This window comes from Gobio gobio, assembly GCF_949357685.1.
Source record: "Gobio gobio genome assembly, chromosome: 7".
In the NCBI taxonomy this organism is placed as follows: Eukaryota; Metazoa; Chordata; class Actinopteri; order Cypriniformes; family Gobionidae; genus Gobio; species Gobio gobio.
The window spans coordinates 617819-761997 of NC_137103.1; the positions used below are offsets into that span (position 1 = coordinate 617819).

At 42.7% G+C, this 144179-nt stretch overlaps 2 protein-coding genes across 5 annotated transcripts; one reads left to right on the top strand and one right to left on the bottom strand.

The window, feature by feature from the left end:
• The first annotated feature begins 6178 nt into the window (after window positions 1-6178).
• Window positions 6179-68446, top strand: ranbp2 (RAN binding protein 2). 4 transcript variants are annotated; one of them, XM_079822302.1, is made up of 29 exons: window positions 6179-6375; window positions 8336-8403; window positions 8494-8605; window positions 10696-10848; window positions 10926-11156; window positions 11232-11374; window positions 15909-16104; window positions 16187-16484; window positions 24761-24942; window positions 25283-25464; window positions 25547-25670; window positions 39981-40142; window positions 40222-40359; window positions 40471-40602; window positions 42195-42389; window positions 42476-42559; window positions 42719-42860; window positions 44895-44989; window positions 45093-49662; window positions 50133-50210; window positions 53929-54105; window positions 54362-54439; window positions 56430-56602; window positions 56681-56795; window positions 63294-63380; window positions 65346-65509; window positions 65761-66034; window positions 66110-66444; window positions 67768-68446. In XM_079822302.1, the coding sequence occupies exons 1-29, from the start codon at window positions 6313-6315 to the stop codon at window positions 68071-68073; spliced, it is 9057 nt and encodes a 3018-aa protein (XP_079678428.1). In that variant the 5' UTR covers window positions 6179-6312; the 3' UTR covers window positions 68074-68446. The 4 variants fall into 4 exon arrangements, with proteins under 4 accessions (XP_079678428.1, XP_079678427.1, XP_079678429.1 ...); XM_079822301.1 differs by having other exon boundaries at window positions 56681-56801; window positions 67768-68445; XM_079822303.1 differs by lacking the exon at window positions 50133-50210 and having other exon boundaries at window positions 56681-56801.
• A 2375-nt stretch (window positions 68447-70821) lies between these two features.
• On the bottom strand, window positions 70822-82831 carry LOC307129683 (LIM and senescent cell antigen-like-containing domain protein 1). The gene is made up of 11 exons (XM_079822315.1): window positions 82274-82831; window positions 77376-77535; window positions 75958-76024; window positions 75552-75672; window positions 75323-75472; window positions 74188-74338; window positions 73972-74064; window positions 73771-73819; window positions 73609-73684; window positions 72725-72890; window positions 70822-71060 (listed from the first exon to the last, which is right to left on the bottom strand). The coding sequence occupies exons 1-10, from the start codon at window positions 82390-82392 to the stop codon at window positions 72752-72754; spliced, it is 1125 nt and encodes a 374-aa protein (XP_079678441.1). The 5' UTR covers window positions 82393-82831; the 3' UTR covers window positions 70822-71060; window positions 72725-72751.
• Between the last annotated feature and the right edge of the window lie 61348 nt (window positions 82832-144179).

Consider the following 144179-nt stretch of genomic DNA (forward strand, 5'->3'; position numbering starts at 1 on the left):
CTATTAATTAAACCTGAAGAGAAGTTAGTTGCACTTTATTTTTTATATTAATATTGTAATATTATTATGTTGGATAACAAAAGCAGAAGTAGCAGGTTAACCTACTGTTGAAATGTTGGTTGCACTTACTGTGCTTTTATTGAATATGTATTGAATATTGAAAATGAGAGCAGAAAAGGTTAACTTCCTGTTAATTCAACCTAAACTGTTGGTTGCACTTTATTCAAATAAAATTTGAATGCATTTGCCATTAATTGTTGTTTACTTGTTTGTTTATATCCATAATTAATTGATACCTGATTCCCTTACAAGAAACAACTGGAATCTAGGAAACTTCACCTGCATTGAGCAGTATCCAGATATTTATTTCAGTCACACAATTTTTGGCTAAAAAGTTACTGAATCGATTTCAGGTCACTGAATCGTTTCGGATCGTATCGTTCTAAATGAACCAAAATCGTCCTTGAATCGTATCGACAACCTCAAATCGTGATACGAATCGAATCGTTGTTAAAACGAATCGTTACACCCCTAGTCATTTGTATAAATTGAAATGTTAAAAATGTGGATATGTTGGACATTCCTCCAATAAATATTAATATATATATAGGCCTATACATGTTGATACATTACTTGCCTTTTACTTTTAGAGATTAAAAACTAGTCTGTTCATTTTGCTGTTGATCTATGAAGCAAACTGCTAAGCCCACCGCTAGGGCAAAACGGCCCCTTTGTACAAAAATATTTTCAGTCAAAATACTAATTAATTATGAAGGCTGAGCTCCTGCCATAGTCACTCAAAACCGGGATGGCAATTCTAGTCACATTTATGTTTTGTTTCACTGTAATGTCACATTTTCCTTGTGTTTTCCCCCACTCTACCCTAACATCCAAGTGAAAGATTCACCAAAAATTAAAAAACAGAATCACTGAGTTGGAAAAAGAATCACCCCCTTCTAAAAATGACTTGTAAACCCAATCAGGTGTAGCTGATCTTCTCAATAGCCCACAAAACCATTTGACTTTAACTGTGATGAGCTGGTCATGTTGATTAGCTCAGCATGAAAAGAGCTTTTCATGGGGGGGGGGGGGTGTTCAACCTGCTATCATTCTGTCCACCGGTGATAGAGACATTCAGAGTCATTACGACAAACTGTGGATGTTTATACCCAAGAATAAGCTGAATCTGCAATAAGAAAACACGTAGCAGTGGGTTTCATTGCCATTGTGCATATTTGTTTCTTTAGGAACATTTGTGTGCCTTAAAGGGTTAGTTCATCCAAAAATGAAACATGAATGAAATGTCGTTAATTCCTCACACAGATAAAGATCTTTCTGATGAAATCGGAGCGCTTTCTGTCCCGCATTGACAGCCGCGCACCTGTCTAACCCCAGGAAGGCAGCACAGACTTCATTAAAGTAATCCATGGGAGTGGCTTTGTTTGTGCAAAAAAAAACAACTTAATTTATTTATGAAAATATTGACGTGCGTTCACATCCTGATGCACGCGTGTTGTGTTCAGACTCCAACTCCTGCGAGTAAAACAATTAAAATGTGTTAGTGTCCCCAGGGCCGAGCAGGCGTTTCATGGGGCAGGGGCCCTAACCCAAAAGGGGCTCGCGTATCCTCTTAATGCAGAGAATAAATAAAGAACTTTTTACAATCATATTGTAAATACAATGGTTAGGCTTTAGTGCTAATTCAATTTATGCTGTTGTAATATGCTTCCAAAAAGTTGATTCTGCACTAATTTGATCGCATATTTAATGTTTTGTTTTAAAAGTTGTAGATTTATGTAGCAAATGAGAATCGCTAAAACTATTTAACATATTTTGAGACAAGGGTCTTGTTAATCATTTTTTGTTTTGTTCAAAGTAAATAAAGCAACAGTTTTTCAATAATGGAATATTATGTAAAAGTAGGGAATTTGGGGGCAAAGGCACAATAATTAACATAAAATAAATAGGCTAGATTGCTGACTTTTCATTTGTTGACATGGTTAGATTCAGATTGTAAATATCATATATTTAGTTGGGTGAGAGATAATCTCTCTAAGATATAAAAATATGATGATAATAAAAAATATATTTATTTGTTACTACTGTGAAGCTTTATTAGATATGCTTTCAGAATCTTTACTTTAATCTATATTAACATATTTTAATGACAGTATATTTATTGAGCAATAATGAATTTATCAAAATAAACAGAAAATAGTACACACTTTGCTAAAGAGATTTTTTTGAACAGGTGATTTACTTTGATGTGATTAAAATCATTATTTTAGCAAACCCTGTGTCTGTTAAAAGCCCCCCCTCACCACCTCATACATTTATACGATTTTTAAATAAACAAACCACTTTTATGATTTATTTTCGCAGAAAATAATTTGCTCCAGAAATGTTCAATACAAAAAAAATAAATAAAAATCTGCAATCATACACTATGGAAGTAGTGAAAAGCACATTTTTCTTAGGGTGTGCCTTTTGCCCCATTATAACCTACTCATTTAAAACATTTATAGTAGGCTATATTATATTACCTTTTTAAATAGTGTATACTATTAGTATGGTCTTAATAAAATATCATAAATATGTTGTATATGTTGTAGATACGAGTATTAACTTAGACAATTGATTATAATGGGAAAAATAGGAGTTAAAGTGTGACAAACTGTCTGCTAGATATCCTTTGGCGTGCTGGCTGGAGCTTTGATTCCACATGTGCAATGTTGAACGGACTTTAGCCTCGCTTTGCTCTTTCTCACTCCGTCTTCTTCTTAGTGAAGTCGTTGTTTTTTTCTACAAAGTGTGCCGACAACAGCAAATCTGGTGTTATTTATATCAGATCAGGTACAATCATTTGATTAGACAATTCTCTTCCAAGAACGTGGATATTTTGCAGAAGTTGAGCAAAACATTACCCACAAAAACAAACTTCCAGATGATTAATTCCACAGATAAAGCCCTGTCTGTAATGTGGATTTTGCAGCTTGGCCTTAGTTTGGCCCTGACTGTCACAAAAACAACTTGTTGCACAGTTTATTTCTTTATTTATTTTGTTAATCTGTTCATTATTTAAGTGCAATATATTTTGTGTAGTGATTTTATTCCTTTTATATAGTTCATTCTTTTTTTCCACAATATTTGTATTTTCACTTGTTAACACTTTGAAGTTTTACATTAAATTCTGACCAACCATAAGATCGCTGCATTTACTCTAAAGAAGATAAAACAACACTCATATCAAGAATGCTCCTCAATGGTCATCTATTGTAGTCGTAATGAATGCAAAACAAAACTAAACTTTAACACTAAACTTTAAAATAAGAACATACTTCAACATCTTCCATTATAACTGTGCCAAATCCATGTTAATGTGTGTAAAGACTTCAAGAATCATATTAAGATTCTTCAGTTTTTGTCTTCAGAACAATCTTAATAAATTAAAATGATTTTACGTTTCGTGAATCGGCTGCATGTTCTTTTAAAAGAATGTCGCAGGGAATAAGCAGATGCCATGAGATCAGTACAACAGAACTCATGGCAATATTCATATGGGTGGAAGAATCGAATATGAAGAATATAGTTATATGCTCTGATTCATTATCAGTTTTGTGCAGCTTAAAAAGTGGAAAGTCAGATGCTAGACAAGATATCTTATACGACATATTACAGATTTTGTACAGAATAAATCCACTTGATAAAAATATATCATTTTTATGGGTTCCAGCTCATGTAGGCGTTGAGGGAAATGAGATAGTGAATAAACTGGCAAAGACTGGATTAAAAAAGGATGAAATTGACATGAAGATTCCATTAAGCAAGGCTGAAGCTAAGTGCATAACAAGGAAAGCTGTTATAAATATATGGCCAGACCACTGGAATAAGGAGTTCAGAGGAAGACATCTGTATATATTCAGGATAAAGTGCGGAGTGAAAGGAGAAAATATGGATCCAGAAGAGATGACACAATTATTTCGATATACGCATTGGGCATACCAGATTAAATGATTATTCACACTTGATAGGCAAAAGTGAGACAGATGGGTTTATCTATTGTGAGCATGTTCACTGTGAAGGATATGATGATGAACGGGCCCAACTCGTGGAAGAACTAAAGAAGCTGTTATACAGAATATAAGGGATTTATACAGGGTTTTTTTTTTTATGTTTTTAAAAAAAAAATATATATATATAGATAGTAGTTTTCCTTTCCATCATCCTAGGTATTCACACTCCAGCAGGGGGCGGAAATGCATCAAAAGCTGGTTTGCCAACCGCCATTAAACTCAAAAGAAGAAGAAGAAGAAGAAGAAGAAGAAGAAGAAGAAGAAGAAGAAGAAGAAGAAGAAGAAGAAGAAGAAGAAGAAGAAGAAGTGAACGGGCTTACATTAAGATTCATTAAACTAGCATTAGCCTATAAGGTTAGGTTGCATGGGAGTAATAATAATCCAGCAATGTCAGTATTAAATGATTGTTGGGAATATCAAACAAAGGCTGAAGGGTTTGGATGGATATAACAGACATCCCAACCTGAAAAAAGTCATTTCAGGGAGGTACCCCCCCCCCCCCCAAAAAAAAAAAAACACATGAAAGGAGGAAAGGAATCCCGAATTTCACAACAGAACATGATTTTACTTGTATATTATAATATATCATTAATATATCATTTCTATAGGCCTATGCAATTATTTGTAAAAAATTATGTAAAATTATGTGGATCACTTTTACTATTTACATAAGCTGCTTATAAATAAAAGCAGTTTACATAAATAGTATATTTCATTGCAACTTTAAACAGGTCTAAGGAGTTTGTTGTTTTCATGTAGCCTTGGCAACTAGCCGACCTGAAAAAATATGCACATGAAATGAAACTTGTTTAACTCAACCATAACATGTCAGTTACAAACTGTACAGCGTGCAAGATTGTCATTATGTTTATACATTATACTTTCGTTTTTTGTGGCACTCTCCCTCTGCCATGGCGCTCCAGTTTCTAGATACACTGAACTGATTAATTCGGTTCAGGAGAAGAGATAAAAGCCCGCCCACACTGACAATTGATTGGTTGACTTGCCGAAACAGGCCAATCAGGATGCTCTCCGTCTTACATGCGCTTCATTAGGTGCACACTAGCACACGCAAGGTCTCTCGCTCTCTCTCGCTCTCTGCCGAGCGCGCGTGCACAGTCTGTGTCTCGCATGCGCGCTCTTGCTCGCTCGCTCTAGATTGCGGGAGAATTTAACTAATTTGCGGGCATCAGGGAGCCGCTATCAATATGCGGGAGACTCCCGGAACTTCCGGGAGACTTGGGATGTCTGATATAATAACTGCATTAATGTGGATAGAGGAGACAAAACCATTAAAATCAATAATATGCTCAGATTCAGTGGCTGTATTTCAGAGTTTAGAAAGTGGAGTTTCAGTCAGAGATGATTTAATAGTAGAGGTTAGAAATCTATTGTTAAATATTCAAAGATTAGGAATAAGAGTTCAGTTCTGTTGGGTTCCAGCACATATTGGAATAAGAGGCAATGAAAAGGCTGACGATTTAGCAAAAAAGGCACTAAAAAATAAAGAAATAGATATTAATGTTCCAATAGGGAAAGGAGAAGCGAAAGCTAAAATAAAATGTGAAATAACAAAGAATTGGCAACAGGAATGGGAAACAGAGCCTAAGGCTAGGCAATATTACAATATTCAGAAACAGGTTGGAGGAAAAAGAATGAATATGAGAAATAGGAAGGAAGAAATAGTATACTCAAGATGAAGAATGGGACATACAGGAGTGAATGCAACACTGAAGCTGGCAGGGAAAGGAGATGGTTTACGCACAGCATGTCAAACACAGGAAGATGTGAAAGATGTTTAATTTAGATGTAGGAGAGACAGTGAACAGAGACAAAGATGGCAAGAAATGGATGACAACATTGAGGATATTCTCTGGGAACAATGCAAAGCGAAAGAATTAGACATTTATTTATTTTCCTTAAAGACAGTGATTTAATAAGAAGAATATAATTTTTTTATTTTATTTTATTTGTATTATTATTATTATTTTATTTTTTTAATTGAATAGTCAAAACACTCTACACACTCCTGTACAGTAGGAGGCGGTATGCAACAAATAAACGATGCAATCTGCCAAGAAACTAAAGGAAGAAGAAGAAGAAGTGAACGGGAACAGGAAGTGCGTCATTACACAGCCGTTGGGCAGATAGCGCTCGCAGATTCTGCTCCGTGTTTAAATGATCCTCAGCTAAAACAGCGACGGAGTGTGTGTGTGTGTGTGTGTGTGTGACAGCGGCCATGCGGCGCAGTAAAGAGGACGTGGAGCGGTTCATCAGCGCCTCGCCCTTTCACAAAGAGAAGGTAAGACACACACACACTCACACACACTCAGGCCCGAGAATGGCACACACACACACACACACACACCGGGAGCGCGCGCTCTGCGTCTGTCACTCAAACCGTCAGCTCTCCTCAGGTCTTCTCGTTTCCGCACGTGTAGTGTCCACAGAATCACTCTTCACCGCTTTAACTGAGGAACTAACGCTTTATTGCTCTCTCTGATCAACAATCTGTACCTGTTCTCACTCTCATATTCATATCAACTTTATCTCGAGCTCTTCTCGTGTTGTTGATCTCAGATCAGTTCCTCGCTTTAGTGTGTGGTTAATGAACACATGTTGATGTGTGTTCACTGAAACCCTAATAATTCAGCAGAACTCTACATTTAAGCTCATAAATATCATCATTTTTCACGGTAATAAACTTCATGATCGAGGTGGATCTTCAGATTGTGGGTTTGTTCGACAGATTCGGCCATTTAGTGATATTTTACTCTCACGGACTGTAGTTCTGTTGTTTTGTCTGTTATGTTTTAAAATGTCTGTATATGTTTAATGAATTGTCAGTGTAATCTCCCTAAAATGTCTATATGTTTAATGAATTGTCAGTGTAATCTCCCTCGTCTCAGCTTCAGGCTTTACAGTGTTACAGATTAAAGCTGAATATGGTATAATGTGCATTAGGGTTAACGGTACACAGAACTCACGGTTCGGTACAGCAGTTTTACAAAATGGCTTTTTATGTATTTTTTATTAAACAGTGGTTTACTGAAAAAATTGTGTCTGTCCAAATAAATTAAATTATAACTAAAAGTTTCTTAAAGATAATGCTGTAAACTATATAGGGAGCCCTTACTTACATATTATTACTATAATATTAAAGGTTAACAACAGAGCCCAAACTATGAGCCTATATTCATGTTTAGTTATAATAATTACGGGTGTGCATTATTATTCTAATAATTGAATGCCCCGGAGTCAATTATTCCGCTTATACTACGGTTACCACACCTCAAGACATCGATCCGATTATATATTTAAAGGGATTCGTCCGGTTTTTGTACTTAAATCGCTTTTAAGAGAGTGTGCGCGCTTGTGTGAACTAGGCTCCCTCTGTGCGTCTCTAAACAGCTGTTATTACCTCGCTAGTGAAAAAAGTGTCTCCACTATATGGGCGAACTGATCAAATGGTCAGGGCAGCGCTGACAGCTTTCTGTGCAAACTGTAGTGCGAGTGTGTGTGATTTCAGTAATGAGACAGAAAAGCTTGCCTTCGATGTCCGCTTCTGTCTGTTGGTTTTCATCTGGACTGTCTAATACTGCTGCCGCCCAGTTGTTGAACGTGTTATATTCACCGTAAATATTAAGATTTACTTTAGGAAAATCGTCTGTCATGTTGTTTTTTAGTCCGTTATTACAGTTAACTATGCGAAGTGATATGAACTGTAATGCGGTCAAGAGCTGCCTGGAACTACGTTCGCTGTGCATCTCCCAGAAAATAATTGCACACCTCAGAACGTTCATCAGCCAATCAGATTTAAGCATTCAACGGCCCCGTAGTATTAATTAGAATTAATATATAGTGATTAACATCTGTGGACACTGAAGGACTTCTGAGGTAGATGATGCTACAGGACATTGTTCTCCAGCTGTTTGACGTCTTTCTGCGATTGAAACACTGAGCGATTACACCACATATGAAACGTTTCAGTAAGTGTTATCCTCAACACACTTTAAGATATTAATTCATGTTTATTCTTCTGGAAGAGATGATCGCGCGCGGCCGCTAGAATACTCGCCTATACAGTGATCAGTTGACACATTAAAGAGCGTCAAAATGGCATTTATCGTTTGAATTTCGTGATAAAATGGACTGAATTACTAGAATGAACTAGCATTGAAGTGTTCCGCGCTTAAAACAAGCGACTGTGAACTGTTATAGATTATTAAACGTGACGCTTTGACCTGTTTTGTGTCTTGCAGAAGGCAGTGAAAGGCTTTCTGTTTGCCAAACTATTCTTTGAGGCTAAAGAATATGACCTTGCTCAAAGGTAGGCTAATTCCTTTGCTCTTTGTGGTTTGTGTAATGTCTGGTTTCTCTCTGAAGTGATGTGTTTCTCTCTCACACCGTTCGGTCATAGGCATGTTTCAGAGTATCTGACCGGTCAGCCGAAGGATCCTAAAGCGCACAAGTTCCTCGGGCAGCTGTTCGAACGCGACGGGGAAACGGACAAAGCTGTGGGATGTTACAAGGTTGGCTTCCTTTACTCTTCCTTTATCTGCATATGAACATCGGTTGTGCTCATCTGTGGTAACTCTTGAGTCAGACGCAGTGTAAGCATCAGTTCCCGGTGGCATAAAGCACCTGAAGTTTTCCCTCAAGTATGAACTTAAGGGGCGATTTCCCCTTACCTAAGAGAATAACTTAAGGGTAGGGATGTGACGGTGAGAATTTTCCCACCGGTTAATTGATGTGTGTCAACAACGGTAATACCGGTATCACCGGCGGAGGCTTTTAAATCACTAATTCTATCTAACCGAAAGTAACATGCACACGACCGCTCTGAACTGAAAACGTGCCAGTGCGCGCACACCGTGAATGAAGCTCGTCTGTAAATGCGCGCTCTGTGAGGCCATGGGTGCGTCTCAATCAGTTCCTAGTTCAGTAGTCAGGGCACTGATCAAGCATTGATCAGACTATGATCGAGATGCACGCCATGAATGAATAACAGTTCGTCCGTAAAGCCTTGTTTATACTCGACGCGCCCACACGAGCGCGAGGGTGCGCGCGGCAAAAATAAATACGCGCAGTCAGCGTAGCGGAGGCTCGCACTGCGGAGCCAGACGAAAGTAAACAATGCGCGGTCTGTGCGGCCGTGCACATTTTACTATCGGTTTTGAATTGGCGCCAATTCGGCTGCGAGTTGCTTGAATTGTGGGTTCATTAGCCTATTATTTTTAATGAAAAACACAACAACAAAACAAATGACAAACTCCCTTAAATAGGCGCTTTTACGTTTCGCTTTGAAACCAAATCTTGCGCGATCATCTCCGTCAGCTCCTCACTCTTAAATCTGATGAATGACTCCAGCCGCTGCCGAGACTCACAGTCGGATCCTGCTTTATTAAGCAGATACGTTCAGTTTTTATTTGTATTGTCTGTTCTCTAACTGAACTAAATTATTTTATTACTATAAAAAAATCTAAAAGACGGTGGGCGGTGCCACGGTGGGCAAGTGATGTAACCGGTGTTGAGTCTGGACACTGGTAACACCGGCTACACCGACTATCGTAGCAAGCCTACTTAAGGGTTTTGCAAATAATCTCTTAAACGGTTCTCTTAGGGAAACATTGAAGTGTTTCACGACAGCGATCCTGGATTCACGTTATAAAGTCTTGTTGCCATAACACTAATGCTGCGCTCACCCCAAACGTGAATAGAGCGTCAAATTTGCGCCTAGTTTGACGCTTAAACTTTGAATGCATTCGCGTGTCCAAAGCGAGATGGACACGTATAAAGCAAGCGTTTGGAGCGAAATTGACGCGCGTCCTTTTGCGCTTATCATAGTGGTCGTGGCCGCGAAATTGAAAAATACTACTGTTATTGTGTCACGAAATGTAGTTTTAAGAGTTGTGCAGTCGAGAATGTAGTTGTTTAAAGCTCAAATCTGTGGTTTATTTGTAAAGATCGCGCCTGTTTAAAGATGTTGTGAGATCCTGCCTGGAACAGCCTCACCTCGGCTAGTCATCCTGACTTTAGCCGCTGGTAAACGAGAAATGTTTAAATTCACAATCTATAGCTTCGGTTCTATTATATGAAACATTAGACATTAATGACTTGTTATAACGTCAAACGACTTCTTTAATTATGTGAGTTTTTCTTCATCTGTCACAGTGGTTGCGATGTGTGATGGTCAAATCGGTGTATTCTTGCAACAATTTTTCATTGCTAAGATGGTCCAAAGGGTTCTCCCTATCCCTAAAAACTCTTCTTGGCACATAATGATCTTCAGCTGGTTCATAAACTCAGCCATGTCGTCTTATTTTTGTCCGTGTTACTCTTAAGGTTACGATTTCCAAACCTTAAGTTATACTTAGGGAAATGACCGTTAAGGAGTTTTATGCAACGCTTAACGCTTTTTACGGGATTACTTGAGTGAAAAAACAGCATTTAAGGGGAATTCTAAGTGTTTGACGTTTCACTTAAAGAAACACTTAAGGGTTTTTTTCTGCAACAGCCTTAGGTTTAAGGGAAACATAAGGGCGAACTTAAGGGAAGATTACACTTAAGGTGCTTTAGCAACCGAGCCCAGTTCTTTAAGCCTCTGTTTCTGACCCCTCAGCGTTCAGTGGATCTGAATCCGGCTCAGTCAGACCTGGTTCTGAAGGTGGCGGAGCTGCTCTGCGGTAAACCGGAGCCTGACAGCCGGGCCGAGTTCTGGGTGGAGAAAGCCGCCAGCCTCCTGCCGGGACATCCCTCCGTCTTCAGTCTGAGGGTCAGTGCCCACATCACATCCGCCTGCTCTGAACACACTCGCTGTCCTCCGAGTTCACGCTTCTCTCTCTGTTGCAGGAGAAGCTTCTGAGCACACGAGGACAGAAAGGCTCCAACCAGCTGTACGAGCTGCTTCAGTCGGAGCTCAAGCTGCGGCCCGACGACACCTACATCAATGACAAGCTGGTGCGTCTGTACAGCGCAGACGGCCGGCACGAGGAGGCGGTGAAGCACTGTCTGGAGGTGGAGAAGACTGGCGCTCTGAGGGACCGTCTGGAGTGGTACGAGCTGCTGGTCAGCGTCCTTCAGGTCAGTGGGCGGCTTCAGCAGATCCAGGGAAGCTGGTGATACGACTCTGTGTGTGATCAATCTGCTGTGTTTCAGGAGTATCTCTGCCAGCCCAGCGTGGCGTCGAACGAGCAGGCGTCGCGCAAGTTTCACAAAGAGCTGCTGCTGGCGCTCTGCAGCCGCGTCAGACTGACCCTGATGGGGAAGGGCTGCGAGGAGAGCGCTGATGCTCTCTGGAGGTACGTCAACACAAGCCTGTCCGGCCACTCCATCAGCCACGAGTTTCACCAGCTGATGAACGTCTCACTAGGGCTGGGCGATAAAACGATAACGATATGTATCGCGATAGACACGTCATCGATATCAATAAAAAATGTGTTAGATAAAACGTTCAACAAATTTTTCTTCTTCGTGGAAAGAAACCAGAGGCTGAGAAGCAAGTTTGGTTGCATGAACAAAGGCACTCGCTCTCTGGTAACCAAGCAGCGTAGGGCGTGACAGGCTAACAGCCAATCAGGTAACAGTATCGCCATATCGTGTCTCGTGTTGGATTCTTCAGTAACAGAACCGGCGTGGAGTGATGAGTGGAAAATGAGTGCCAAAACGAGAGAGGAAAGGTTGATAAAGCAGGAAAACGAGTCGGCTCGCCAGTGTGGCAGTTTTTGGGATTGTATAAGTCTGACCAATGTCGTCTGCAAATTATGCAAGACCGTCGTCCCGACCAAGACTTGCTTTACCACCTTAAGTCTTGTTTATACTCTCGTCTGGCTCCTCCAATGACAGCGCCTCGTTCGTTTGGGGACGTGTAAAAACTCGCCGCGCTCGCCGTTGTGCTATTCTTGACTTTGGCTGAATCTGAAATCGCCCCTAAACCCTCAATCCCTGTTCCCTACTGTAGTCCACTGATACAGTTCACTTGAGTGAGTGAATTTGGACTCATTATTGCAGTGCATTGTGGGATAGAATGAGTGCACTCCATAACGTCCACTATGGTTTTGGACACCCCTACAGACGGCCGTCCCCTCAGATAGTGCCCTATGTAGGGTATAGGGGGCGATTTCAGAGTCAGCCTTTGAATCTACATGGAGAGGTGAGGTTACTCTGCATCAGTGCCTTATGACAAAGCATTTAAACGCCAAAGAAATAACGGAGGCACTGCACCTTAATGTTAAGAGATCATTGAAATTTGATATTTTAGACTTGTGTTTATAATTTAATTATTTGAGTGTTTCCATGGTTTTGTTGACATTTCTGCCTTTATAACTGAGGGGATTATAATCAGAGGAAGGTTAAGTTTAGAATATAAATGTTCAAATGTAAAATATTTTTCTCCTGGTCCTTATTTTAAATATGTCATAAAACATCAATAATGATCGATATCGACCGATATGAAACCCTTATATTGTGATACAGTTTTCAGCCATATCGCCCAGCCCAACGTCTTACAATCCCTTTATGTGTGTGTGTGTGTGTGTGTGTGTGTGTGTGCGCGCTGACAGATGAACCCATCATCTCTTCCTCTTCACTACTAGTTACAGCAGCAAATTAACATGAATGAACATGTGATCCATCAATCAGTGTTTCAATGACGTCAATAACACAGCTGGAGAACAATATGTCACATTCACCTCAGAAAAGCCCTTCAGTGACCATAAACTCAGCTAGAACAGTAACTCTAGAGAGGAGCGTTTGATACAAACACCGATCAGGCATAACATCCTAATATTGTGTTGGTCCCCCTGACCCGTCAAGGCCTGACTCCACTGACCCCTGAAGGTGCACTTTAAGTCCTGTAAGTTGTGTAGTATTTAAAGGGGACTCTGTATAAGGGAAACAGGTCTCTTTAGCTCAAATGAATGAATGAATTCATAGGTCTTTTCACGTCTATTTCACGGCCGAGCAAACTACCCATCCAGCGTTCATTTGAACGGGCCGCACCTATCAACTCTGCAGCGGATATTAATATCCATAGTGAAACACTATTGAACAGCCAGGTAACATAGATCAACAGTTTAGGACTTTACATTCGTGAGCACATAACACAAGAACACTTATCTTTAAATACAAACGGAACACTATTGATTACTCTAAGGAGACAGTTTTTATATCACAAGATTAACGCTCCCATTCTGTCGCCAACGGTCACTGTCCCTCGTGTCGCCGGAAGTCACCAGCGCTCCATTGAAATGAATGGGATCATGTCGCTGCCGGTGTGAACGGGGCTTTAGGCTGCATTAACTAGGTCAGCCGGAACCAGGAACACTTCCCATAACACCTGATGTACTCGTTACATCATCAGAAGAATGGCATCTACGCTAATGATAGTCTCTCTGTTTTATCCCGAGGTTTACTGCAGTCAGCCGGATCCGGGCCGGATCCAGATCAGATGGTGGACCTGGGCCCAAACATGACCAACGCATGACCCTGAAGTGTCTGAGAGACCGTGACAATTAGACTCCCCCTGAAATTGCCTCATCGACACGGCATCCTCAATAAACCCGTCCCCGGCGTGATGACTCTGATCTTTCGAATATTCCTATCTAATAATTGCCTCATCGACACGGCATCCTCAATAAACCCGTCTCCGGCGTGATGACTCTGATCTTTTGAATATTCCTATCTAATAATTGCCTCATCGACACGGCATCCTCAATAAACCCGTCTCTGGCGTGATGACTCCGATCTTTTGTATATTCCTATCTACAACCCCAAATCAGTTAAAGTTGGGACCGTATGGAAAACGCTAAAAAAAAAAAAAGAAGTGATTTCTAAATTTACTTTGACTTGTATTTCATTGCAGACAATATGAACACAAAATATTTCATGTTTTGTCTGGTCAACTTCATGTCATTTGTAAATATGCATCCTTTCCTGTCATTCAGACCTGCAACACATTTCAAAAAAAGTTGGGACAGGAGCAATTCAGGGCTAGTAATGAAGTAAAATGGTTAAATAATGATGTGATTTGAAACAGGTGATTGTAATTTATGATTTGGTACAAAAGCAGCATCCAAGAAAGGTCTAATCCTTTAGGAGCAAAGATGGGCCGAGGATCGCCAGTTTGCCAACAAATACGTGAGAAAATTATTGAAATGTTTAAAAACAATGTTCCTCAAAGAATGATAGGAAGAGATTTGGATATTTCACATTCAACAGTGCATAACATAATTAAAAGATTCAAGAAATCTGGAGGAATATCAGTGTGTAAAGGACAAGGGCGCAAGCCTAAGCTGAACAACCGTGATCTCCGATCCCTCAGACGGCACTGCATCAAGAATCGTCATTCATCTAGAAGCCATATCACCACATGGGCTCAGGACTACTTTGGCAAACCTTTGTCAAGTACCACAATACGTAGTTACATCCACAAATGCCAGTTAAAACTGTACTGTGCCAAAAGGAAGCCCTATGTTAACAGTGTCCAGAAGCGCAGTCGACTTCTCTGGGCTCGAGGCATCTGGGATGGACCATCACACAGTGGAAACGTGTACTGTGCTCAGATGAAGCAGTATTTGAGGTATTTTTTGGGAGGAATGGACACCGTGTGCTCCGGACCAAAGAAGAAAAGGATCATCCAGACTGTTACCAGCAACAAGTCCAGAAGCCAGGGTCAGTCATGGTATGGGGTTGTGTCAGTGCCCTTGGCATAGGTAACTTGCACTTCTGTGAAGGCTCCATTAATGCTGAAAAGTACATAGAGATTTTGGAGCATAATATGCTGCCTTCAAGAAGACATCTTTTCCAGGGACGTCCATGCATATTTCAACAAGACAATGCAAAACCACATTCTGCACACATTACAAAGTCTGGCTGTGGAGTAAGAGGGTTCGGGTACTTGACTGGCCTGCCTCAGTCCCGACCTGTCTCCAATAGAGAATGTGGACAATGAAGACCCCGAACTGTTGCCCACCTTAAGACTTGTTTGCAGGAAGAATGGGACAAAATTACACCTGAAACACTTCATCACTTGGTGTCTTCAGTCCCTAAACGTCTTTTAAGTGTTGTGAAAAGGAATGGCAACATTACAAAGTGGTAAATGCTTAACTTTCCCAACTTTTTTTGAAATGTGTTGCAGGTCTGAATGACAGGAAAGGATGCATATTTACAAATGACATGAATTTGACCAGACAAAACATGTTGTCTGCAATGAAATACAAGTCAAAGTAAATTTAGAAATAACTTTTTTTGATTTGCATTTTCCATACTGTCCCAACTTTTTCTGATTTGAGGTTGTAGTAGTTGCCTCATCAACACGGCATCCTCAATAAACCCGTCTCTGGCGTGATGACTCCGATCTTTCGAATATTCCTATCTAATTTGACCTCTGACCTGTAAAGTTGTCAGAATAATAATCATACGCTGTTTGTTAATTGGCCAGAGGAGAACTGCCCAACCCCCCCAGGTTTATTTTTCTCCATTCTGCTCCTGATGGGGTTTTGGTTTCCTTGCCACTGTTGCCTTTGGCTTGGCTTGCTCAGTTGGAGACACTACATTTTCAACTAAATATCGAAATTAATCTATTTAATAAACTAAATTACTGCTCTGCCCACATTGTCACCGTATGATAATTGAAATGAGCTGATGACATCTCTGTTTTCTCCGGAGCGGCTGTACAGCCGAATCATATTCTGTTGCATTTTCCGTGAAACTGCTTTGAAACCATATGCATTGTAAAAGCGCTTTATAAATAAAGTTGACTTGACTTGACTTGGATAACGTTACCGCTTCAGGTTCACACGTTCATGAAATGCTCACGCCATGTTTTTGCTGCAGTTTGGACTGTATGATGCAGTCTCTGAAGAACACGGCCACGAACACACTGGACGAGCTGTCAGAGGTGTTCACAGAGATGAGGGCTCAGCTGTACCTGTACGCCGGGACGCTGCTGCTGAAGACGGCACAGGACGGGCCGCAGCAGTGGAGGGCCGTGCAGGATGATGCCACTCTCTGTTATCTCCTGGCCTATCAGGTATGATGTGTTTCCTCTTCCTTGTGTGGCTGCAGCTCATGTGATCGGCCACTGTACAGTGTCACATCCGTGTCTCCCTCAGGCTCCCAGACCCAAAGCCAAGAGTATGAAGAGTGAGCACACGTCCCACAAGCCTTTGGAGCTGCTGGCCTCGGACCGCCAGAGTCAGGCGGGTCACATGCTGTTGAATCTGAGCCAGGACGTGGAGCAGCTGCTGAAGGCTGTGGTGGAGGCGTTCGGGAACCGGAGTGGGCCGAGCCATCTGTTCGACGCTCTCTTCGGCACACAGAAGAACGAGCAGCTCTCCTTCATCTGCAACAACGAGATGCACATCAGCGCACAAGCACCTAGCGCCGCAGATCTGGCCAAGTGGGACAGCGGTGAGTGTCAGACAGACTCTAGAACGGGTTCAGATAACAAAACTCACGGTTCAGATCACATTATGGTTTGAGTCACGGATCGGATCATTTTTCAGATCAGCAAAAAGGGTGGCGATAACTTTACTTTCTGTTTATGTTAAATACACATGAAGTGCTTTTGATAGCACAGCAAAAACTTGAATGTTAAACATTATTAAACCAAGTGAACAGTCAGTAATAAAGATAAATACAATAGACCAAAGATAGGACAAATAGAGGTTTAACAGTAATATTTAGTAAAATAACACAGCATAAATGTTTTTGTTGACGCTGTGTTATTTGATTAATATTGACACATTAACAGGTATTTATAGGCTGCTGTCACTTTCATTCTTACAGGGCTGCACAGTTTTGTGGCCCTTTAGAAGTTTTGACATGCTCTGACATTTGTGCTTTTTTCAGTTGCTTATAAACCGATTAATGGCAAAAGGGTCATTACACTGTGTTCAGCACAAACTGGGCTACTATAATATGTGATTAACATGTATGTTCATGCTTGTATTTTTGAGAGAATAATGTTTATGTATGGTTTTTGAAGAATAACAAAAAAAAACACTCATAAGGCCACAAAACACGCAATATATATGTCCACAAGACTTTTGACTAATGGGTGTATTTGCCTAGAGTTTTTGCTTTAAACTGATGTGAGAATCATTGTGCCTACTCATTCACATAACGCAATATATTGATTTACATTTTGTAAGACACTTTTTCTATACAAAGGCTGTATGCGAAGAGGTGTGAATGATCATGAATAATGATGTGTATCACCTGAGAGAGAAAAGAACCTCATGAGCCGCATAATGAGCCTTTGAGTCAGGTATGAGACTGCGGGAGCAACAGGACAAAATAAATATATTTGTTGTAGTTTATTTAGAATATAGTTAACAATATAAAGTGAGAGCCAATGGCAGAATGTCCTGTCACTGTGATTCTCAAATTTGTGAGATAAAAGAAAAAAAACATCAGTGAGGATACTGATAACAGGATCAACTATTGTATTAACCTTAATATAATCAGGGTTCCCACGCTTCTTGAAAGTACTTGAAAGTTCTTGAATTTCAGAGACATGGATTCAAGGCCTGGAAAGTACTTGAAAACAAACATAGGTCCTTGAAAGTGCTTGAATTAAGCATGAACTGCATTTTGTTAGAGTAGCGTGTGCTATTACAAACATTGGCTTTCATGCACTGCCAGAACAAAACAGCATTACGGGAGGAAGCTATTTCAATATATTTCTGCTGTTCCATAAGCGCCATCTACTGTCAAAAGCCCTATTCGGATGGAAATTGTTTCTCTTGGGGTCGTAAGGTATTTTCATAATTTACAGGGGCTAGTCAGTGATTTTTATTGCCGCCCGAATCCAGATTGTCAGTGTTTTTCTCCCACCACCCGCGTAAAAATCCCCGGCCGAATTACCTACAGTTTTTTGACAAACACCAAGGTCGTGTGGTCATTTAATTGCCGTCCGAATCCACTGAATTTTCAAGATGAGATCTCTTCAAAATTTACTGTTTATATCCTTTTTGACCCCTGCAGAGCACCGTACGGTTGCACTTTGCTGTAATTTGGATGCACTTTGCTGTAATTTGGATACATTTAAAAAAATCTAAACTTTAATAACTGAAATGCTGGCAAGTATTTACAAGAGCAATATTTCATCACCGTTCAAAAAATAAAAAGAAGAAAAGCACGTAAACATTTGAAATGGGCCGTTATTACGGCAGCGATTATATCTGTTAAATATAATATGTGCAGGTCTTAAAAGCCTTTTAAATTGATTTTTAAAAAGGTACATGTACAGGTGATTTAATAAATAATTTTGCATATTTTGAATGCCTAACAATTAACTTGTCCATATCTTTTCATTTAATTGGAAAATTCATGTGTACAATATTATCTCTATATTTTGATGTTTTAATTAAGTCATGATTTATAAAAAAGAAAACTAAAACTAGTGTGAAATAAATGTTAAATGCAGGAATAAGAGCTGCAAACTGTGTCTCTCGTTAAAACTCGCTCGCTCTTCTACACCAGCCTCTTTACTCATTGAATTTTTGTATTTTAGTTGTCAGTATAAGCCTTAGCATTACTGCATTAATGATAGACACAGGTACAGTAGGTATTTGATATATTAGTAGTAACACACCCATCTTTCTCGTATTTATTGTGCTTGATTTAAAATAAAAGGTGCTTTAAAAAGTCCTTGAATCTGGTGTTCATGAAAGAGTGGGAACCCTGTATAATGTCCACTCGTAACAGAAAACATGATTTTTGTGATCTGATGCATGCATGTATTGCACAGCATGTGAACAATATTTTGTATAGGCCTATTATACACTCACCTAAAGGATTATTAGGAACACCTGTTCAATTTCTCATTAATGCAATTATCTAATGAACCAATCACATGGCAGTTGCTTCAGTGCATTTAGGGGTGTGGTCCTGGTCAAGACAATCTCCTGAACTCCACACTGAATGTCGGAATGGGAAAGAAAGGAGATTTAAGCAATTTTGAGCGTGGCATGGTTGTTGGTGCCAGACGGGCCGGTCTGAGTATTTCACAATCTGCTCAGTTACTGGGATTTTCACACACAACCATTTCTAGGGTTTACAAAGAATGGTGTGAAAAGGGAAAAGCATCCAGTATGCGTCAGTCCTGTGGGAGAAAATGCCTTGTTGATGCTAGAGGTCAGAGGTCATGGGCCGACTGATTCAAGCTGATAGAAGAGCAACTTTGACTGAAATAACCACTCGTTACAACCGAGGTCTGCAGCAAAGCATTTGTGAAGCCACAACACACACAACCTTGAGGCGGATGGGCTACAACAGCAGAAGACCCCACCGGGTACCACTCATCTCCACTACAAAGAGGAAAAAGAGGCTAAAAATGTTGCCTGGTCTGATGAGTCTGGATTTCTGTTGAGACATTCAGATGGTAGAGTCAGAATTTGGCGTAAACAGAATGAGAACATGGATCCATCATGCCTTGTTACCACTGTGCAGGCTGGTGGTGGTGGTGTAATGGTGTGGGGGATGTTTTCTTGGCACACTTTAGGCCCCTTAGTGCCAATTGGGCATGGTTTAAATGCCACGGCCTACCTGAGCATTGTTTCTGCCCATGTCCATCCCTTTATGAGCACCATGTCCCCATCCTCTGATGGCTACTTCCAGCAGGATAATGCACCGTCACAAAGCTTCAATCATTTCAAACTGGTTTCTTGAACATGACAATGAGTTCACTGGACTAAAATGGCCCCCACAGTCACCAGATCTCAACCCAATAGAGCATCTTTGGGATGTGGTGGAACGGAAGCTTCGTGCCCTGGATGTGCATCCCACAAATCTCCATCAACTGCAAGATGCTCTCCTATCAATATGGGCCAACATTTCTAAAGAATGCTTTCAGCACCTTGTTGAATCAATGCCATGTAGAATTAAGGCAGTTCTGAAGGCGAAAGGGGGTCCTAATAATCCTTTAGGTGAGTCTATTTAAATTATATGCAGTACCTTTAATAATATTTGACACATTTCTATTATTAATGTTTTTGAAAGAAGTCTCCTGCTCATCAAGCCTGCATTTGATCAAAAATGCGATGGGATAGTTTGCCCACCTGCAACCTATTTGACAAGGCCCAAATAGACTGTACATGAACAGACTGCCCCTGTCAAATAGATTGCAGATGGGATGGTTTATCTACCTGCAACATATTGGACAACCTTTCTGGGCCCTGTCAAATAGGTTTCAGGTAGCCAAACCATCCCGTGTCAACCTATGACAGGGCCCAGATAGTATATGAACAGCCTATCAGTCCCTTTCAAATAAGTTGCAGGTGGGATGGTGGTAGAGTATCTACCTGCAATCTGGGACTTGTCAAATGATCTATTCTATTCTATTCTATTCTATTCTATAATAATCTATCTTGAGAGAATAAGAGTTTCTTCAAGTGCAAGGAGATGCAAAAGGAAACTGAACTCTGTGTTTGGAAATAGAGGCACATTTCAGACAGTGTGCAATTCGGGTGTGTGCGCACAGAAAACAGTGCGCTAGTGTTGAATTGAGTTCTTTCCAGATAGGGATTTCATCTTTATTTTTATCTCCTTTTAATTCCTATTATAACTATTATACTATATATATTTTTATTTTATTCACTTATGACTATTTTAACTTAATTTCTGTGTAAAGCACTTTGAATTGCCACTGTGTATGAAATGTGCTATACAAATAAACTTGCCTTGCCTTGCCTTTCGCATCTCCTTCTTAACCAAGATGGTCTTAACCAAGGTCTTAACCAAGATGGCGGCGCGAGTAGATCGCGAGGCTCTGGTTCTCTCCAGATTCTGCAATTTTGCGGTATTTCTCCTGTTCTTCTCGGGTCTGTTCGCACAGAACAGTTGTGCCTTTACAACGTACACCCGCGCTGAGCTTTTGGATATTGGTTTGCGAATTTCTGACAGTTTTATGGACAATCTACAACTCCTTCCTGAGATCGCTAAGACACCGGTGACTCTGCACTCTACCCGGCCGGGCGGAAGTGCACGCAGAAGGCGGCGTGATCGTAAACAAAGGCGGGGGAGGCGTGGAGGAACGCGTGCTAAGCTAACGCTTACTCCTCATCGGCTCTCTTTACCCAGCATTTTCCTTGCCAATGTACGGTCGCTAGTGAACAAAATGGAGGAGATTCGACTCAGCATCACACACAGTAAGAAACTTTTGAACTGTAACGTCCTAATATTCACGGAAACCTGGTTAAACAGCGGAATACCGGACACCGCTATCGAGCTAGCGGGACGCCACACACTCCGGGCGGATAGAACATTAGATGGCTCCGGGAAGAGCAGAGGGGGCGGATTGTGCATTTATATTAACAAAGCTTGGTGCACAAACTCTGCTATTGTTGGGAGTCATTGTTCAGCTAACCTGGAGTTTCTCATGGTTAAATGTAGACCGTTTTATCTACCCCGGGAGTTCACCTCCACCATTATCACAGCAGCCTATATTCCACCCGATGCTGATGCCAAGCTTGCTATGAAAGAACTTCACGCAGCCATCAGTAAACAACAGACTGATCACCCGGAAGCTGCGTTTATTGTTGCAGGTGACTTTAATCACTCAAACTTAAAGTCAGTGCTACCCAAGTTTCACCAGCATGTTTCCTGCCACACCAGAGGAAACAAAACCTTAGACCATGTCTACACAAACATGGCCGGAGCTTACGTTGCAACACCCCTCCCCCACCTGGGACAGTCAGACCACCTCTCTTTGTTTCTCAGACCCAAATATTCACCCCTCATCAACCGCGTGAAGCCATCAATGAAAACCATCAAGGTGTGGCCTGCGGGGGCAGACTCCACACTCCAGGAAAGGTTTCTAAACACAGACTGGAGTATGTTTGCTTCTCAAGCCACCAGTGGCGCTCACACGGACATTGACTCCTACACCTCCTCAGTATTGGATCATATCAATACCACCATCGACAGTGTTACAACCCAGAAACAGATCACCACATACCCAAATCAGAAGCCTTGGATGAACAGGGAAGTACGACTTCTGTTGAAGTCACGCAACACTGCCTTCAGATCAGGAGATGCACAAGCCTACAGCGCATCCAGGGCAAACCTGAAGAGGGGCATCAAAAAGGCCAAGCACTGCTACAAGCTTAAGATTGAGGGTCACTTTTCCAACTCTGACCCTCGACGCATGTGGCAGGGCATCCAGGCCATCAGTGACTACAAACCCCCCCACTCCACCCCCGCAGCCACTGATGTCAACTTCCTGAATGAGCTAAATTACTTTTATGCTCGTTTTGAAAGAGACAACAGAGAAACTGCCACCAAGCTCAAACCCTCAGCTGACCACCCACCAATCACACTCTCCTCCACAGATGTCTGCAAGGCACTGAGCCGGATCAGTGCGCACAAGGCTGCTGGACCTGACAACATCCCTGGACGTGTGCTCAGGGCATGTGCGGAGCAGCTCGCTGGGGTTTTTACAGACATTTTCAACCTGTCTCTCGCCCAAGCAGCTGTACCATCATGCTTTAAACGCACTTCCATTGTGCCAGTGCCGAAACACTCCAGCCCGAGGTGCCCTAATGACTACCGCCCTGTAGCACTCACACCCATCATTATGAAGTGCTTTGAGCGGCTGGTCCTGGAACACCTAAAAGACTCTATACCATCCACATTGGACTCACACCAGTTTGCCTACCGCAGCAATAGGAGCACAGAGGATGCCGTTTCCATGGCACTGCACTCTCTGCTCACTCACCTGGACAGTAAGAACACTTATGCACGCATGCTGTTTGTTGACTTCAGCTCAGCATTCAACACTGTCATCCCATCCAAGTTAATTGCCAAACTTGGAGACCTGGGCATCAACACTTCAATGTGTAACTGGATTTTGGACTTCCTAACTGACAGACCCCAGAATGTTCGATCAGGATCCACCTGCTCCACGTCCATCACACTCAACACTGGTGTACCACAGGGCTGTGTGCTAAGTCCGTTTCTCTACTCCCTCTTCACCTCCGACTGCAAGCCTGTGTATGGAACTAATTCCATCGTCAAGTTTGCGGACGACACTACGGTGATTGGTCTCATCAGCAACAACGATGAGACTGCCTACAGGGAGGAGATCCAGCACCTGGCCACATGGTGCGCTGATAATAACCTGCTCCTCAACACCACCAAAACGAAGGAGCTCATCGTGGACTTCAGGAAGGAGTCAAGAGGCACACACGACACCATCCACATCAATGGAATGGCTGTTGAGCGTGTCTCCAGTTTCAAGTTCCTGGGGACCCACATCTCGGCGGACATGTCGTGGACGACCAACACCTCCAGCCTGGTCAAGAAGGCTCACCAGCGCCTCTTCTTCCTGAGGACACTGAGGAAGAATCAGCTCTCCTCGGCTATCCTGGTGAACTTCTACCGCTGCGCAATAGAGAGCATCCTGACCAACTGTGTGGCAGTGTGGTATGGGAGCTGCTCTGCTGCGGAGCGCAAGGCACTGCAGCGGGTGGTGAAAACTGCCCAGCGCATCACAGGAACTCCACTACCTGCCATCGAACACATCCAGAGGAAACGCTGTCTGCATCGAGCTCGCAGCATCCTCAAGGACTCCTCTCACCCAGCCCACAGACTGTTTTCTCTCCTGCCCTCCGGCAGGCGTTTCAGGATCCTCCGGACCAGGACCAGCAGACTAAAGAACAGTTTTTTCCCCAGAGCTGTCTCTTTACTGAATTCAAACCCCCGTTGATCCACTTCCCTCATAAACTGCGAACTCTCCTACCTCACATCTGCCTTCACTTTGTTATTTGCACTACCGACTGTTTATTACAGTAACAACTGTTTACTTATGCATTCTGCACCACCATACCGTAACTGGATTATGCTCATCTGCACTGCCGACTGTATTTACAGTAACAATGTTTACATTTGCATTTTGCACCGTACTTCTAACTGTAATATGCAACCACTTTCCACTGCACTTTTACACTTTCTTTCGGATAGCTCTGTCCATAATTTATTGTACTAACTTAATCCACTGCTATATTCCTCATATTAGCCTAACATATTATTGTATACCTCTAACTGTAAAATTCTGTTCAAAGTAATAGCCGTCTGTATATTTATTCATAGTACATAGTCACCTGTAAATTCTGTTTATAGTAATAGCCATCTGTATATTATATTCATAGTACATATTCACCTGTAAATTCTGTTTATAGTAATAGCCATCTGTATATTATATTCTAGTACATATTCACCTGTAAATTCTGTTTATAGTAATAGCCATCTGTATATTTATTCACTGTATATATTCATCTGTAAATTCAGTTCTGCTTATAGTAATAACCATCTCTCTACTTATACATATTTATATATATTCAGAACATTTTTATGTCCTGCACTTACGCAACCATTGTATATCCTGCACTTGCTGCTATTGCACTTCTGGTTAGACCTAAACTGCATTTCGTTGCCTTGTACTTGTACTTGTGTAATGACAATAAAGTTGAATCTAATCTAATCTAATCTAATCCTTGTGCTTGAATGCTTAAATTGGCAAGACTTACAAGCACGTGCAAATGATCGCTCTATGATGGTTAGACTTTGCAATAATCCATGGGTCACATGTGCTGAACTGTGTGGTGGGTCCGTACGGATCAGGGCTTCATTACGGCTCATTATAGCACTAGTGCTGACGCCGCTGTGTGTGTGTGTTCACACAGGTGCGGTGTTGCTGCACGCGGGCGATCTTCAGCACCTGGCGTGGCTCGGCCTGCAGTGGGCGCTGATGGAGGAGAGCGTCAGCCTTCAGCACTGGCTCAAGCAGCTCTTCCCTCGCCTCACGCTCGAGACCTCCAAACTAGACACCAACTCACCTGAGTCCATCTGCCTGCTCGACCTGGAGGTGCGTCCACCCTTCTCATCGTCAATGAGGCACAGCGGAAACATTCACCTACATTTGGCTTTCATGAAACATGCACAGTCTCTGAAATGAGTTTTTACTTTATCCAGATATTCAATCATGTCTGATGATTGTAAAAGCTATATCTAACATGCATGTTTGGCTGATGGCTTATCTATACATTTTACAAGATTGACATATTGACGAGGCTGTAGTCCATAAGCACAGCGTTTGGAACTGAAGTCCTGTTGTAAAGGACTGTGGCAGAGGCACAATCCCAGGATCTCAGCGGACCTGATGAAGCGCCTCAGCTGTAACTCTGTGTATATGTGATGTGTTGCAGGTGTTCTTGTGTGGCGTCGTGTTCAGCAGTCAGACGCAGCTCCAGGAGACGGCACGGATGGCCTCGGTCTCCTCGCCGCATCAGCCCCGGTGTTTGCCTCTGCACATCATGAAGCTCCTGTCCTCCGTCAAGCAGCGCGAGTGGTGGGACGCCGTCTACAGCCTGATCCACAAGAGGGCGCTGTGAGTGATTGCTCTGCTGTGAGTGTGAGCCTGACGCACGGCTCCGTGTCTGACTGCAGTGTTTTCTCTGTGTGTGTCTCAGGTCAGGGACGTCGGCTAAACTGCGGATGCTGGTTCAGCACGGTCTCGGCACGCTGCGCGCCGGAGAGAAACACGGCCTTCAGCCGGCGCTGCTCATCCACTGGGCTCAGCATCTCTCTGACACGGTACGTCTGCTCACAGCCGTCCTAATGATGCTCGTTCTGAGCCAGGAAGTAAGTATAAATACCCAATTTCTAAAGAAAATGTTGGAAGATTCTTCAGTTATGAAACAAAGTCGATTCACCTATAAGCAGCTCTGCAGAATATACTAGTGTCATCATCATTCATTATTCAATTAACCCCTAGAAGTTTAAGCTGTTTTGGTGCCCTTTAGAAGTTTTGACATGCTCTGACATTTGTGTTTTTTTCAGTTGCTTATAAACACATTAATGGCAAAAGTGTAATTACACTATGTTCAGCACAAACTGGGCTACCATAATATTAGAGCAACATGTATGTACATGCTTGTATTTTTGAGAGAAAAATGTTTATGCATGGTTTTTGAGAAAACGAAAAAATAGTTTTAAAATTAAGGCCTCAAAACACAATATAGATATGTGTCCACAAGACTTTTGACTCATGGGTGTATTTGCCTTGAGATTTTGCTTTAAACTGATGTGAGAATCAAGCCTACTCATTCATAAAACAATACTCTGATTTAAAATTTGTAAGACAGTTTTTCTTCACAAAGCCTGTATGCGAGGAGGCGTGATATCTAATGAATGATGAGTATCACCTGAGAAGACAAAAGAGTAGAGCAGACATTTGCGAATAAAAGCTTTATTGATGTGACACTAGGCTCTTTTACAATAAACACGTTATAATCTGTCCAAAACAGGCCAAATAAATCTTGTCTAAACAGTCTTGCGTGTATGTCATGCAGCAGGATTCATATTTAATGAATGGTCTTTGTGCGTTTAATATTCACAGATGCTAACAGAATAAAGCCTACCTTACAATCAGCCCTGAATCCGTTGCTCTTAGAAATTTTCATGAGGAGAATAACAGCTTTTCATGAGGAGAATAAATCCAGGATTACTGCTCAAACACGTCTCAAAACGATGTAGCTGAAGTAAAGTTACAGCGCATCACTAGATGTGTTTGTATGAGTTGCTGTGTGACCGTCGACTCTGAGTCGTCAGTATTTGAATCTCAATAGAGCGCTCGATCCGTGGGCGTGGCGGCATTAGCGGATAATGAAGTAGCTTGCGGTTGACTGACCTCAATCGCTTTTCATTCAATTAAATTCAAATGTATTTGTATAGCGCTTTTCACAATACACATTGTTTCAAAGCAGCTTTACAGAAAGTGCATTTCATAAATGTACATTGAAAAATGTTAGAAAAAGTGAATCAATCATGTATTAATTTAGGCCATAACAACGCTGGCGTTGAGTCGTCTCTTCACAGGCGTCGAGTCGTCTCATCACAGGTGTTGGGGCATCTGAAGTCTCCATGAGAGGCTGGATACAAACTGGAGCTGACAAACTAGTTACCTCGGGACTAGTGTCCCGAGATGATAACAGAAAAGCAGATGGGAAATAATTAGCATAGCTGCTGTTCAGAATATTATATTAATGCTTTTGATCCGATTTAACTGTAGTATAAAACGTATTTATAATGTGAATGCTTGGCTAAAGAGATGCGTCTTTAATCTAGTTTTAAACTGGGACAGCGAGTCTGAACCTCGAACAATATCAGGAAGACTATTCCAGAGTTTAGGAGCTAAATGTGAAAATGCCCTCCCTCCTTTAGTGGACTTAGATATCCTAGGAATGACCAGAAGCCTCGAGTTTAGTGATCTTAAAGAGTGCGATGGATTGTAGGCAGAGCCGGATTAAATAAATGGACTACACTAGGCAGGCTGCATTTTTTGGGCCCCCCTCCATCGATGTTATTTATGAATTGAAATCTGAAACTTATCAAAGTTACTAATAAAAGTGAATTCACATTTTACATAGCCTAGTCTTTGGTTACAAATTGGTTGTGTTGTATATTAAACAGTCTATCAGACTATTTTTTGATATTCATTATTTATACGTCATTACATGGCTCTATTAAATGCTATTAAATTATCCTCATCCATTGGGAGTGTCATTGTTAGTAGTACCAGTAGTACCAGTAAATAACCAATAGGTGTCAGTAAACTATGTAAACAGAGCAAATAAGTTTATCTTATTTGTTCTGTTTACATTTAATCAACACATTTAATTAAAGGGGTGGTAAAACACATTGTTTTGAAGGCTTGATTGTGTTTGTGGGGTGCACTGTAACATGTGTTCATGCTTCGTTTTTAAAAAAAAAATTATTATTTTTCATATATTTGTCCTTTATTCTACACTGCTCTGTCCCTCCTTGTAAAACGGTCTGATGCTTTCCGGGTTGTATGAAGCCAGTCCCTCAAAAATACGCGATGGGCTCTGATTGGTTAGCTGGCCCAGTGTGTTGTGATTCGCTAACCGCAGTGTATGTTTGTCGGAAACGTCACGCCCCTTCCCTTTACCGCTAGACTGTGCTTTGGTCAGTATTAGAAACGATGGCGTCAATAAAACCATACCAATCTGAGCCCGAATCAGACCCAGAACATTTGAGTGAAGATGATCGAGCAGAAGCTGTTCAGTCCTCAAGAGTAAAGACTGCGGATCTATAGTGATCGCTACTGAATGGCACTGTTACTTCTGTATTTTTAGAACGATTATAGCCAAATATCTGTCGCAAGAACTATTAACCCAAAACACTAAGCACTGGCTTTACTATAGTAGCCAAATCACACACAGAACCATGTTTAGCATGCCTGTAGATAAACAATACATAAAAGCTCTAATCAAAGAATCATTTACACTAATGCCAAGTTCGCTGTTGAGATTTTAACGTTAGGTGTTTTGTAACAATAGGTGTTCGTCGGATAACGTTAAGTATGAATGAGCATTTAACAGACTGGTTTGCAGAACAGTGTTGTCATCTGTTTACTTCCTTGCTACAACGTACATTTAACAATACAAACTATTACAGGAAAACACATTGATGAAAAAATAAATAAATCAGACTTACAGGTTGTGGCCCATAAACAGCTTCTGTTTGTAAATCCAGCTTTCAGGACAAGCCGTTGTGCATATCCTGTATTGAACTCGCGAACATTGTGGAAGTTTTCCTCCGTGAGATGTGCTGCGGGAGGGAGCCCCACGCGCGTCGTGCAATCACACACTGCCCTTGTTTCTCTCACGCAGCTGACGTTGTGCAAATCCGGTATTGAACTCACAAAGTTTGTGGAAGTTGTCCTCCGTGAAATGTGCAGCGCGCGCGTCGTGCATCCACGCACCGGCAGTGTTTTTTTCACGCAGCTGACGTTGTGCAAATCCGGCATTGAAATCGCGAAGACGGTGGAAGTTTTCCTCTGTTAGATGTGCTGCGGGAGCCCCGCACGCGCCTGTTCCCTTCTGTCTCATACACACATGTGCATATAACATGTTGTATGTTAAACGCTCTGCAACGCACCCCTGTCCCTATGAAGGCTGAACAAAGCAAGTAATTACCCCAGACCTGCAATCCGGATGAATATAACAGCGTTTCCTCGGCATCGCGGCAACAACACTCCAGCCTACTATACCACAACAGCGCCGCGATACAAAATGGCGCCCCCGCCCCCCCCTATTTAATATTCTCGGAGGAGGGGTTTATGTAAATATTGAGCCTGGTGATGTCACCAACCCTGGAGGAATGTGTGTAGTCGCCTACTGGCCGTTTGCTGTAGTTCTTAGAAACTGATTTCTTTAAAAGCAAATATCTCCCTTTGCTTTAAACTTTGAACGTTGTAACTTTGCAGATGTTGTTTATGCTCAAGCAGCAACATTACATGCTAGCTAAAGTTAGAATAGTGAAATCGTGGTTTACCACCCCTTTAAGATTTTCTGCAAAATACAATAGCTTACAACATTTATAAATGTTGTAATTAAGAACAAGGCAAACATGACCCCTTCACATTCATCAAGACCATTTAGAAACTGTCTAACAATAAATAATAATAAATATAAGGATGGAGGATTTAAACTATGGAAAACTAAAGGTATTCAGACTATTAAAGACTTGTATATGGATGGAATACTTCTTACATTTCAAGAATTGTGTGATAAACACCAGATTCCCACAAAGCTTTTTTTTTTATATTCACAGCTTAAAAGTTTTATGTCTTCCATGTCTACAGATATTATGTACATTCCCAAACTGTCATTAATTGAGGAAATAATAGAAAAAATTGGGCCAATTGTCAAAATATTATAATTTAATAATGTCTAACTCTAAAGAGTCTGCTGTAGACAAATTAAACGCATGGAGGAAAGCCATTCAAGAATAAATAGAGGAATTTGAATGGACTGAAGCATGTTTAAAGGCGCAAAAACAAATCATAAACACGCGGCTTAAATTATTACAGTATAAATGGTTGACAAGGGTTTATATAACACCTGAAAAACTCAATCATATGTCTAGCAATATTCCTGATATATGTACAAAATGCCAAAATTATAAAGGAACTCTAATTCACTGTCTATGGGAATGTTCTGATATACAGAAGTTCTGGAAGGATGTCATAAACTGTTTGTCAGAACGGTTTAATCTTAAAATACCACATTGTGCCAAACTTTGTGTACTGGGAATATATCCTACAGGTTTCTCACAAACAAAGAAACACACTAGACTATTGGACTTTGGATTGTTACATGCCAGAAGAGCCATTGCTGAACTGGAAGAGCATGGAAGCACCTTCTATAAAACAATGGATAAAAGAACTTTCCGAGTGCATTGGACTGGAAAGGCTGACTTATATCTCCAAGAGTAAAATAAAGGACTTTGTACAATTATGGGAGCCATACATGATTATTATATCATATGTAAAGTGGGGCCATGCCATTATTCTTTTAATGATTTATTTGTTTATTTGTTACTTTTTTTACATTTGTTTTTATCTTTTATTATCATTTTGAATTAGATTTTCTTGTAACTTAAAACTTGACACGGAAATGTTGTTTTACTTATTTTTCGCCGCATCTTCCGCCGCATTTCCCGCCACATCTTCCACCGTGTCTCCGGGCATGGCTCGGCCTCTGGCTCTGCTGACTCGAGCAGGTTCACAGCTGTCGGTCGGCTGCCCGACAGAAACTTCTATAAAGCCCCCCGCTGTCTCTTCTTTTGTTCCTCTTCATTTTTTTTCTTTTCCGTTTTGCCGCACCCGAAAGCATCTTGAATGTTAGCCTACTCAAAACACACCTGCCTGCTAGCTTTGTTGTCCCGCTCTGACCTGATTATAATACAGTCATGGGCTGGCCGCTGGCGTTAATGTGACGTAATGTAACAGTCTATGGTTAAGATAAACATCGTCACTATTTTTTGTTAATTAATAAATATTTAAATAAAATGTAGATAGGACATTTGTACATTTTATTTTTATTGTTTGTTTTTTTGTCCCTCTGTCTGGGCCCCATCCCGCCAATCGGGCCCTAGGCACGTGCCTAGTTTGCCTTTGCGTTAATCCGGCTCTGATTGTAGGGCGATAGAAGATCCGTTAAATACACTGGAGCTAAACCATTTAGGGCTTTATAGGTCAGTAGCAATACTTTGTAATTGATACGGAATTTAATATGTAACCAGTGTAGAGATGATAAAATTGGTGTTATATGATCATATTTTCTTGACCTAGTAAGAACTCTAGCAGCTGCGTTTTGGACTAACTGTAGCTTGTTTATTGAGGATGCAGGACAACCAGCTAATAAAGCATTACAGTAATCTAATCTCGAGGTCATGAATGCATGAACTAACTTTTCTGCATCAGAAATAGATAGCATGTAACGTAGCTTAGCAATGTTTCTAAGGTGGAAAAATGCCATTCTTGTAACGTATGAAATATGATTTTCGAAAGACAAGTTGCGGTCTAATATAACACCCAGGTCTCTTACTGTAGTGGATAAAGTGACAGGACATCCTTCCAAGTTAAAGTTGTATTGTGAGAGGTTTTGTGGGCAGTTTTTTGGACCAATAAGTAATACCTCTGTTTTATCTGAATTTAATAGCAGAAAATTACACGTCATCCAGTATTTAATATCTTCAACACACGCTGTCAGTTTAGATAATTTAGCGTTTTCATCTGGTCGTGATGAAATATATAATTGAGTGTCATCAGCATAACAGTGGAAATTAATTCCATGTTTTCTTATAATATTACCAAGTGGCAGCATATATATATAGAGAATAGCAGAGGGCCTAGCACGGATCCTTTCGGCACCCCATAGTCTACTGATGTTATCTTTGATTTTTCCCCATTTAGACAGACAAAATGGTAGCGGTCTGATAAGTATGATCTAAACCAGTTTAATGCCTGTCCTTGAACACCAGTGTAATTTTGAAGTCGATCTAAGAGTAGTTTATGATCTATAGTATCAAACGCAGCACTAAGATCGAGTAGAACTAGTATTGAGATACAGCCTTGGTCAGAAGCTAGAAGTAAATCATTTGTGATTTTAACGAGTGCGGTTTCTGTGCTATGATGCGGCCTGAATCCTGATTGAAATTTTTCATAGATCTAATTTTCTTGCAAGAAAGAGCACAATTGGGCAGACACAACTTTTTCTAGTATTTTACACATGAATGGAAGATTTGAAATTGGTCTGTAATTTGCTAGGTTATTATGATCTAATTGTGGCTTCTTAATGAGAAGATTTATGACTGCCAACTTGAATATTCTTGGAACATGACCTAAAGATAAAGACGAGTTAATAATATTGAGAAGAGGCTCTTCCACTACAGGTTTACATTTACATTTACATTTATGCATTTAGCAGACGCTTTTATCCAAAGCGACTTACAACTTGGGGGAACAATAAGCGATTGGTCGTGAAGAGTCGAGTGAGCGCAACAAGTGCCTGAAATACTTGGTCCGTGTACATTTCTCAGTGTAGCACAGGTTAGAGTAGGGAGGGAAAGAGGAGGAGAAAGAGGAAAGGAATTTTTTTTTTTTTTTTTTTTTTTTTTTTTTAGGAGGTTAAGTGCTCACGGAAGAGATGAGTTTTTAGTTGACTTTTGAATGTTGTCAATGAATCCGCATTTCGGATGGCGGTGGGCAGATCGTTCCACCAGCTGGGAACGTTGAATGAAAATGTTCTGGAAAGGGATTTTTTGCCTCTCTGTGATGGTACCACAAGCCTTCGCTCCTTAGCTGAACGAAGGCTTCTGGTGGGGGTGTGGCGACGTAGAATCGAGTCAAAGTATGCAGGAGCTGAGCGCGTGGTGGCTCTGTAGGCAAGCGTCAGCGACTTAAACTTGATGCGAGCAGCGAGTGGTAGCCAGTGCAGAGAGATGAAGAGTGGTGTGACGTGGGTCCTTTTGGGCTCGTTGAAGACCAGACGTGCCGCTGCATTCTGGATCATTCGAAGTGTTTGGATCGCACAAGAGGGGAGTCCAGCCAGAAGCGCATTGCAGTAGTCAAGTCTAGAAATAACCAGGGCCTGGACAAGAAGCTGTGTTGCGTGTTCTGTTAGGAACGGTCTGATCTTCCTGATGTTGTAGAGCGCAAACCTGCATGAGCAAGCGGTCTTAGCAATGTGTTCTCTGAAGGACAACTGGTCATCAAATGTAACTCCAAGATTTCTGACTGATTTTGAAGGGGAGATCAGGGATGCACCTAGCTGGATGGTGAAGTCATGTTGCATAGTGGGACTGGCGGGAAAGATGAGGAACTCAGTCTTTGCCAGGTTGAGCTGTAGGTGATTTTTACTCATCCATGCAGAGATGTCAGCCAGACAGCCGGAGATTCGTGCAGCTACTGTGGGGTCGTCTGGTTGGAATGAAAGGTAGAGCTGAGTGTCATCAGCATAGCAGTGATATGAGAAGCCATGTGCCTGTATGATGGGACCTAATGAAGTAGTGTAAATGGAGAAAAGGAGAGGTCCAAGCACTGAGCCCTGAGGAACCCCCGTGGTCAGTTGATGCGCTTGGGATTCCTCTCCTCTCCAGGCAACCTTGAAGGACCTACCTGTGAGATAAGATTCAAACCAATGGAGCGGAGTCCCTGTGATGCCCAGTGATGAGAGGGTGGACAGAAGGATTTGATGATTTACCGTGTCAAAGGCAGCAGATAGATCAAGGAGGACAAGGACTGATGATTTGGACTCAGCTTTAGCTATCCGCAGGGCTTCGGTGACCGACAGTAATGCGGTCTCTGTGGAGTGGCCCCTTTTGAAACCGGATTGGTTCGAGTCCAGCTGGTTATTCTGTGAGAGGAAGGATGAAACCTGGTTGAAAACAACTCGTTCAAGAGTTTTTGCTATGAATGGCAGGAGAGAGACAGGTCTGTAGTTATCTATGAGTGATGCATTTAAAGTGGGTTTCTTAAGCAGTGGAGTTACCCGAGCCTGCTTGAAAGTGGTAGGGAAAGTGCCAGTGCAGAGCGATGTGTTGATGATGTGTGTGAGTGCAGGAAGGAGAGTAGGAGAGATGGCTTGAAGGAGGTGTGAGGGAATGGGATCGAGAGGACAGGTGGTAGGATGGCTGGAGAGGAGAAGTTTAGATACTTCGGCCTCAGTGAGTGTGGAAAATGAGGAGAGAGTATGTTCGGTCGTGGAAGTGGCTGATCTAAAATCCACAGTGTGTGGGGGTGAGAACTGATTGCTGATAGTTGTTGTTTTGTTTGTGAAGAATTGTGCAAAGTCGTCTGGAGATAGGGAGGTGGTGGGAGGTGGTGGAGGAGGACAGAGCAGAGAGTTGAAGGTTCTGAATAATGTGCGTGAGTTTGTGGTGCTGCTGATTTTGTTTTGGAAATAAGAATATTTAGCTGCGTGAACTTCATTCGAGAAGGATGAGAGCAAAGACTGATACTTAGCTAGATCTGATGGGTGATTTGATTTATGCCATTTCCTCTCTGCTGCCCTGAGTGTTGTCCGATGTTCACGAATAACATCAGATAACCAAGGGTTAGAGGGAGTAGCTCGTGCTGGCCTAAAAGAAAGAGGGCAGATATTGTCTAGACATGAAGTTAAGGTGGAGCATAGAGTGTCAGTTGCAGTGTTAACATCCATAGAAGAGAGTTGTGTGGATGAGGGAAGGGAGGAAGAGACAGCAGAGGAAAGATGAGAAGGAGAGAGTGAGCGCAGGTTTCGTCTGAAAGTAACTGGTGGAGGAGCTGGTGGTGTGTGAGTAGTAAGTTGGAGATTAAATGTGATGAAAAAGTGATCTGAGATGTGTAGAGGTTTGACCAAGATATTGTCTGTATAGCAGTTGCGTGTGTAAATGAGGTCCAGCTGGTTACCAGATTTGTGGGTATGTGACGTGATGAGGCGTTTGAGGTCAAATGAAGCTAGGAGGGAGTGGAAATCTGAAGCATAAGATTTGTCCAGGTGAATGTTGAAGTCGCCGAGTACTATGAGTGGGCAGCCATCCTCTGGAAATGAGAACAGCAGAACATCCAGCTCATCAACAAAGGTGGTCAGTGGACCTGGGGGGCGGTAAATGACTACAATATGTATTTTAGTGGGAGTTGAAAGCGTTATAGCATGATATTCAAATGTGTTGTTTTTGCAAAGAGCTGTGTGAGATGAGTATTTCCAATTGTTAGAAATGAGAAGACCCGTGCCCCCACCCCTCCCAGTCTGGCGAGGGGTGTGGGAGAAAGAGAAGTTATTAGAGAGAGCAGCAGGTGTTGCTGAGTCTTCTGGACGGATCCAGGTCTCAGTCAAGGCCAGGATTTTGAGGGTGGATTGAGTGGCAAAGGCAGGAATGAAGTCAGCTTTATTGACAGCTGACTGACAATTCCATAGCCCCACAGAAAAAGAAAGAGACGGAGAGGCATTAGAGGAGGAGGGAACAGGAAGTAGATTAGCAGTGTTACGGTGACGTCTACGTCTACGTGTAATAGTGGGTCGTGGTTGCGAGATAACGGGGATGGAGTGGACGCACATGGTTAGAAAGGGGAAGGAAAGAAAGATGAAGGGAGAAGAAGGAGATAACTTGGTGCCTTATCGGAGTCCCTGCCTCGGAGGAGTCGCGCAGAGGAAGAGTCGAATACAGATGTCTTTACCCGCGTCGGTCTTCACACGCGGAGGCTGAAACGCAAGCTGAACGCTTCCGCTGACGCTTCCGCGCCAGCTATGGAACGTTCGTTAAATAGAACCTAATCGTTGCTGAGTGAGATCAGCTGCCTCTGATAATTGCAGTTCAACGCGCAGATGATAGGCCGTGAATGTCTTTAAATCAAAACCAATTTATGCCCGGATCTAGGCAACTTAAGTGCAAAGCTGTCTCGGTAATAACAACGTCAGATTATCTTATTCAAATGCAATATTGCAATTGGCTATGGCAGTAATACAAGGCTAAAAATCACACACAACGAAATAAAATATTAGTAGGACAATCAAACTACTAGAGTCGTGCAACAGGACTAAAGAATATGTTCAAAACTTACATGCGCGCTCCGCCGACCTGCTTCAAAAGCCGTTCGCTTTCCCGAATGGCAACACACCTACACAGGTAACAACTCTTTCAGTAGTTTAGTGGGTATTGGATCTAATAAACATGTTGTTGGTTTAGATGCAATGATAAGTTTATTTAGCTCTTCCTGTCCTATAGTTGTAAAGCGGTGTAGTAGTTCTTGAGGGGCGATAATTGCGGTTGAATCATAAGACATCATTAAAGATTGTACATTTTAGGGGTGGGCGATATCTCGATATTTAAAATATATCGAGATATTTTTTAAACACGATATGGATTTTGACATATCGTATATATCGATATATTGTTTATATTTAATTCTGATTCCGCCACTTTGCTTGTTTGTCTTCTCTGTGCTGTGCTCGCGCCCGCTCGCTCCCCCCTGCCTCCTTGCTTTTGTTCCCCCTCCCCTCGCGTGTTGTCATGGCGGCGTCCGCAACCAGCTCGGAGGCTACAGAACTCGTCTTAAAAACAACTGGCTCTATTATATGGAGATACTTCGGTTTTAAGGCGTCGGACGAACAGCAGACAGATGTCTACTGCCATGAATGCCGACAGTTGGTTCTCAAACACTTGATCCAAGATACAGTTTACCTAGGCGGCATTACTTTGCGAGACAAGAACTCCCGCGACTGTACACTATGGAGAGAGAGCGGCTTGCTTGCTGGAGAAGGTTGCTTACTATGCCCTTGATTTGAGTTGTTTTATTTTTGAATGAAAATTCATTATTTGCATGCATTTTAAAGCCTTGCGCGTAGGGGACCATGCGCTTTCCCGAGCGCGCGCACTAAAAGCCTGTCTAACAAGTGATTACTGGACTAAATCTTACTGCGCTAATACTGTCAAATACACACAAGGTTAACATAAACACAGTCGGTTATGTCTAAAGTGAAGGTAAAATCGGCGTGTGTCTGTATATTAGATGCGTGAAAGTCTTAAATTGACAGCAGGGCAGCCGAGTGAACACACTGCCGCTTGTCCTTAAAGGGACAGTTCACTCTAAAATGATGTCATTATTTACTCACTCTAATGTTGTTCCAAACCTGTATTAATTTCTTCTGTTGAACACAGACAGCTGATGGTAGCGATTGACATTCATATTATTTCTTCCTACAATGGGGACCAGCAACTGTTTGGTTTCCAATATTCTTCAAAATATATGTTATGTCCAACAGAAGAAAGAACTTTATTCAGGTTTAAAACAACTTGAGCGCGAGTAATCAATGACAGAATTTTCATTTTTTTAGTGAACTATTCCTTTAGTGGTTAATAAAATAACAAAAGACAAAGACAAAATCCCTCACGGCTCTTGACTGAAAAACTTTAACACAGTAGCTTTAATAAGAATCAATGTATATTTTATAGTGAAGTCTATGTAGTGTTTTATTTTTACATTTATTCATTCAATTTCATACTTAAATGCTGCTGTACAGCTCTGAGCTGCCAGTGTAAATCTTTATAAATATATATTTCTTTTATATTATACAGTACACTAGGAATGTGTACAAGGTTTTTTAAAAGTAAAGTTTTAAGTTTAAGTAAGGTTTTTCAAGTCTTTTAAGTAAAATAAAAAAATAGTATTTTTTCCTCCTTAAGCTCTTGATGTTCGGCTAAGAATAGAATAGCAAAAATCTGATGCGACTAGCCATCAGAACCGAACCGAAAACCGTGGTAAAAAAACCCGAGGTATGTATTGAACTGTGGACTTACTGTATTGTTGCATCCCTACTTTGTTCCTACATGAACTTCCTACCTCTTTGCACTTCAATAAAAAAAAAGACTTTGTGGTATTTGGCATATTTGCTTTTGCAGTAGTTTTTGGGGGGTTATTTTTCCTGTAAAGATATCGAGATATATATCGTATATCGAGATATAGCAAAATATATCGAGATATATTTTTTGCTCCATATCGCCCAGCCCTAGTACATTTACAATTTTGTTTCTGATGCTTTCTATTTTCTCAGTGAAGAAATTCATAAAATCATTACTACTAAACTGTAACGGAATATTTTGCTCAGGCGATGCTTGTTTATTTGTTAGTCTAGCCACGGTGTTAAATAAAAACCTTGGATTATTTTGGTTATTTTCTATTAGTTTGCGGAGATGCTCAGCCCTGGCTGATTTTAGGGCCTTTTTATAATGTGACATACTATCTTTCCACGCGATTCTAAAGACCTCTAAATTAGTTTGTTTCCATTTACGCTCTAAGTTACGAGTTTCTCTCTTGACAACATGTGTAGCACTGTTGTACCATGGTGCTTTAGTTTTCTCTCTAACCTTTTTTAATCTAATTGGTGCAACAATTTCTAATGTACTAGAGAAAATGGTGCTCATACTGCTAGTCATTTCCTCTAGTTCATCTGTTTGTTTGGGTTCACTGAGCAGCTGAGACAGATCAGGTAAGCTATTTGAGAATCTATCTATAGTGGTTGGAAGGATTGTTCTGCCTGGTCGATAACGTGGCGCAACATGACAGATTTCGGCAGTACGCAGTATGCAAGTTACCATGTAATGGTCAGTGACATCATCACTTTGCGGTATAATATCTATATCGGTTGGGTTGGTTCCATGTGATATAATTAAATCTAGTGTTTGATTAAGACGATGAGTGGGACCAGTGACGTTTTGCTTAACCCCAAAGGAGTTTAATAGATCTGTAAACGCAGCCCCTAACGCATCATTTGTGTTATCTACGTGTATGTTAAAATCTCCAACAATTAATGCTTTATCGACGTTGACCAATAGATCTGAGAGAAAGTCTGCAAACTCTTTTAGGAAATCAGCATGGGGCCCTGGAGGTCTATATACAGTAGCCAAGGCTAGAGATAATACGGATTTCTTTCTTACATCTAAGAGCGTAACATTTAGCACTAGTACTTCAAATTAATTAAACCTGTGACCTGTTTTCTGGGTAACATTAAGAATATCTCTATAGATTGTTGCAACACCGCCGCCACGACCAATCAGACGGGGCTCATGCTTATAACAGTATCCTGGTGGAGTAGACTCATTAAGATCGAAATAATCATTTGGCTTAAGCCAGGTTTCAGTAAGGCAAAGTACATCGAAACTATTATCTGTGACCATTTCATTTACAATAACTGCCTTAGGTGTGAGCAATCTAATGTTTAGAAGACCTAGTTTTAGAAATAGTTTTTGTTCACTAATATTGCGATTTTCTGGTTTAATCACAATTAGATTTTTCCTAGATCCTACAGTAGATTTAATGTTTGACCTCACTAAACGAGGTTACATAACCAGATTACATAAACACAGAATATTTGTTTCCGATTTGGTTTACAGTGTTTAAAACCTGACATTTCAGCGTTTCTTTAGACATATGTCTCTAGCTTAGTAAATACTTGTCTCACAAACATGAGGTCCTTTTCTGAAGACTATCTAAATGAATGTCTTTGAGAGAGAGGCTGCAGACCGCGCATGTTTGTTTTCTTTATTTTACAAAAAGCAAAACATTGTTTTTATTGTGACTGTACACAAAATAAATAGAAACTTAACAGATTATAATGATGTATAACACTTGCCTGAATGATAAAAAACAACTGATTTGGCACTGATAAGAAAAAAGCAAGCCTATCACGTCGGCGCGACGGCTGACTCGAGAGTGTTAAAGAAGTGACGGGAGAGCAAGTTCACTGTCATACTCTGAATACTTCATAAGGCACCTCTGTTCTTACCTGACTTCATGCATGTGTAAATATGCCTCTGATTATGCCAATTATGCTCTCTCTCAGTAATAAAATGCACTTAGTTTCTCAGATATTACGGCTGTAAACATTAAGAAGCAGCTCTCACAGTCAGTCGAGGGAATAAATTAGACCGTTTTCATATGTTTGATCAGCACCTGATTCCCATACTTCGTTCATAGTGATGATGACTTCATTAGTATGAGAGTACTAGTACAGACTGAGCAGGTGTGTCCTGACCCTCGACCCTTGTGTTTGACAGGGTGAACGGGTCAACTCTTACTATGACCAGAAGGAGTATGCAGGCCGCAGTGTGCACTACTGGAAAGCTGTGCTTCCCTTGCTTGAGAAAATCCGAAACAAGCGCAGCATCCCTGAACCTCTGGAGCCGATGTTCATGCACTTTCGCAGTAAAGACATACAGGTATGTGTACTCTTCCTTTTGGATGATTGATGACTTCCTGCTTCTGTTTCATATTGCTGTATGGTCTCTTTGTCTTCAGTCTTCTCAAGTGCGAGTATATGAGGAAGAGGCAGCCATAAGCTTTGCCACACTGCTTGACATCGAGGGCAACACCGATGAGGCCATCGCAAACCTGGAGAAGCTCAACAGCATTGCGTCTAACTGGCATCTTGCTAAGGTAACAGCGCTTTCACTGGACGACAGTCACACTCGTTCAGCTTCAGAAGTGATTAATATCGGTATGAATGACCTCACCTGATGAGTTTGTGGATGGTGTGTTGATGGTCAGATCTATCAGAGGCTGTCGGAGGAGGCAGAAAACGGGCTGGAGGAGACGCAGGGCAGGTGCACCAACTTCCTCCTGCAGTTCAGGAAATACCTGACAAAGATTTATCAGGCCAGTCCAGAGGACATGGACAAGGTATGTTAAACATCTCTGATGATGCCTGTGCTGGGTTAGGGTTAGGATTACTAGAAAGCTACAGGCTGGGTTTGAGCTAATCTCAGTAGGGCAGTGGCTATCCAGGGTCAGATCTGAGGAAACCTGCTTTAAACCAATGCATTTACAAGTGGCCATTGTAGGAAATACAGTGCATCCAGAAAGTATTCACAGCGCTTCCCTTTTTCCAGCCTTATTCCAAAATGGATTAAATTGACTATTTTCCTTGAAATTCTACTAACAATACCCCATAATGACAACGTGAAAGAAGTTTGATTGAAAACTTTGCAAATATATAAAAAATTAGAAACGAAAAAAAAAAATCACGTACATAAGTATTCTAAGGACCTCTCAGGCTCCATCAGGTTGGATGGGGAGCATCGGCCATGTTCAGATCTCCAGAGATGCTCAATCGGGTTCAGGTCTGGGCTCTGGCTGGGCCACTCAAGGACATTCCCAGAGTAGTTCCGTAGCCACTCCTGTGTTCTCTTGGCTGTGCTTCGGGTCGTTGGGACTGGGGAGAAGGTTCATCTCCCAACAGGACAGAGCGCTCTGGAGCAGGTCTTCATCAAGGATTCATCTTTCCCTGATCTTGACTAGTGTCCCAGTTCCTGAAACACATCCCACAGCATGAGCTGCCCCACCATGATCACTGTAGGGATGGGATTGGCCAGGGGATGAGCGGAGCCTGGGTTCCTCCATTCAGCCCAAAGAGTTTGTCTGTGTTTCATCAGACCAGAGAATTGTGTCTGGCCACGACCCCACGCAGGCCTGATTGGTGGAGAGTTGCAGAGATGTTTGTTCTTCTGGAAGGTTCTCCTCTCTCCACAGAGAAACGCTGGAGCTCTGTCAGAGTGTCCATCGGGCTCTTGACCTCCTTGACTAAGGCCCTTCTCCCCGATCGCTCAGCTCTAGGAAGAGTCCTGGTGCTCCCAAACTTCCTCATGTGCGGATGATGGAGGCCACTGAGCTCATCGGGACCTTCAGCTGCAGAAATGTTTCTGTACCCTTCCTCAGATCTGAGCCACAATACAATCCTGTCTCTGAGTCTACAGACGATTCCTTGAACTTCATGGCTTGGTTTGAGCTCATGCACTGTAAACTGTGGGACCTTATATAGACAGGTGTGTGTCTTTCCAAATCATGTCCAATCAACTGAATTTACCACAGGTGGACTCCAGTTGTAGAAACAGTTCAAGGATGATCAGTGGAAACCGGAGCTCAATGAGTGTCATGGCAAAGACTGAATACTTGTACGTGATTTTTAATACATTTGCAAAGATTCCAAACAAACTTCCTTCACTTTGTCTTCATGGGGTATTTTGTTTGTAGAATTTTGTGGAAAATAATGAATTTAATATATTTTGGAATAAGGCTGTAACATAATGTTATTGTAATTAAACTTAGTTTTAATAATATTTGATGTCAGTCTTTGCTCAGTATGTATGCAGCAAAGTGTCCAAAGTGTCTTCATTTGTGTAGGAGAGAGAAGTGCACATGGGTTGGACTGATGTGAGGGTGAGTAAATGGGAGTTTTGAATGAACTAGTAAATTCTGTCTCTTTGTGTTTTAAGTTACCTGTATCAATGGAGGATGTGATGGATTTGCTGAATGAGGTCAACCAGCAGCTTGCAGATGATGGCGAGCAGAATGAACATCAGGTGGACTATCCGCTAACGTCCAGCCCCGGTCAGCCCACAGCAGCACATGTGAAATTCTCCACTCCGTCCCCATCGAAAAGTGTCACGTCTCCATCCAAACGATCTGTGGTATGTTATGGCACTGGTGTTTCTGCAGATCCTGTGCTTGATGTTTACAGAGCGTTACGGTTCCTGACTGTTGTTTCCTCCTCCAGTTCTCGCCCAAAACGCCTCCTCACTGGGTCGAGGACCAGAAGTCCCTCCTGCAGATGTTGTGCCAGCAGATCGAGTCCTTGAAGGTCAGTCGCACATCCACCGCTTGTAGCAGAATCAGTCAATGTTTTTGCTTTTGCTTTGCCACAGATGTGATGTGTGGTCAGCTCTTGGTGAAATTGGATCTCAAAACGTTTATGATTTTAGTGTTCTTAATATCCTGTTTTGTTTTCTGTCCCACACAGAATGAGGTTCATGACCTGCGGCATAATAATTCCTCTGATGCGACAGCATCCTCATATAGGATGTATCGAGAGAATTATCCTGCAGAAGGACTTCAGGAAGCATTTCCTGGAGCGCAGGCATTCCATGGTGTTCCTCTTACTGGTCAGTTCAATGAGTTGCTTTATCCCTCTAATCTGCAGTCTCTGTTAGTGTATACCAGTGGTTCTCAAAGTGGCACTCTCACCCTACCTTTCCCAGATAACCAGCACTATTTAATATAGGTAACAAGAAGTGATGCAATACCTTTTTAAATACCAACAGAAAATGTATTCAATACCTGGTTTGCAATACCTTTTAGTTACCCACAGAAATCAATACTAGAATGATACAACTTAATTATCCTCCCATGGATAAACTGGCAAACAAACTAGACAACCGTAGCTGGCACGCAGCTAGTGAGTGTAGGTCCCACTCCTAACTCCAAGATGAGCACTGGTTCTCATACACACACAGACTAAGTCTAAGGCTGGGGAGAAGTGTTCCTCAGCATAGGTTCTTCTGAGTGCTCCTTATATACACCTCTGCCCAGTCTCAGGCTGATGGTAATTAACCTGAGAGAGTGAGTGAGAGAAACCGAGCACAACACAGGGCACACAAGCATTATTATGATTTATGTTCTGTATACACAATTACAGGTAGACCACTACTCCCAAGGTAAACCTCAATGTTGTAGAGCCCATAATAAAGCCAAAGCTTCCTTTTCAACTGTTATAGGATAGCTGGCACTTTGAGGCTTGCATCCACCTGCAGTTTCAATGGCAGTTTGAAGTTAGGTGCAGCAAACACAGGGGCACTACTCAACAGGTCTTTAACAGCCTGAAATGCTCAATCAGTCACTGCTCCGCCTAAACACTCTTGTTGTGCTTAAGAGGTCTGTGAGAGGAGCAACTGCAGAGGAAAAGGTTTTGCAAAAACCTCTGTAGTAACCCGCCATTCCCAGAAATCGGCGAAGCAAAGGAATTGCGTCGGGGAAACGTGTAGAAGTACTCATTATCGACCATGTAGTCGTGACTAGATTTTGACTTCGGCAGAGGACCCATGCAGTCCAATAACAGGCGCTCAAAAGGTTCTCGCATTATAGGGATATGCCGTAAGGGAGCAACTGGAAGTTTTTAGTTTGGTTTGGCAGCTATTTCACAAGATGCACACGAGCGGCAGACATGGCTGATTTTAGCCCTGGCCAGGAAAAGGTAGTGGGACACCCATTTGAATGTTTTAGTTACTCCTAAGTGTCCTGAGAATACATGTTCAAGAGCGATTTTCAGGCCCTCTATACTGTTGAACTAGAACGATTTGATTAACTTCATTGAGGGAAGAATGGGGAATGGGTCTCCATCTCTGCATTAAAACTTCCCCTTCCCGACAGTACTTACCCTTATCGTGAGGTTTTTGTTTGAGGTTTGCAACAGACTAAATACAGTTTGCTAAAAAAGGGTCTGTGCTCTGAGCGGTAGCCATTTGTTCCCAACCACTCCTGAAACAGGCTTTAGTTCAGGTACAGAATCTACCTTGCAGGGTTCCATAACCTCAGCCTTCTCTGGCATCATGTTACAATCATCTGCGTAAGGCGTAATAATATCACTAATATCACAATAGGGGTAACTAATCACTGGTAGGGGGTCCCCTGGACAGGTTTGAGAACCACTGGCCTAGGATAACATCTACTCTGTCAAATGGTAGATGTGGGCAAACTCTGAGGGTTACAAAGCCTGTGACCAAGTCTGACGTAAGGTACAGATAATGTAATGGCAAAGACAGCCCATGCCAATCTCACGCTCTAAGATATTGGTGCCAGAATAAACACAAAAAGGACATAACACAAAGAGCAATTATGTAGGCCTAGTTACAGAACTTTCACTCAGTTAAATTCACCAGAATATAACAGAAATATATAATGCTGGAAGAAAATGCACAGTTGCATTAAGTGCAGCAGTTTTTCAACAAAAACTTTTGGTTAATTTGTAACTGTCAGGTTTAAATAATGTAAACCATTATTTCATTGTTAATTTATGAGTGTACCTCAGATGTTTTTTTTTCTTCTACTTCTAAAAGGGGGCATCACCAAAAAAAATGAGAACCACTTGTGTATACAATAGTTAAGACGTGCTTAAAACCCATTCCATTTATTTGTCTCAGTTTCCACTACAGGTCCCTCTGCGTACTACAACCAGTCTCCAGCATATAATTCACAGTATCTTCTACGCCCTGCTGCAAATGTTACACCAACAAAGGTAGTGGAGTGATTTTCATGTTAATGCAATATATTCTACCTTTTATAGTAAACAAGAAAAGACACAGAATCAAAATCAAAATACTTTTTCTTTACCTCTGCAGGGCCCAGTATACGGGATGAATCGTTTTCCTCCACAGCAGCATATGTATGCCTACCAACAATCAACACACACACCACCTCTTCAGTCAACTCCTGCATGCATATATCCTCAAGAGCAGGTCTTTGGTGCTCCCATCCGGTTTGAGTCCCCAGCTACATCCTTACTCTCCCCATACAGTGAAGAGTATTATGGTCACAATTTTCCTCAACCTACAGTCAATCCAACATTGCCAGAGCCTGGCTATTTCACCAAGCCAAGTGCCATTACATCCACGCAGCCATCCAGGAGCAGTGAAAGCAAGGCTGTTGACCCCAAGATGAGTTCCACAGGTGAACCTCCTAAGGTTCCAAACTTTGGGGGCGTTTCCTTTGCCCCATCAACATCGGCAACAACTGCATTCAAGTTCAACTCCAATTTCAAGTCCAATGATGGTGATTTCACCTTTTCTTCTAATCAGATGAAAAATAGTGAAAGCCTCTTGGGACTTCTGACGTCAGATATTCCCCCCAAAGTGGAAGGACCATCAGAACCGAAACACCCGACCCAAGACCAGCCGCCTAGCCAGAGTGGAGTCTTTACTTTTGGGAATAAAAGTGATACAGGATTTTCGTTCACTGATGGTGCTCAGAACAAAATGAATATTTTTGGCAACTCTGACCAAAGATTTAGCTTTGCAAGTGGAACCAAACCAGTTTCAGGAAATCCAGAGGCTCGGGAAGAGAAAAGCGGGGAAAGTGATAATGATAGCACCCATGTGGAAGAGGAAGAGGACGGACCTCATTTTGAGCCCATTGTGCCTCTTCCTGATAAGGTTGATGTGAAAACGGGTGAGGAGGAGGAAGAGGAGATGTTCTGCAGGAGAGCTAAACTCTTCCGGTTTGACTCTGAGTCTAAAGAATGGAAAGAGAGGGGCATTGGAAGTATCAAAATTCTAAAACACAGAACATCTGGGAAAGTTCGTCTGTTGATGAGGAGGGAACAGGTTCTCAAAATCTGTGCTAATCACTATATCACTGCAGATATGGTTCTCAAACCAAATGCTGGATCTGACAAGTCCTGGGTGTGGTATGCTATGGACTATGCAGATGAATTGCCGAGGACTGAGCAGTTGGCCATTCGTTTTAAAACGGCTGATGAGGCTGCACTGTTTAAAGTCAAATTTGAGGAGGCTCAAAAATTCATTCGAGAGTCCCCACAAGGCCAAAAGTTGGAAAAGAAATGTGAAACTCCAAAGCCTCAGGTTTCATCTAAAGACATGGATCTTAAAACAATGTTTTCCAAGAAGGATGGTGAATGGGACTGTGATGTGTGCTGTGTAAGAAACTCTTCCACATCTACAGTATGTGTCGCCTGCAACAGTGCAGCTCCTTCTACAGCAAAGAACAAACCTGTAAAGTGCCCACAAGTCCAACAGTTGGAAAAGAAATGTGAAACTCCAAAGCCTCAGGTTTCATCTAAAGGCATGGATCTTAAAACAATGTTTTCCAAGAAGGATGGTGAATGGGACTGTGATGTGTGCTGTGTAAGAAACTCTTCCACATCTACAGTATGTGTCGCCTGCAACAGTGCAGCTCCTTCTACAGCAAAGAACAAACCTGTAAAGGAACTCAAAGGCTCTGCAACTGTCGCTCCTCCTGCTAAATTTTCTTTTGGACTTACTGGAGATTCTGATAAGATTGCCGTCAGCACTGATGTCAGCTCAAAGGGATTAGCATTTGGGTCTCAAAAACCAGTTTCTTTTCCATTTGGATCAAATGAAGCTGCAGTAACATCTGTTGGCCTTGCAGCTCAGGCTGATAAGAAAACTGTTCAGGCCGATGCACCACAGCATGCAAAAGTGTCAGCAGTTCCAGCATTACCCTTTGGCTCTGGTTTTGGCTCTAAATTTGTCAAGAAAGAGGGTCAATGGGACTGTGACTCCTGCTTAGTTAGGAATGATGCTTCAGCAACTGAATGTGTTTCTTGCAAAGCCCCCTGCACTACTGGGTTAGCTGCCAAGTTTGGTAAAAAAGAGGGACAGTGGGATTGTGACACTTGCCTGGTAAGAAATGAAGGTGCAGCTAGCCAGTGTGTCTCATGTCAGGCAGCAAACCCAAATATGAAAGGCAAGACATCTGCTGCACCGTCAAGTTCCTCTTTTACCTTCAGTTTTGGTAGTTCTAGCAAGCAACCCACTGCCACAGGATTTAAAGCCAATTTCAATCCAGGTCCTGCTTTTCAGTTTGGTACAAGTAAGGATGAAGTGTCCTCAGAGGGTTTTAAATTTGAGTCCTCTACAACTCCGGCTGATAAGCCATCAACCACTTCAAACTTTTCATTCTCCATGCCAGTGCCTGCTGGTGGTTTCAAGTTTGGCATTACAGAATCTGAGGCAAAAGCATCAGATGGACAGTCACAAAATGGATCTGCATCTGACCTCCTTAAAAATATTGCTGAACTTCACAGAGAGAAGGAAAAAGAGGCAATCCCAAGTTCCTCAGATGAGCCCGTAGACACTGGTCGTCACAATATTAATACCCTCATTACCAACAGGCCTGACTCTTTTAGTTTTACAGACTTCGCAAAGTCTTCACAAGGTAATTTTCAGTCTGGCCAGGAGGATATTGCTGAACTTCACAGAGAAAAGGAAAAAGATGCAATCCCAAGTTCCTCAGATGAGCCAGTAGACACTGACAGTCACGATAATAATCCCCTCATTACCGGTAAGCCTGACTCTTTAGGTTTTGCAGACTTGGCAAAGTCCACACAAGGTAGTTTTCAGTTCGGCCAGGAGGATCCCACTTTCAAAGGCTTTGTAGGGGCCGGTCAGCAGCTTTTTAGAGGAATTAATTCCAGCTCCAAAGCAGACACATCTGCCAATCAAGATGATGACATGTACAAAACAGAGGAGGAAGACGATATTCAGTTTGAGCCAGTTGTTCAGATGCCTGAGAAGGTTGACCTTGTTACAGGGGAAGAAGATGAGAAAAGCTTGTATTCACAGCGTGTCAAACTCTTCAGATTTGATACGGAAACAAGCCAATGGAAAGAAAGAGGAGTTGGCAACCTTAAACTGCTCAAAAATAGTAAGAATGGGAGACTTCGAGTCCTTATGAGGAGAGAGCAGGTGTTGAAGGTATGTGCTAATCATTGGATCACAACCACAATGAACTTGAAGCCCCTCTCTGGGTCAGACCGAGCCTGGATGTGGATGGCCAATGACTTTTCAGATGGAGATGCCAGATTAGAACAGCTAGCGGCAAAATTCAAAACACCAGAGCTTGCAGAAGAGTTCAAGCTAAAATTCGAAGAGTTTCAGCGGCTGCTATTGGATATTCCTTTACAGACCCCTCACAAGCTTGTGAATACTGGCAGAACGGCCCAACTTATACAGAAAGCTGAAGAAATGAAATCTGGTCTTAAAGACCTCAAATCATTCTTGACTTACCAAAGCAAGGATGATGAAAATAGCGTTGCAGGTAACAGTACCTCTTCAGTCATAGTCAAGCTCGACTCTGAAAGCACCGCAACTGCTTTAGAATGGGATAATTATGATTTGCAAGAGGACGCGCTCGAGAACTATGCTAATTCTTCTGTGTGCAATACCCCTTCGCAGCCTGATCGGGTAGCAAAAAGTTTGTTCCGTTTTGGCGAATCGTCCACAGGCTTTAATTTCAGTTTTCAGCCTATTCTCAGTCCCTCTAAGTCTCCATCTAAGCTAAACCAGAGCCAGGCTTCTGTTGGCACAGATGATGAACAAGAAACATCGCAAGAGGAAGAGCGAGATGGTCAGTACTTTGAGCCTGTTGTGCCATTGCCTGATCTTGTCGAGATCTCAACAGGGGAGGAGAACGAGCAAGTACTTTTCAGTCACAGGGCCAAACTATACCGCTATGATAAAGAACTTAGTCAGTGGAAGGAACGAGGTATAGGAGACCTTAAAATACTACAAAACCACGAAACAAAACGTGTCAGACTTGTGATGAGGCGGGACCAGGTCCTCAAACTGTGTGCAAATCACTGGATTGATTCAAATATGAAACTTGAGCCCATGAAAGGAGCCGAGAAAGCATGGATCTGGAGTGCCTTCGATTTTGCTGAAGGGCAGGGCAAGGTTGAACAGTTGGCTGTACGATTTAAACTGCAGGAAACTGCAAGTACTTTCAAAGAAGTCTTCGAAGAGGCAAAGACTGCCCAGGAAAAAGACATACTTCTCACCCCGCTTTCCACAAGAGTACCTTCCTTCACCCAAGAGGTGCTTTGTGGTAAAGCTGCAGTTGCTGTTCTTGAGGAAACCACAAAAGAATGTACTGCACTTCCTGAGGTTGAAGGCAGTCCTAAACGAGATGGGACGCCTGGGGAAGAGCTTGGCGCTCAAATCACCAAGACTGTGGTCTCTCCTCCAAAGTTTGTCTTTGGGTCAGACTCTGTGCAGAAGATCTTTGGGAGTCCTTTGTCATCAAAAGAGAAATCTCCTGTTCTAATTCCCAGTTCAAAAGATGAGGAAACGAGTGCCTCAAGACTGAAAACCTCTGAACAGGCAGTGGCCAGTCAGCCATCCGTTGGAAATCCTTTCAGCGTCCCAACAACAAGTAAGCTATATTCTGTGGTCCATAGTTTATGAATAAATATGTTTAGACCTCTGAGTTTACATCAGGGATGTCTAACTCTGTTCTCAGAGGCTTTCCGTCCTGTAGTTTTAGTTCCAGCCCTGCTCCAAACACACCTGCCTGCAATTTATCAAGTAGTCCTAAAGATAACGATTAGCTTGTTTAAGTGTTTAATCAAGGTTGGAGTTAAACGCATCCCAGGTTTAGATTCTAGTTGTTCGGTTTCATGGTTTATTTACATGGTTTTATTGTGCACTGTTCATTGTTGTATGTTTTCTGAAGGAAGAAACAATGTCCTTGTAATCTGTTGCCTCTGAAATGTCTCCTTTACAGCTGATGTCATTAAGCTCATGTTTCTGTCGTATAGAGACTGATTTTCACCTTCCACCCAGAGAAATTCAAGTCCTTCACAAGAATAACACAAACCTTTAACACGTAACTATTTTTTTTAGGTTTGGATTTTAGGCTTTTCAAAAATAATCCATTGGCATTTTGGAGCTGCACATCAGCCACCCAGTTTGAAGCCCAAGGTATTTCGTGTCACTGTTTACTGTGGCATATAGAGTTCTCACTGACTGGCATGAGCCGGGAGACCTGACCTTGGCTGAATGATGTGATAACTTAAACATTATTTGCCTCAATCAAAACGTTTGCATGATCTGAAGTTGGCTAACCTTTAGTTGTTTGTTTGAAACATTAGTAGAATTTACAATTAAAGTGGACCATTGGCTTCAAAGTCCTTAAAGTATTCAGCAGTGAGTGTCTTGTAAAGTTACTTCCCCATCTTGAAATGTGGCACCCGGGATTTTGTCTCGGCTATATGTTGTACGTGTAGCAGACGTTTCCCAACATTGTAGACGGCTGCTTAGACTTTTTTTGTTGTCAGGCCGTCTTCACACAAGGACTAATATACCTGTGGAGATTTCTCTATGATGTGGTTGCTCTTAACTGTCTTAACCACAAGATAAATGATAGGGCTGCATTCATTCTCTCCTGTCCTGGAGTACCACCAGCCTTGCATATTTTGTATGTCTCCCTATATCTGACACACCCATTTCAGGTCTTGCAGTTTCTGCCAATGAGCTCATGAGGTGAATCAGGTGTGAAAGGTGAGGGAGACATACAAAATATGCAGGACTGGTGGTACTCTCAGGTTATGAGAACCATTGCTTTATTTTGTAATCATTAATGTTTATTAATAGAATTTACACTACAACAGATGTGGCACAATTTTCTGACGGACTACAGAGATCAGACTCTGTATAGAAGACACAAAAATCATGAGTTAGGAATGCATAATTATGACATCAAAACGTTTCTCATAACTTAAAATTTAGAATTTGCATTAAAATACTTTTGAATGAAGAAACTTCATCAGTAAAAGCTATAAGCAGGGGCGGGTCTAGACAATTTTTGGTGGGGGGGCCAGGCTGGGGCACAGACTCGGAGAGGGGTGGCACATTAAAATACATGTAAACAGTGAACCAGTATAAATAGCCCTACACTGGAGGTAATAATACTGTATATCATTGATAACAAAACTATTATAATGAGTGAAAAGGAATTCAAAATGAGTAACTTGAAATGTGATATGAAATAACAAATTACTCAACAGCAAATGGCCTGTGGTAAATGCAATGCAAGCAAGATGTTTTTCCATCATAGTTGTATATAGTTGTAAACAAGATAGAAAAAAACTTTTAATGCTCTATCTTGAGAAGCTGTAGAAGTGGTTGTTCTTTTTAAATTTAAATGCATAAATCTGGGGCATTTTTGACAGCAAAATTAAGTGACTAGATCCATGATTTTTTTTTTTTTGTATTCTAGTAGTAATTTATTTATTGGTTGCATAGATGTGAATGGTGATGGTATAGGGCACATACATGAGAGTTCATAAATGGTAAAACATGTAGAGTATGAATTTGAACCATCAAAAATGTGTAGCAAAAGAGGTTCCCTTTGTTGAATAAACTTATTTCTATAATAATTACTGGGGGCCTGTAATACAACATGGCCCGGTTTCACAGACAGGGCTTAGACTAAGCCAGGATTAGTCCTTAGTTCAATTAGGACATTTAAGTAACTTTTATAAACGTGTCCAAGAAAAAAACATTACTGGTGTGCATCTTGAGACAAAACAATGCCACTGACATATTTTAAGATTTGTCAGTGCAAGATTCTTTCAGTTAAAACAGCTCAAACATGCATTTTAGTCTAGGACTAGCTTAAGCATTGTCTGTGAAACCGGGGGCATATTTATTATGTACATATTTCCTAGGGGTGTAACTGTTCCAATTACTCATGGTTCAGTTTGTATGTGCTATATTCAGGAAAAAAAATAACTACTGTCAAATAAAAATAAAGGAAATAAGAACAAATAATCTAACACGCAACAGCACAAATAAATACAATAGAGCAAAATAAACAGTGCTTTTCAGGTTTATCTGGTAGATCTAACATTAGTTTTCAGGTACAGAAATTGAATATCAGTAATCAGATGTAAAATAACATTGCATATTTTACTGTATAAATTAAATTGAAGTTACAAAAGCCATTGAATCTAGAGCAGTGAGTGATGGCCTTTGTTTTTAATGTTAATCAAACAACACCAGACAGCAGAAATATTAGTTTGCTAGGATACTCAAGATGGTCATGTTGACAATTTTTGTGTGGATTTGTCTAAGCGCAAGACTTGAAAGAGAACCCCTCTGGCCCCGCCCCTGGCTATAAGACATTATTATTATTATTATTAGCCCTGCCGATCATTACGATGAAAATGGTTTGCAGAAAATCAAGATATTTGGTTATTTATAGAATGGTAGGCATGCCCCAATGTTCTGTTCATTCATCAACTGAAAATGGCGCGGACTAAAAGATCGATTCTTGAGATTTAAGAATATTTTGTTTTGGCTATACAGCAGCTCTAGAAGAAAGTGAAATGTAAGAGTTTGAATCAACACTGAGCTTACTTAAACCGGACAGTTATGCCACATCTCTCTGTATTTAACAGAGGAATAATGCAAATACCTATTGTGTAATTTTGGCAGTGAAGAGTAACTTTGGATTTCAGTGGATTGAAGCGGACTGGCAGTGAGATGTTTGAGCAGAGCAGGACAGAAGGCCTGTCCCGTACAGTTATCCTGGGGTGTGCTTCAGTTTCCAGCTTGCTCTTTGTGCACTGTTGAGTGCTCTAACCCTGCTGAATACACTCACATTCAAAATGAAGTTCGGTACAAATGCTGCTTCCTTCAGACTTGTACCTTGTGAACCCACTAGTTCGCACACTCAATTCCAAGCACATGCGCAGATGGGAGAATATGTACAGCCCAAATGTTCTAGCTCTGAACGTGAGACGTAAGGGCAAGCAGACAACTGAAGCACACTTTCAGTTTAAGTTTACTAGTTGGTTGTTGTGAGTCTTTTAACCTGCTAACAAATCGGTGTGTGGATCTGCATGCTATGCAGAGTGAGATTATTTCACTAAACCCGTTTAGCTGTTGTTGCTTCCTACCTCATTCTCATGCTGTAGTTTACGTGCCTCGTATGTTCCCACTATCAATGAATGGATCACCACGTTTCCCCCATTATAGTCAAGCTAAAGAGTTATGCCTAATATACACTCTTTACCTTTCAGATAATAACATGCATTGCATTCAAGTTATACATTTGATCAGTTTATGCATTCACTGGGAATTGAATGGCAATGCCATAACTGTATCTTCCAGTGAAGCGCCAGTCTTTGCTCTGGTGGTGTATGCAGGTCATTTAGTGCTCTTAAACCCCGCCCTGCAAGCTCACGCTCATCTGCATACAATTGTGAGCCACGCCAATATCTCAACATCCAATCAACAAGCAATGAATGGAACCAAGCACCGCCCTACATTTTTTATTTTTCTGATAATCTGTTAAAATTTGATGCACATCACAATATGGAAGATCTGATGCTACTTCTGTTACATCTTTAAATGGCAGCAGTGGGTGTTGATACCTTGATTCAAAAACTCACTGTCTGATCAGGAGCATGAGTGTTTGCATGTGTGTGTCTTTATTATTAATTTAATGTTCGGTGTGAAATGTGTCGTCACCGCAGATGCTAGATGAGACGCTACTGGTTTTGTTTCAAATTTGTAAAAGACTTGGTTTGCTTCTGAAAGCTTCAGTCATGTTGTTCCAAAATTTGTGTTGAACTATTCATTTCACATCTGTTGTTGCATTAGTTGAAATTAGTCTGTGTTTGTTTTTGCTCAGTCTCGCCTCAGTCAGAACAGAAGAGCACTCCGGACGTGTGCGATGAAGACCTTGAGATCGTATTTGAGCGCAAGCCAACAAGAGAGCAAGCAGAACTGGCTGCCCGACTGATGCTTCCTCCTTCATTCTTCTGTTACAAAAATGTCCCCGGATACGTCAGCGACGATGACAATGATGGTACGATATAAACTGTTTAAATATAGTCTGATTCCTGTCACCTGTAACAGTAAAGCAAATGTCCAGACTCCAGTAATAAAGCAGCAGATGCTCTGAGTACAGATCTGTCCAGAACCACCAGGTTTGTTTCTCAGAGCTGCTTCTAACTCTGAGACCGGCTGTGAGGAATGGTTGTGGTCAGATCAGTATGCAGGTGCCTGAGCCTCGACCGTTGGGTTAAATCATGCTTCATTTGAGTTTGTTCTCTGTTGCACAGATGAAGATTTTGAAACCGCAGTGAGAAATCTGAAGGGAAAGCTGTATCTGGACGGAGCTGATGGGCCGTCGGATCATGGTAGGTGACATGCATTATTGAGACTAGTATAATAGTGAATGTAATGGTCACTATATTGCCAAAAGTATTAGGATACCCCTCTACATCCCTGAGTTCAGGTGCTCAACCCCTTCATGGCCACAGGTGTATAACTCAAGCTCAAGGCCTGCAGACGCTTCTACACACATTAGTGAGAGAATGGGCCGCTCTCAGGAGTGTGTGTGTGTGTGTGTTCGCTTCTACACACATTAGTGAGAGAATGGGCCGCTCTCAGGAGCGTGTGTGTGTGTGTTCGCTTCTACACACATTAGTGAGAGAATGGGCCGCTCTCAGGAGTGTGTGTGTGTGTGTGTGTGTTCGCTTCTACACACATTAGTGAGAGAATGGGCCGCTCTCAGGAGTGTGTGTGTGTTCGCTTCTACACACATTAGTGAGAGAATGGGCCGCTCTCAGCAGTGTGTGTGTGTGTTCGCTTCTACACACATTAGTGAGAGAATGGGCCGCTCTCAGGAGTGTGTGTGTGTGTTCGCTTCTACACACATTAGTGAGAGAATGGGCCGCTCTCAGGAGTGTGTGTGTGTGTTCGCTTCTACACACATTAGTGAGAGAATGGGCCGCTCTCAGGAGTGTGTGTGTGTGTGTGTGTGTGTGTTCGCTTCTACACACATTAGTGAGAGAATGGGCCGCTCTCAGGAGTGTGTGTGTGTGTGTGTGTGTTCGCTTCTACACACATTAGTGAGAGAATGGGCCGCTCTCAGGAGTGTGTGTGTGTGTGTGTGTGTTCGCTTCTACACACATTAGTGAGAGAATGGGCCGCTCTCAGGAGCTCAGAGAACTCAAGCGTGGGGCCGTGATCGGTGGACACCTGTGCAATAAGTCCATTCGGGACATTTCCTCACTATTAAATATTCCACGCTCAACTGTTAGTGGGATTATAAAAAAGTGGAAGCGATTGGAAACAACAGCAACTCAGCCACAGAGCAGGGTCAGCGCATGCTGAGGGTCACAGAGCGGGGTCAGCGCATGCTGAGGGTCACAGAAGTGGCCAACTTTCTGCAGAGTCAAGAGCTCCAGACCTCCAAACTTCTGTGGCCTTCAGATGAGCTCAAGAACAGTGTGTAGAGCTTCATGGAATGGGTTTCCATGGCCGAGCAGCTCATCCAAGCCTTACATCACCAAGTGCAATGCAAACGTAAAAAAAAGGGAGTGTTTCAGGGGTTGGGCTTGGCCCCTTAGTTCCAGTGAAAGGAACTCTTAATGCTTCACCAAGACATTTTGGACAATTTCATGCTCCCAACTTTGTGGGCCCAGTTTGGGGACGGCCCCTTCCTGTCCCAGCATGACTGACCAGTGCACAAAGCGTCTCCATAAAGACATGGATGAGGAGTTTGGTGTGGAGGAACTGGAGTCCTGACCTCAACCCGATAGTCTCCGCTCTAAATCATCTCAAAGGTGTTCTGAGAGCCTGGCCTTCTCGTCCAACATCACAAATGCGCTTCAAGAAGAATCCCCATAAACACACTCCTAAACCCTACGGATTAACAATGGGATGGCATTAAAGTTCATGTGCAGGTGAAGGCAGGCGGCACAACACTTTAGGCAATATAGTGTATGAAGCTGTGTTTTTCAGACACACAGGTGTGTTCAGATGTACAGGCCTGCTGAACGTCTGTTCACGTAGAGACTCACCACCGGCTCTTTTATAGGCCTCAACAAGCCTTTGACTGATGCTGGTCTGTAAATGCATTCTTTTATTGGATTTGTTTATAAATCCATATTCAAGCATTCCTATTTTCAGACAGAAATCTATAAAACAAGTTGAACTACTCAAGGCTGCAACAAATATTTGCTTGTACTTGATCATAAAAATCCTCAACAAATGCATCGGAAAAAGATCATTCCTTAACACTTACACAAACTAATTCCAAAGTGTGGTTGTGGAACCTGTAAGTAGCTCGTGTCATGGCATATCGGTGTGTAGTATCAGCACTGAAAGAGTGTGTGTTTGCAGACTCTGAGTGCACACTAGTGTGGGAGAAGAAGCCGACTGCAGCCGAGGAGCAGAGAGCCAGACGCCTGCTGTTGCCGCCCACCTTCCTCTGCGGCATCAGCAGCGACTCCGAGGCCGAGGCCGATCGACCGGACGACTTCAGCTCTGAGCTCCAGGAACTACAGCACACACAGGTCAGAGGACTTTCTGAACACTGAGATGAGGCGTGATTTGCAGCACTGGTTGGACACGTGTCTTGTTTTGACCCACAGGTGGAGCCGAAGCCTTCCCATGATGCAGCAGCAGAAGAGCCTCCACCGGACAGCAGCCGCCCCATTGACCTCTCCACAAAGAGGAGCAGCGAGGCGGACTCCAGCTCCACTACAGGTACAGGTGCGTCCTCCATCTAGAGCTCTTCTCTATAATACACCATCATCTGTAACAGTCACTCCTCTATAATACACCATCATCTGTAACAGTCACTCCTCTATAATACACCATCATCTGTAACAGTCACTCCTCTATAATACACCATCATCTGTAACAGTCACTCCTCTATAATACACCATCATCTGTAACAGTCACTCCTCTATAATACACCATCATCTGTAACAGTCACTCCTCTATAATACACCATCATCTGTAACAGTCACTCCTCTATAATACACCATCATCTGTAACAGTCACTCCTCTATAATACACCATCATCTGTAACAGTCACTCCTCTATAATACACCATCATCTGTAACAGTCACTCCTCTATAATACACCATCATCTGTAACAGTCACTCCTCTATAATACACCATCATCTGTAACAGTCACTCCTCTATAATACACCATCATCTGTAACAGTCACTCTTCTATAATACACCATCATCTGTAACAGTCACTCCTCTATAATACACCATCATCTGTAACAGTCACTCCTCTATAATACACCATCATCTGTAACAGTCACTCCTCTATAATACACCATCATCTGTAACAGTCACTCCTCTATAATACACCATCATCTGTAACAGTCACTCCTCTATAATACACCATCATCTGTAACAGTCACTCCTCTATAATACACCGTCATCTGTAACAGTCACTCCTCTATAATACACCGTCATCTGTAACAGTCACTCCTCTATAATACACCGTCATCTGTAACAGTCACTCCTCTATAATACACCGTCATCTGTAACAGTCACTCCTCTATAATACACCATCATCTGTAACAGTCACTCCTCTATAATACACCATCATCTGTAACAGTCACTCCTCTATAATACACCATCATCTGTAACAGTCACTCTTCTATAATACACCATCATCTGTAACAGTCACTCCTCTATAATACACCATCATCTGTAACAGTCACTCCTCTATAATACACCATCATCTGTAACAGTCACTCCTCTATAATACACCATCATCTGTAACAGTCACTCCTCTATAATACACCGTCATCTGTAACAGTCACTCCTCTATAATACACCATCATCTGTAACAGTCACTCCTCTATAATACACCTCTTATAATACACCATCATCTGTAACAGTCACTCCTCTATAATACACCATCATCTGTAACAGTCACTCCTCTATAATACACCGTCATCTGTAACAGTCACTCCTCTATAATACACCGTCATCTGTAACAGTCACTCCTCTATAATACACCATCATCTGTAACAGTCACTCCTCTATAATACACCATCATCTGTAACAGTCACTCCTCTATAATACACCGTCATCTGTAACAGTCACTCCTCTATAATACACCATCATCTGTAACAGTCACTCTTCTATAATACACCATCATCTGTAACAGTCACTCCTCTATAATACACCATCATCTGTAACAGTCACTCCTCTATAATACACCATCATCTGTAACAGTCACTCCTCTATAATACACCATCATCTGTAACAGTCACTCCTCTATAATACACCATCATCTGTAACAGTCACTCCTCTATAATACACCATCATCTGTAACAGTCACTCCTCTATAATACACCATCATCTGTAACAGTCACTCCTCTATAATACACCGTCATCTGTAACAGTCACTCCTCTATAATACACCGTCATCTGTAACAGTCACTCCTCTATAATACACCGTCATCTGTAACAGTCACTCCTCTATAATACACCATCATCTGTAACAGTCACTCCTCTATAATACACCGTCATCTGTAACAGTCACTCCTCTATAATACACCATCATCTGTGACAGTCACTCCTCTATAATACACCATCATCTGTAACAGTCACTCCTCTATAATACACCATCATCTGTAACAGTCACTCCTCTATAATACACCATCATCTGTAACAGTCACTCCTCTATAATACACCGTCATCTGTAACAGTCACTCCTCTATAATACACCATCATCTGTAACAGTCACTCCTCTATAATAGTGCTGGGCGGTATGACCAAAAATGTATATCACGGTATTTTTCTAAACTATATCGGTTTCACGGTATATGACGGTATTTTTTTTCCCCTATGCATGACCGGGTGTTAATCACATTTTCTACTGATTGAGGGAGGAAATACTGCAGGAGATTGACAAGAATACCCTGTTTTACTGTCATGACGAGTGAATATTGTAGAAAAATTCCACACTAGAGTTAATACTGGTTTACAAAGCCCCACAAAATGATGCTGTGGAGAGACAACAACCAATAAAACACAGACCTGCAACACGCTCAGAGTCATACTTACAGACACCTGAATATTAAAAGTTGAGTTGAGGGCACCTTAAGCATTTTAAAAATCTAACCTTATATAACAACAAACTGCCAAAACAAGGGAGAGACGCGGATATTTGCAATATATTTAAGAGCCCTCTCTGAACGAATGACACACATCAGTTTAACACAGAAAGAATAAAGCAGTTACTTTTTGGCCAATTCTTCTTTGAATTGTAAGTTTATTTATTAATTTACATCATTATCTTCTGTGTAGCAGTATAATCCATCGTGTCAGCGCGTGATCAGACATAGGCGGTTGTATCAGTGTAATCAGTGCATACATTTCATTTTAATAAGACGTGATGAAATATGCGCGCATACACGCTTCTGGTTCATGCCTAGAGCACTATAGTATATGAAATATGTCCATAAAAAATGTAAACGCGATCGCTCCGGTCTAGATCTGTGCTATATGATCCATGCGGAGAACGCTGTTAATCTCATCACGGCGCTCCGCGCAGAAACCGCCTTCTCTCTCGCGCGCCGCGTGTAGTTTGAATTGTCTACTGTAATCAAGGGTTGAATCCGAAATCGCCCCCATAACCTCAAATAGGGCATTATTTGATGGGACAGCGCTTTGTAGTGGTGTCCGAAACCCTAGTGGACGTTATTGAGTGCACTCATTCTATCCCATTGCACCGCAATAACGAGTGTACAGCCGATGTACACACATTGCTGTCTGGCTTCACGCACGTTTTCATTCACTCCTTCAAATAAAGTGATAACATGAGGAATAATGAATGAGAGGATACAGTGCTCTGATTGCTGCTCTTACTACAGTGCATCAATGAAATGGGTCCCCTCTCAAACAATGACGCGCTGCGCCACGTTCCGAACGTTGTTTAAGCGACATATACCGGTATTGCGGTATCATCAAAATTCATATCATGAAATAAATAAATACCGGTATTCGGTATGAACCGGTATACCGCCCAGCACTACTCTATAATACACCGTCATCTGTAACAGTCACTCCTCTATAATACACCGTCATCTGTAACAGTCACTCCTCTATAATACACCATCATCTGTAACAGTCACTCCTCTATAATACACCATCATCTGTAACAGTCACTCCTCTATAATACACCATCATCTGTAACAGTCACTCCTCTATAATACACCATCATCTGTAACAGTCACTCCTCTATAATACACCATCATCTGTAACAGTCACTCCTCTATAATACACCATCATCTGTAACAGTCACTCCTCTATAATACACCATCATCTGTAACAGTCACTCCTCTATAATACACCATCATCTGTAACAGTCACTCCTCTATAATACACCATCATCTGTAACAGTCACTCCTCTATAATACACCGTCATCTGTAACAGTCACTCCTCTATAATACACCATCATCTGTAACAGTCACTCCTCTATAATACACCATCATCTGTAACAGTCACTCCTCTATAATACACCATCATCTGTAACAGTCACTCCTCTATAATACACCATCATCTGTAACAGTCACTCCTCTATAATACACCGTCATCTGTAACAGTCACTCCTCTATAATACACCGTCATCTGTAACAGTCACTCCTCTATAATACACCATCATCTGTAACAGTCACTCCTCTATAATACACCGTCATCTGTAACAGTCACTCCTCTATAATACACCATCATCTGTGACAGTCACTCCTCTATAATACACCATCATCTGTAACAGTCACTCCTCTATAATACACCATCATCTGTAACAGTCACTCCTCTATAATACACCATCATCTGTAACAGTCACTCCTCTATAATACACCGTCATCTGTAACAGTCACTCCTCTATAATACACCATCATCTGTAACAGTCACTCCTCTATAATAGTGCTGGGCGGTATGACCAAAAATGTATATCACGGTATTTTTCTAAACTATATCGGTTTCACGGTATATGACGGTATTTTTTTTCCCCTATGCATGACCGGGTGTTAATCACATTTTCTACTGATTGAGGGAGGAAATACTGCAGGAGATTGACAAGAATACCCTGTTTTACTGTCATGACGAGTGAATATTGTAGAAAAATTCCACACTAGAGTTAATACTGGTTTACAAAGCCCCACAAAATGATGCTGTGGAGAGACAACAACCAATAAAACACAGACCTGCAACACGCTCAGAGTCATACTTACAGACACCTGAATATTAAAAGTTGAGTTGAGGGCACCTTAAGCATTTTAAAAATCTAACCTTATATAACAACAAACTGCCAAAACAAGGGAGAGACGCGGATATTTGCAATATATTTAAGAGCCCTCTCTGAACGAATGACACACATCAGTTTAACACAGAAAGAATAAAGCAGTTACTTTTTGGCCAATTCTTCTTTGAATTGTAAGTTTATTTATTAATTTACATCATTATCTTCTGTGTAGCAGTATAATCCATCGTGTCAGCGCGTGATCAGACATAGGCGGTTGTATCAGTGTAATCAGTGCATACATTTCATTTTAATAAGACGTGATGAAATATGCGCGCATACACGCTTCTGGTTCATGCCTAGAGCACTATAGTATATGAAATATGTCCATAAAAAATGTAAACGCGATCGCTCCGGTCTAGATCTGTGCTATATGATCCATGCGGAGAACGCTGTTAATCTCATCACGGCGCTCCGCGCAGAAACCGCCTTCTCTCTCGCGCGCCGCGTGTAGTTTGAATTGTCTACTGTAATCAAGGGTTGAATCCGAAATCGCCCCCATAACCTCAAATAGGGCATTATTTGATGGGACAGCGCTTTGTAGTGGTGTCCGAAACCCTAGTGGACGTTATTGAGTGCACTCATTCTATCCCATTGCACCGCAATAACGAGTGTACAGCCGATGTACACACATTGCTGTCTGGCTTCACGCACGTTTTCATTCACTCCTTCAAATAAAGTGATAACATGAGGAATAATGAATGAGAGGATACAGTGCTCTGATTGCTGCTCTTACTACAGTGCATCAATGAAATGGGTCCCCTCTCAAACAATGACGCGCTGCGCCACGTTCCGAACGTTGTTTAAGCGACATATACCGGTATTGCGGTATCATCAAAATTCATATCATGAAATAAATAAATACCGGTATTCGGTATGAACCGGTATACCGCCCAGCACTACTCTATAATACACCGTCATCTGTAACAGTCACTCCTCTATAATACACCGTCATCTGTAACAGTCACTCCTCTATAATACACCATCATCTGTAACAGTCACTCCTCTATAATACACCATCATCTGTAACAGTCACTCCTCTATAATACACCATCATCTGTAACAGTCACTCCTCTATAATACACCATCATCTGTAACAGTCACTCCTCTATAATACACCATCATCTGTAACAGTCACTCCTCTATAATACACCATCATCTGTAACAGTCACTCCTCTATAATACACCATCATCTGTAACAGTCACTCCTCTATAATACACCATCATCTGTAACAGTCACTCCTCTATAATACACCATCATCTGTAACAGTCACTCCTCTATAATACACCATCATCTGTAACAGTCACTCCTCTATAATACACCATCATCTGTAACAGTCACTCCTCTATAATACACCATCATCTGTAACAGTCACTCCTCTATAATACACCATCATCTGTAACAGTCACTCCTCTATAATACACCTCTTATAATACACCATCATCTGTAACAGTCACTCCTCTATAATACACCATCATCTGTAACAGTCACTCCTCTATAATACACCATCATCTGTAACAGTCACTCCTCTATAATACACCATCATCTGTAACAGTCACTCCTCTATAATACACCATCATCTGTAACAGTCACTCCTCTATAATACACCATCATCTGTAACAGTCACTCCTCTATAATACACCATCATCTGTAACAGTCACTCCTCTATAATACACCGTCATCTGTAACAGTCACTCCTCTATAATACACCATCATCTGTAACAGTCACTCCTCTATAATACACCGTCATCTGTAACAGTCACTCCTCTATAATACACCGTCATCTGTAACCGTTTGACATGTGGGAATAAATCCAGCCCAGCGTCAGAGAGTGAAGCACAGTTCATTCAAACCATCTCGAGCTGCATTTACCTTCTGAATGTTTGTTTGCTATTGTCTGACGTCTTTGCTCTGCTCCAGCAGGTTTTCCATTTGCATCTGCATCTGCAAGTGGGTTTTCATTTGCAGACTTGGCAAAGACTTCAGGAGAATTTGCTTTTGGCCAAAAAGGTGAGTGCTAGGTTTACATCTTAACCAGTGTTTAACCAGTATGTCTGACTTATTCATTAGATTTTATTTTTCACAAGTATTTGTTTAGTTGCAATGAGAGAGGGAAAATGATGCTCCTCCATGACCCTGTGGCCGGCTCTCCACTGGTTCTTCATGACCCTGTGGCCGGTTCTCCACTGGTTCTTCTTGACCCTGTGGCCGGTTCTCCACTGGTTCTTCATGACCCTGTGGCCGGTTCTCCACTGGTTCTTCATGACCCTGTGGCCGGTTCTCCACTGGTCCTTCATGACCCTGTGGCCGGTTCTCCACTGGTCCTTCATGACCCTGTGGCCGGCTCTCCACTGGTCCTCCATGACCCTGTGGCGGGTTCTCCACTGGTCCTCCATGACCCTGTGGCCGGTTCTCCACTGGTCCTTCATGACCCTGTGGCCGGTTCTCCACTGGTCCTCCATGACCCTGTGGCCGGCTCTCCACTGGTCCTCCATGACCCTGTGGCCGGTTCTCCACTGGTCCTTCATGACCCTGTGGCGGGTTCTCCACTGGTCCTCCATGACCCTGTGGCCGGTTCTCCACTGGTCCTCCATGACCCTGTGGCCGGTTCTCCACTGGTCCTCCATGACCCTGTGGCCGGTTCTCCACTGGTCCTTCATGACCCTGTGGCCGGTTCTCCACTGGTCCTCCATGACCCTGTGGCCGGTTCTCCACTGGTCCTCCATGACCCTGTGGCCGGTTCTCCACTGGTCCTCCATGACCCTGTGGCGGGTTCTCCACTGGTCCTCCATGACCCTGTGGCCGGTTCTCCACTGGTCCTCCATGACCCTGTGGCCGGTTCTCCACTGGTCCTCCATGACCCTGTGGCCGGTTCTCCACTGGTCCTCCATGACCCTGTGGCCGGTTCTCCACTGGTCCTCCATGACCCTGTGGCCGGTTCTCCACTGGTCCTCCATGACCATGTCCCCATCCTCTGATGGCTACTTCCAGCAGGATAATGCACCGTCACAAAGCTCCAATCATTTCAAATTGGTTTCTTGAACATGACAATGAGTTCACTGGACTAAAATGGCCCCCACAGTCACCAGATCTCAACCCAATAGAGCATCTTTGGGATGTGGTGGAACGGGAGCTTCGTGCCCTGGATGTGCATCCCACAAATCTCCATCAACTGCAAGATGCTCTCCTATCAATATGGGCCAACATTTCTAAAGAATGCTTTCAGCACCTTGTTGAATCAATGCCATGTAGAATTAAGGCAGTTCTGAAGGATAAAGATGGTCAAACACAGTATTAGTGTGTGTTCCTAATAATCCTTTAGGTGAGTGTAGATCAGCTGTACACACACTCTCAGCCAACCTGAGCATTGTTTCTGAGCATGTCCATCCCTTTATGAGCACCATGTCCCCATCCTCTGATGGCTACTTCCAGCAGGATAATGCACCGTCACAAAGCTCCAATCATGTCAAACTGGTTTCTTGAACATGACAATGAGTTCACTGGACTAAAATGGCCCCACAGTCACCAGATCTCAACCCAATTGAGCATATTTGGGATGTGGTGGAACGGGAGCTTCGTGCCCTGGATGTGCATCCCACAAATCTCCATCAACTGCAAGATGCTCTCCTATCAATATGGCCAACATTTCTAAAGAATGCTTTCAGCACCTTGTTGAGTCAATGCCACGTAGAATTAAGGCAGTTCTGAAGGCGAAAGGGGGTCAAACACAGTATTAGTGTGTGTTCCTAATAATCCTTTAGGTGAGTGTATCATCCTAGTATGTTATCCTAGCCCTAGTGTTTAATTGTGTTGGGCACTAAAAGCTTGTGACCGAGCTCAAACCTTTCATCATAGCGCCACTGCAGGAAATACTGCCGTGTTTTTATAATCCATTCATGTAAATTTTGTTGCTGTCAGTATTGATGTTGGCAAAGTGATGTTTTTAATGTTTTCACATGCACTTTGTTTCTGTAGATGCAAATTTTTCGTGGTCAAACGCCGGAGCCACAGTCTTTGGAAGTGCACCGACGCGAAATGAAGGAGGGGAGAAACGCAATGAAGGAGAAGAGGAGGGCAGCGATGATGAAACGCCCCATAATGATGAGATCCACTTTGAGCCGATTGTGTCCCTGCCAGAGGTGTGTGGTTTGTTCACTAGATATTGTATTAATATTCAGTGCAATAATAATATTCAGCTGTTATTATTTTGACTGCACTGACACTATTGGGTAAGAGCAAAACTTGAACTGAATTGATCTGAATAATGCTCTAAAGCTGTCTTATATTTGATTTTGTTATTTTCCTGTTTGTTACTGTGAAGCTGCTTTGGAACGGTCTGTATTGAATAAGGCGCTGTAGAAATAAAGCTGTGTTGACGTGACTCCTGCAGGTGGAGGTGAAGTCTGGCGAGGAGGACGAGGAGATCCTGTTCAAAGAGAGGACCAAACTCTACCGCTGGGACCGCGAGCTCAACCAATGGAAGGAGCGCGGCGTGGGAGACCTCAAGATCCTCTTCCACCCTGTCAAGAAGTGCTACCGTGTGCTGATGAGACGCGAGCAGGTGCTGAAAGTCTGTGCCAACCACACCATCAGCCAGAGCATTGAGCTCAAGCCCATGAACACCTCGGCCAACGCGCTGGTGTGGACCGCTACAGACTACGCAGGTACAGACCTCGCACCGCACCCGCTGGAAACTGTGCTTGGCAGTGTTGATCACATGTGTGTTTTCCCCCAAACAGAGGGAGACGGGAAGGTCGAGCAGCTCGCGGCCAAGTTCAAGACTTCAGAGCTGGCCGAGTCCTTCAGACGAGCGTTCGTCGACTGCCAGAGCCTCATGTCACGGGCCGATGGCGCTCAGGTGTCCATGGCCGAGGCGCTTTCACGAGACACCAACCCTGTGGTGTACTTCAGCATGACTGTGGATGGCGAGCCGGCTGGGAGAATCGTCATGGAGCTGTTCGCTCACATCGTTCCCAAAACGGCGGAGAACTTCCGGGCTCTGTGCACGGGCGAGAAGGGCTTCGGTTTCCAGAGCTCCGTCTTCCACAGGATCATCCCTGACTTCATGTGTCAGGTGAGGCCGCACCAGCTTACGCTCATTTGAGGAAGCGCAAACACACTGATATATGAAAACACAGCATGTTCCCACCGGACCTTAACTATTACATTTAGTTTGAACATATTTCTTAGTTATTTCAAGACGTCTTAAATTTGGGGACGAAAAAACAGGAAACACAATGTGTTGATTAAACTTCAAAAGGCGGATTTGATTAAATAAATGTTAGTGCAAAGTAGGGGTGTGCCATATCATACCGTCCACGATAATACCGGTATAAATTTTTACATGATTAAAAAGTGTCATATCACGATATCAATGATATAGCGACGCGATGGTGTATGGCGCATTTACGTTCCCCAGCGCGCACAACAGCAACACCTGCCAGAGTATACACGAAGAGCAGCATGTCAGCCTCCGATAACGACTTAGTACCTGACGAAAAAACAGGAATCACAATGTGTTGATTAAACTTCAAAAGGTGGATTTGATTAAATAAATGTTAGTGCAAAGTTAAAGCTTGCTCTGACAGAGACTCGAGTTACAACTTGTCGACTGAATGGTTGTAGTAGTTGTGGAGTTATGATCATCAATGGTTGCACAGGTGCTCGTGTGGAAACTGTAGTAGGATGCTGGTATCGGCAGATCTTTTGTGCAAATCCAGCGTTGAACTGACCCTTGTTTTCAAAGCAGTTCAGCGTAATATGATTTGCACAAACACATGAGAATTTACCTAATTTCTTCAACTGGTTTCCATCATAGATGGAAACTCATCCACTATGTCCTCAGTGGCTCAGATGCTGGGAGTCTATGAAGACCCTTATGGTAAATGGTAAATGGTAAATGGACTGCATTTATATAGCGCTTTTAACAGACCTACGGCCATCCAAAGCGCTTTACATTTTTGCCTCACATTCACCCATTCACACACTCATTCATACACAGATGGTGCTCTTATGTTCATTCATCCAATAACAGAACATTTGTAAAATTGATGTGGCGCAGACATTATATCAATAGGTGCTCTAGCGAGGATTTAAACATGGTGGAGTGTGTGTGGCTCACTCAGGGCGGGATCTGTGCTATTAGGACAGATCATCTCCAGTCATGGGCGGGAAATCTGGAACCGCATATTTTCAGATACTACTTCAGATTTATGGAGAATATAGAAAAGTGGGTGGATTATAGGCTGGTTGTTTACACACATCAGTTTTGCAGATACTGTGGACTGAACCTGGAGAATATTGAACATTATAAATGAATAAACATGTCATGCAGCAGTTCTGGGGCGTTTGTGTAGCTTTGGTTTTGCCAGTTTAATCTTCACGCTCTGTCTCTCAGGGAGGCGACATCACCAACGGGGACGGGACGGGAGGAAGATCCATCTACGGAGGGAAGTTTGAGGACGAGAACTTCGACGTGAGGCACACGGGCCCGGGCCTGCTGTCCATGGCCAACCGCGGCAGAGACACCAACAGCTCGCAGTTCTTCATCACCCTCAAGAAAGCAGAGCACCTGGACTTCAAGCACGTGGCCTTCGGCTTCGTCAAAGACGGCATGGATGTGGTGAAGAGGATAGCAGAGCTGGGCACTAAAGACGGCAAACCCACTAAAACCATCACCGTCTCAGACTGTGGACAGCTGTAGACTTTGTCAAACCACTGTTCATCATGTTTGAGCTCCTGTAAATGTGTGAGATCTCTTGTATATGCCATGGTTTTATTTTTGTCCTGTTTGTTACTAGTTGACAATAAAATGTATGCTTTGCAGAAAAGAAGTTACTTTTATTATGAAACCGTGTTTACCCCAGAGTTACCTCGATGTGGACTGAGTTTACAGGGGCTTTTGGAAGGTTGGTTTTCTTTGTTATAAGTCTGTATTTTGGCAGTTTTAGATGGAGCTGAAATACAGTTTTGCTGTATTGCCTCTATCCATCATGAGCTCCCACAGAAACCGATGCTTTATATTTTCAACCTCCTGAACATAAAATAAACATCTGGCAACTTGCGTTTCACTATTTATTCAGTGTCATTATTGAGATTCTACTGGATAAAGTGAGGCTAAGCTGCTTTTTTTTTCTCCTGTAGTGTTTCAAGAAATGCTAACAAGTATTCAGGCTTCCTCCGACTAACCAGCCCTAATCAGGAGTCATTATTTGTTCACTAAATGCACTCCTGTTTTTCTCTATTTCGCAGCTACAGTGCGTCCGGAAAGTATTCACTTCGCTTCACTTTTTCCACATTTTATGTCACAGCCTTATTCCAAAATGATTACATTCATTATTTTCCTCAATATTCTACAAACAATACCCCATAATTACAACATGAAAGAAGTTTGTTTGAACTCTTTGCAAATGTATTAAAAATAAGAAACAAAATGAATCCCATGTCCATCTGCAGTCACAGCCTTTGCTCAACTCTCTGTTGAAGCTCCATTGGCTCAATCACAGCCTCCGGTGTTTCTGAGTTTGATGCTGAAGCTCGGCTATGTTTGGGCAGTTTCTCCCGTTCTTCAGTGCAGGACCTCTCAGGCTCCATCAGGCTGGATGGGGAGCGTCGGCCATGTTCAGATCTCCAGAGATACTCAATCGGGTTCAGGTCTGGGCTCTGGCTGGGCCACTTGAGGACATTCCCAGAGTCGTCCCGTAGCCACTCCTGTGTTCTCTTGGCTGAGCTTCGGGTCGCTGTCCTGTTGATGAACCTTCACCCCAGTCTGAGGTCCAGAGCGCTTTGGAGCAGGTCTTCATCAAGGATTCATCTTTCCCTGATCTTGACTAGTGTCCCAGTTCCTGAAACACATCCCACAGCATGAGCTGCCCCACCATGATCACTGTAGGGATGGGATTGGCCAGGGGATGAGCGGAGCCTGGGTTCCTCCATTCAGCCCAAAGAGTTCGTCTGTGTTTCATCAGACCAGAGAATTGTGTCTGGCCACGACCCCACGCAGGCCTGATTGGTGGAGAGCTGCAGAGATGTTTGTTCTTCTGGAAGGTTCTCCTCTCTCCACAGAGAAACGCTGGAGCTCTGTCAGAGTGTCCATCGGGCTCTTGACCTCCTTGACTAAGGCCCTTCTCCCCGATCGCTCAGCTCTAGGAAGAGTCCTGGTGCTCCCAAACTTCCTCATGTGCGGATGATGGAGGCCACTGAGCTCATCGGGACCTTCAGCTGCAGAAATGTTTCTGTACCCTTCCTCAGATCTGAGCCACAATACAATCCTGTCTCTTAGTCTACAGACGATTCCTTGAACTTCATGGCTTGGTTTGAGCTCATGCACTGTAAACTGTGGGACCTTAAATAGACAGGTGTGTGTGTGCCTTTGCTGTTGCTGTGAATACTTTCCAGATGCACTGTATGATCTACATGAAAATGACCTTTAAATGTATTGATTAAATATCCAAGCACACTAGAAGAACAAACTGTAATTTTAAAGTACACTATATAATTTTTTTTTCTTCACAATTTAAGTATTTAAATAACAGTCAAGGACATCATAAATCTATCTTCCAAAAGGTAAGCCCATTAAAAGTGTTTGTATTGGAGACTTTCCGGGACAGATCTCAAGTCTACATCACCACATGTTTTTTGGGAGGGTTTAAAAAAACGCAAAAACAAACTCCAGTATGTTCAGTTGTCAGACACGACTGGACCTGATTCTGTGGTCAGATGAAGAAAAAAGTTTTTTTGACAGCAATTCAGCAGTAATTCATGAGTCCTCAGCACTTAAGACTCAAATGGCACTTTGAGAAGCTTGATAAATACGGCCCAGAGCTATATTCTGTGGTTTTACTCATTCTGATGATGATGATGATGAAGGGAGTTTGGCCTTTGTGTATCCTCAGATAACCCTGAGAACTGATAACCCTGTGTTGGTCCCCCTTTTGCCCTGACCCAGCCGAAGCTCATAATAATATGCAAAACTGTTATCCAATCATAGCAGTGGGCGTTTACTTCCAATCTTCAGTGCGACACCCCTATAAAAACAGAGCGTTCCAGGAGAGAGGCTCAAAACCAGGGCAGAAAATAGCCTGTTATTCATTATGAAGAATGTGAAAACCACACAGACGTCATAAGCTGACCTCATCAAATGTCACAGACGCGAGCGAATAGAAGCGAGTTGAGTTTGTCTTGCATCAGGAGTGGATATTTGCAAAATCACAGGAAGACACATTGTAACTCTTTCCTCGTTGACGGATTTTCCGGTTTTCCGCATTTTCACTGTTATATGGTAGGGGGCGCTGTTACACATCTCCTGAATGCCACTGAATGAGATGTGGACCCAGGACGAGCTCTAGGACTGAAGCTTTGAGGTGTTAATGGACTCCATCTGTGTTTGATCATCCTCTGAATCTGATCCAGGACTGAACATGTAGCGCTTTATTATCAATAGTAGACTAAATGAAGTTGTTACAGTAAAGCATTTTATTGTGTTTGCAGCAATATAAACATAAACAACAGAACTCAAGAGAGGAGTTACACAGCACAACAGAACATAAATCTTCATATTCATGAACACTGAGTGACTGAACCACAGTCAGAAATCTCAATCTCAGCTCATAACATTCAGATGAAATCCACCACACGTGAACAGTGAGTGTATTCACACGCGTGTGCTCGAGGCGGTTCTTCATCTTCAACCTGCAAACACACACAGTTCAACAACTCAATCATTCAGGAAGACACATGACTACATAATATCTCAAAAACTCAATGTCTAGAAGGAGATGAAAAGACCTTTGGCATGGGGATGTTTATATTTAATGAAATAAACTACATGACACTTTAATAAAGTCTGCATGTATAAAACAGAAATGTCAGAAATGCTCTTAATGGACCAAAGGATGGACTTGACAGTACAGCTCTCCGTATGAAGCAGATAAACGTCCAACAGTGTGAGTGTTTCTTTAGTACAGCACTTAAATGAATCATTCACCCAGAAATGAAGCTTCTCTTATGACGTACTCGCCCTCAGGCCGTCCCAGGAGTATATGCCTTCATTGTTTAAAGAAACAGGCCCTCTCTGTGAGTCAAAGGAAACGGCTTCAGAAAAGAGAACATGCCAGTGTGTGAATCAAGGCCTTCTGAAGCCAAACCATAGGTGTGTGTGAGAGAAAAATACTAATATTTCAAACTTTTAAAACTAAAATCTATTGCCTGCGGCCAGCTGTCATGTTCGTTGCCGTAGACGTGTACATGTTTCTGAAGCTCATGCGGGACAAACGCAGAGGACGTCACTTCTCACGCAGTTTCACAACATGCTTGCATCACGCTACACGGTCACATCAAGAGAACACACGCATGACGTGATGGTTCATTTCCTCGTTTCTCATCAGGAGACATTTGGGCTTGTTCAGAATCCCATCATGTGTGGTTTTTGAAGCGTGGACGTTGGTGTCCCGTATACTGGCATCATATGGACTCACACATGTGATTCAGAGAATGAACATACACACAAAGAATGTGTCCGCCTCTGTGAATCACAAATGATGGTGGAATGGTGCGCAGCTGAATGGTTTCAGATCTCCGCCTTGTAAACGCTGCCTAATTAATGTCATTAATATATAACAGATATTTCCACAGCAGTTCTCTGACTCTCGACAGGGAAACGTGTGTATGACGGCTCAGACCCTGATGTGGCGCTATAAGCACTTTATAGTGCTGTGTATTAGGGGAATCAGATATTCGTCTTCAGACGCAGGTCGGATGTCCAGATGTGGGATATGGATCTGATTTAAGACCACATCTGGAAGTGCTTCAGATCGGGTGTGAAAAATCAGATCTCGTACAGATTTTTTTGTTTACACGTGTGCAACAAATTCCCATCTGTGTCAGATGTGAGTAAACAATCAGATTTGTTTGTGCCAGTGTAAACGCAGACTTCCACATCCAGACCGTTTTTATAAATCTGAGCCTTGGCATATTTTAGCGTACACACATTTGATAAATGAGGTGCATGAGGTGCATGAGAGTGAGTAGATGATGAGAGTGAGTAGATGATGAGAGTGAGTAGATGATGAGAGTGAGTATATGATGAGAGTGAGTATATGATGAGAGTGAGTAGAGGATGAGAGTGAGTAGATGATGAGAGTGAGTATATGATGAGAGTGAGTAGATGATGAGAGTGAGTATATGATGAGAGTGAGTAGATGATGAGAGTGAGTAGAGTGAGTAGATGATGAGAGTGAGTAGATGATGAGAGTGAGTAGATGATGAGAGTGAGTAGATGATGAGAGTGAGTAGATGATGAGAGTGAGTAGATGATGAGAGTGAGTATATGATGAGAGTGAGGTTAAAGCACTGACCGCTGAGGTGTGTGATGGCAGTGATCCTCACAGGCAGATGGGCATCTTCTTCTTCTTGTCCTTGTTGTCTTGATCCCGTCTGGACAAGCGTCTCTTGAGCTCGTCTGGCACTCGCTCGTAGCAGCGCTTGCACACGGGCTTCAGATCCATCTCCACAAACTTATCCCTGAACAACAGCACAGACATCAGGAAACACTCCAGCGTTTCTCACCCCGTGAGAGTTTAGCTGGTAGACAATGGTTTGACATTTTTGTACATTTACGTTTTTGCTGTTTGATTAATAGTAAAACGCTTATGAAACAAAATTAAAGTCACTATGGAATCTTTATTATAAATGATACATATCATTATTCTGTTAATAATCTTGAGTCAGAATAACTTAATCTCTTCTCTGATGATGATGGCGGGGCCACCTGTCACTCACATGAGATCCACCAATAGCAAACCACAACTATTTCCAACAGACACACTCAAGCCCCGCCCTACATTTGTTCTTGTTTGAGAAGCGCTTCACTCGATATACGACACAATAGAGGAGAAAAGACTTCCCTTTCATGATTAAATTATGCTGAAACATTTTATGGTGCTTTTCCTCTGCGTGGTACGACTCAACTTTCATCCATCGGTTGTTGACTGAATTATGAAAATGGACCATAAGCGATTGTCTTGAACGTACACGAAGAGAAGCAATGAGACTTTCATTAAAGATTACGACATTAATATATGCATCGAGGAACTTCACAATGAAAGTAGTAACACGCATTAAGAAACACACATAGGGTCGATTTTGGCAACTAGCCCCAATCTCCCTGATTAACTGAGAATGGTGTGTATGATTGGAGCGTGAATGTGTTTTAATTGGATGTGTTAGTAATCGTACGCACTTGAGCGTCAGCTTGGAGTTGCATGTGGAGCAGCTGAAGCATTTGACACACCAGGCCTTATTCAGCGCAGACACGACTGAAAGACAAGAGAAGAATCAAGAGTACATGTGAGTTCTTCAGGATAAATCCCCAGAGCAGAGTTGAAGAGTTTAACCGCCTCACCGTCTCCCTCGATGACGCGGTTGCAGTGGTAACAGACGTCTCCGAACAGCTGTAAGACAGATCGACACACACATGCAGATGATGAGAGGAATACCTCAGACACACGACTGTACCTCACTCCGTGAGAAGTGTGACTGCAGTATTCCAGCAATGATCTGCAGGCGTGTACTGAAGCTCTAGGAGCTGATGTCCAGACTGTACCTGGTTGTAGTGATTCTCACAGTACGCCAAACCCTTGCGCTCATAGTGGCGGTGACCCAGAAACGCTTTCTCACATTTAGCACACACAAAATGCTGCAAACACACAAACACACGTGTAAAGGTCTGGCTCAGAGGATGAAGGCAACAGCATCAGTGATGATTACTCGTTTAAAGATCAGGATTTATTGTTTTAGATGAGGCGTTGTGATGACACACCTCCACATGCCACTGTTTGCCCATGGCATTGACCACGCGGCCCTCGATGGGTCTCCTGCAGGCTCCACAGATCGGCACGCCCAGCTTATCGTGACAGGGCAGACAGTACAGCTCGCCTTTGAGCTCCCTGGCGTCCGCCGTCAGCTCCTTACTGCACACACACACACACACACACACACACGCCTCACCCTTAGAGAGGAGCTATACAATTTCAATTTCCTTCTTTATTGACCACCAGAAACTCTCTCTCTCTCTCTCTCTCTCTCTCTCTCTCTCTGGCATAAGTATACCGCTCTTGCCGATAAAGTAAATAAACTGTAGGTAATGAAAACATTGCGGCAGGGCGTGCGGATTTCATAAGCCTGGAATTTATAGTATCAATTAATGGAGTATATTGTGGTAGCGTAATTTATGACAATCTCAAAATCGATCCTTTAGGGCAGGGTTCCTCAAACTCAGCTCTGGAGGGCCACTGTCCTGATCTAACACACCCAGGGCTTCAGGATCACTAGAACATCACAGGAAGGTGTGTGTGTGATCAGGGTTGGAGCTAAACTCTGCAGGACACTGGGGCAGAACCCAATGAGAGGTCCTATATGTCCATCTGTCTTCAGAGTGTGAAGCTCCAGTTCTTCTCTCTCTCAGTGTCAGTGTTTCTGAACTCCTTAAACGCCGCCATCTTGAGTTTCTTCAGGAACCAACACGTCACAATATTCCTCATTGTAATAATTTGTATGCAGAATAAAGGGCCGGGGTTGAGTTAGTTAGTGGTGTGTTGAGACTGGCGGTTATGGTAAGGGGTGGGACATTTCCCAAACACCAATCACAACACACTGCTCCAGCGGACCAATCAGAGCACAGTGTGCTTTTCAGAAGGAGGGGCTTCATAGAGACAGAAAGTAAACAGAGCGTTACTGACAGACTGGGAAGAGAGGAGCCGCAACAATGGAGAATATGAGGAAATAATAAACATTCAAGCAGGAAAACCCCAGAAACAACATCAAGACTTTGAACAAGAGCATGATGGGTCCTCTTTAAAGGGACAACGCGGTTCCCAAACAGACGAGCTGCTTCATCTGCTAAATGAGAAGCTCTGAGAACGGTCCAGTCGCTGGTGTTTGTGGTGTTTGCTCACCCGCAGTTATTGCAGCTGAAGTGGTCCGGATGGTACGGGTCGTTCTTGAAGATCAGTGGGACATCTTCCACGATGGCTTGACATTTCTGGCAGATGTACTTCCCCTGACCATGAGCCTTCTCTCGGTTATGACACGGACGGCACAAATGTCTGTCGGGCAGAATTCCAGTGTTCAAATCACAGTCATGTTCACATTGAATGTCCTGAATTCTGCTGATGTGAGCCTCACCTGCCTGCGTTCTTCACGAAGCCCACGTCTGCGAGAATGGCCTGACAGAGATCACAGCAGAAACAGTCGGGGTGCCAGCTGAGGTTCATGGCCTTGATCACACGGCCAATGACGAACTCGCCTGCCAACAGAACACATCACACCGATGCTGAAACGATGAAGAGTTTGAGTTTGCCACATTTGCTATAATGTGGTGTCACACATCTCAGAATACCCCGCCAGTCAGGCTGCTGAGGAAATAAAGGTGCATTATTGTGTTGCTGTGCCTTTTTGGCCAGGATGCAAACAAGCGGAGAAAGCATTGATAGCTCTAAAGAGTCATAGGTCACAACCTACGACCGGCTTAAGGGTCATTGACACTGATAGGGATCTCAGCTCTGACACATGGTCAGGTGTGTTTACTCACCGCACTGGTGACAGCAGGGGGCGAACAGCATCTGGAAGTCATGCTCGCAGTACTTCCTGCCCTCAAACTGCAGAAGCAAGAGCAGGAAACACGATCACACCTACTGTTCGGCAGACTCATGTCCTCATCATAAATGTCTGGCTTACACCTTATTTCAATGGTCCACTTTGACATTCTGCTAACTATAAGTAACTTTGCAACTACGTGTCAAATATCAGAGAGTCATTATAGTATTAATAGACTGGTGGGTTAGGGTTAGTAGAATAAGTTGACATGTAGTTGAAGAGTTAATTATAGTCAGTAGAATGTCTAAAGTGGACCATCAAAATAAAGTGTAAACAAATGTCTTAGGCAAGATTTTAAAACTCACGGCTTATGAAAACAGCATAAAGTCAACTTCACTGCTCGGGTTTGAGTGAATGTTGTCATTTTTCCATGTTCCCGGTGCTTCTACTATAAAAATGTATTAAGTGTTTCTTCAATCTTTCCGCCATTTATTTCACTTAAAATGGTTAACATCTACGAAACATGTTTTCTTGGGATTTTAATAAAATTGATAATCAAATTTTTGTGTCTTCAACGCCACTTTGCATCACAAAATCCCTTTAACGAATAAAACCCGACCCTTAGTGACATCATCGTCCAGGAAATTACATCATTTTGGGTGGGAAATCAATATAAGCATCAGTGAGTGATGAATTCAGAGATGCTATTAGTCGGTTTGTGTTAGGCTGAAACATTCCTCCTTCAAAACCAAACCAATCCAAGTCTCCTTAAATTACAGAGCTGCAGAACACCTGCATCTTACAGCTCATACAAAGGACATCTCACTTCTGTTTAACATACTTTTATACAAATTTCATGAGCAAAATTAAACCTTATTTCCTCAAGGGGGAAAGTCATGATTGACAGTGTTATTAAAGTGCTCGATTTGAATCAAGTGTTATGGGGGTCCCTACCATAAAAACAATTTGGGGATAGGGTAAATTCTGCAAGAGGGCCATACGTAGGATTTTTAAAAATACACAGGGAACAAAAGTGTTGTTGCTAGGGGGTTTTGGGGGCATGCCGCCCATAGAATATTTAGATTTTCCAGATCTACACATGTGCATTTTAAGGTGTTTGAAGGCCAAACCAATCTGATAACAATAGCTTTACAAGCATGTCAGTGGGCAGTGACATACACTATTTTTCAAGCAGATATGAATATCAAAGATCGGTTTCAGCAACTTGTTTCCTTCCTGAATGAATCAATGTTTTTGGACTAATCAATGTTCACTAATTAATGCTAACTTATAAAGACAGTCACTTGTCACCAACTACTTGCTTTCTGTAAACACCGTTTTGAGTTTTCTGTGTTCTTTTGTGCTATTTTCCCCATTATATCCCCACACAGATGTAAACGTGCAGCGCCTGACCTCGTAGAAGAGGCCGTGCTGGAACTGCTGGAAGCACTGGGCGCAGACGAAGCACTGCTCGTGGTACAGCTCGCCGTTACTGTTCACCATCTTCTCCGTCGGCGTGAAGCCGGCCTTACACACCTCACACGCCGCATGGGCCAAAGCGCTCGTCATGTTTCTGTGGAGACAGAGGGGCATCTAATGATTCTTCAGATACTATAGTCTAGAAAACACATTCATTCCTGATTCTTGAGAAGGGCCGTAGCCAGAACCTCTTTATTCAACGGTAAGACACACTCAATTCATTTCAAACTCTACAGAAAACGACTTCAGTGCGGCCAGTGAAGGAAAGGCACAATCAGTATCATATAAAGCACTCTATGAGTAAAGGTGATGGACCATTAGATGATGCTTCTGCTCTGCTTTCCATTTACACACACAAGACAACAGTATGTCTAACATTTTGATCTTCTTGACTTATCGAGCTATGAAGATACACCAATAACAGCTTAGAATTACTGCTCACATTAGAATGAGGAAATAAGAGGAGTGACCTAAAGCCTGAATGATGGATGAACACTGAGGAGGGAAGGCATCACGTCTGGATCCAGTGATGGCGTACTGACATACCGTCATCTGATCGATTTCTGAAGGCATTGTGAATGTATCCTGCGCTGCCAATGATATCCCACAATCCTGTGTGTATGTGACGGAGGCCAGCTAGTAGTCGCTGTGTGAGTAAACCTCACTCTGATCTCAAGAGACGCTCTAGCGACTGACGTTAGAGGTTGCAGCCTTTAGCCTCCTTGTTAGAGCGTCCTACTCTAGTCTCATGCCGGTGGACTCGGGTTTGAGTCCTGCTTGGAGCGGGCGGTTTCGTACAGGAGGGGTTACACGTGTCAGATCATTAGAGCCTTTATTGTGTTCAATGATGAGCCCCAAAAACTGTGGACTCACTGTAAAGAGTCACTGGATAAAAGCGTCTCCTAAAGCACTACTCACTAGGCGAGATTGTGAGGAAGTACAGCTGTTCTCTGGCTGCTCTTTGTGAAGGTCATCTGGAGAAGCATGTAAGGCATGTGTGTCTGTAATAATGGCTCAATCTGTTCAGCACACAACTGTGTTAACTATAGTCTCAGCTGAGCGTCTCACACACACTGCACAAGACATGGAAAACACGGTCTGGAACTGGACAGGATGTTTGGACCTCAGCATGTTATGTTGTTATACTACAGCCTTATTCCAAAATGGATTAAATTCATTGTTTTCCTCAAAATTCTACAAACAATACCCCATAATGACAATGTGAAAGAAGTTTGTTTGAAATCTTTACAAATGTATTTAAAATAAAAACAAAACAAAACAAATCACATGTCCATCAGTATTCACAGCCTTTGCCATGGCACTCTAAATTGAGCTCAGGTGCTCCGGTTTCCACTGATCATCCTTGAGATGTTTCTACAGCTCGACTGGAGTCCACCTGTGGTCAATTCAGCTGATTGGACATGTGGGAAGTATCTCTGGGAACAAATCAGGCCTGTATGGTAGAGTGGCCAGACGGAAGCCACTCCTCAGTAAAAGGACACCTGGAGTTTGCCAACGGCTCCTGAAGGACTCTCATGAGGAACACAATTCTCTGGTCTGATTAGGGTTGGGCATCGTTTTGATTTGAACGATTCTGATTCCGATTCCGATTCTTAGTTTCGATTACGGTTCTTTTCGATTCTCGATTCCGATTCTTTGAGGGGTGGAGTCACAACATGTCACAGGCTCATTTCACAGAGGAAAATTGTATTTTGATTCAATAATGAGTTTTAGTTTTGGGACTTTCTCCGCTGGCATTTTCACTTGCTTTGCTGCAAAGGTGAATGGAGTTCCACACCGAGTCCCGGTTTAACAATAGCATTAACAGCAGTCATTAGGACTGCTACTAGCGTGGGCAATTTGCGTATAGCTACATTTATCTACGAGGGGGAAAAATAATTTCAGTAACGTTGTTGTTCACCACAATTCGCAATTTGGTCAAGGGGTTTACACTACAATCACTTACCTGATTATGATGAGGTGGGATAATGTTAGTTCACCCTGAAATGAAAAAAAAGCCATCTTTTACTCACCCAGCTGTTGTTCAAATGCGCGTGTTCCAGTGTGTGCGCACTCCAAGCCGCAGTAGCCTCGTGCAATATTGTCATGACAACCGGTACACAATATTCACTTAAGGAGGTTATATTATTAGTATTATTTCTTATCATATACGTTATAGAAAAGACGAGAATCGCGTTTTTTTCTATTGAGCTTGATTTCTCAAAATGGTGCGCGCGCGCGCGCGCGTGTGTGTGTGTGTGCTTATCGTGGGTGCAATGACAACAGTGCGAGTTATTATAGTAGGCATGAGCGCCGGCGGCTGCTGACAGCTCATAGTGTAACTTACACAGAGGAGCGCGCTCAGAATAACGGCCGAGCTCAGTGTTTTGACTGAATAATACGGTTTCTTTCTCGCAAAACCTATAGTGTGCCCCCTGAACACTTTCCATATGGCGCGCGTCTCCCTGTATCGTTGCGTGATACATTTGTTTACTTTTTGTAATGTTTTAGCTGATCGCCATTCACTGCCATAATAGGAAGGAGCGCGTGCAGGAACAGTATTTTAAATGTCATAGGACATAGGGCACTGGGACAACATCAGGGTAAGTAAAAGAAGGCTTTATTTTCATTTCAGGGTGAACTATCCCGTTAATAACGTTGGTTAGCGCAGGGTTGCCCGAGGGACAGACCTGCGCAGCATTTCAAACACGCTACACTCGTTAATTTATAGCTACACCACATATTTGTAGTGCATCCTCCCGTGCAAGAAATAAGTTTGTCATGTGTTGCACTGTGCCGACCCAGGTTTTTTTTTTTGTGAAATAAAGCCACACTTTTGAGCGCCACTTACCGTGCTCCATGGCTGCAACAGAACAAACGGGCGCGGCAAGCACTTCCGAAAACTTGCGCGTTTGGAACCGATGATCGGAATCGAAAACAAAATTTCTAAACGATTCCAATGGCATCGTTATTTTTTAAACGGTTCCAAGTTGGAACCGGTTCTCGATGCCCAACCCTAGGTCTGATGAAACACAGATTGAAATCTTTGGGCTGAATGGAGGAACCCAGGCTCCGCTCATCCCCTGGCCAATCCCATCCCTACAGTGATCATGGGGGGGCAGCTCATGCTGTGGGGATGTGTTTCAGCCGCAGGAACTGGGACACTAGTCAGGATCAGGGAAAGATGAATCCTTGATGAAGACCTGCTCCAGAGCGCTCTGGACCTCAGACTGGGGTGAAGGTTCATCTCCCAACAGGACAGCGACCCGAAGCTCAGCCAAGAGAACACAGGAGTGGCTACGGGACGACTCTGGGAATGTCCTTAAGTGGCCCAACCAGAGTCCTGAACCCGATTGAGCATCTCTGGAGATCTGAACATGGCCGACGCTCCCCATCCAGCCTGATGGAGCTCGAGAGGTCCTGCACTGAAGAACGGGAGAAACTGCCCAGACATAGTGAGCCAAGCTTTAGCATCAAACTCAGAAACACCGGAGGCTGTGATTGAGCCAATGGAGCATCAACAAAGTAGAAGAAAGTTACAGACTCTTTCTCTTTACATTTCCAAACTCCAAACATTGACAGCACTTAATTCTTGAAAAGATGTTTGCCTGTACGCTAGTGATTAGACTGTTTTTGAACTTGAGAAGGCGAGTTCAGAACGAGTTGCTCTATCTGCCGTATTCTGTGAGCTGTTTTCTGTGAATGCGCAAGACTTCTGATTCATCAGCCGCTGTAGGGAAATGACTGAGACAAAATGCAGTAAAAGGTTAAACTACCCAGCAAGCAATAGCCGCCATTTCACCGCCTCGGTTAACTATAGGCCCGATATAGTCTGGCTATGAGTAACCCACTTCTAGCCAAAACAACCTTTAATTCGGTTACATGTTGTTTTTGCCAAAATAACTTGCGAGATATGTGATATTCCATCATGTAAACAAAGTCAGCAGTGATTACAAGGTGTTTGGTTTCATTTCTTTGGCATGTTCATGTTCTAGATGACCCTTCTATTCTTGGGCTATGGTTAGACGTCTATTACATTTTCCCTGAAAGGCCAAATCCAGCCTTGTTTTAGCCCTGACGTCAGGGCTGTGTATGGACGGCTATTAGATGTCTTTTAAATGTAAAATGGCTTGCTTGCTATCTGCACTACAAACCAGTGTGATTATGATTATGATAATAAAATGTGATAACAAATAGCAGTTTTTGTACAAGTAAAATAACTGGACGCGGATAAGAGTGGAAGCCTGGACACAGTCAAGGTAAAAATGATTGCATTTGCTCTTAAGTTAGATATGAGGTTAAACATCTCATCTGTGAGTGACCGGCCTTTAGACTATCTGCCATTTAGTATACCTTGACCTTGATTTCTGCCAAAGTATGAGCAAGTCTATGAGCTTTTTTAGCAAACCTCAATATGTAAAACAATTGAAACAAAGCCATTCACAAAACAGACAAATGTAAAAGAGTATGTAAAGGGGATTGTTTTGGCCATCGGTAATGTAATGAATCAGTTATTTACTGGTATTTGTTCTCTTTCTGAGCTCAAGAACATGATATCATCAGCTCAGATCACAGGTTTTACAGATTTAATGTAATTTACTGCTGAAGGTTCCCAGAAAGGCAAGCCGTGAGCAGTGATCAAGTTCTAATCTGCTTTCAAGACACAGTATTTACATTTACGCTTCTATCTATTCATCATACAAGAGTCAACCAATTGAGCATAGTTTATAATTATTTATGAATTGCAATGAAGTCCTAAATGCAGCAATATGTGTATATTTTATTCAGAAGCTGTATGAAGCAAAGAAGAGCTGTAGAAGCGGCAGACTCACGATCGCACGTAGAAGTCGCAGAACTCCTTGTAGACTTTGACATCGCTGCGCCGGGGAAGCTCAGATTCAGCCGCGATCTCTGTGTGCGACTGGAGGCCGTTGATGCTCTCCACCTCCATCACAGAGATAATCCCAGAGACAGAGACGGACTGGTGAAATCACAGAGATAATCCCAGAGACAGAGACGGACTGGTGAAATCACAGAGATAATCACAGAGACGGAGACAGAGACGGGCTGGTGAATAATCAGAGATATCCCAGAAATCCCAGAGATGGAGACGGACTGGTGAAATCACAGAAATCCCAGAGATAATCCCAGAGATCTCAGAGACGGACTGGTGAAATCCCAGAGATCTCAGAGACGGACTGGTGAAATCCCAGAGATCTCAGAGACGGACTGGTGAAATCCCAGAGATCTCAGAGACGGACTGGTGTAGCTTGTGTGAGAGCAGCAGCCGGGACAGACTGACCAGCCGTGAGTCAATAATAGACTGAGAGAGTCTGTCCCGCTCCTCCTGACCTCATGTCTGAACCCTGCCGATAAACCACACTTCAGCCAGAGACGCTTGGTTTGTTAGCACTTTTACTGCCTCAACAAAAACGACTATTCCTAATCTTAATATTCCTAAAAATCCTAAATATTCTTGTTGAGATAACCCTGTGTGGGACACTTCACCCAGATTCTCACAGTAACATTAATAACCAGCTGAGCAATCACTCATTAACATTTAGTAATAATGTGTGTTAGTATAGTGTTTAGATCAGTTGCTGTTTCCTGAGTTCATCATAGTAGCACTTTATCTGTCAGGCAATAAGAGAGAGTCACATTTAATGATGGTTTAATGCTCTATAGAAGCAGCTCTTCTGATTCCCCCATACAGTGAGAAAGAAGCTTTATTCCTAACTCTAACACAGATTCCTCTATACAGTGAGAAATAAGCTTTATTCCTAACTCTAACACAGATTCCTCTATACTGTGAGAAATAAGCTTTATTCCTAACTCTAACACAGTTATTTGACCAGCACATTCCTCCTCTGGCGCTCTGGGTCTATAAATACACCTCAGCACATCTCCAAACCTGGCAGCTGATGAAAACACACAGAGCTAAGTTAGGAAACACTCGAGCCCTCTGAATCCCGTCCTTCATTCTCTGAAAACACTGCAGATCATTTCATTTGATCATCCGAAGCTAATGATCACTCAGATCCTCTGTGCTAAAGGCAGATCCAATCATTGCTTTAGGGAACATTTGGATCATTCTTTTCCCTTTATAACCATTAACATGTAAATATATTCAGATTTGTCCAATTCTGCAAGATCTTTTGACTTAAACGAGTAATGTGACGTAGGCAAACATGCTGTTATTATATCAGTAGTAAGTGATAGGGGCGTGTGTGCGTGTGTGTGTGTGTGTGTGTGTGTGTGCGTGTGTGTGTGTGTGTGTGTGTGTGTGTGTGTGTGTAGCGAGGGGAAGCCAGTCTCTGGCATGCAAGAGCTCGTCTGTTTAGGGAAAACTAGACAGCCCGACTCGCTTTTATTCTCAATTAATTTCCATTTATTCGTATATTTACTTGGAGAGAGAAAACGAGTGTTATCTAGGGAATGTCACAGTCATTCATTCAGCTGACCGGATTACCATGGTCTTATTTTAACACGCTCAATACAACCAGTGGTGTTAAAGTATGCAAAAATAAAACACAAGTGCAAGTTCACGGATACTAAGAACATTCTTACTCAATTAAAAGTGTCTGGCCAAGAACATAGTCAAAGTGAAAACTTTAAATTCTACTTAAATAATACAAAAGTATAAGTAACCTAAATTAGAAAAAGAGGACATTTTAAAACTTTACAAAAATCTTAAAATAGAAAAAATCTATCAATTTTTACTCATTTTCTCAATGCCAAGTGTTATCATGTAATATGCATTAGAACACCTCATTCTTTGACGTGTTTGGCTAATATATGATGTCCAATGCTTTATTATTTAGTTTATTCCCTGGAAAAGTCTTATATAGGTAATGATGAAACTGTTACATGGGTTTTTAATTTACACAATGAATATAACATTTGAGGTCAAAAAGATGAGACTGCTCTACATGTCCCTCTTCCGATGACTTATTTACGCTCAAACTCAAGAAGAAAACATGTATTACAGTAGTTCATAAGGCGTATGCAGAAGTATGATGGTGGATGAAGGAGAGGAAGTGGATGAATGAACACATAATCAGGCTTTATAAAGGGCCGTCATATGCTGCTTCCTGACCCCCCGAAGAGCTTCTGAAGAACCAGCGCTGATATTGCCTTGACTGAAGAACATTTTTATATTTATACTTTAATCTTTATGGAGTATTTGTAGAATAACTGTACTCCTTGAGACTAATTGTAATCAATAATTTGACTCTATTTATATAATGTAGTCTGCCTCCTGAGGCATTGATTTATGACGCTGAGCCGGAACAGACGGCGGAGAAGTAAGTCTTTTAAAGGGCTTATCATTTAGATCAGATTTGACCTACTTACCTAACCTGAGAATAATAAAAACAAGTGAAAGGTGTCCAGTTACGCAGTGTAAAACACTTCCTTGCCCGTGTCGATCTTCTGAGTTCAGGCTCCACTTGCAAAGTCTCTGGCTGACTCTGAAATCGCCCCCTATACCCTTAATAGGGCACTGAGGGGTCAGCCATTTGTAGTGGTGTCCGAAACCATAGTGGACGTTAGTGAGTGCACTCATTCAGTCCCACAATGCACCGCAGTAACTGTATTAGTGGACTAGAGTAGGGGATAGTGATTGAGGGTTTAGGGGCGATTTCAGATTCAGTCTCTGACACCAAGTGTCAAGATTCCCCCCGTCACCTCTAGAACCGCCTCTGTTGTGATATGACTCGAACTGATGATGTCATGTGGAGGAGGCGTGGCCCAGTTTCTTGACTCCACCCCCATGTCAAAACAATGCCATTTAGTGAAACGCACAGAAAAGTGAAGCGCAAAGGGAATTCACTGCAGAAAAAACGTTCTTGTTTTTTTTTTGTCTTGTTTCCAGTCCCAATATCTACACATTCTTAAATCAAGATGCTTTTACTAGATGAGTGAAATGACATATTATATTTTTTCTTGTTTTCTGGGGGAGAAAAATCCAAATGAACTGAGTTTTTGACTACAACAAGCAAAATGATCTGGCAATAGAAAAATAATCGTGTCTCTGTTTGGGACAGACTCAAGAAATAAGATTTCAATCAGAAACCAGATTATTTTTCTGAGCCCATTGGCAAATCATTTTTCTTGTTTTAGGCAAAAAAAACATATATGTGATTTGTCGTGACCAAGAAATCTAGTCAGACTTGTGATTCGCCACAGCTTTATTTATTCCGGTACGGAAGTAAAGCTCAACGGTATCATATATTACCATATCTGTTTGAAAGAAAACTTAATTTTATATTATTCAAATTTCACTGCTGCTCCTACAAATATTGTCCAATTTTGTCCAAAATCGGCTCAGATGATCTTAGGACTGAGCCACACAGAAACTGATTTTTGATATTCTCCACCGTTGCCGAGACATTGACCCTGCCTGTCTTTGTTGTCTTATGCTAGTTAGCTTATCATGCTAATTGGTTAGCATGTTAACCAGTTGGCATTAGACACTCGTCTTAGGGTAAGGGTTAGGGTTAGGGTTAGGTTATACAGTAACACTTTACAATAACAGTACATGAATAATCATGTATTAATACATGAATTAATAGTTAATTCAACATGAACTCATGATTAGTGAAGATATGAACTAATCATGAACAAATGAGGAGCTATCATGAACTAAGACAGGAGTCATAAGGATTCATGCATGAATAACAGCAGCATTAATACATGTTAGTACATGTTTGATAATTAATGCATTAATTAACATGTATGGTTAAACTAAATCAAACAGGCTCCTTAAGAATAAATAAGAAGTACTCTGACTTTGAATTAAACATGTGATTTAATACTGTCATAATTTAAACTGTAATAGCCTATTATAATCTGCCATCTGCAGCTTTGATTTTTAGCCATTTTTGTGAGCCATTAATTACACACATTTGTCTAATCAAACGTGGAAAATAGACTAATAACTATCACTAATCATTTTAATTTGATATAAACTGTTTTCAGATTTGTATAGTTCAATTAGGCTCCGTTTAGTCACAGCTAGTTTTCTTCCCGGAACTACAGTATGTAGGGTTTGTTTCTGGTGGGATACTCATTAGTGGCGCTCTCTGTGCTCCTAGCGCGTTAGTTGTGTTCCTTCGGTATTGCTGCATTTTCATCAAATAATATATGTCGACTGCTTTGGTTAACCGAAATAATAATTTAAGACATGTTTGTATGATTGTTGTATTGGGATATTTCTGGAGGTGTGTACTTTAATTAACTGTATTTTTTAATTTTTTTAATGTAACTTATATGCTTCGATTAGCATTAGCCTGTGGATACGCCCTGTTTTACATGTAAACATGCCTTATGTGGGTCTTTACAGGTATGTTTGGGCTTTCTTTTAAGTCCATATATGTTTAATAATATAAATATAAATAAAATAGCCTACAAATACTTTTTAATCTTTGTTTGTTTGTTTTTTTGTACCAAGGGTGTAAAGGAATAAGGATTCATAGTGTACATGTTTATTCATTTTGTAATGAATGAATTGTTAGTGCATCATTGTGTCATGACTTTACTTCTGGGGGCACGGCATTACTATCTCATGGTTAACTTACCATACACTAACATCAATGGCTTGTTACTGTATGACTATGTCATGACTTTACTTGAGGGGGCACATCATCCATCCATCCATCCATCCATCTTCTTCCGCTTTATCCAGGGCCGGGTCGCGGGGGCAGCAGTCTAAGCAGAGATGCCCAGACTTCCCTCTCCCTAGACACTTCCTCTAGCTCTTCCGGGGGTACACCGAGGCGTTCCCAGGCCAGCCGGAAGACATAGTCCCTCCAGCTTGTCCTTGGTCTTCTCCGGGGCCTCCTCCCGGTTGGACATGCCCGAAACACCTTCCCGGGAAGGCGTTCAGGAGGCATCCGGAACAGATGCCCGAGCCACCTCAGCTGACCCCTCTCGATGTGGAGGAGCACCGCGTGGTCCCCAAACCTGACACTCTCCGGCCCTTGGCTGCGCCTAGAAATTCTGTCCATAAAAATTATGAACAGAACCGGCGACAAAGGGCAGCCCTGCCGGAGTCCAACATGCACCGGGAACAAGTCTGACTTACTGCCGGCAATGCGGACCAAACTCCTGCTTTGGTCGTACAGGGACCGGACAGCCCTTAGCAAAGGACCCCGGACCCCATACTCCCCGAGCACCCTCCACAGGATGCCGCGAGGGACACAGTCGAATGCCTTCTCGAAATCCACAAAACACATGTGGACTGGTTGGGCAAACTCCCATGAACCCTCCAGCACCCCGAAAAGGGTATAGAGCTGGCCCAGTGTACCACGGCCCGGACGAAAACCAGACTGTTCCTCCTGAATCCGAGGTTCTACTATCGGCTGTATTCTCCTCTCCAGTACCCTGGCATAGACTTTCCCGGGGAGGCTGAGAAGTGTGATCCCCCTGTAGTTGGAACACACCCTCCGGTCCCCCTTCTTAAAAAGAGGGACCACCACCCCGGTCTGCCATCCCAGAGGCACTGTCCCCGACCGCCACGCGATGCTGCAGAGGCATGTCAGCCAAGACAGCCCCACAACATCCAGAGACTTGAGGTACTCAGGGCGGATCTCATCCACCCCCGGTGCCTTGCCACAGAGGAGTTTCTTGACCACCTCAGTGACTTCAGCTTGGGTGATGGACGAGTCCCCCTCTGAGCCCCCAGCCTCTGCTTCCTCAATGGAAGACGTGATGGCGGGATTGAGGAGATCCTCGAAGTATTCCTTCCACTGTCCGACGACATCCCCAGTTGAGGTCAACAGGTGCCCATCTCCACTGTAAACAGCGTTGGTACGGCACTGCTTCCCCCTCCTGAGGCGCCGGACGGTTTGCCAGAATCTCTTCGAGGCCAGCCGATAGTCCTTTTCCATGGCCTCACAGAACTCCTCCCAGGCCCGAGTTTTTGCCTCCACAACCACCCGGGCTGCAGTCCGCTTAGCCTGCCGGTACATGTCAGCTGCCTCCGGAGTCCCACAAGCCATCCAGGCCCGATAGGACTCCTTCTTCAGCTTGACGGCATCCCTTACTTCCGGTGTCCACCACCGGGTTCGGGGATTGCTGCCTCGACATTGCTGCCTCGACCGGAGACCTTACGGCCACAGCTCCGAGCGGCCGCTTTGACAATGGAGGTGGAGAACATGGTCCATTCGGACTCAATATCTCCAGCCTCCCTCGGGATCCGTTCGAAGTTCTGCCGGAGGTAGGAGTTGAAGATCTCTCTGACAGGAGACTCGGCCAAACGTTCCCAGCAGACCCTTACAGTACGTTTGGGTCTACCGAGTCTGTCCAGCTTCCTCCCCCGCCATCGGATCCAACTCACCACCAGGTGGTGATCAGTTGACAGCTCCGCCCCTCTCTTCACCCGAGTGTCCAAGACATACGGCCGCAGGTCAGATGAAACGACCACAAAGTCGATCATTGACCTACGACCTAGAGTGTCCTGGTGCCATGTGCACTGATGGACACTCTTATGCCTGAACATGGTGTGCGTTATGGACAAACCGTAACTAGCACAGAAGTCCAATAACTGAACACCAGTCGGGTTCAGATCAGGGGGGCCATTCCTCCCAATCACGCCCCTCCAGGTGTCACTGTCATTGCCCACGTGGGCGTTGAAGTCCCCCAGTAGAACGACGGAGTCTCCAGTCGGAGCACTTTCCAGCACCCCTCCCAGGGACACCAAGAAGGCCGGGTACTCTGCACTGCCGTTCGGCCCGTAGGCACAAACAACAGTGAGAGACCTAACCCTGAGCCGGAGCCGCAGGGAAACGACCCTCTCGTTCACCGGGGTGAACTCCAACACATGGCGGCAGAGCTGGGGGGCTATAAGCAAACCCACACCAGCCCGCCGCCTCTCACCATGGGCAACTCCGGAGTGGTGAAGAGTCCATCCTCTCTCGAGGAGTGTGGTTCCAGAGCCCAAGCTGTGCGTAGAGGTGATTCCGACTATCTCTAGTCGGAACCTCTCAACCTCACGCACAATCTCAGGCTCCTTCCCAGCCAGTGAGGTGACATTCCATGTCCCAAGAGCCAGTTTCCGTGTCCAGGGATCGGGTTGTCTAGGCTCCTGCCTTCGACTGCTGCCCGATTTTCTCTGCACCGGCCCCTTACGGTCCCTCCTGTGAGTGGTGGGCCCATGGGAAGGTGTCCCCATGTCGCTCCTTTGGGCTGAGCCCGGCTGGACCCCGTGGGGGAAGGCCCGGCCACCAGGCGCTCGCATACGAGCCCCAACCCCGGCCTGGCTCCAGGGTGGGGCCCCGGCTGCGCCGTACCGGGCGACGTCACGGTCCTCCTTTTTTTGGTCATCATAAGGGGTTTTTGAACTGCTCTAAGTCTGACCCATCACCTAGGACCTGTTTGCCTCGGGAGACCCTACCAGGAGCATATAGCCCCGGACAACGTAGCTCCTAGGTTCATTCGGGTACTCAAACCCCTCCACCACGTTAAGGTCGCAGTTCAAGGAGGAGCTGGTCAAATGTACCCCAGTATAATTCCTTTATATTCACGCTGCGTTTGAGTGACGTATAGACTTACTGTAGACAGTCACACAACACACGGTCAAATGAAGAGGTTTAGCCTATTCACAAATCTTCAAACTTTGGATTAATTATGAATTTCTGATTTGCATTTTTTATCGTGTATTGTTTGCTACTGTGTTGCTATTTATTAAAGTCTGCCCGTTTCCTGAAAAACTATATTTCTGATCTATGAAGTAATGTATAAAACAATGATTATGATCACCCCAAGTTTATTGGTGTTGTTCTCTTATTCAAATGATAGATTATTTAGGGTATTTTAGTCATTTAAATAACATAAGTTATTTTATTATGTGATTAATGGCATTTTATTATAATATTACACCACCCAAATATGTATTTATTTCCTTCTAATTCTCGTGGTCATTGAGGCTGGTTTAGCCTATATTCAGTGATTAGTGTAACTGCTTAAAATAGCACAAAACAACAGGACAGAAACATAGTTGAAGACATGATTTCATGACTGTAGACATTAGTTTGTGAAGACACTGGCATGACGTGTGTTTTAGCTGTACAGTGACCATGAGCATCATGTGTGGACAGGGGTCAGCATGGGCACCCTGACTGGTCAGCGGCTGTGCCGCCCCATACTCCACAAACTGAGGTGCTCTGTGTATTCTGACCCCTTTCTATCAGAACCAGCATTAACTTCTGGAGCAGTTTGAGCTCCAGTAGCTTGTCTGTTTGATCGGACCACACGGGCATCAATGAGCCTTGGCCGCCCATGACCCTGTGGCCGGTTCTCCACTGGTCCTTCATGACCCTGTGGCCGGTTCTCCACTGGTCCTCCATGACCCTGTGGCCGGTTCTCCACTGGTCCTTCATGACCCTGTGGCCGGTTCTCCACTGGTCCTTCATGACCCTGTGGCCGGTTCTCCACTGGTCCTTCATGACCCTGTGGCCGGTTCTCCACTGGTCCTTCATGACCCTGTGGCCGGTTCTCCACTGGTCCTTCATGACCCTGTGGCCGGTTCTCCACTGGTACTTCATGACCCTGTGGCCGGTTCTCCACTGGTCCTTCATGACCCTGTGGCCGGTTCTCCACTGGTCCTCCATGACCCTGAGGCCGGTTCTCCACTGGTCCTTCATGACCCTGTGGCCGGTTCTCCACTGGTCCTTCATGACCCTGTGGCCGGTTCTCCACTGGTCCTTCATGACCCTGTGGCCGGTTCTCCACTGGTTCTCCATGACCCTGTGGCCGGTTCTCCACTGGTCCTTCATGACCCTGTGGCCGGTTCTCCACTGGTCCTTCATGACCCTGTGGCCGGTTCTCCACTGGTACTTCATGACCCTGTGGCCGGTTCTCCACTGGTCCTTCATGACCCTGTGGCCGGTTCTCCACTGGTCCTCCATGACCCTGAGGCCGGTTCTCCACTGGTCCTTCATGACCCTGTGGCCGGTTCTCCACTGGTCCTTCATGACCCTGTGGCCGGTTCTCCACTGGTCCTTCATGACCCTGTGGCCGGTTCTCCACTGGTCCTTCATGACCCTGTGGCCGGTTCTCCACTGGTCCTTCATGACCCTGTGGCCGGTTCTCCACTGGTCCTTCATGACCCTGTGGCCGGTTCTCCACTGGTCCTTCATGACCCTGTGGCCGGTTCTCCACTGGTCCTTCATGACCCTGTGGCCGGTTCTCCACTGGTTCTTCATGACCCTGTGGCCGGTTCTCCACTGGTCCTTCATGACCCTGTGGCCGGTTCTCCACTGGTCCTTCATGACCCTGTGGCCGGTTCTCCACTGGTCCTTCATGACCCTGTGGCCGGTTCTCCACTGGTCCTCCATGACCCTGTGGCCGGTTCTCCACTGGTCCTCCATGACCCTGTGGCCGTTTCTCCACTGGTCCTTCATGACCCTGTGGCCGGTTCTCCACTGTTCCTTCCTTGGAGCACTTTTGATAGAGACTGACTACTGCAGCTTGGGAACACCCCACAAGAGCTGCAGTTTTGGAGATGCTCTGACCCAGTCGTCTAGCCGTCACAATCTGGCCCTTGTCAAACTCGCTCAAATCCTTACACTTGCCCATTTTTCCTGCTTCTAACACATCAACTCTGAGGACAACATGTTCACTTGCTGCCTAATATATCCCAATCACTAACAGATCATCAGTGTTATTCACTTCACCTGGTCATAATGTTATGCCTGATCTGTGTATATAGTGGCTGGAGCTGACATCAGCGCAATCTGATTGGCTGCTCACCACGTGCAGCTTCCTTGTCCAAATCCATCAGTTTATGCCGTCGTCTCAGTGTTCCTCAGGTTCAGTCTGTAACACTAGCTATCATTGACCAGTTGTGAACTGGACTCTGAGTCACATGTGTAAGGCTGATTCTAATGAGTCAATATGAGGAGGTGTAAGGCTGTTTCTAATGACTCACTATGAGGAGGTGTAAGGCTGTTTCTAATGAGTCAATATGAGGAGGTGTAAGAATGATTCTAATGAGTCAATATGAGGAGGTGTAAGGCTGTTTCTAATGACTCACTATGAGGAGGTGTAAGGCTGTTTCTAATGAGTCACTATGAGGATGTGTAAGGCTGATTCTAATGAGTCAATATGAGGAGGCGTAAGGCTGTTTCTAATGACTCACTATGAGGAGGTGTAAGGCTGATTCTAATGAGTCACTATGAGGAGGTGTAAGGCTGATTCTAATGAGTCAATATGAGGAGGTGTAAGGCTGTTTCTAATGACTCACTATGAGGAGGTGTAAGGCTGTTTCTAATGCGCCACTATGAGGAGGTGTAAGGCTGTTTCTAATGACTCACTATGAGGAGGTGTAAGGCTGATTCTAATGAGTCAATATGAGGAGGTGTAAGGCTGTTTCTAATGACTCACTATGAGGAGGTGTAAGGCTGATTCGAATGAGTCAATATGAGGAGGTGTAAGGCTGTTTCTAATGACTCACTATGAGGAGGTGTAAGGCTGATTCTAATGAGTCAATATGAGGAGGTGTAAGGCTGTTTCTAATGACTCACTATGAGGAGGTGTAAGGCTGTTTCTAATGAGTCACTATGAGGATGTGTAAGGCTGATTCTAATGAGTCAATATGAGGAGGTGTAAGGCTGTTTCTAATGACTCACTATGAGGAGGTGTAAGGCTGTTTCTAATGCGTCACTATGAGGAGGTGTAAGGCTGTTTCTAATGCGTCACTATGAGGAGATGTAAGGCTGTTTCTAATGCGTCACTATGAGGAGGTGTAAGGCTGTTTCTAATGACTCACTAGGAGGAGGTGTAAGGCTGTTTCTAATGCGTCACTATGAGGAGGTGTAAGGCTGTTTCTAATGACTCACTATGAGGAGGTGTAAGGCTGTTTCTAATGACTCACTATGAGGAGGTGTAAGGCTGTTTCTAATGACTCACTATGAGGAGGTGTAAGGCTGATTCGATTGAGTCACTATGAGGAGGTGTAAGGCTGATTCTAATGAGTCAATATGAGGAGGTGTAAGGCTGTTTCTAATGACTCACTATGAGGAGGTGTAAGGCTGTTTCTAATGAGTCACTATGAGGATGTGTAAGGCTGATTCTAATGACTCACTATGAGGAGGTGTAAGGCTGTTTCTAATGAGTCACTATGAGGAGGTGTAAGGCTGTTTCTAATGCGTCACTATGAGGAGGTGTAAGGCTGTTTCTAATGCGTCACTATGAGGAGGTGTAAGGCTGTTTCTAATGAGTCACTATGAGGAGGTGTAAGGCTGTTTCTAATGCGTCACTATGAGGAGATGTAAGGCTGTTTCTAATGCGTCACTATGAGGAGGTGTAAGGCTGTTTCTAATGCGTCACTATGAGGAGATGTAAGGCTGTTTCTAATGCGTCACTATGAGGAGGTGTAAGGCTGTTTCTAATGCGTCACTATGAGGAGGTGTAAGGCTGTTTCTAATGAGTCACTTTGAGGAGGTGTAAGGCTGTTTCTAATGAGTCACTATGAGGAGGTGTAAGGCTGTTTCTAATGAGTCACTATGAGGATGTGTAAGGCTGTTTCTAATGAGTCACTATGAGGAGGTGTAAGGCTGTTTCTAATGAGTCACTATGAGGAGGTGTAAGGCTGTTTCTAATGAGTCACTATGAGGAGGTGTAAGGCTGTTTCTAATGACTCACTATGAGGAGATGTAAGGCTGTTTCTAATGCGTCACTATGAGGAGGTGTAAGGCTGTTTCTAATGAGTCACTATGAGGAGGTGTAAGGCTGTTTCTAATGAGTCACTATGAGGAGATGTTAGGCTGATTCGAATGAGTCACTATGAGGAGGTGTAAGGCTGTTTCTAATGACTCACTATGAGGAGGTGTAAGGCTGTTTCTAATGAGTCACTATGAGGAGGTGTAAGGCTGTTTCTAATGAGTCACTATGAGGAGGTGTAAGGCTGTTTCTAATGTGTCACTATGAGGAGGTGTAAGGCTGTTTCTAATGAGTCACTATGAGGAGGTGTAAGGCTGATTCTAATGAGTCACTATGAGGAGGTGTAAGGCTGTTTCTAATGAGTCACTATGAGGAGGTGTAAGGCTGTTTCTAATGACTCACTATGAGGAGGTGTAAGGCTGTTTCTAATGACTCACTATGAGGAGGTGTAAGGCTGATTCTAATGAGTCACTATGAGGAGGTGTAAGGCTGTTTCTAATGAGTCACTATGAGGATGTGTAAGGCTGATTCTAATGAGTCACTATGAGGAGGTGTAAGGCTGTTTCTAATGAGTCACTATGAGGAGGTGTAAGGCTGTTTCTAATGAGTCACTATGAGGAGGTGTAAGGCTGTTTCTAATGAGTCACTATGAGGAGGTGTAAGGCTGATTCTAATGAGTCACTATGAGGATGTGTAAGGCTGATTCTAATGAGTCACTATGAGGAGGTGTAAGGTTGTTTCTAATGAGTCACTATGAGGAGGTGTAATGCTGTTTCTAATGCGTCACAATGAGGAGGTGTAAGGCTGTTTCTAATGCGTCACTATGAGGAGGTGTAAGGCTGATTCTAATGAGTCACTATGAGGAGGTGTAAGGCTGTTTCTAATGACTCACTATGAGGAGGTGTAAGGCTGTTTCTAATGCGTCACTATGAGGAGGTGTAAGGCTGTTTCTAATGCGTCACTATGAGGAGGTGTAAGGCTGTTTCTAATGCGTCACTATGAGGAGGTGTAAGGCTGTTTCTAATGCGTCACTATGAGGATGTGTAAGGCTGTTTCTAATGAGTCAATAGGAGGAGGTGTAAGGCTGTTTCTAATGAGTCACTATGAGGAGATGTAAGGCTGTTTCTAATGCGTCACTATGAGGAGGTGTAAGGCTGTTTCTAATGACTCACTATGAGGAGGTGTAAGGCTGTTTCTAATGAGTCAATATGAGGAGGTGTAAGAATGATTCTAATGAGTCAATATGAGGAGGTGTAAGGCTGTTTCTAATGACTCACTATGAGGAGGTGTAAGGCTGTTTCTAATGAGTCACTATGAGGATGAGTAAGGCTGATTCTAATGAGTCAATATGAGGAGGCGTAAGGCTGTTTCTAATGACTCACTATGAGGAGGTGTAAGGCTGATTCTAATGAGTCACTATGAGGAGGTGTAAGGCTGATTCTAATGAGTCAATATGAGGAGGTGTAAGGCTGTTTCTAATGACTCACTATGAGGAGGTGTAAGGCTGTTTCTAATGCGTCACTATGAGGAGGTGTAAGGCTGTTTCTAATGACTCACTGTGAGGAGGTGTAAGGCTGATTCTAATGAGTCAATATGAGGAGGTGTAAGGCTGTTTCTAATGACTCACTATGAGGAGGTGTAAGGCTGATTCGAATGAGTCAATATGAGGAGGTGTAAGGCTGTTTCTAATGACTCACTATGAGGAGGTGTAAGGCTGATTCTAATGAGTCAATATGAGGAGGTGTAAGGCTGTTTCTAATGACTCACTATGAGGAGGTGTAAGGCTGTTTCTAATGAGTCACTATGAGGATGTGTAAGGCTGATTCTAATGAGTCAATATGAGGAGGTGTAAGGCTGTTTCTAATGACTCACTATGAGGAGGTGTAAGGCTGTTTCTAATGCGTCACTATGAGGAGGTGTAAGGCTGTTTCTAATGCGTCACTATGAGGAGATGTAAGGCTGTTTCTAATGCGTCACTATGAGGAGGTGTAAGGCTGTTTCTAATGACTCACTAGGAGGAGGTGTAAGGCTGTTTCTAATGCGTCACTATGAGGAGGTGTAAGGCTGTTTCTAATGACTCACTATGAGGAGGTGTAAGGCTGTTTCTAATGACTCACTATGAGGAGGTGTAAGGCTGTTTCTAATGACTCACTATGAGGAGGTGTAAGGCTGATTCGAATGAGTCACTATGAGGAGGTGTAAGGCTGATTCTAATGAGTCAATATGAGGAGGTGTAAGGCTGTTTCTAATGACTCACTATGAGGAGGTGTAAGGCTGTTTCTAATGAGTCACTATGAGGATGTGTAAGGCTGATTCTAATGACTCACTATGAGGAGGTGTAAGGCTGTTTCTAATGAGTCACTATGAGGAGGTGTAAGGCTGTTTCTAATGCGTCACTATGAGGAGGTGTAAGGCTGTTTCTAATGCGTCACTATGAGGAGGTGTAAGGCTGTTTCTAATGAGTCACTATGAGGAGGTGTAAGGCTGTTTCTAATGCGTCACTATGAGGAGATGTAAGGCTGTTTCTAATGCGTCACTATGAGGAGGTGTAAGGCTGTTTCTAATGCGTCACTATGAGGAGATGTAAGGCTGTTTCTAATGCGTCACTATGAGGAGGTGTAAGGCTGTTTCTAATGCGTCACTATGAGGAGGTGTAAGGCTGTTTCTAATGAGTCACTTTGAGGAGGTGTAAGGCTGTTTCTAATGAGTCACTATGAGGAGGTGTAAGGCTGTTTCTAATGAGTCACTATGAGGATGTGTAAGGCTGTTTCTAATGAGTCACTATGAGGAGGTGTAAGGCTGTTTCTAATGAGTCACTATGAGGAGGTGTAAGGCTGTTTCTAATGAGTCACTATGAGGAGGTGTAAGGCTGTTTCTAATGACTCACTATGAGGAGATGTAAGGCTGTTTCTAATGCGTCACTATGAGGAGGTGTAAGGCTGTTTCTAATGAGTCACTATGAGGAGGTGTAAGGCTGTTTCTAATGAGTCACTATGAGGAGATGTTAGGCTGATTCGAATGAGTCACTATGAGGAGGTGTAAGGCTGTTTCTAATGACTCACTATGAGGAGGTGTAAGGCTGTTTCTAATGAGTCACTATGAGGAGGTGTAAGGCTGTTTCTAATGAGTCACTATGAGGAGGTGTAAGGCTGTTTCTAATGTGTCACTATGAGGAGGTGTAAGGCTGTTTCTAATGAGTCACTATGAGGAGGTGTAAGGCTGATTCTAATGAGTCACTATGAGGAGGTGTAAGGCTGTTTCTAATGAGTCACTATGAGGAGGTGTAAGGCTGTTTCTAATGACTCACTATGAGGAGGTGTAAGGCTGTTTCTAATGACTCACTATGAGGAGGTGTAAGGCTGATTCTAATGAGTCACTATGAGGAGGTGTAAGGCTGTTTCTAATGAGTCACTATGAGGATGTGTAAGGCTGATTCTAATGAGTCACTATGAGGAGGTGTAAGGCTATTTCTAATGAGTCACTATGAGGAGGTGTAAGGCTGTTTCTAATGAGTCACTATGAGGAGGTGTAAGGCTGTTTCTAATGAGTCACTATGAGGAGGTGTAAGGCTGATTCTAATGAGTCACTATGAGGATGTGTAAGGCTGATTCTAATGAGTCACTATGAGGAGGTGGAAGGTTGTTTCTAATGAGTCACTATGAGGAGGTGTAATGCTGTTTCTAATGAGTCACTATGAGGAGGTGTAAGGCTGTTTCTAATGAGTCACTATGAGGAGGTGTAAGGCTGTTTCTAATGAGTCACTATGAGGAGGTGTAAGGCTGTTTCTAATGAGTCACTATGAGGAGGTGTAAGGCTGTTTCTAATGAGTCACTATGAGGAGGTGTAAGGCTCTTTCTAATGAGTCACTATGAGGAGGTGTAAGGCTGTTTCTAATGAGTCACTATGAGGAGGTGTAAGGCTGTTTCTAATGAGTCACTATGAGGAGGTGTAAGGCTGATTCTAATGAGTCACTATGAGGAGGTGTAAGGCTGTTTCTAATGAGTCACTATGAGGAGGTGTAAGGCTGTTTCTAATGAGTCACTATGAGGAGGTGTAAGGCTGATTCTAATGAGTCACTATGAGGAGGTGTAAGGCTGTTTCTAATGCGTCACTATGAGGAGGTGTAAGGCTTTTTCTAATGCGTCACAATGAGGAGGTGTAAGGCTGTTTCTAATGCGTCACTATGAGGAGGTGTAAGGCTGATTCTAATGAGTCACTATGAGGAGGTGTAAGGCTGTTTCTAATGACTCACTATGAGGAGGTGTAAGGCTGTTTCTAATGCGTCACTATGAGGAGGTGTAAGGCTGTTTCTAATGCGTCACTATGAGGAGGTGTAAGGCTGTTTCTAATGCGTCACTATGAGGAGGTGTAAGGCTGATTCTAATGCGTCACTATGAGGATGTGTAAGGCTGTTTCTAATGAGTCAATAGGAGGAGGTGTAAGGCTGTTTCTAATGAGTCACTATGAGGAGATGTAAGGCTGTTTCTAATGCGTCACTATGAGGAGGTGTAAGGCTGTTTCTAATGACTCACTATGAGGAGGTGTAAGGCTGTTTCTAATGAGTCAATATGAGGAGGTGTAAGAATGATTCTAATGAGTCAATATGAGGAGGTGTAAGGCTGTTTCTAATGACTCACTATGAGGAGGTGTAAGGCTGTTTCTAATGAGTCACTATGAGGATGTGTAAGGCTGATTTTAATGAGTCAATATGAGGAGGCGTAAGGCTGTTTCTAATGACTCACTATGAGGAGGTGTAAGGCTGATTCTAATGAGTCACTATGAGGAGGTGTAAGGCTGATTCTAATGAGTCAATATGAGGAGGTGTAAGGCTGTTTCTAATGACTCACTATGAGGAGGTGTAAGGCTGTTTCTAATGCGTCACTATGAGGAGGTGTAAGGCTGTTTCTATTGACTCACTGTGAGGAGGTGTAAGGCTGATTCTAATGAGTCAATATGAGGAGGTGTAAGGCTGTTTCTAATGACTCACTATGAGGAGGTGTAAGGCTGATTCGAATGAGTCAATATGAGGAGGTGTAAGGCTGTTTCTAATGACTCACTATGAGGAGGTGTAAGGCTGATTCTAATGAGTCAATATGAGGAGGTGTAAGGCTGTTTCTAATGACTCACTATGAGGAGGTGTAAGGCTGTTTCTAATGAGTCACTATGAGGATGTGTAAGGCTGATTCTAATGAGTCAATATGAGGAGGTGTAAGGCTGTTTCTAATGACTCACTATGAGGAGGTGTAAGGCTGTTTCTAATGCGTCACTATGAGGAGGTGTAAGGCTGTTTCTAATGCGTCACTATGAGGAGATGTAAGGCTGTTTCTAATGCGTCACTATGAGGAGGTGTAAGGCTGTTTCTAATGACTCACTAGGAGGAGGTGTAAGGCTGTTTCTAATGCGTCACTATGAGGAGGTGTAAGGCTGTTTCTAATGACTCACTATGAGGAGGTGTAAGGCTGTTTCTAATGACTCACTATGAGGAGGTGTAAGGCTGTTTCTAATGACTCACTATGAGGAGGTGTAAGGCTGATTCGAATGAGTCACTATGAGGAGGTGTAAGGCTGATTCTAATGAGTCAATATGAGGAGGTGTAAGGCTGTTTCTAATGACTCACTATGAGGAGGTATAAGGCTGTTTCTAATGAGTCACTATGAGGATGTGTAAGGCTGATTCTAATGACTCACTATGAGGAGGTGTAAGGCTGTTTCTAATGCGTCACTATGAGGAGGTGTAAGGCTGTTTCTAATGCGTCACTATGAGGAGGTGTAAGGCTGTTTCTAATGAGTCACTATGAGGAGGTGTAAGGCTGTTTCTAATGCGTCACTATGAGGAGATGTAAGGCTGTTTCTAATGCGTCACTATGAGGAGGTGTAAGGCTGTTTCTAATGCGTCACTATGAGGAGATGTAAGGCTGTTTCTAATGCGTCACTATGAGGAGGTGTAAGGCTGTTTCTAATGCGTCACTATGAGGAGGTGTAAGGCTGTTTCTAATGAGTCACTTTGATGAGGTGTAAGGCTGTTTCTAATGAGTCACTATGAGGAGGTGTAAGGCTGTTTCTAATGAGTCACTATGAGGATGTGTAAGGCTGTTTCTAATGAGTCACTATGAGGAGGTGTAAGGCTGTTTCTAATGAGTCACTATGAGGATGTGTAACGCTGTTTCTAATGAGTCACTATGAGGAGGTGTAAGGCTGTTTCTAATGACTCACTATGAGGAGATGTAAGGCTGTTTCTAATGCGTCACTATGAGGAGGTGTAAGGCTGTTTCTAATGAGTCACTATGAGGAGGTGTAAGGCTGTTTCTAATGAGTCACTATGAGGAGATGTTAGGCTGATTCGAATGAGTCACTATGAGGAGGTGTAAGGCTGTTTCTAATGACTCACTATGAGGAGGTGTAAGGCTGTTTCTAATGAGTCACTATGAGGAGGTGTAAGGCTGTTTCTAATGAGTCACTATGAGGAGGTGTAAGGCTGTTTCTAATGTGTCACTATGAGGAGATGTAAGGCTGTTTCTAATGAGTCACTATGAGGAGGTGTAAGGCTGATTCTAATGAGTCACTATGAGGAGGTGTAAGGCTGTTTCTAATGAGTCACTATGAGGAGGTGTAAGGCTGTTTCTAATGACTCACTATGAGGAGGTGTAAGGCTGTTTCTAATGACTCACTATGAGGAGGTGTAAGGCTGATTCTAATGAGTCACTATGAGGAGGTGTAAGGCTGTTTCTAATGAGTCACTATGAGGATGTGTAAGGCTGATTCTAATGAGTCACTATGAGGAGGTGTAAGGCTGTTTCTAATGAGTCACTATGAGGAGGTGTAAGGCTGTTTCTAATGAGTCACTATGAGGAGGTGTAAGGCTGTTTCTAATGAGTCACTATGAGGAGGTGTAAGGCTGTTTCTAATGAGTCACTATGAGGAGGTGTAAGGCTGATTCTAATGAGTCACTATGAGGATGTGTAAGGCTGATTCTAATGAGTCACTATGAGGAGGTGTAAGGTTGTTTCTAATGAGTCACTATGAGGAGGTGTAATGCTGTTTCTAATGAGTCACTATGAGGAGGTGTAAGGCTGTTTCTAATGAGTCACTATGAGGAGGTGTAAGGCTGTTTCTAATGAGTCACTATGAGGAGGTGTAAGGCTGTTTCTAATGAGTCACTATGAGGAGGTGTAAGGCTGTTTCTAATGAGTCACTATGAGGAGGTGTAAGACTGTTTCTAATGAGTCACTATGAGGAGGTGTAAGGCTGTTTCTAATGAGTCACTATGAGGAGGTGTAAGGCTGTTTCTAATGAGTCACTATGAGGAGGTGTAAGGCTGATTCTAATGAGTCACTATGAGGAGGTGTAAGGCTGTTTCTAATGAGTCACTATGAGGAGGTGTAAGGCTGTTTCTAATGAGTCACTATGAGGAGGTGTAAGGCTGATTCTAATGAGTCACTATGAGGAGGTGTAAGGCTGTTTCTAATGACTCACTATGAGGAGGTGTAAGGCTGTTTCTAATGCGTCACTATGAGGAGGTGTAAGGCTGTTTCTAATGCGTCAATATGAGGAGGTGTAAGGCTGTTTCTAATGCGTCACTATGAGGAGGTGTAAGGCTGATTCTAATGCGTCACTATGAGGATGTGTAAGGCTGTTTCTAATGAGTCAATAGGAGGAGGTGTAAGGCTGTTTCTAATGAGTCACTATGAGGAGATGTAAGGCTGTTTCTAATGCGTCACTATGAGGAGGTGTAAGGCTGTTTCTAATGAGTCACTATGAGGATGATATGTAAGGCTGATTCTAATGAGTCACTATGAGGAGGTGTAAGGCTGTTTCTAATGAGTCACTATGAGGAGGTGTAAGGCTGTTTCTAATGAGTCACTATGAGGAGGTGTAAGGCTGATTCTAATGAGTCACTATGAGGAGGTGTAAGGCTGTTTCTAATGAGTCACTATGAGGAGGTGTAAGGCTGTTTCTAATGAGTCACTATGAGGAGGTGTAAGGCTGTTTCTAATGAGTCACTATGAGGAGATGTTAGGCTGATTCGAATGAGTCACTATGAGGAGGTGTAAGGCTGTTTCTAATGACTCACTATGAGGAGGTGTAAGGTTGTTTCTAATATGTCACTATGAGGAGGTGTAAGGCTGTTTCTAATGAGTCACTATGAGGAGGTGTAAGGCTGTTTCTAATGCGTCACTATGAGGAGGTGTAAGGCTGTTTCTAATGAGTCACTATGAGGAGGTGTAAGGCTGTTTCTAATGAGTCACTATGAGGAGGTGTAAGGCTGTTTCTAATGAGTCACTATGAGGAGGTGTAAGGCTGATTCTAATGAGTCACTATGAGGAGGTGTAAGGCTGTTTCTAATGAGTCACTATGAGGAGGTGTAAGGCTGTTTCTAATGAGTCACTATGAGGAGGTGTAAGGCTGTTTCTAATGAGTCACTATGAGGAGATGTTAGGCTGATTCGAATGAGTCACTATGAGGAGGTGTAAGGCTGTTTCTAATGACTCACTATGAGGAGGTGTAAGGCTGTTTCTAATGACTCACTATGAGGAGGTGTAAGGCTGTTTCTAATGAGTCACTATGAGGAGGTGTAAGGCTGTTTCTAATGAGTCACTATGAGGAGGTGTAAGGCTGTTTCTAATGAGTCACTATGAGGAGGTGTAAGGCTGTTTCTAATGTGTCACTATGAGGAGGTGTAAGGCTGTTTCTAATGAGTCACTATGAGGAGGTGTAAGGCTGTTTCTAATGAGTCACTATGAGGAGGTGTAAGGCTGATTCTAATGAGTCACTATGAGGATGTGTAAGGCTGATTCTAATGAGTCACTATGAGGAGGTGTAAGGTTGTTTCTAATGAGTCACTATGAGGAGGTGTAATGCTGTTTCTAATGAGTCACTATGAGGAGGTGTAAGGCTGTTTCTAATGAGTCACTATGAGGAGGTGTAAGGCTGTTTCTAATGAGTCACTATGAGGAGGTGTAAGGCTGTTTCTAATGAGTCACTATGAGGAGGTGTAAGGCTGTTTCTAATGAGTCACTATGAGGAGGTGTAAGGCTGTTTCTAATGAGTCACTATGAGGAGGTGTAAGGCTGTTTCTAATGAGTCACTATGAGGAGGTGTAAGGCTGTTTCTAATGAGTCACTATGAGGAGGTGTAAGGCTGATTCTAATGAGTCACTATGAGGAGGTGTAAGGCTGTTTCTAATGAGTCACTATGAGGAGGTGTAAGGCTGTTTCTAATGAGTCACTATGAGGAGGTGTAAGGCTGATTCTAATGAGTCACTATGAGGAGGTGTAAGGCTGTTTCTAATGCGTCACTATGAGGAGGTGTAAGGCTGTTTCTAATGCGTCACAATGAGGAGGTGTAAGGCTGTTTCTAATGCGTCACTATGAGGAGGTGTAAGGCTGATTCTAATGAGTCACTATGAGGAGGTGTAAGGCTGTTTCTAATGACTCACTATGAGGAGGTGTAAGGCTGTTTCTAATGCGTCACTATGAGGAGGTGTAAGGCTGTTTCTAATGCGTCACTATGAGGAGGTGTAAGGCTGTTTCTAATGCGTCACTATGAGGAGGTGTAAGGCTGATTCTAATGCGTCACTATGAGGATGTGTAAGGCTGTTTCTAATGAGTCAATAGGAGGAGGTGTAAGGCTGTTTCTAATGAGTCACTATGAGGAGATGTAAGGCTGTTTCTAATGCGTCACTATGAGGAGGTGTAAGGCTGTTTCTAATGAGTCACTATGAGGATGATATGTAAGGCTGATTCTAATGAGTCACTATGAGGAGGTGTAAGGCTGTTTCTAATGAGTCACTATGAGGAGGTGTAAGGCTGTTTCTAATGAGTCACTATGAGGAGGTCTAAGGCTGTTTCTAATGAGTCACTATGAGGAGGTGTAAGGCTGTTTCTAATGAGTCACTATGAGGAGGTGTAAGGCTGATTCTAATGAGTCACTATGAGGAGGTGTAAGGCTGTTTCTAATGAGTCACTATGAGGAGGTGTAAGGCTGTTTCTAATGAGTCACTATGAGGAGGTGTAAGGCTGTTTCTAATGAGTCACTATGAGGAGATGTTAGGCTGATTCGAATGAGTCACTATGAGGAGGTGTAAGGCTGTTTCTAATGACTCACTATGAGGAGGTGTAAGGTTGTTTCTAATATGTCACTATGAGGAGGTGTAAGGCTGTTTCTAATGAGTCACTATGAGGAGGTGTAAGGCTGTTTCTAATGCGTCACTATGAGGAGGTGTAAGGCTGTTTCTAATGAGTCACTATGAGGAGGTGTAAGGCTGTTTCTAATGAGTCACTATGAGGAGGTGTAAGGCTGTTTCTAATGAGTCACTATGAGGAGGTGTAAGGCTGATTTTAATGAGTCACTATGAGGAGGTGTAAGGCTGTTTCTAATGAGTCACTATGAGGAGGTGTAAGGCTGTTTCTAATTAGTCACTATGAGGAGGTGTAAGGCTGTTTCTAATGAGTCACTATGAGGAGGTGTAAGGCTGTTTCTAATGAGTCACTATGAGGAGATGTTAGGCTGATTCGAATGAGTCACTATGAGGAGGTGTAAGGCTGTTTCTAATGACTCACAATGAGGAGGTGTAAGGCTGTTTCTAATGACTCACTATGAGGAGGTGTAAGGCTGTTTCTAATGAGTCACTATGAGGAGGTGTAAGGCTGTTTCTAATGAGTCACTATGAGGAGGTGTAAGGCTGTTTCTAATGTGTCACTATGAGGAGGTGTAAGGCTTATTCTAATGAGTCACTATGAGGAGGTGTAAGGCTGTTTCTAATGAGTCACTATGAGGAGGTGTAAGGCTGATTCTAATGAGTCACTATGAGGAGGTGTAAAGCTGTTTCTAATGAGTCACTATGAGGAGGTGTAAGGCTGTTTCTAATGAGTCACTATGAGGAGGTGTAAGGCTGATTCTAATGAGTCAATATGAGGAGGTGTAAGGCTGTTTCTAATGAGTCACTATGAGGAGGTGTAAGGCTGTTTCTAATGAGTCACTATGAGGAGGTGTAAGGCTGTTTTTAATGAGTCACTATGAGGAGGTGTAAGGCTGTTTCTAATGAGTCACTATGAGGAGGTGTAAGGTTGTTTCTAATGAGTCACTATGAGGAGGTGTAATGCTGTTTCTAATGAGTCACTATGAGGAGGTGTAAGGCTGTTTCTAATGAGTCACTATGAGGAGGTGTAAGGCTGTTTCTAATGAGTCACTATGAGGAGGTGTAAGGCTGTTTCTAATGAGTCACTATGAGGAGGTGTAAGGCTGATTCTAATGAGTCAATATGAGGAGGTGTAAGGCTGTTTCTAATGAGTCACTATGAGGAGGTGTAAGGCTGTTTCTAATGAGTCACTATGAGGAGGTGTAAGGCTGATTCTAATGAGTCACTATGAGGAGGTGTAAGGCTGTTTCTAATGAGTCACTATGAGGAGGTGTAAGGCTGTTTCTAATGAGTCACTATGAGGAGGTGTAAGGCTGTTTCTAATGCGTCACTATGAGGAGGTGTAAGGCTGTTTCTAATGCTTCACTATGAGGAGGTGTAAGGCTGTTTCTTATGACTCACTATGAGGAGGTGTAAGGCTGTTTCTTATGACTCACTATGAGGAGGTGTAAGGCTGTTTCTAATGACTCACTATGAGGAGGTGTAAGGCTGTTTCTAATGAGTCACTATGAGGAGGTGTAAGGCTGTTTCCAATGACTCACTATGAGGAGGTGTAAGGCTGTTTCTAATGAGTCACTATGAGGAGGTGTAAGGCTGATTCTAATGAGTCACTATGAGGAGGTGTAAGGCTGTTTCTAATGAGTCACTATGAGGAGGTGTAAGGCTGTTTCTAATGAGTCACTATGAGGAGGTGTAAGGCTGATTCTAATGAGTCACTATGAGGAGATGTAAGGCTGTTTCTAATGAGTCACTATGAGGAGGTGTAAGGCTGTTTCTAATGAGTCACTATGAGGAGGTGTAAGGCTGTTTCTAATGAGTCACTATGAGGAGGTGTAAGGCTGTTTCTCCTCCAGTCCCACAGCTGATCTCTAATGCAACATAAGGGCTCTCACATTACAGATGTATAACATCACACACTCTGCCCTCCAGAAGGCTGGGCTCTGTTAGCTTTTGAGAGAAGATTCTTCTGCTCACTGCACAGTAAAACAATAATATTGTGAAATATTATTACACTTTAAAATAATGGTTCTGTTTGAATATGTATTTATTAGTGTCTCTACCTCAGAGCTGCAGCTCAAGTTCTTCTCTCACACAATGAAAACATTTTATTTGAAGTATTAATCTGAAAAATGTGTAGACAAGCTTCTATTGTTTATTGTTCTGGACCACTCCCTGTAAAAAGGAGTGATGAGGTAGACAACCAGCCATTGAGTGATGATAGTCTGCTAACTAAGTGGTGTCTGCAAAATAACATAGGGTTCATAGACAATTGTAAAAGTTTTTGGGGCAGACCTGACCTGTTGAAGAAGGATGGCATCCATCCCTCCTGGGGTGGTTCTGCTCTTCTCTCTAGTAATTTGGCACATAGTCTTAGAGCTAAACCTTGACTCACTATAGTCGGGGAGCCAAAGTCTCAAAAGCTCAATAAAATGGGTTGAACCTGACATGGTCTGCCATACTTTTTATTTGTGTTTTTTCTGTTAACTTTGACCCTAAGAACCAATAATTGGAGGGTCTGCTCTGCCGGAAATATCGCGAAAAAAAATTGTGGCCATTTTCATGTATGCACCCTTTATTTTTATCAGAAAAATGTGAAAAATGACTTTTTTCCTCAAATCCTCAGTGGGTTGGGTAGGCTGTCAATAAATGCATTCCAGATACACAGAACACATGTGCTGACAACATCCACTGAAAAAATAACTCTTAAAACACATTTCTACATGATTTTGCATCAATTTAATGCAAAAAATAGGCGTTTTCTCACTTTTTTTCTAATATTTCAATCTTTACTTTATTGGCAATCAACTATTCCCCCAAGTTATGACATCAGTCAATATGCCATTCTTTTCACCAAATAGTATACTCATTCCACAGAAAAATTTATAAAAATCCAATCAAAATCAATGGATCTGTGATGATTTCACTACTAGTTGGCGATCAACAAGCTCAGAACCTCAATAGAATTTTAAGCTACTCTCAAAATTATGAAAAACATGCTGGATATTTAGCATCACTTATGATCTTAGTAATTTGAATGAGTTTGGAACAGCCAACAAACGGTAACCAACGGTTACCAACGGACTTCGAAGCTGCTCATCATTGTCTGTGGTATGTGACAGGTCTGCCCCAGCATTTTGGGAAAAGAACGGTAGGCCTAATTAGGGCCCGAGCACCGATGGTGTGAGGACCCTATTGGATTTCGAAAGTTTTTTATTATTATTCTTCTTCTTCTTCTCCCAAATGAATCGCTTTTTTGGGGGCCTAAACACGCTCGAAAACTCACAAAACTTTCAAAACTCGTCCAAATTGGCGAAAATTTACGTCTGTTATGGTATTCAGAATTAGGCGTGGCAAAATGGCTCGACAGCGCCACCTAACGTAGTGCCCCTCCCGCTACGTTTCACGTACAGCTATGAAATTCAGTATACACATGTAACAGCCCAATACCTACAAAAAAGTCTCTACGTGCAAAATCTGAAAACCAACAGGAAGTCAGATATTTTTAATTTTTTGTTGCAAAATGTGCCATTTCCAGACGTTGTACTTTAACAAACTCCTCCTAGAGATTTAATCAGATCAACATCATATTTGGTCAGTCTAATCTAAAGGCCTTTGCGACGTTAAATTGCGAAGATCTTGAGTTTTCCCTGAAGGGCGTGTCCGTGGCGGCCTCGCAAAATCTGATGTTTCGCCATGAAAAAGGAAGTTGTTGTAACTCGGACATACAATGTCCGATCTGCCCCAAACTTCACATGTTTTATTAGAGTCTTTGCCTGAAGACATCAACATGCCAATATTTAGTGACAGTCATAGCGCCACCTGTGGGCAACAGGAAATGGCATGTTTTACGCTGTGATTAACTCCTCCTAGAGATTTAATCAGATCAACATCATATTTGGTCAGTCTAATCTAAATGCCTTGGTGATGTTATATTGTGAAGATCTTGAGTTTTCCCTGAAGGGCGTGTCCGTGGAGGCCTGTCAAAGTCTGATGTTTCGCCATGACAGAGGAAGCTGTTGTAAGTCAGGCATACAATGTCCGATCTGCCCCAAACTTCACATGTTTGATAAGAGTCCTGGCCTGAAGACATCTACATATAAGTTTCAGAATTAGGCGTGGCAAAATGGCTCCATAGCGCCACCTACAACATTTCAACTAAGTGCCCCTCCCGCTACGTTTCACGTACAGGTATGAAATTCGGTAGACACATGTAACAGCCCAATACCTACAAGAAAGTCTCTTGGTACGAAATCTGAAAACCAACAGGAAGTGAGATATTTTGATTTTTCTTTACTAAATTGTTGCAAATTTTCCCATTTCCAGATGTTGTACTTTAATCAACTCTGCATAGAGATTTAATCAGATCAACATCATATTTGGTCAGTCTAATTTAAAGGCCTTTGCAAGGTTAAATTGCGAAGCTCTTGAGTTTTCACCGAAGGGCTTGTCCGTGGCGGCCTCGCAAAATCTGATGTTTTGCCATGAAACAGGAAGTTGTTGTAAGTCAGGCATACAATGTCCAACCTGCCACAAACTTCATATGTTTGATGAGAGTCCTGGCCTGAAGACATCTACATATGAGTTTCAGAATTAGGCGTGGCCAAAATGGCTCCATAGCGCCACCTACAACATTTCAACTAAGTGCCCCTCCCGCTACGTTTCACGTACAGGTATGAAAGTCGGTAGACATATGTAACAGCCCAATACCTACAAAAAAGTCTCCTGGTACAAAATCTCAAAACCAACAGGAAGTGAGATATTTTGATTTTTCTTTACTAAATTGTTGCAAATTTTCCCATTTCCAGATGTTGTACTTTAATCAACTCTGCATAGAGATTTAATCAGATCAACATCATATTTGGTCAGTCTAATCTAAAGGCCTTTGCAACGTTAAATTGAGAAGATCTTGAGTTTTCCCTGAAGGGCTTGTCCGTGGCGGCCTCACAAAATCTGATGTTTTGCCATGAAACAGGAAGTTGTTGTAAGTCAGGCATACAATGTCCAACCTGCCACAAACTTCATATGTTTGATAAGAGTCCTGGCCTGAAGACATCTACATATAAGTTTCAGAATTAGGCGTGGCAAAATGGCTCCATAGCGCCACCTACAACATTTCAACTAAGTGCCCCTCCCACTACGTTTCACGTACATGTATGAAAGTCGGTACACATATGTAACAGCCCAATACCTACAAAAAAGTTCCCTGGTACGAAATCTGAAAAACCAACAGGAAGTGAGATATTTTGATTTTTCTTTACTAAATTGTTGCAAATTTTCCCATTTCCAGATGTTGTACTTTAATCAACTCCGCATATAGATTTAATCAGATCAACATCATATTTGGTCAGTCTAATCTAAAGGCCTTTGCAACGTTAAATTGCGAAGATCTTGAGTTTTCACTGAAGGGCGTGTCCGTGGCGGCCTCGCAAAATCTGATGTTTTGCCATGAAACAGGAAGTTGTTTTAACTGGGACATACAAATGTCCGATCTGCCCCAAACTTCACATGTTTTATTAGAGTCCTTGCCTAAAGACATCAACATGCCAATATTCAGTGACAGTCATAGCGCCACCTGTGGGCAACAGGAAATGGCATGTTTAACACTGTGATGAACTCCTTATTGAGATGTAACCAAAACAACATCCTATTTGGTCAGTCTAATCTAAAGGCCTTGGTGATGTTATATTGTGAAGATCTTGAGTTTTCCCTGAAGGGCGTGTCCGTGGTGGCCTGACAAAGTCTGATGTTTCGCCATGACACAGGAAGCTGTAGTAAGTCAGGCATACAATGTCCGATCTGCCCCAAACTTCACATGTTTGATAAGAGTCCTGACCTAAACCCATCTACATGCAAATATTCAGTAAGTCATAGCGCCACCTGCTGGCAACAGGAAATGGCATGCTTTATACTATAATTCACTCTCAGAAACACTTTTAAATATGCCATGAAATCCCAAACATGCTAGAAACACAATAAATCTTGCAACACATGGATACGTGCTACTGTATGTGATTTACGGTATTAAACAGGAAGTTGTTGTAACTCAGGTATACAATGTCCGATCTGCCTACAATTTCACATGTTTGATAATAGTCCTGACCTGAAGACTACATGGCAATATTCAGTTATAGTCGAAGCGCCACCTGCTGGCAGAAGGAAGTGTGGCACATTGAAGTGAGTTTGCCATATTTCTCCTATATTGACCCGCTTAAATGCATTTCGCCCACTATTCACTTTTTTCCTGAGGCCACCGGGTGGCGGTGCATGTGCGAGGGCCCTTTCATCGCTGCTAGCAGCTTTAATATGGATATTGTAATGGTAATTAACTGAAAGGACCACGCCAGTCTTCAAACAAGTATTTTTCTGTTGATTCCTCATCCCAAACGTATCCCTGTAGCAGCAGCAGAATTCATTCTCTACTAGTTTACTTAGCTAGCTTTAGCCGTTTTAGCTAATTTTGGTGGTTTCTTTAAACGGCCATAAGGAATGGGGTATTTTTTTTTAAAGTACGTCTACAACTGCTCCCTGCCGGTCAGCCGCTTCAGGGGGTCGGGAACGAGGCTCGGTTGACACCCGAGGCCAACCTCGAGAGGCTGGTTCCCTTAGCAGATTATCTCGGTGCATGGTTATGCCTTCCGAATATATCTTATATTACCCTCTCCTCAAGTTCAACTGGTTGGTCTGGACTGCAGTGGTCCCAGAGCAGGTTCGGGTAAGGGAACAGGAAGTTCACTCTTAGTTGGTAAAGGAGGCCATAGAACGTGTTCCTCCGCCAGACAAGGAGTACGGGTTCTACAGCCGGTACTTCATAGTTCCCAAGAAGGATGGGGGGGGGGGGGGGGGTTGCATCCAATTTTAGATCTGAGGTACTTGAATCGTTCTCTGAGGAGATTCAGATTTGAGATGCTCACAATTCCAACCATCGTAAGTCAGATCCAGTTTGAGGACTGGTTTGTCACGATACTTCCATGTATCCATCCTTCAGGAAGTTCCTGAGGTTTGTTTTCGGGGGGTGAAGCATACCATTATCAGGTTCTTTAGTTTGGCCTGGCTTTTCCCCCTTGCATGTTCACCAAGTGCATGGATGCAGCTCTGGCTCCAACTGAGTCTCAGAGGCATCCGTGTACTGAACTACATCGACGACTGGCTCATATTGGCCCAGTCGCGAGTAGTGGCAGTTCGGCATTGAGATGTCGTCCTTGGCCTTCTTGGCACATAAATTGCCTTAAAATGCTGGCGGTCTACAAAGCTCTGAGGAGCTTTTTCCCGAACCTCCGCGGCCACCATGTCTCATATCTAATTCATCAAGGGGGTCTGAGGTCGCAGTGGTCAGCCCTCTATGCAGACTGGCACACCAGATCCTCCTGTGGTCCCAAGGGAGACTGTTGAGCGATATATGTCCCCGGGGACCAAAATCAGGGAACAGACGTCCTGTCAAGGCAGGGGCTGAGGCCTGGGGAGTAGCGACTTTACCCAGAGGTGGTGAAAGCCATGTGCGAGAGGTTCGGCCCAGTGGAAGTGGATCTGTTCGCGTCTCGAGAGACATCCCACTGCCCTCTGTGGTTTTCTCTCAAGTGCAGACGTGGCTGCTGCGTCTATGCATTCACTCTGCTCCCGGGAGTCTTGGAGAGGGTCTGCCAAGAAGTGATCAGCCTACTTTTAATAGCAACCTGCTGGCCGACCCAGGTATGGTTCTCGAACATCGTAGCACTGCTAGCAGGCCTCCCGTCTCAGGCAGGGGGCACAATATTTCACCCCCGGCCAGAGCTGTGGAACCTTTGGGTCTGGCCCCTGAGGGGGCCTGGTACCTAGAGGCGGGCCTATCGGCAGGTGTAGTTGAGACCTTACTCAGCTCCAGGGCTCCTTCCACGAGGAGATAGTACAGCATGAAGTGGAATGTGTTTTCCACTTGGTGTAGAGAGCGTTAGGTGGACCCAGTCAACTGCCCAGTGGCTTCAGTGCTGGAGTTCGTCCAAGATGGTTTCTTCGCCGGTCTTACCCCATCCACACTTAAGGTGTACGTGGCTTCCATTGCAGCTTTCCACTCGTCTGTAGGTGATGGGCCTCGGGGTAAGCACCATTTGGTTGTATGTTTCCTCCATGGAGCTCGGAGGATGAGGACTGCGACTTAGTCCAGAGTCCCAACTTGGGATCTGGCAGTGGTTCTGGAAGGGTTGTCTGCGGCTCCCTTCGAACCGAGTCGGATGAGGCAAAGAACCTGACCTTTAACCCTCTCGAGTCGGCAATCACGCCGGGGTGATTGGCTTGCTTTTTTTCTTATCAGTGCCAAAGAGACTCAAATAACTGTCGTTTTTTATCATTCAGGCAAGTGTCATACATCATTATAATCTGTTAAATTCTATTTTTTTTTACTACAGTCACAATAAAAACAAATGGTTGTGCTTTTTGCAAAATAAAGAAATCAAACATGATGCGCAATCTGCAGCCTCTCTGTCAAAGACGTTCATTCAGATAGTCTTCAGAAAACGACCTCTATCTTATTGAATACTTGTCTGACAAACATGAGCCATAAGTCTAAAGAAAAGCTGAAATGTCAGGTTTTAAACACTGTAAACCAAATCAAAAACAAATATTCTGTGTTTATGTAATCCGTTTGAAAGCAGATCGATGTTAGTTGTTCCTGAGCGGCTCATTATAGACTAATGCGACCACGGCCACGAAGCATGCGCTCTATTGAGATTCAAATACTGAGGCGACGCCCACACACACATCAGCTCAAACACATTGTGCACAAGGGCGCACTGAAGAAGATATCTTCTTCATGCATGATATATATCTGCATGATATATATGTCAGGTATCACCATGTGACATTGACATAAACAGCTTCCAGAAATCGCTCTAACAATGTTAGACTAACATGCAGATAGACAAGTTTGAAGATAATAAACACACAATTGCAACAATATATGGCTTATCTGTGTTATTTATACCATGTTGGGTGTTTTCATAATAGATTATATATATAATGCAATGCTACTCGAGCTTTTATAATTATGCAGAATATTGTAAAATTAATTTCCGTCTGATTTTTTGATCCAAAGCCAAATGAGATCACATAAGGTTATTTAAAACAATTGGTGTAATAAATCAAATTATAGTTTAATAAATCATAAATTCTTGTGGCAGAGAATATAGATCCTTTGTTCTGTTGCTCTCTGTCACATAGGCCTACCTGCAGCTCATTCATTATGCAGCTCATTAATGCAAGTCCTTTGTTATCTCCGGTGCTATCTCATCATTATTCATTAGATACCACGCCTCCTCGCAGATTGGCTTTGTGAAGAGAAACTATCTTACAAATTTTAAATCAGTGTATTGTTTTATGTGAATGAGTAGGCTCAATGATTCTCACATCAGTATAAAGAAAAAACTCTATGCAAATACAGACAGGAGTCAAAAGTCTTGGGAACAGATATCTATTGTGTTTTGAGGCCTTAATTTTAAAACAATTTTTTTTGTTTTTTCAAAATCTATGCATAAACATTTTTCTCTCAAAAATACAAGCATGTACATACATGTTGCTCACATATTATAGTAGCCCAGTTTGTGCTGAATACAGTGTAATTACACTTTTGCCATTAATGTTTTTATAAGCAACTGAAAAAAACACAAATGTCAGAGCATGGCATAACTTCTAAAGGGCCCCAAAACAGCTCAGACTCCTTGGGGTTAAGGTGGCCTTTCTTCTTGCTATCACTTACTGAGGAGGGTGGGGGACCGGGGTCGGTTACGCCAACTTGCCTGGAGTTTGCCCCTGGCGGAGTTAAGGCCATCTTACTTCCAAGGCCGGGCTATGTGCCCAAGGTGCCATCGAGTGTGGCACGGTCAGTGGTTCTTTAGGCCTTCCATCCTCCACCTCACGTGACGGCGGAAGAAAGGAGACTTCACCTGCTCTGCCCGGTCAGAGCAGAGTTCTGGAAAAAAGAGTTTATCTGGAGAAGTCTTCACAGTGGAGGAAGTCAGACCAGTTGTTGGTGTGCTTTGGCTCATCCAAGAAAGGGCTGCCTGCGCCAAAACAGACAATCAGTAAGTGGATTGTCCAGGCTATAGCCACGACTTTAACAGGTGCGTAATATGCCTTCACTGATAGCCGTGAGGGCTCATTCCAGAGACATGGCATCCTCTGTGGCCCTCCTTTCTGGAATCTCGCTTCAGGAGGATCTGCGAGGCAGCCGGGTGGGCCACCCCGCACACCTTCATTAGATTCTACAATCTGCAACTCCCTGCGACGCCTGGCGCTAGGGTGCTCGCGTCCTAAGTGTGCCTGGGTTCCAGCTTCACACTAGGGTGGGCGTGATTCTCGTGTGGCCTAGTGGGTATTCGTTCCCCAAAGTGTCGTTAGATGCAGTGCGAGTTCCCTCGAAAGGGAACGTCTCGGGTTACAACTGTAACCCTTGTTCCCTGAGAAGGGAATGAGACGCATGGAGCGTCTGCTTGATCGCTATGCTTCAGAGCATCCCCAAAGTGTCGTTAGATGCAGTGTCTCGTTCCCTTTTCAGGGAACAAGGGTTACAGTCGTAACCCGAGATGATTTCTTTCACCTGAATGCACAATATTTCCCATTTGCAGATTTGGTTCTGATCTTATTTTAGGATTAAACAAGAGAGGAGAAGCGTGGAGGAGAGGAGGAGAAGAAAGAGGAGTGAACAGGAGAGAACAGGAGAGGAGTGATGTGAATTGGAGAAGAATGAAGGATGAAGCCTGAGTTCTCAACCAAACAGCTGAAGAGAAACCTGCTCAGTCCCAACTATACTGCTTGCATAATATGTCAGAAAACAGACAGTGACGCTGGTCCTCTTCAGAAACTGACAAATCAAGGCTACCCTTCCCTCCTATATGCTGTAACCAACAGAAAGGATGATGTCTCATACAGACTTGACAATGGGCTGAAACCTCAATGTGACTTTCTGAGGAGGAATACTTTGTGGCACACACAATGTTGTGCGAGGTACACAGATCGTAAAACTGTTGACCAGACGAGGAAAAAAGTTGAAAAGCCAGAAGTCAAGCTCTTTCATCCAGCTCATTTCAATTATTCCATGGTGACAATGCGGGCAGATCAGTAAAGCATGCACGACCAGGGGGAATAGATCCCTCATTTTGATCGCCACTTATGACAGACAGAATGTTTGGGAAAAAGCAAACAAACTTGAAGAGGAAGAGATACTACACAAGATTTGTGGTCCTGATGGAAACAAGTGTACTGATATAATTGCTGAGGTCTTCCGGTAACACAAGGAATGCATGACCAACTACCTGACAAAGCGTCTTCGTTCACAGGAAAGGACTAGTACTGCCACCACTCCATATGATGCTGCACTGAACCAACTCATATCTAGGATAGATGAGCCCTTTTTCAAAGAGCCATATTCTTAGTTACAGCTTTGAGGGATGAATTCTGTAAATACTTGGAAAGCCATGGAGTTCAGAATGTTACCTCATACAGATGTCAGTCCTTGATTGCCCGCCTTAGAAGGCACAATGAAGTAGGTGGCAATTGTAAAATAATGGTTGTTCCACAGAAAGTATGTTCTAGCCTGAATGTTCCAGCAGAAATTAATGTTGGCTGCATGCTCTCAAATTTGAAGGAACTTTAAGGGTTACTTCAGTGATTTAGCATTAAGCTTTGTATCAGTAGAAACCCGGTAGTATATTCAAATTATGGTACTTTCCCCCTCATATCCCCCTGAGACGAGAGAATTATGGATTTTATTTCTGGAAAAAATCCTCAGATGATGCAAATATCTGAGTTGACACCAGATGACACCATAGTCTCTTCCTACAACACTGCAAAGAGAATATGGAAGGACCTCCAAAACCAATGTAAGCAGATCCTGAAGGAAGCAAGAGAAGCCAGAACAGCTCAAGCCAGTGGAAGTCAGCAGATGCCTGGAAGTATGACTGAAGACCCGTCACTGCAGCTAGAGATATCATACCTGGACGCATCCCGAAGAGTGAGCTCTAACCTGTATAACCACCTGGCATGGATGATAACAGATGCAACTTCACAGTTAGGTGAGGACGACCGGGTGAAAGTCAGTCCTAAGCAGCAAGAACAAGTTCTCAACCTTGCCCAGGATGTCTGCCAAGCAGTTGCCAAGATCACAACACTCTTCCATTGGGAGAACAGGGTTATGTTGAAATTAAAAAAGATGCCTATACCATGATGTTTAATAATGTGGACATTAACAACCATGTTAAATATCCAGTATGTCTATCGGAATTTTGAGAGTAGCCTAAAATGCTATTGAGGTTCTGAGCTTGTTGATCGCCAACTAGTAGTGAAATCATCACAGATCCATTGATTTTGGTTGGATTTTTATAATTTTTTTCTGTGGAATGAGTATACTATTTGGTGAAAAGAATGGCATATTGACAGATGTCATAACTTGGGGGAATAGTTGATTGCCAATGAAGTAAAGATGAAAATACTGGGGAAAAAAGTGAGAAAACGCCTATTTTTTGCATTAAATTGATGCAAAATCATGTAGAAATGTGTTTTAAAAGTTATTTTTTCAGTGGATGTTGTCAGCACATGTGTTCTGTGTATCTGGAATACATTTATTAACAGCCTACCCAACCCACTGAGGATTTGAGGAAAAAAATCATTTTTCACATTTTTCTGATAAAAAATAAAGGGTGCATACTCTAAAATGGCCAAAAAAATTTTTCGCGATATTTCCGGCAGAGCAGACCCTCCAATTATTGGTTCTTAGGGTCAACGTTAAAAGAAAAAACACAAATAAAAAGTATGGCAGACCATGTCAGGTTCAACCCATTTTTGAGACTTTGGCTCCCCGACTACTAGGGCCCAGGTCAGGAAGCAGACAAACTGGCTAAACCGACCGTCTGCTAGCTGTCTCACGTTACCGGAGTCAGATAAATCCCAGCACATAGAGACTCTTTCACCTAGATATTATCATATAGAGACTGTTCCCCGAATTAGTAAATACAAAAAAAACATCAAAACCATTCAACAGTAAAAATGTAATTGATGTCCAACAAATAAACAAAAGATATAATACAGATGAACAATTGATAAAGCTTGGGTTGCTGAATATTAGATCCCTTTCCCCAAAAGCGCTTATTGTTAATGATATTATTACAGATAATAATCTAGATGTGCTGTGTTTGACAGAAACCTGGCTAAAACCTGACGACTACATTTCCTTAAATGAGTCCACCCCCCAAGATTATTGTTATAAACATGAGCCGCGTCTGAAAGGTAAAGGGGGAGGGGTTGCTGTAATTTATAATAATATCTTCAGTATTACTCAGAAGTCTAGTTTCAAATATAATTCCTTCGAAGTTTTGGTGCTTTATGTTACGCTATGTAGTGTACATGATAAAACCCGTTCAACATTTGTGTTAGCTACTGTATACAGGCCACCAGGGCATAATACAGACTTTATCAAAGAATTTGCTGATTTTCTATCAGAGTTAGTACTGGCTGTAGATAAAGTACTAATTGTTGGTGATTTTAATATCCATGTAGACAACGGAAAAGACGTATTGGGATTAGCATTTAAAGACACACTAAACTCTATTGGAGTTAGGCAACACGTGTCAGGAGCCACTCATCGCCATAATCATACTTTAGACCTAATAGTGTCACATGGAATAAATGTAGATACCGTTGAAATTCTGCAGCAGAGCGATGACATCTCAGCAGTGTTAATTTTGACAGCAAATGTTGATTTAGTTTTAGTCATAGTCTTTTGACTAAAATGCCATTTAGTTTTAGTCATATTTTAGTCACCAGAATTGTTTTTAGTTTTAGTCTAGTTTTAGTCGACTAAATCTACTGTAGATTTAGTCTCCTAAAATCTAACGAGTTTAGTTAAATTGTAATACATTAAGCATTTAAGCTGCATTTAATTTTTACATCATTTTGTTTTTGACATTAAAAATACACGAAAGAGAGCTCAATTCACTTTTTTTTTGTTTTTTAAAAACATCTATATAGTTTTTATAACTTTGTATTTCTTTTAGTTAGTAGGCCATATTAGGTAAAGCTAAAGCTTCAAATAAGTTTGTTTATTTATTTATTTTTTTAATTTCAGTTAACATTTATTTAATTTCAAGTAATTTTAAAAAAAAATGGTTTTAGTGAACTATTATAACCCTGATACTTTATTGAATATGTGTCAAATACTGGTCTTTCCTCCTGACTATGAATTAAATGGGAATTAAATGAAATACAGTTTATCGTGTCACCAAATACGAATATATAATGCGTGACTTTTAAATTATAAACAAGCTCGAAATACACCGGGACTCTTATTTTGAAATGTCTGCTACGCCTCTGTTGCAGTTGCAGCTGCTCATTCAAGTTCAGGAGATAAAATATGCATTGTTACAACCGTCTAAAACATATTACTATATAATCATCATAAAGGAAACATTGTCATTATTCATCAGCATTAGTTCATATATAATTGCGTGGCATAAATGTGTGTTATTGATTGATTGTGAGCCGCTCTGGAGTGCTGGATTGGGGATGCGTGAGCCTGTAGAACGTGCAACAGCGCAGTGTTTTCCAGCGGTTAGATCAGTTCAACTCAAATGTGCGCATCTGTTACACGGGACATCAGTTCTGACCCCATCTCTTCCCTAATCGACTCTCACTAACATTTTCGTCTCGTTTTTATTTGTTGACAAAAATGTTTTCGTCATAGTTTTAGTCATCCAACACTAGTTTTTATTTAGTTATCGTCTCGTTTTCATCAGTGAAAAAAGGTTGTTGACGAAAATTATGACGAAAATTATTCGTCAACGAAATTAACACTGCATCTCAGATCATTACCTAGAATAATTTATACTTAATTTAGCTAAGGCTGCAAAGCCGCCCCCTCGCTTCAAAAATGGCAGGACAATCACTGCCGCTACTAAAGATTGCTTTTTAAATAATCTCCCTCATCAGTATCATCTGCTCAGCATCCCAGATAGTATAGAAGAACTCGATGTTGCAACAGAAACTATTGACTCTCTCTTTTCCAGCACTTTAGACACAGTTGCTCCTCTGCGCTTAAAGAAGATGAAAGAAAATAGTCCAACGCCGTAGTCCAACGCCGTAGTACAACGAGCACACACACACACACACACACACACACACACACACACACACACACACACACACACACACACACACACACACACACACACTCGGGCCCTTAAAACAGCAGCCAGAAAAATGGAGCACAGCTGGAAGAAAACAAAACTAGAGGTCTTTCGTAATTCGTGGAAAGAGCGCATGATCGCATACAGAAAGGCTGTAAAAACAGGATCTGCTTATTTCTCGACTCTCTTAGAAGAAAACAAACACAACCCTAGGTATTTATTTGATACAGTGGCTAAATTAACCAAAAATAAAGCTTCAACTTCTGATGTTTGTAAACAGCACAGCAGTAATGACTTTATGAACTTCTTCACATGTAAGATTGATAATATTAGGAAGAAAATTTTAACCACGCAGCCGTCTACTACAGTATCACATCAGACAGAGCATTGTAGCGTCACTGAGGAAAAATTACACTCATTCACTGCTATAGGAGAAGACACACACACACACACACACACACACACACACACACACACACACTCATTCACTGCTATAGGAGAAGAAGAATTGGCTAAACACATTAAATCATCAAAATCAATAACATGTATGCTTGACCCTGTACCGACTAGGCTATTGAAAGAGATGCTACCAGAGGTCATAGATCCTCTTCTTAATATCATTAATTCATCTTTGTCATTAGGATATGTACCGAAAACTTTTAAGTTGGCTATTATTAAACCACTTATGAAAAAAACGCAACTTCAACGCAACGCAAATTCATTCAGAATTAGTCAATTATAGACCAATCTCTCAAATCTACCCTTTCTGTCAAAAATACTTGAAAAGGCAGTGTCTTCACAATTATGCTCCTTTTTAGAAAGAAATGGAATCTGTGAGGATTTCCAGTCAGGATTTAGACCGTATCATAGCACTGAGACTGCTCTCATCAGAGTTACACATGATTTACTCTTATCATCCGATCGTGGCTGTATCTCTCTATTAGTGTTACTCGATCTTAGCGCTGCATTCGATACTATCGACCACAACATTCTTCTGAATAGACTCGAAAATTATGTAGGTATTAGTGGAATTGCTTTATCATGGTTTAAATCATTCCTATGCGACCGTTATCAGTTTGTAGCAGTAAATGAAGAGATGTCACACCGATCACAAGTTCAGAATGGAGTACCACAAGGCTCAGTGCTAGGACCGCTACTCTTCACCCTGTACATGCTACCACTGGGAGATATCATTAGGAAGCATGGCGTTAGTTTTCATTATGCTGACGATACTCACCTCTATATTTCTTCACGCCCTGAAGAAATTTACCAATTCACAAGATTAACGGAATGCAGAGCTGATATAAAACATTGGATGACCAGTAATTTCCTGCAACTCAATTCAGAAAAAAATGATTTTTTAATTATTGGACAAAAAAGCTCCACAAGTAGTAACCTAGAATACTGTCTAACACTTGATGGCTGCTCTGTCAAGTCCTCGTCGTCAGTGAGGAACCTGGGTGTGCTCTTTGATACCAATCTTTCGTTTGAAAGCCACGTTTCTAGCATCTGTAAAACTGCTTTCTACCATCTTAAAAATATATCTAAATTACGGCACATGCTCTCAATGCAAAATGCTGAACAGTTAGTTCATGCATTCATGACCTCAAGGTTAGATTATTGTAATGCTCTACTGGGTGGTTGCCCTGCTCGCTTAATAAATAAACTCCAGCTGGTCCAAAACGCAGCAGCTCCAGTTCTTACTAGAACCAGGAAGTGTGACCATATTAGCCCAGTTCTGTCAACACTGCACTGGCTGCCTATTAAACATCGCATACATTTTAAAATCTTGCTTATTACTTACAAAGCACTAAATGGTTTATCTCCAATACTTGAGCGAGCTCTTAACATATTATACTCCATCACGTCTACTGCGCTCTCTAAACTCTGGCCAGTTGATCATACCGAGAATATCCAAATCAACTGCAGGCGGTTGATCCTTTTCCTATTTAGCACCTAAACTCTGGAACAGTCTTCCTAACATTGTTCGGGAAGCAGACACACTCTGTAAGTTTAAATCTAGACTAAAAACACATCTCTTTACTATGGCATACACATAAAACACTTTTTCAATGAAATGATTGTTAGGCTGCATTAACTAGGTCAGCCGGAACCGGGATGGCATCTACGCTAATGTTAGTCTCTCTGTTTTATCCCGAGGTTTACTGCAGTCAGCCGGATCCGGGCCGTATCCAGTTCAGATGTTGGACCTGCGCTCAGAGAAGACCAACACATGACCCTGAAGTGTCTGAGAGACCGTGATTAGACTCCCCCTGCAACTGCCTCATCGACACGGCATCTCAATAAACCCGTCTCTGGCGTGTTGACTCCGATCGTTCGAATATTGCAATTAAATAATACTTAAATCGATATGTCATCCTCAATAAACCCGTCTCCAGCGTGTTGCCTCCGATCATTCGAATATTGCACTTTAATAATTATTTAATCAACATCATCCTCAATAAACCCGTCTCCAGCGTGTTGCCTCCGATCCTTCGCATATTCCGATCTATTTTGACCTCTGACCTGTAAAGTTGCCAGAATAATAATCATACACTGTTTGTTAATTGGCCAGAGGAGAACTGCCCCTCCGACTGAGCCTGGTTTCTCCAGAGGTTTATTTTTCTCCATTAGGTCACCTAATGGGGTTTTGGTTCCCTTGCCACTGTTGCCTCTGGCTTGGCTTGCTCAGTTGGGGACACTAAATTTTTCTAAAATTTTCAACTAAATATCCAAATAAATCTAATTATTAAACTAAATTAACCATATAAAAAAAATTACTGATCTAATTATTGATCTAAAGCCCACACTGTCACTGTATGATAATTGAAATGAACTGATGACATCAGCGTTTTCTCCAGAATGGCTATACGGCTGAATAAAATTATGCTGCATTATTTTCCTGTTTAGCATTGTAAAGCTGCTTTGAAATCTGCATTGTTAAAAGCGCTATATAAATAAAGTTGACTTGACTTGACTATAATGAAAAAGAGTCTGTCAGTCTATGAACAGGTATAAAGTTGATGAAGTCATCCCATAATGCTCTTGCAGTGGTGTCCCTTATGAACACAGAAAGCAGGAGTCACATTTTCATGTCCTTTAGTCTCTGTTCACTAGAGTTCAGTTGTAGAAACATGTGACACCACTGGCTCCGCCCACACACACATTCCCTGCTTTGAGAAAGGACTGACAAACCTCGAGATGCAGGTAATCACTTTTACATTAAAGACACTGACTTTTGTCTCGCATAGTATAATGTGTAAATATGATATACAACACAAGTGCTGATTTTAGAGTGATTATGAGTGTGTGTGTGTAACTGCAGAAGCTGCAGAAACTGTATTTTTTCATATTAGTCAGAGAACCAACAACACAACACAAGATTGTGTGTCTTATATTCGGTATATTTCAAGTGCAAAATAATATAATATGCAGTATTGTATTCAGTGGTTATGAAGTGTAAAGGTCAAGCTTTTATTACTGTTGCCTACATTTTTATTTTTATTATTATTATTTTACAAATGTCTCGCACGGCTCTTGAAAGAGAAAGTGACATGTGAAGATCATGTGCGGTAACACAAACTCAGAATTCACACTGTATTCAACCCATTTAAGTTAGTGCACACACATTAGGAGCTGTGAACACACACACACACACACACACACACACACGGAGCAGTGGGCAGGCATTTTTACTGGTGCCCAGGGATTGTTTTGTGATTAGATCAGATATGTTCAGATATATCACTTTAGAATACTGCTCCTTCATTAATGAGTAACTACACAAGAACAAATAACACAATATTAACCTTTGCTCACTTGTTCCTGTAGTTACTCATTAATGACGGATCAGTATTCTGAAGAGTTATGATATATCTTGAGCGTATGATATGTCGATGCTCAGATCCACAGAAACGATCATTCAGTTTGTCTTAAAGGGGTGGTAAAATGCGATTTCACTTTTCTAACTTTAGCTAGTGTGTAAAGTTGCTGTTTGAGCATAAACAACACCTGCAAAGTTACAACGTTCAAAGTTTAAAGCAAAGGGAGATATTTGCTTTTAAAGAAATCAATTTTTTTATTTTTTTTATTATGCAAACAGAGAAGTACAATATTTACAAATGAGAAATTACTGTAGATGAAAATTACATAGACCAACAAAACATACATTATGGTCAGTATGATTTTGGTATATATGTGTGTGTGTGTGTGTGTTTGTGTGTGTGTGTGTGTGTGTGTGTGTGTGTGTGTGTGTGTGTTAGGGTTAGGGTTAGGGTTAGGGTTAGGGTTAGGGTTAGGTTAGGGTTAGGGTTAGGGTTAGGGTTAGGGTTAGGGTTAGTGTGTGTGTGTGTGTGTGTGTGGGCATGTTTTTGTGAAATATCAGGACACAAATGTGTATAGGCTCCTGTGTGATCGATTGCTCGCTGATCGATTGCTCCTGTCTGCCTGCTGTGTCTGTTGCTCTGTAGCTCAAGTCTGTAGCTCTGTAGAGCCTTGCTTACGTTTGAATCTTTATTTTGATATTTCCTCTTTCTTCTACTGCTAAATATAACTTACTCATCAGCATACATTGTTTAAAAATTGCCTATCACGTTAAATTTGACATCGCTAGCTTTTAATCTAAATCACCATCACACGTTAGCATTTTGCTAGCCTGTTAGCTTGTTATCTCTGCACCCGGGCCTCCCTTTTTCTGAGTTCATAACTTGGATTAGTAAATTGTGTCCAGCAAACGATTGTGGTAAGTGGTAAATTGGATTAATCAACAAACACGGTAAGTCATGTCTTCTCCTGTCATTATCACCTGCAGTGCATGCCACATGTTCAGTATAGGCTTCTCCGCTGGCGAAAAGGGCTTCACATGTGATAAATGTAAGGAGATAGTTAGGCTGACGGAGAAGATTTCAGAATTAGAAACACGCATCCATACTTTATCTGAGAGTAGTGAGGATGTAACAGCTTTAGACACTGATTTGGATGCGAATAGCTTAGTGAACTCTGTACATTCTTCGGTTCCGGCTGCAGGGCCCTCGCAGCAGGGAAACTGGGTAACAGTGAGGCAGCATAGTCGCAGACCAAAGAACCGCTTTTCCGTTCCGGTTAGAACATCAAACAGGTTCTCCCCTCTCAGTGAAGCACCCACTGAGTATCCTGTTGAAAGTGCCCTAGTCATTGGCGATTCTATTACACGGAACGTGAAGATAGAGACACCAGCTACCATAGTCACTTGTTTACCGGGAGCCAGAGCACCTGACATCAAAGCAAATTTAAAAGTGCTGGCTAAAGCTAATCGTAAATTCTCTAAGATTATTATTCACGTCGGCACTAATGATGTTCGACTTCGCCAGTCGGAGATCACCAAAATTAACATTAAAGAGGTGTGTGAACTCGCTAGTACGATGTCTGAGGCTGTTTTTTGTTCTGGACCGCTCCCGGTAAAAAGGAGTGATGAGATAGTTAGCAGACTATCATCACTCAATGGCTGGTTGTCTAAGTGGTGTCTGCAAAATAACATAGGGTTCATAGACAATTGGAAAAGTTTTTGGGGCAGACCTGACCTGTTGAAGAAGGATGGCATCCATCCCTCTTGGGGTGGTGCCGCTCTTCTCTCTAGTAATCTGGCACATAGTCTTAGAGCTAAACCTTGACTCACTAGGGCCCAGGTCAGGAAGCAGACAAACTGGCTAAACCGACCGTCTGCTAGCTGTCTCACGTTACCGGAGTCAGATAAATCCCAGCACATAGAGACTCTTTCACCTAGATATTATCATATAGAGACTGTGTCTGTTCCCCGAATTAGTAAATACAAAAAAACATCAAAACCATTCAACAGTAAAAATTTAATTGACGTCCAACAAATAAACAAAATATATAATACAGATGAACAATTGATAAAGCTTGGGTTGCTGAATATTAGATCCCTTTCCCCAAAAGCGCTTATTGTTAATGATATTATTACAGATAATAATCTAGATGTGCTCTGTTTGACAGAAACCTGGCTAAAACCTGACGACTACATTACCTTAAATGAGTCCACCCCCCAAGATTATTGTTATAAACATGAGCCGCGTCTGAAAGGTAAAGGGGGAGGGGTCGCTGTAATTTATAATAATATCTTCAGTATTACTCAGAAGTCTAGTTTCAAATATAATTCCTTCGAAGTTTTGGTGCTTTATGTAACGCTATGTAGTGTACATGATAAAACCCGTTCAACATTTGTGTTAGCTACTGTATACAGGCCACCTGGGCATAATACAGACTTTATCAAAGAATTTGCTGATTTTCTATCAGAGTTAGTACTGGCCGTAGATAAAGTACTAATTGTTGGTGATTTTAATATCCATGTAGACAACGAAAAAGACGTATTGGGATTAGCATTTAAAGACACACTAAACTCTATTGGAGTTAGGCAACACGTGTCAGGAGCCACTCATCGCCATAATCATACTTTAGACCTAATATTGTCACATGGAATAAATGTTGATACCGTTGAAATTCTGCAGCAGAGCGATGACATCTCAGATCATTACTTAGTATCATGTATACTTAATTTAGCTAAGGTTGCAAAGCCGCCCCCTCGCTTTAAAAATGGCAGGACAATCACTGCCGCTACTAAAGATTGCTTTTTAAATAATCTCCCTCATCAGTATCATCTGCTCAGCATCCCAGATAGTATAGAAGAACTCGATGTTGCAACAGAAACTATTGACTCTCTCTTTTGCAGTACTTTAGACACAGTTGCTCCTCTGCGCTTAAAGAAGATTAAAGAAAATAGTCCAACGCCGTGGTACAACGAGCACACCCGGGCCCTTAAAACAGCAGCCAGAAAAATGGAGCGCAGCTGGAAGAAAACAAAATTAGAGGTATTTCGTAATTCGTGGAAAGAGCACATGATCACATACAGAAAGGCTGTAAAAACTGCTAGATCTGCTTATTTCTCAACTCTCTTGGAAGAAAACAAACACAACCCAAGGTATTTATTCGATACAGTGGCTAAATTAACCAAAAATAAAGCTTCAACTTCTGATGATTGTAAACAGCACAGCAGTAATGACTTTATGAACTTCTTCACATGTAAGATTGATAATATTAGGAAAAAAATTTTAACCATGCAGCCGTCTAATACAGCATCACATCAGACAGAGCATTGTAGTGTCACTGAGGAAAAATTACACTCATTCACTGCTATAGGAGAAGAAGAATTGGCTAAACTCGTTAAATCATCAAAATCGACAACATGTATGCTCGACCCTATACCAACTAGGCTATTAAAAGAGATGCTACCAGAGGTCATAGATCCTCTTCTTAATATCATTAATTCATCTTTGTCATTAGGATATGTACCGAAAACTTTTAAGTTGGCAATTATTAAACCACTTATTAAAAAACCGCAACTTGATCCTACAGATTTAGTCAATTATAGACCAATCTCAAATCTACCCTTTCTGTCAAAAATACTTGAAAAGGCAGTGTCTTCACAATTATGTTCCTTTTTAGAAAGAAATGGTATCTGTGAGGATTTCCAGTCAGGATTTAGACCGTATCATAGCACTGAGACTGCTCTCGTCAGAGTTACAAATGATTTGCTCTTATCATCCGATCGTGGCTGTATCTCTCTATTAGTGTTACTCGATCTTAGCGCTGCATTTGATACTATCGACCACAACATTCTTTTGAATAGACTCGAAAATTATGTAGGTATTAGTGGAATTGCATTATCATGGTTTAAATCATACCTATGCGACCGTTATCAGTTTGTAGTAGTAAATGAAGATATGTCACACCGATCGCAAGTTCAGTATGGAGTACCGCAAGGCTCAGTGCTAGGACCGCTACTCTTCACCCTGTACATGCTACCACTGGGAGATATCATTAGGAAGCATGGCGTTAGTTTTCATTGTTATGCTGACGATACTCAGCTCTATATTTCTTCACGCCCTAAAGAAACTTACCAATCCACAAGATTAACGGAATGCATAGCTGATATAAAACATTGGATGACTGGTAATTTCCTGCAACTCAATTCAGAAAAAACTGAATTTTTAATTATTGGACAAAAAAGCTCCACAAGTAGTAACCTAGAATACTGTCTAACACTTGATGGCTGTTCTGTCAAGTCCTCGTCGTCAGTGAGGAACCTGGGTGTGCTCTTTGATACCAATCTTTCGTTTGAAAGCCACGTCTCTAGCATCTGTAAAACTGCTTTCTACCATCTTAAAAATATATCTAAATTACGGCACATGCTCTCAATGCAAAATGCTGAACAGTTAGTTCATGCGTTCATGACCTCAAGGTTAGATTATTGTAATGCTCTACTGGGTGGTTGCCCTGCTCGCTTAATAAATAAACTCCAGCTGGTCCAAAACGCAGCAGCTCGAGTTCTTACTAGAACCAGGAAGTATGACCATATTAGCCCAGTTCTGTCAACACTGCACTGGCTGCCTATTAAACATCGCATAAATTTTAAAATCTTACTTATTACTTACAAAGCACTAAATGGTTTAGCTCCCCAATACTTGAGCGAGCTCTTAACATATTATACTCCATCACGTCTACTGCGGTCTCAAAATTCTGGCCAGTTGATCATACCGAGAATATCCAAATCAACTGCAGGCGGTCGATCGTTTTCCTATTTAGCACCTAAACTCTGGAACAGTCTTCCTAACATTGTTCGGGAAGCAGACACACTCTGTCAGTTTAAATCTAGACTAAAAACACATCTCTTTACTGTGGCATACACATAAAACACTTTTTCAATGAAATGATTGTTAGGCTGCATTAACTAGGTCAGCCGGAACCGGGAACACTTCCCATAACACCTGATGTACTCGTTACATCATCAGAAGAATGGCATCTACGCTAATGTTAGTCTCTCTGTTTTATCCCGAGGTTTACTGCAGTCAGCTGGATCCGGGCCGTATCCAGATCAGATGGTGGACCTGCGCCCAGAGAAGACCAACACAGGACCCCGAAGTGTCTGGGAGACCGTGATTAGACTCCCCCTGAAACTGCCTCATCGACACGGCATCTCAATAAACCCGTCTCCTGCGTGTTGCCTCCGATCATTCGAATATTGCACTTTAATAATTATTTAATCAACATCATCCTCAATAAACCCGTCTCCAGCATGTTGCCCCCGGTCCCTCGAATATTCTGATCTATTATGACCTCCGAGCTGTAAAACTGCCAGAATAATAATAATAATACGCTGTTTGTTAATTGGCCAGAGGAGAACTGGCACCCCGACTGAGCCTGGTTTCTCCCAAGGTTTATTTTTCTCCATTAGGTCACCTAATGGGGTTTTGGTTTCCTTGCCACTGTTGCCTCTGGCTTGGCGTGCTCAGTTGGGGACACTAAATTTTTCAACTAAACATCAAAATACATCTAAATAATAAACTAAATTAACCATTTAAACTAAATTACTGATCAAATTATTAATCTAAAGCCCACACTGTCACTGTATGATACTTGAAATTTTTCCAGAATGGCTATACAGCTGAATAAAATTATGCTGCATTATTTTCCTGTTTAACACTGTAAAGCTGCTTTGAAACAATCTACATTGTTAAAAGCGCTATATAAATAAAGTTGACTTGACTTGACTTGACTAATGACATGGGTATGACATTGAGGACGTTCCCCATGTCCTCACTTTTCAAAATGCTTATAAATAAATGTTTTTGAGTTTTTTTTCACAGAAAGTAAACTGCACAGTATCCTGTGATGGGTAGGTTTAGGGGTAGGGGCAGTGTAAGGGCATAGAAAATACGGTTTGTACGGTTTAAAAACCATTACGCCTATGGAAAGTCCTCACATTTCACAAAAACAAACGTGTGTGTGTGTGTGTGTGTGTGTTTGTGTGTGTGTAACTGTAAGTGTAACTGGGTGTGGGAATGGAAAAATATTTGAATAAAGGAGCATGTAGGGAAGTACAACAGACATAACCAGAGTAAAAAATAAATAAATACATAAATAAATAATCATTTTAAATGACAATAATAATGATGAAGATAGTAATAGTATCCCCCCCAAAAATGGAAAATGGGTTATGAGGAAGGTGACAACAGCAAAAGTAATAGCAATATTAATAATAATAGTAATAATAATAATAACAACAAAAATAATAATGATAAATCAAATGAATAAGAAATGATAAATAGTAATAATAGTATTAGCAGTAGTAGTAATGATAAACATATGAACAAATATACTCATTTCATCCGGAATGATGGGGAGGTTAAAGGATCAGGAAGAGGACAAAAAAATAAAAATAATAATATTAATATTATTAATAATGGTAATATTGATACAGCCATTAATAATAAGGTGTTATAAAGCTGCCTCTGATACCCTCATGGCCATGGCACAGGATAGACTCCGCCAGCATCATATTGCAACGGGCTATCAAGGTGAGGTGCAGCGGGGCCCAGGGTCCCAAAATCCATACCCATCCCCAGCCGTCACACATATGCCACGCTTACCCTGTCTTTGTTTCCCCCCCCCCTTTTTTTCCTTTCTTTTCTAGAAATATGGCTACTTTCATTGTTATACTCATGATATGTTTATGTCGACTAGTGTATAATGCATTAAAAAAGCATGGCGTGTGGTATAGAACCAGCCCAGGTGCAAAGCCCAGGCCGCCATACCCACGCCTCACTTACCCTATGTGTGCCTTTTTTTTTCTTTTCTTTCTCTTTGCTTTAAACCTTGTTTTATGCTCCAAATGAATGTGTGTGTGCACCTCATCTAATATGTGAAGCATTAAAACAGCGAGACAAGTGCTGTGCCAGCCGGAGACAAGAAATCCCAGAAGTACAAGCCTTGATTGGATAGGTCTGAATGTGATAAGTGACGTAACATTGCATCTTCCTGCCAGAACTTGCGCATAAGCTTCATTTCTACCAGGAAGACTCGGGAGACCAGATAAAGTATGATAACACCACAAGTTTATTAGCAGACCAGCAAGTATTAAATTAGAGGTTCTTTGGCGTAGGCCCCGTCCGTAGCGCTCGTCACGAGGGTAACGGACTCTGCATTTCCTGCCTGAAGATGAAGGCAGGGGAGCAGCCGACCCCCAAAAATTGGTGGAGGAAATTAGTTCCTCCAGGACGGGACCTACTCACCCCCAAAAATTGTAAAAGAATTGTATACTCGCCCGTCGTAAATGCTGCGATTCCTTGAACGGCCACAGATGGGCCTTGATCAGCCAGGTAGAGACAAAAGCCTTGAACGGCCGCAGACAGGCCTTGATCAGCCAGGTAGAGACAAAAGCCTTGAACGGCCGCAGGCGGGCCTTGATCAGCCAGGTAGAGACGAAAGCCTTGAACGGCCACAGACGGGTCTTGATCAGCCAGGTAGAGACGAAAGCCTTGAACGGCCGTTTTTTTTTTTTTTTTTTGGAGACGAAGGCCACGTTAGGCCGCATGTAGACGAAGGCCACGTTAAGCCACCTGGAGACGAAGGCCACGTTAGGCCGCATGTAGACGAAGGCCACGTTAAGCCACCTGGAGACGAAGGCCACGTTAGGCCGCATGTAGACGAAGGCCACGTTAAGCCACCTGGAGACGAAGGCCACGTTAGGCCGCATGTAGACGAAGGCCACGTTAGGCCGCATGCAAACGAAGGCCACGTTAGGCCGCATGCAAACGAAGGCCACGTTAGGCCACCTGGAGACGAAGGCCACGTTAGGCCGCATGTAAACGAAGGCCACGTTAGGCCACCTGGAGACAAAGGCCACGTTAGGCAATTGACGAAGAATAAGAGCTATAGAGACTGACAAACGGCATGAGTAATAATCTGAGAATGTGACGCTGTGACACCACCACCAGTATTTGCATGAGAATTACTTAGGATATGGACATTGAACATGCGATAGATATGGATATTGACATAGGTGTTGACCAATAAACAGAGGGAATTGTTATGCTACTGCAAAAGCCACGTAGGCTGTATGAACTGCCACGTTGACCATATATTAACTGCCTCAATAGGCCGGGGTACGAAAAGCCACGTAGGCTGCATGTTCTGCCACGTTGGCCATATATTCACTGCCTCAATAGGCCGGGGTACAAAAAGCCACGTAGGCTGCATGTTCTGCCACATTGGCCATAAATTCACTGCCTCAATAGGCCATGGTACAGAGAGCTGCGTAGGCTGTATGATTGCCATGTTAGCCGTGTATACTGCCTCAATAGGCCGGAGTACGAAAAGCCGCGTAGGCTGTATGACTGCCACGTTAGGTCGTATATACTGCCACGAGAGGCCGGGGTACGAAAAGTTGCGTAGGCTGTATGGACTGCCACGTTAGGTCGTGTATACAGCCTTGATAGGAGAGGGTACAAGAAAGATGCGGTGACTGAGAATGATAAGCCGGTGCGCAGAGAAGTCTGCAATAGCCCATAGTGAAGAGAAGACAGCGTGGGTGCATGAGTTGGTCTCGATAGACCCCATGAAAAAGTATTAGGAGTTAAATGATAAACTGTAACTTACCTGATGCTTGTCAAGACACGTAGGCAATCTTGGATTACCTGAAGGTTTGCTCATTCTATAATATTAGAATGCTGACGACCATCTTGACCACCAAACGATCCTGCGTTCAGTTGCTGTTGTAGCAGCACATAACCCTGAATGAATGTCCGGTATACTGAGGAGATGGTCTGTAGGTCTGTCTCTAGGTGAGTTAACCACCTTGATATGGGAGAGCGTTGGGGAATAAAAAAAATTGCAGAATGATTAGGGGTGCAGGGATGTGCTGATGAAGCCGCAGTAGGCCACAGAGATGAAGGCTACAATAGGCCACCTGGACAGAGACCACGTTAGGCCACAGAGAAATTCATGAAAGGCATAGAGACTGATGAAAACAGGATTGATGAGTAGTAATGAAGGAGAAAACATGCCACCGCCAGTATTTGCATGAAAATTATTACTTGAAGTTGCTGAGTGTTGGAGTCAGATCTTGCTTGTACTATAATGCGGAGGATGACCATTTACACGGCACCTTGATAGAGTATGCGGACTCCACGCATTGAGCTGCGTTCGTAGCAGCCCCAATCCAAAGAGTGACCTAGGCATAGAGGAGTTGGGGAACTGCAGTTCTTAGCATCTGCAGTTGGAGGATTCGAAACCATTGGGCGTGACTCCAGCTCACAGCTAGATAGAACACCATCTAACCATCAGAACCTGTTGAGAGAACCCGCAGAAGAAGATAAACCAGAACAGCATGACAAATACATAACTGACAATTGAAAACCAAACAAATGCCCTTGCAGAAGGATAAGAATGTTTTAGAAGACGCTTTACTAGCTAATAAACCATAGCTGGCCATAGAACCCTGCAAAGCAACCGAATCAATGAAAAACATTAATCAATGTGAGAGTCATCGTTTGATAACCTGAGCCAAGTTCATACTGTATGAAATTATGAATTTTTTTTTTTTTTTTTGTCTGTCCACGTTTGGCAGTCTGAGACAAATATCGCAATCCTAAATTCTTTTGACCATAGGTTAAAATCTTGTGTCTTTGATAACATGTTTGACATACTGACCAACAGCCATGATAAAATTGTAACCTGAAGTAAATTAAACAAATGTGAGTGGGTTGATGTAACCTCCAGACAAATTCTTGTGCGTTTGATTATCATGCAGTCTGACATTAATGCAGCGGAGTTCCCACAGTGTGACATCAGGATCACAGTCTGAAAAGCAACGATTCACAATGATTATAAGCCGCACCGTGTGTGCCAGCTTTGGTGACGAGAAATACAAAAAGCTCACTGCGAGAGAGCTCGTCATTTGCAGAAATCAGTACGCATGTGCAGACTTTGTCAAACAGTCACACTATATTTACTCCCCGTATATTGTGTTAGTCTCGATAGACTGACAAATGTTGGTGTTTACAATGCGAGCATAGCCAGTCACAGACACGTCTTTCCTGAAGCTCAAACAGTAGAGCGTAGCACCAGCAACGCCAAGCCATGGGTTCGACTCCCAGGGAAAGCAAGATCCGACAAAATACCAAATGTGCACCCTAAATACGATGCAAGTCGCCCTGAACCAAAGCGTCCGCCAAATGCGTAAATGCAAATGTCTGTGGAGCGCTTGAATGCAATGGCCAATTGGAGGAGCCAACACAACACGGAACATACACAATCAGGATTGAATGGCTCAGCGCTTGTTCACTGACCAATTCTGCCTTCTAGTGCATACGTTTGACCAACGAAGAGTAGAACATGCTATAGATTCATGATTTGGTTTAGTCAGATTGACCAAAACGGTTTCCACTAGTGTCCGAGTTTAGTTGAACTGAAGCATTTGATGGTTTCATGCATTTATAAAGGAAACGCACTCTGCTCACTTACTATATTCATAAAAGATTTGAATATTTGTATTCCCGTGCTGCGATTTAGTTGCTGTACAGGATGCAATCTTTATGAGAAATGGGTCGGATTGAGTACGGAATTAAATTACTGCTATTGAATATCCAGTCAAACCTTGTTTATTAAGCAAACCTTACTTGACATATGGTGCTTTGAGTACTAGCGAGATACACTTTGTTTAATTCATAATTGTAACCATGTACAGAAGGACCGAATGAGACATAGCACTAAATTCTAACGTTCCTAAAAATAGACAGAGGCATCCAGATATCAGTAGCGGAATAAAACACGAATAGAGTCATATTAACTGGAGTAACGCAAAGACAAAAGCACAATTACTATACATGTTTGCTTTAATGAACTAATTTATGTATATGAAGCGCATATTTATAAAGCAATAAGCAACGGCACCTTTATAAGAGCACAGAACGCTACGGTTCTTCCTCATGGTAAAGGAAGCCATGTTGAATCACACAAGGAACCCAGACAGCAAGCCAACATTGAATAAATATTGATTTTCCATCTGAATCATCATTATGGTTGATATCGAAATTTCAATGCAAAATAAATGTTGAATCACCATTGCCATATCGATGAAACCTGACGTTATTAATGTTGATGGCAACAACATTGATCTATAGTTATCTTTATGATTGATTAAGCATTGATATTTGGTTTACCGAGCGATTGCCAATGTGTTGAAAAATCATCGACATATAGTTGACCGGGAAATATGATTGAAAATGCATCGGTGTTGGGTTGAGAACACGGACGACACCAGTGCGAGGAGCCGGCATATTTGCTATCTGGGAAGCCATTCCAACACTGGGTGCCCTGTATGTTTGAGCAAAATATGTACTCTGCTGGATGACAGGCCCATAACACTTCTAAGCTTGAAACTATGGTGTCAGTTTCAATTGCATTTTGTATGTGACGAACTCACAGCGCTTGCAAGATGAATAGCACCATTGAATGAGAACGGATCAAGCACTGATGTCGGTGCTGTACTTAAAAATATATGCTGAGCAAATTAGCATAGTTAATTCAACTTTAGCGATCTGATAACACTGAACCCATTCGCGATTTCAGCTTAACTTCTGTTAATCATGAAGCCCCGATTAATGGGTGCATGTCGCTTTAAAACCCGTGTTGGATCCCTTGCATTCGTGGGGAGAACGATAGAGGCGAATATGCTGTGCCAGCTGTTCGGTTTCAGCTTTTCTAAACAAAATACAATCGTTAACGGTAACCGGTGTCATGCGAATCATTTACGAGGCACTGTGGATAGTTTACAACACGAGCAAGCGATAACGAGCAACGCACAAGCAGGTGCGCGTCTCGTGCACGCATGCTTGCGACAATTTGAGAAAGAGAAAAATACTACACCCGATCGATATCGGAAATGCATAATCTATACATATCACTGTGATGAATGGTGATGAAGTGATGACGCCAGAATGGTGATGAAGATCATCCGTGTCTTTGATAACATGCCCAGATAGTCCTCCATTGAAAGTGATTGTTCCGCATCTAAACGCGTGTCTGTTGCCGCGACAGCCCAATGAACAGAATGATAGGCTGACATGGACTTTGAACGCCACTGTATTGCACATTAGGACCAGCGATCGACCGCCACGGAACGTCCGGATCGTCAACTGCAATGCTGGCGTCAGCATCTGTGAACTCAGACATGTGTTAATTACCGATCTTTTATACTCTGAGAATTATGACTTGATTGGATAGGTCTGAATGTGATAAGTGACGTAACATTGCATCTTCCTGCCAGAACTTGCGCATAAGCTTCATTTCATGAGGATAGTTTTCTTGGCGATAGTTAGAGCCACTAGGAGTAACTGACTGTTTGTACTGTTTAAATTGATTATGGATATGTCACCTAATATACAGAGAGAGAGAGACATCTGTTACAAACAGAGTTAGACACGGATAACAGAGGCAGGTGAAAGCAGAGTTTATTTTGGAACCAGGAAGTGAGCAGGTGCGGTAAGAGTCTGAGTGAGAGTATCTGGTAATGTTGGAATGGTTGGTAATACAATACGTCTTGGGATCTTGAACACAGGAACAATGGATCGAAGGAGACAAGGACCAGGAGACAGGACGAGACGAGGAGACACTCAGGGTACGTTGGAGATAAGGTAAGTAGTCAGGTGAGTCCGAGGAAGCAAGCATGTAGGGTCATGTGCAAACGATACCGGACAGTGACTGAGTGTGAGCGTGGGGCTTAAGTGCAGGTGGTGATTGCAGTGATGATGACGTGCAGGTGTGTGTGCTCAGTACTCAGGTGAAAGGGATTGTTGTGGTAGTGAGGGGGTGGAGCCTGGCGTGCATGCAACATTACCCCCCCCTCCACGGCCATCTCCTGAGGGCCGAGGACCCCGATGCCGTGGTGGTCGTCTCCTACCCCGTGGTGCCGGTCGATCAGGGCGGGTAGCGTGGAATGTCTCTAGTAGATTCGGATCAAGGATGTCGTGCCTGGGTACCCAAGATCTTTCTTCAGGGCCGTACCCCTCCTAGTCTACCAGGTACTGTAGTTGACCACCATGACGCCGGGAGTCCAAGATGTCCTGGACCTGATATGCTGCGCCGTCATCAACTAGCAGTGGAGGGGGAGTCCAGCCAGACCTTCTGCCCAACCTGGAATGTCGGAGCGGTGAAGGTCGGCTGTCAACCTGCGTCTGCAGAGTGCCCGTTGAAGTTGGTGATGGGCTGAGTCCCAGACCCTCTCACTCTCCCGGAACCAGTAGTCAACCGCAGGAACGTCGGAGGGTTCCCCAGACCAGGGGAAGAGGGGCGGTTGATAGCCGAGTACGCACTGGAAAGGTGTCAGGCCGGTGGTGGATTGTCGAAGTGAGTTCTGTGCGTACTCGGCCCATCCTAGGAACTGGTTCCAGGAGTCCTGGTGGCCGTGGCAGAAGGTACGGAGGAAACGGCCAATCTCATGGATCTTTCTTTCCGTCTGCCCGTTCGTCTGAGGATGGTATCCGGACGTGAGGCTGACGGTCACACCTAGGAGTGCAAAGAAGGCCTTCCATACCTTAGAAATGAATTGAGGACCTCTGTCAGATACGATATCTTCGGGAATGCCATAATACCGGAAGACGTGGTTAAACATGGCTTCCGCGGTCTCTAGGGGATACATGTGCAGTTCTCAGAATTGGGTAGGTCTGTAATGAAGTCCACCCCTAGGTGTGACCACGGACGGTTGGGAACGGGCAGAGGCAGGAGTTTCCCAGCTGGCAGGTGTCGAGGGCTTTTGGCCATGGCGCATTCCCGGCATCCCCTCACGTACCTTCTGACATCAGCTGGCATGTGTGGCCACCAGAAGCGCTGGCGTAGCAGCGAGAGGGTTTCATTGACCCCAGGGTGACCAGTGCCCAGTGATGTATGTGAGGAGTAAATCAGAGGGATGCGTTGTGCTCGAGTGATGTATTGCAAGCTCGGAGGACAGCCTGGCGGCACGTTGGTGGAGGCATTGGTAGAGGGCAGGGTCTCTTCTGACCATGTGATGGGACTGAGGAAGAGCTTCGTGGGGAGAATGGGTTCCTCTTCTTCCTCGGAACGTTCCTCTGGGCCGTGGATGCGGGAAAGGGCATCCGCCTTGATGTTCTTGGCCCCTGGCCGGTAGGAAATGTGGAAGTCGAACCTCGTGAAGAAGAGTGCCCAGCGAGCCTGTCGGGGGTTGAGTCGTCTTGCCTCTCGGAGATACCCCAGGTTCTTATGGTCAGTCAGGACCAGGAACGGATGTTTGGAGCCCTCTAGCCAGTGCCTCCACTCCTCCAGTGCGAGCTTGATGGCAAGGAGCTCTCGATTGCCGATGTCATATTTAATCTCCGCCGGGCTGAGCTTGCGGGAGAAGAAGGCACATGGATGGAGACGGCTGGGGTTCCCCTGCTGCTGAGATAGGACCCCACCCACCCCGGTGGTGGATGCGTCCACCTCCACGACAAAGGGAAGCTCGGGATCAGGATGGACCAGGAGGGGAGCTGTCGTGAAGGTGTCCTTTAGGGTCTGGAAGGCTTGGGTGGCGGATGGGGTCCAGGACAGAGACTTGGGCTTGTTGCGGAGCAGGCTGGTGAGGGGACTGGCAATGGAGCTGTAGTTTTGTATGAAGCGTCGATAGAAATTTGCGAAACCCAGGAAGCGTTGTAGTTCCTTCACGGAGGTGGGAGTTGGCCAAGACCGGATGGCTTCCACCTTCCTCTAATCCATCCGGATGCCACTGTGATCTATGTTGTACCCGAGGAACTGCACAGTGGGCTGATGGCATGAGCACTTCTCGGCCTTGAGGTAGAGCTGGTAGTTCCTCAGGCGTTGTAGGACCTCCGCAACGTGATGGTCGGTCATGCTCCGGGAGTAGATCAAGATGTCATCTATATATACCAGCACGAACATGTGGAGACACTCCCGTGGATGAAGCACCCCGTGGATGAAGTCCTGGAATACGGAGGGGGCGTTGGCGAGTCCATAGGGCATCACTAAATACTCGTAGTGACCAGTGGGCATGGCAAAGGCGGTCTTCCACTCGTCCCCCTCACGTATCCGGATGAGGTTGTAAGCGCTGCGGAGGTCCAACTTCGTGAACACAGTGGCACCACGGAGATGTTCCAGGGCAGCTGGGCAGCAACATGTAAAATGTACATGCGACAACCCACAAGGTTGGATAGTGAGTCAGTGACTTTTTCCCAGAATTTTTTTACTGAGGTGCAATGCCAAATAGCGTGTAAATAGGTGTCTGGGGTGTTTTCTGTGCAATGTGAGCATGTTTCTGAGGTAAACCCCATTTTAAATAATTTCTGTCCAGTTAGGTAGACTCTATGAAGTACTTTATACTGTATAAGTTGTAAATTGGCGTTTTTTGTCATGAAGTAGATATTTTTACAGATTTGTGTCCAAAAAGCGGCATTGGGAGCAATGGATAAGTCCGATTCCGATTTAGCATTGGGCAGGCTTAATGTGTTGTCTGATTTGGATATTATTTTATATATTTTGGAGAGTAGTTTTTTGGGGGGGGAGGTTATATTAATTAGCTCTAGATTGGAGGGGGAAGGTCTAGATTAATTGTCTGAGTGTCGATTTTTGATTGAATAGATGATTTGGTTTGTAAATATTCCAAAAAGCAATTACTCCCAATGCCGTATTTCTGGACCAAGTGGGAAAATGGTGCCAAGTTGTTATTAAGGAGGATGTGTTGAAGTTGTGTGATGCCCTTATCTACCCATGTGCGTAAATTGAGTGGCTTCTTGTTAACTATAAAATCTGGGTTATTCCAGATCGGGGTGTATTTTGATGGTGCAAGAGGGGTGTTTGTGATTTGATGAAATTTCCACCAGGCTGTCAGAGCTGCGGCTGTTGATGGTGTTTTAAAACAGTGATGCTTTTTGATTGTCTGATTATAGAAAGGTAATTCTGAAATGTTAATGTCTTTACAAATTGACTGTTCAACATCCATCCATGTGCTTTCTGATGGGTTAGGATGAATCCATTTGTAAATATTTTGGAGCTGATTGGCCAAAAAGTAGTGGTAGAAATGTGCTTCCAGTCCTCCTTGAAACGCTGTTATTTTCATCCGGATTGCACGTCCACTTTGTTCAGCCTTCCAAGGGACAGGGGGAGTTAGGGATCAATGGTTAACATTTATTTTTAACTCGGTCCCTCATAATTCTTACCCAAATCTCGCTCTCTGTGCTGCACATCTCACGGAGGAAAGCTTCCACAATCTTTGCGAGTTCAATGCAGGATTCGCACAACGGCTTGTCCTGAAAGATGGATTTAAAAACAGAAGCTGTTTACGGGCCACATCCTGTAAGTGTGATTTATTTTTCGTCGATGTGTTTTCCTGTAATAGTTTGTATTGATAATTGTGCAAGGAAGTAAACAGATGACAACACTGTTCTGCAAACCAGTCTGTTAAATGCTCATTCATACTTAACGTTATCCGACAAACACCTAACGTTACAAACTTTTTAAAAATCTCAACAGCGAACTTGGCATTAGTGTAAATGATTCTTTGATTAGAGCTTTTATGTATTGTTTATCTACAGGCATGCTAAACATGGTTCTGTGTGTGATTTGGCTACTAGTAAAGCCAGTGTTTAGTGTTAGTTTTGGGTTAATAGTTCTTGCAACGGATGTTTGGCTATAATCGTTCTAAAAATACAAAAGTAACCGTGCCATTCAGTAGCGATCACTATAGATCCGCACTCTTTGCTCAAAAAATCCCTTTGAGGACTGTAGTAGGCTACAGCAGCAACAAAAAAACAAATCATTCTGAAACGTCGTTTAACAGCCGTTCTTGAACAGGTTCTGCTCGATCATCTTCACTAAAATTGTCTGGGTCTGATTCGGGCTCAAATTGGTATGGTTTTATTGACGCCATTGTTTCTAATACTGACCAAAGCACAGTCTACCGGTAAAGGTAAGGGGTGTGACGTTTCCGACAAACGTGCACTAGGCGGTTAGCGAATCACAACACACTGGGCCAGCTGACCAATCAGAGCCCACTGCGTATTTTTGAGGGACCGGCTTCATACAACCCGGAAACCATCAGACCGTTTTACAAGGAGGGACAGAGCAGTGTAGAATAAAGGTCAAATATATGAAAAATAATGACATTTTTTAAAAACCAGGCATGAAAACATGTTACAGTGCACCCCACAAACACAATCAAGCCTTCAAAAGAATGTGTTTTACCACCCCTTTAATGTGTGTGAAAAACAACTTCCATACAAAACATAAATGGGTGACACTTTATTTTAAGGGTCCAGAATAATGCATTAATTAAGCATTAATAAACTAATAATTCATGATTTACTTGTTAACAACTATGCATTAGGCATGGACACAACAGTAATGAACTTAACATATAGTAAGGGCATATTAGCCATTATTTACAAATTATTAAACATTTGAAAGATATACATTTTTATTAATACAAAAATCACATTAAAACAAACTGAGCATACCAGGCAAGACACGCCACACGCTGACAGTTATTTTGTCAGAAGAGGAATATGTTCATTCAAAAGTCAGTCACCACAGATTTAACCTCATTCAAAAGCTTTGGCTGAGGGCTAATGGGCAAGGAATACCCAGACACTTTGGAGTAAACTCTTATCACTCACACACAACATCCTGCACACAGCACCCAGTGTTCAAACCACCACCAGCATGCAGAGGAAACAATGGAGGATTCCTGCCTGAAGCCCTCAGCACCTGGCAAAAGAAGTTTGCAATTTCTCAAGCACACACACAAACACACAAAATCAGAAATCACAATTAGAGAATAAATCAAGTCAATATAAACACAGCAGAACAATATAGTAATAATAATAATCATAAACAAAAAAATAACACTTGACTGAAAACTACAATTCCTCTTAATAAATAATCTCAAAACAAGGAAAAACAAAACAAATGAATAGCACCATCATTCAACTCACATATAACGAGTGTAATCTCTCACAGGAAGATGAACAGACAGACGTCAGGAGTCAGAGAAGATCAGCGTCTGAAGACTGAAGACACAACATCATCATGGCCAGCAGAGAAAGCAGAGGTGAGAGACTGCTCTATATATTAATAGTTGAATCAACAGCAGCCATCTCTTCTGAATAATGGCCTGATAGTTTAAACGAAACATGTGGATGATGTATGGAGGTTAGTTTGCTGTATACAGTGACACTTCAGATACGAGCGTCTGCTGAATGAATGCATGTGGATCCTGTGAAGAACATCTGAAGTTCAGTTACGCTCCAGGGGTCTCAAACTCAATTTACCTGGGGGCCGGTGGAGGTAGACTCTGGGTCAGGCTGGGCCGCATCAAGTATTACATGATGTTTTAGTAACAAAGTTCGGGAGAAGCACGTTCAGATAATTGACACAGGTGGAGAGCACTCAGGTAATCAACAATAGAGGTATATATACAAGCAGCAGTCCTACCTCCATTTGTTGACAGTTATCAGCAACCCTTCCACCACCCCTTCGCCACACCTTTAACTCTAAAACCACTTACATATACGGGGGGTACTCTGGGTTCGGGCCTAATTCCGAGCTCGAAGCCCCCCCCCCCCGGACAGCTCGCCAAATACGCATTGAATTACGCTCTATAAATTATATGTAAGTGGAAACTCGTGAAACATAAATCTTCTCAATCTTTATTATTCAGTTCTTCAACATGAATGTTTCTTCTGAACATGAACTGTTCCTCTGAATTTGAACTTTCCTTCTGAACATGAATGGTTCTTCATGAAGGCTTCTCTTGCCTACTCTATTTTTTTTAAATATAGCCTATAGAAATTAAATCATTATGTAATAATGAATGATTTTAATTTTATTTAAAATAATAGACTAATTCAAAGCAAGGCCATACCCAGGTCAAACAGAACAGTGAACGAAATTCTAGGTCTAATTCTAGCTGGGAAATAATCTATTTGGGACTATTTGCAAACAATATTTGGATTAATTTGTGTCAAATATATTATTAATCCCGAGATTCTTCACATGAGTGATTAAATACATAGATTCGCTACATATATTTGAGTTTCCAGGTGGTTTAGTGGTAGAATTTTAGTAAACCGTCTGGGTTCCGAGTTCTAATCCCCTCTCATATAGTTTTTTTTCTTCTTCATGAATATCAAAGATGTTCATCAATGATTGTATATTAAGAGCATGGACATGTTGCGTTTTGTGTGCATTTGTGTGTGTGCATTTTGTTTTTTGATTTCACCAGAAAGAATATAGTCTCTACGAAGTGACACTAGCACAGCACACGCAACGACTCAGCAAAAAGGTGCTTTTCAGAACAATGCGTGGGCCGCACTAACACTAAACTTTGATTTCAAGTAGGGGGCCACAAAATATCATCTTGAGACCCCTGATCTAGCCTTCCGCTGAAGCTGCCATTTTCCATTGGATCATAACTTTGACTGACGTGGGTCATCAGCCAATCAGATTTTGATGTGTAGTGATAACACACCTCAGATGCCCAGCGATGTGTCGGCGCTACCCCCCGCTGATGTCATCAGCCGTTTGAACTTTTGGCGGGTTGTGAGCGATCAATGTGAAATAAGCTATGGCCTCTGCGGATGACGGGCTGCGTGAGCTTCGTGTGAATCCTGTTGACAAGCCGGTAATGTTAGCTGACGAGCTGTTCTTTTTCAGAGTTTCAGAGTTCAGTGTTTCTTTTGATGTTCTTGTTGGTCCGTGTTTTTGTTTGTTTGTTTGTTTTAGAGTTTTCTGTGTCAGTTGATTTTGATTAATTTCACCAGTTGCCTAAACGGTGGAGCGTGAGTGCAGTGGTATCAATAAATAGTTAAATTGTTGTTTTGTCTTGCGTGTCCTTTCATGTTGCTTGTGACCTTCCCAACGAGCACTTTGAAAGCGGGATTCGTAACAGTAGTGCATGCAGTGCATGATTGTATTTTGTATGTATCGGTGTGTGTGGTGTTATGGCAGCGGCGTGGGGTGTGTTGATTGTTAGTTAAGGCCCTGACTGAAACCCCACGGTACGCTACTGATTCTAATATGAATAAAAATATGCTAATTCATCTCTTCAGTTACGTCACACCAGTAGTAATGTTATGTTCTTCTTCGCGGCAATATCCGGATTCGATTCCAACTAGCAGCGCCTTTTTTGTTATAAAAAAAATGGCTAAACTGCCATTTATGACACTTAAGAAAGAAACACCTCTTGACAAAGATGACAGGACACCATAACACTTTTGTCGTTTGAACTGATAAGTGATATTCATCCACTTTCTGCAGACGCCACTGCTGTCAACACTCCCGTTTTTGCCGGGAGTCTGCCGTATTTCACCGCCCTCCTCCCGCTTAGTTATTTCTCCCGGGAATCTCCCGTAATTTGTATGGCCCAAAACTCGTTATATGAAAAATCACGGCAATATATTATTCCAAGGTTGTTCAGTGGCCAGATCTTGAATGAAACGCCTACTTATACGATCGACACGTCCATAGCCTGATTTCAACCCATTTGTGACCTCGACCTGCCGACCTACAAGTTACCCAGGTGCGCTGTTGATCTCTGCGCAGGACGCAGGCGCGGGAAGTTGAATAGAGCATCACTGGTCGAAATGGGAGGAGGGAGAAGACTCAGGTGGTAAATATTTAACGCAGCATCTGTTTTTTTCTGTCATCCTTTGCCTAGTGTTACATTAACGTTATATGATCAAGCTCTTATTCATGCAAATTCAAAAGCGACAAGGCAAAGAGAACGCGCAATCTGTGAAACACACGACGCACAGAATCGAGTTCACTTTCACGCTTTAGCTAACAATAACACAATTATGCCAAAATGCCAGTTTGGTTGAGTATCCTCATAAGAGCAGTCTTAAATGAGTTAAATAACGTCTTAAATTAACCTAAAGAGATGTGAGGAAATGAGACACAT

What these genes read in the sequence shown, in the direction of transcription:
- ranbp2 (XM_079822301.1), top strand. Translation starts at nt 6,313, where the DNA reads ATGCGGCGCAGTAAAGAGGACGTGGAGCGGTTCATCAGCGCCTCGCCC. An exon ending in CTAACTGGCATCTTGCTAAG is followed by an intron (nt 40,360 to 40,470) that starts GTAACAGCGCTT and finishes GTTGATGGTCAG; the next exon opens with ATCTATCAGAGGCTGTCGGA. An exon ending in GTCCAGAGGACATGGACAAG is followed by an intron (nt 40,603 to 42,194) that starts GTATGTTAAACA and finishes TTGTGTTTTAAG; the next exon opens with TTACCTGTATCAATGGAGGA.
- LOC307129683 (XM_079822315.1), bottom strand. Translation starts at nt 82,392, where the DNA reads ATGGAGGTGGAGAGCATCAACGGCCTCCAGTCGCACACAGAGATCGCG. An exon ending in CCCCTGCTGTCACCAGTGCG is followed by an intron (nt 75,673 to 75,957) that starts GTGAGTAAACAC and finishes TTCTGTTGGCAG; the next exon opens with GCGAGTTCGTCATTGGCCGT. An exon ending in GCAAACAGTGGCATGTGGAG is followed by an intron (nt 74,065 to 74,187) that starts GTGTGTCATCAC and finishes GTGTGTTTGCAG; the next exon opens with CATTTTGTGTGTGCTAAATG.